The 144,179-nt window shown below is 43.6% G+C and overlaps 1 protein-coding gene across 1 annotated transcript; it reads right to left on the bottom strand.

The window, feature by feature from the left end:
* Window positions 1-25,006: 25,006 nt before the first annotated feature.
* Window positions 25,007-104,323, bottom strand: MOB3A (MOB kinase activator 3A). Its single transcript, XM_073686327.1, has 4 exons — window positions 104,160-104,323; window positions 88,615-89,088; window positions 39,144-39,346; window positions 25,007-25,509 (listed from the first exon to the last, which is right to left on the bottom strand). The coding sequence occupies exons 2-4, from the start codon at window positions 89,030-89,032 to the stop codon at window positions 25,480-25,482; spliced, it is 651 nt and encodes a 216-aa protein (XP_073542428.1). The 5' UTR covers window positions 89,033-89,088; window positions 104,160-104,323; the 3' UTR covers window positions 25,007-25,479.
* Between the last annotated feature and the right edge of the window lie 39,856 nt (window positions 104,324-144,179).

The following is a 144,179-nucleotide window of genomic DNA, read 5'->3' as shown; positions in this document are numbered from 1 at the left end:
CAATAAATCAAATATTTTAATCTGTCCGAATCATTTTCCCATTCATTAGGAGAGTCATTTTCACAGGGCATTAAATTTAAACGTCTGGAAAATGTGACTAGAATCCACATTGTAAATAATTGATTCCTCTCCTCATTGGATAAATCAAACTTATCAGAAAAGCTCTCAAATATCTCTGAATTCCTACAGACATGGATTTTGACATCATATTTTGGCATGATTTTGTATAGTTTTAGCAAATTTTTCCTCACTTTAATTTGAAGCTGGGCCTTGGTTGTTTCTAAGTTTTATGCTATTTTTAGTGGCCCTTGCACGTCAGCTCCTCCTACGTCACTCATGTCTCCTCCCAAATCACCTAATATGTCAGTTTGTCGTATGTCAATCATGTCTCCTCCCTTGTCAGCTTTTTGTATGTCCGTCCCTTCGTCAGACCCAAGGTCACCTTCAGTTACAGACATGTGTCTTACTTCTTGCTCAATTTCCACATTACAGTCAGAATCAGTATCACCATTTGACACTACTTCTACACAATTGTCCTGCTTAGACTTCTTTAACACAAGACTATGAAATACAGCTACCAACTGTAGAATATTTTTCAATTTTTCTTTGTCTCTATGAAAAGATACCAACTTAGAATTTAACTGTAAATTCTGCAATTCACATTCGCTATATAAACTAAGCCACAAAACATCTAAGTCATTTTCGTCATTAACTTTGAAGTTAATCTTACTTTGTTTAGCAAAAGAAGAAATTATATCCATATTTTGCTTACCTTCAGATTTCTTAGCTTTGGTGATCAGCACGTCTTATCCTCAGTTCGTCTAAATCTGGTGCCTTGTAGTACTTCTGGTGCCTGTCAATCCATCTGGAGAATAGATCAGTCCTCAATCTGTAGGTTCTTTCTGATTCTTGTGACAAAGTTAGTGGATTTCCTGACACGTGAACAACAGCTGTTCAGCTCGTCTCGTCTCTCCCCCCTTTGTTCAAGAAGGAAATTCACTTGAAAACACGAAAAATCAGGACTGGCTATGGCTCGCCAATGTAAAAAAATACTTATTACTGTATAATTTGCTATCGAGGACTTCTTATCAGATGCGATTGATCAAAGTATCAATATCACAATATTCTTATGAAAAAAATGTATCGATTTATTGTCGGGTTGTCCATTAAAAAGAATGATTGCTGTAATTATATATAATATAGTTAAATGGTTACAGAGTGATTGTCCATTTGTCCATAATTAGCTTAATAGTTGAGATTCACCCATCTTTTCCTGGGATCCTGGATGGTAGACTGCGTCTGTCTGTGTCCAGCGTGTGTCAGGATGACACCATGTGTCCGGGTAAAGAACGTGTCTCCTTGGGCCTACGTCAGCAGCTGTTTTTCAAACAGATACTCGTCCTGTGTCCTGTGGAATGGCAAGAGCCCCCCCTGTCTCTAACATGGGCTTTTATAGGCCGGTCATATAGCACCTGCTCTTCAGCATATGGCAGTGAATTAAAAATACACACACAAATAGCGCATGTCATCTAGAAACCCTAGCACGATGGCTGATGCAATATTATGCAATGTATGGTACAGAATTCAGAATAAAATGAATATCCGTAATTAATATTTAACATCTTATAACCTTTAACTTTAACATGCTTGTCTATAATTTTCTTTCTAATCTCCTGAGACAACTCTTTCCTTTGCTTCCTCTGATCCATGTTGAGTGTGGTACACACGATGTCACCAAACAGCACAGTGAGTATCTGTAGTCCTAAATACAGGCCCACTGACTGATTACAAGATTGTAGACACCTGTGATGCTAATTATTGGACACAACTTGATTTAACATGTGCCTTTTGTCACATTATTTTCAGGGGTACCATCATTTCTGTCCAGGCCTATTTCATGAGTTTCATTTTTTTAAAAATTCTGTGGAAGCAGGGTTGAAAAGCAATGTCTGACTTTCATTTGCTCATTTTCATAGATTTTTAATTTATTTTTACTTTTGTCAGATTCAAGTTATTTCTGTGACCATTGTGGGTTTTTCTTTCATTAAACGAGGGGTACCAACAATTTTGACCTCGTGTGTAGCTCCTGTATATGAGAAATCACAGCCTCAGCCTTCCACTCTCCTGGAACGCACCATGAGGTCACATGACCCGTTTCTAATCTACCTAGCAACTGAATATGTCACTTCCGCCGCGCTCGGATTTTCTGATTGGCCGCGGCTCCTTCACATTCACTCAGTGTATGTATAAAACACTTCCGGGTGCCTCTCCCACCAGGCGCAGCACACTGACAAGCGGTGGATACCGCATCGGTACGCCATAGTATAGGAAGCCTGCTATCTGTCATATGGTATGTTTTGACTTCTGTTTTACTGGGGCTGTCTCCTGGCACGGTGTTTACTCATGTTACTGATCTTTCTTCACAGCCTGACATTTCTCTGATAAGATATCGCTATATCTCCACTACATAGCCTTGCAGGTATGGTCCTCCTCCTCTCAGATCTTTTTCCTTCCCTTTACCCTCCTTCATTAATATGCATTATATCAGAATGTATCTTGTGGTTCTTATTTATTAAGCTCAGGTTTTAGCGCCATATATATATTTTTTTGTCTGATAGGGATTGCATTTCATCCTTTTCTCCCCCTCCCTTTTTTTGCTTCTCTTCCCTTTTTTTGTCTATTATTTTGGCATTGTTTTACACATGTTATATTGATGTATTGTTTCTTTGGTTTCATTTCTATAGAGTGTACTGATGAAGGTTTTTTAACCGAAACGTTTGCTGTATAACACTCTCTGTTTGCTGGCTCATTAAAATTCTTTGAAACTTCATCTCGAGTGCCGGGCTTTTGCTATATATATAGCTGTGTGATAAAGACTGTGCATATAAGCAGAAGTTGAAGCTCAGAAATCTCTGCACCTTTTACAGTGGGGAAAATAAGTATATGATCCACTGCCGATTTTGCAGGTTTTCCCACCTACAAAGAATGCAGAGGTCTGTAATTTTTATCGTAGGTACACTTCAAATATGAGAGACAGAACCTAAAAAAATCCAGAAAATCACATTGTATGATTTTACATACTTATTTCATGCAATAAAATGCAAGTTAATTATTTGATACAATATAAAAACAGAACTTAATATTTGGTACAGAAACCTTTGTTTGCAATCACAGAGGTCAGACGTTTCCTGTAGTTCTTGACCAAGTTTGCACACACTGCAGCAGGAATTTTGGCCCACTCCTCCATACAGATCTTCTCCAGATCTTTCAGGTTTCTGGGCTGTCGCTGGTCAACATTGAGTTACAGCTCCTCCAAAGATTTTCTATTGGGTTCAGGTCTGGACACTGGCTAGGCCACTCCAGGACCATGAAATTCTTCTTATGGAGCCACTCCTTTGTTGCCCTTGCTATGTGTTTCGGGTTATTGTCATGCTGGAAGACCCAGCCACGACCCATCATCAATGCTCTTACTGAGGGAAGCAGATTGTTGGCCAAAATCTCGCAATACATGACCCCATCCATCCTCCCTTCAATACGGTGCAGTCATCCTGTCCCCTTTGCAGAAAAGCACCCCCAAAGTATGATGTTGCTTCATGGTTGGGATAGTATTCTTGGGGTTGTACTCATTCTTCTTCTTTCTCCAAACATGGCGAATCGAGTTGATACCAAAAAGTTCTATTTTGGTCTCATCTGACCACATGACCTTCACCCATGCATCCTCTGGATCATTCAGATGGTCACTGGCGAACTTCAAACGATCCTGGACATGTGCTGTCGTGAGCAGGGGGACCTTGCGTGCCCTGCTGGATTTTAATCCATGACTGCATAGTGTGTTACTAACGGTAATGTTTGAGACTGTGGTCCCAGCTCCTTTCAGGTCATTGACCAGGTCCTCTTGTGTAGTTCTGGGCTGATTCCTGACTTTTCTCAGAATCATCCTTTCCACACGAGGCGAGATCTTGCATAGAGCCCCAGACAGAGGAAGATTGACAGTCATCTTGTGTTTCTTGCATTTTCTATACAAATTGCCTCTTCAGAGAAAACGAGGACTTGAACTCTATAGCGCCACCTATTGGAAGCAGCAATCCTACAAGTCACTATCAACACTTTAACAAGTCGTGCAATATGACTTAAAAAGCCAAATAAAAGCCAAATCAGAATCTCAATTTGCAGACACGGTGATTCGGGCTGTTGGCCCTCATCAGTGCAAAGTATGAGAACTGATTTGGCTAGATGAGAAGCTCTTGGCTGAGGTCTAAGGGGTAATGTTTCTCCTTGTCGAGAGTGACATACCGGCTCTGGCATGTCAAGGTAAGGAGGCTTATTCGCCGTGCAGTGCTCCTCTGGGAAATTTAATATGTAAATTGACTCTTTAGAATAACAGAGGACTTGAACTCTATAGCGTCACCTATTGTAAGCAGCAATCCTACCATTCACAATCAAACCTTTAACAAGTCGTGCAATATGACTTAGGATAAAAGCCAAATCAGAATCTCAATTTGCAGACACGATGATTTGGGCTGTTGGCCCTCGTCAGTGCAAAGTATAAGAACTGATTTGGCTAGATGAGGGGCTCTGGACTGAGGTCTAAGGAGTAACGTTTCTCCTTGTGGAGAGTGACATACCGGCTCTGGCATGTCAAGATAAGGAGGCTTATTCGCCGTGCAATGCTCCTCTGGAAAATTTAATATGCAAATTGCCTCTTCAGAGAAAAAGAGAACTTGAACTTTATATCGCCACCTATTGGAAGCAGCAATCCTACAAGTCACAATCACAAGCATTTTCTAATAATTGTGTCAACAGTTGTTGCCTTCTCATCAAACTGCTTGCCTGTTGTCCTGTAGCCCATCTAAGCCTTGTGCAGGTCTACATTTTTGTCCCTGGTGCCCTTAGACAGCACTTTGGTCTTGGCCATGGTGGAGAGGTTGGAGTGTGATTGATTGAGTGTATGGACAGGTGTCTTTTATACAGGTAACAAGTTCAAACAGATGCAATAAATACAGGTAATGAGTACAGAGTAGGAGGGCTTCTTAAAGAAAAAAAAACAGGTCTGAGAGAGCCAGAATTCTTGCTGGTTGGTAGGTGATCAAATACTTATTTCATGCAATAAAATGCAATTTAATTATTTAAAAATCATACAATGTGATTTTCTGTTTTTTTTATTTTTAGATTCTGACTCTCACTGTTGAAGTGTACCTACGATAAAAATTACAGACCTCTGCGTTCTTTGTAGGTGGGAAAACTTGCAAAGTTGAGTGTATGAGATACTTATTTTCCCCATTGTATATATCTGCATTACCATACTGGAAAGTAACTGTGATAGCTGCATAGGAATTGAATCCCTGTTCAATCATAGTTTATCTTTATGTACCTGTGTATTCGTGCAACAAGAAAAAATTATCAACAGCCCCTCTGGCCCCTCTGTTTTCTGGACTATTTGGAGTGCACCACATTACATCACACTACCAGGAAGCAACCAGGAAGCAGAGGTTAATTAAGTGCACCCTGGCGTCACAAACTTTCCTTTATTTTCTTTGTCACTGCTATGGCAGAGTGGGAACTTCTGCACACCATATGGCACAGTGCATGACACACATATCAGTATATAACACACATTAGTATATAACATACACATATCAGTATTTACCATACACACATCAGTTAATAACACACATATACAGCAGTGGATAACATACACATCAGTGGATAGACGACACACATCAGTATATAACACACACATCACTATTTAACGCACAAATCAGTGGATAAAACATGCATCAGTATATAACACACACACATCAATATATAACCCACACACACATATCAGTATATTACACACACAGATCAGTGTATAAAACACACACAAGAGTATAATACACATATAATACACATATCAGTATATAACATGCGCATACAGGTGCATCTCACTAATTAGAATATCATCAAAAAGTTAATTTATTTCAGTTCTTCAATACAAAAAGTGATACTCATATATTATATAGAGTTATTACAAACAGAGTGATCCATTTCAAGTGTTTATTTCTGTTAATGTTGATGATTATGGCTTACAGTCAAAGAAAACACAAAAGTCATTATCTCAGTAAATTACAATAATTAACAAAAAACACCTGCAAAGGCTTCTTAAGCAATTAAAAAGGTCCCTTAGTCTGTTTCAGTAGGCTCCACAAGACTGCTGACTTGACAGATGTCCAGAAGGCAGTCATTGACACACTCCACAAGGTCTCAGAGTTCCAATTTACATTTGGAAATCAAGGTCCCAGAGTCTGGAGGAAGAGTGGAGAGGCACACAATCCAAGCTGCTTGAGGTCTAGTGTGAAGTTTCCACAATCAGTGATGGTTTGGGGAGCTATGTCATCTGCTGGTGTAGCTCCACTGTGTTTTATCAAGACCAAAGTCAGCGCAGCCGTCTACCAGGCAATTTTAGAGCACTTCATGCTTCCCTCTGCTGACAAGCTTTTTGGAGATGGAAATTTCATTCTCTAGCAGGCCTTGGCACCTGTCCACACTGCCAAAAGTACCAATACCTGGTTTAAAAACAACAGTATCACTGTGCTTGATTGGCCAGCAAACTTGTCTGACCTTAACCCCATAGAGAATCTATGGGGTATTGTCAAGAGGAAGATGAGAGACACCAGACCCAACAATGCAGAGGAGCTGAAGGCTGCTATCAAAGCAATCTGGGCTTCCATAACACCTCAGCAGTGCCACAGGCTGATTGCCTCCATGCCACGCCACATTGATACAGCAATTGATGCAAAAGGATCCCCGACCAAGTATTGAGTGCATTTATTGAACATACATTTCAGTAGGCCAACATTTCAGATCTTAGGTTAAGTGCACACGTAGCGTTTTTAATGCATTTTCGTAACAGTTTTTCCGCCCGGAAATGCATCAAAAACGCTTGGTAATTGGTCTGCCAGCTAATGCAATGGCAATCCTGATGTGCTGTGCACATGATGCGGAAATTTCCGCTCAGGATTGCCATTGCGTTTAAAAACGCAGCATGTCCTTTCTATGCAGCATTTCCGGCCCATTGACTTTAATTGAACCACAGCAAATCCGCAGGTATAATATCTATACCTGGGGATTGGCTGCGTTTCAATTAAAGTCAATGGGCGGTGAAACGCTGCAAAAACACACATAGAAGTGGTACCCGGGTCGGTAGAAGAGGACTACTAAACCCATCATCCGACCGCCGCTACCGCTGATATCAGCGAGAGCGGCGCGGCTGAGGGGAGTAGTAGTGTCTTCAGCCGAGCCGGGGTAAAAAGAAAAAAAAAAAGTAAAGAAATTTAAAAAACCCACTATCTTCACCTGTCCGGCGCCCCCCAGTCCTCGCGATGTCTTCTGGCTATGTGATCCTCCCCACGGCCAGCAGTACACTGACGGAAGCGTGGTCGCTCCCGGCAGTGCACATCGCTGCACTGCTAGGACCTGAGGTCACGTGAGCACTCAGCTGAAGATCAGCTGAGAGCTCCAGGACCTCACTTTAAGGCACCGGTGCAGCGTGGCAACATTCTCAAGTATGTTCCCACGTACCACTGATGCTGAGGTCACCGGGGCTGATCAGCTGATCTTCTCCTGCTGCAGAGCCATGTACACTGACAGGAGTGATTATACCCGTCAATGTACATTGCTGTCTTCTACAGCAGTGACATCAGTGATTGCTGATGTCACTGCTGTAGAAGTGACCCGAATCACCAAGGGACAATCTGGACTATGTCGTGACGGCAGACAGGTGAGGGATATGGTTGTTTATTTTTTTTTACAGAAGATCGAGGGCTTCAAAGACTCAGCATGCAATAAAATGATTAAAAACCGTGTGTATTTTTATTTCATTAAAATACTTTATTCTGACGGTGTCTTTATTGAAAAAGTGGCAAAAACTTTACTACTATGCGGTTAGTAATGGTGGCGTCTTATAGATGCCCTAGATTACTAACCTGGGCTTCACGTCAGCCGCCAATACAAGGCTGGCATGTACGCCAACCCCATTACCCCACTCGCCACCACTACAGGGCAGTGGGAAGAGCGGAGGCTAAGAGCCAGATTTGATGCATCTTATGGATGCGCCATTTCTGGGACTGCTGAGGGGTGATATTATTAGCAGTGGAGGGGGCTAGTATCCATGACCCCTTCCCTGGCTATTAATATCAGCCCGCAGCTGTCTGTCTAGCCTTTTCTGGTTAGATTTTATAGGGGGACCCTACGTCAATTTTTTTTGGGGTCCCCCTGTAATCTAGCCAGTAAAGGCTAAGCAAACAGCTGTGGGTGGTTATTAATAGCCAGGGAACATTTTTGGCTAATGGCCCTTTCCCCGGCTACTAATATCAGACCCCAGCGGTTGGCTTTCCCTCTGCTGGTTATGAAAATGACGTGGGAGCCCACACCACTTTTTTAAAATTTTTTGGGCTATGTGCCCACGATCCAGAAGTAGCAGCGATATGGATGCAGCATATTTTTGCTGTGTCCAAAACATTGCATTCTATTGAACGCAAGTAAATCCACATGTGTTCACTGAACCATGGGGATTTATCGCATTCAATACATTCTAATGGTCAAATTTTTGTTGCAGAGATTAGTGACTCAGCAAGAGAATCCTGAAAGACGCGGCGCATGTCAATGTCCATGGGTGATCCGCAGCCTCAGATGCATGCATAGTGGACATGGGATTTCTAGAAATACCATTCACTATGCTGTAACATCTGGACGCTGCGGGTTTGACGCTGCATAGGAACGCAGCATCAAACCCGCAGCGGCTCCTGATAGTGGCCACGTACCCAAACTCACCCGCAGCACGTCAATTTCTGTAGCGGACACGCTAGTCTCCGCTGCAGATTTTGACTGATTGAAGTGTCATTATATGCGGTCGATTCACATGTACCGACAACAAAAGTGCGTCATTAGAACACCGCGTTTTGGACGCAGCAAAAATACGCTGCGCCCAAAGCGCTGCTTCTTGCCGCTCTTGGGGACGTAGCTTCTAACCAAACAGCTGTGAGCTGTTAATAATAGCCAGGGAGCATGTTTGCCCAATGGCACCTTCCTAGGCTAAAAATAACAGCTCACAGCTGCCCCAGTAATTACATGAATGGAAATGCTAATGAAGATTGGGTGAATGGGATTAGCTGACACCTAGCTCTTTTGTTTGGTGATGACAAGGTGTCAATCAGACCCTTTCATCACCAAACCTAATCAAAGAGTTAAATAAACACACAGACACAGAGCAAACACTTTATTTGAAATAACACAGACACATTCTTAAATTAACCAATATACTCACCCCAGTTCTGATGGTAATCCAAGGGTTAAAGCAAAGGGATAAAGCGTTCCTTTTCAAATAACTTTATTTAGCTCCAAAAAGCATTCATTGATGTACAAAAACGCTTAAAAAAAGCATACACATCAAAAAACGCGCCAAAACGCACTTTTTTTAGCGTTTTTCCTGCCAAGGAGATGCAGAAACGCTGCAGAAATTTCTGCTTCAAATCCTGAACGTGTGCACATAGCCTAAAATATGGTCTGTTGGTGACTATCTCCACATTACATGTTATACTAGGGACATGTATTCTAGCTGTTGATATATTGTATATGTGCAGAAGCAGTTGAGATAATTTAAAGGAGCAGTGTGTCAACTAGCACGTGTTTGCAGATTGAATAACCAAGTTAATACACGCTTTATGGAGATTGCTTTCAAATGTATTTAGCACCTTTTTGTTAAGGACAAATTATTATGTTCTGATGTCCCTCACAGTGTGAGGTTGTGTTTTTAACATTGTTTTGTTTATATTATATTCTGTCTATTGCCATTTGTTTAATAAAGGCCATTTTTATGGATATTTTACTGTGGTCGGTTGGTTTGGGGGTATGGACCACTAGTTTAAACTTACACTATTAATCAATAAAAAACATAAGTAGCCTTTTTTGGATGTTGTGTGACTATTAAAAAATGTGCATTTCACATCTGAGTAAATCATCTTGGGGTCCAAGATCTGCCAGAACTCTAAGGCTATGTGCACACTAAGCGATTTTAATGCATTTTTGCGGAGTATTTTCGCTGCAAAAATGCCACGAAAATGCATTCAAATCGCTTGTAATAGATCTGCCATTTACTGCAATGCAAATCCGCATGTGCTGTGCATATCATGCGGAAATTTTCGCAGCGAATTCGCATTGCGGTAAAAAATGCAGCAAGACCAATTCTAGTGCGATTTCGCTGCAAAATCGCCGCCATTGACTTGCATTGGATTGCATAAGATCTGCATGACTACATGTAGTCATGCAGATCTTATGCGATTAATGTGCGGATGGTTCTCGGGTCTGGAGAAGAGGAGACTCTCCTCCAGACCCGGATACCATAGTACCTGTAAGTAAAAAAAGAATTAAAATAAAAAATAACCTTATACTCACCTTCCGATGGCCCCCGCTCTGCTCCCGGCGTCGCTGATGGCTCCGTGGCGGGTACCAGTAATGTAAATCCGAAAGCATTTCTGCATCGTTGGCACATAGCCTAAGTCAGATATTGTTCCATCAAGCACGGTTCTGCCGATCGTCCAATAAAAATGTTATAGATTAAAATTGAGCTCTAGAAGTATCTGCTTCTATTTCCAAAGCAATCACCAGTTCAGTCACTGCCAAAATGACCAATTGAGAGGCTGTTGTTCTGGTAAAGAGAATTTCAACCTCATCTTTAACGGCTGCTATCACCTGTTGATGCGCTACCTCTATAAGTTGTAACACCATACCCAAATCCTGTCTGGTGGGTAAGGTCTGGATAAGCTCCTTGAGTTACTGAAATTCTGTGCATTCTCTCCCACCAAAGACGCAGGTAACACCGAGTCCATGCAGTCAGGAGTAGGTAAAGATACTGGATAATCCAGTAGAAGAGAGTTTGTCAAATGGGAAGCAGAGAAGAGCTTCTTAGCACGCCCAGCCATGTCTTCCATTGCAGAGGAGACCGTGGAGATACAAGGAGGGGACAAAAATCTACTTATACAGCAAGTATGCTGTGATATGGACAGATCAGAGCAGGTAAGCAGTCTTCCCTTTCTTCTGGTCAGAACCAAAAGTCACTACAGCTGAAAACCGGCAGGTAATGTGCTCATGCTTGTAGAGCTCTGAAGAAATATGTCTTTACGAAGTCATAGCAAAGCCATACCCCCAATACATAGATTTTTTGCATCTTTACTAACCAGCAGTGATTCATACTGTATATCTAGCAGTTAATTTATGACACTCCAGTGGGCAACCTTTAGGTATATTTAGAATACGAGTAGACTGAGTTATGAGAGTGCTTACAAAAACTAAAACTGCTTGGGAAAATTCTGGATTTCCTGATCTTTTCATGTATTGTGCAACTGCTGTTTGACTAATTTGTCCTATCCTTGATAGACTTGAAGATTTCCCCTAGCATTGATTCTCAGCATAATGGGGCATTGAAGCATTGGATATTTTTAGTGCCTTATGTCCTGGCTGCTAGGAATGTGTGGGTGGCTAAGCATAAGTTATCTTTTATGCCTAAGCTTATATGTTCGCTTATTAAAAACCTGGAATTCCAGCATGGTCTTTAGGCAAATTCTTTTTGGATTGGGGGAAGTCAACTAATATAAATCTAAAACACATAGCAGATAAAACCATGCCCCTGTTATTTAGAAAACTCTTCTACAGTGCAATAACTTGGACAAGGCTTGGTGGGATTCTGAGCTTAAAGAGGTTATCTGGTCACATCATGCTGCTCTATACATGGGATAGGTTGTCATGATGAGATCAGTAGGGGTCCAATACCCAACTGTTATTTGCTCTAGTGGCAACCTGATACAAACACATGAAACAGAGCTTCAAAATACACCTCCATTCAATGTAATGTGACCAGCCAACTCCTTTAATATAAATTTTTCTCTGAATATTCTCTCTTTACTTTTTCCTCTTGGTCTCCTGACATAGAGGAGAAAAATTACTACTGTCGTGTATGTTCATTGCATGTACCACGGTTTCTGATCTGTGCTGGAGATGTGGGGAAAAAAATGGCAAAATTCTATATATTTGGTGGGTCTGTTGGAAGATGAAATAATTTGGGAACAGATTTTGGGTATGCATAGCAAGTTTTTTTTTGGTAGAAAAATCATAAATACCCCTGAGTACACCATTTTATCTTTTATACCTGTTCCCTGCGCAAGTGAAAAAGGGTTCTTCTGCAACACTTCCTCTCTTGAGCTTGAATTGTAATACAACCCCTGGCAAAAATTATGGAATCACCGGGCTCGGAGGATGCTCATTCAGTAGTTTAATGTTGTTGAAAAAAAGCAGATCACAGACATGGCACAAAAGTAAAGTTATTTCAAATGGCAACTTTAGGGCTTTAAGAAACACTAAAAGAAATCAAGCTTAAAAATGTGGTCCTCAGTAAGGGTAATGAAAAACAAACACACAAAAGAACACTCCAATACATCACTAGTATTTTGTTGCACCACCTCTGGCTTTAATAACAGCTTGTAGTTTCTAAGGCATGGACTTAATGAGTGACAAACAGTACTCTTCATCAATCTGGCTCAAACTTTCTCTGGTTGCTGTTGCCAGATCAGCTTTGTAGCTTGGAGCTTTGTCATGGACCATTTTCTTCAACTTCCACCAAAGATTTTCAATTGAGATCAGACTATTTGCAGGCGATGATATTGACCTTATGAGTCTTCTTTCAAGGAATGTCTTCACCGTTTTTGCTCTATGGCAGGATGCATTATCATCTTGAAAAATGATGTCATCATCCCCAAACATCCTTTCAATTGATGGGATAAGAAAACTGTCCAAAATATTAATGTAAACTTGGGCATTTATTGAAGATGTAATGACAGCCATCTCCCCAGTGCCTTTACCTGACATGCAGCCCCATATCAATGATTGTGGAAATTTTCATGTTCTCTTCATGCAGTCATCTTTATAAATCTCATTGGAACAGCACCAAACAAAAGTTCCAGCATCATCACCTTGCCAAATGCAGATTCGCTATTCATCACTGAATATGACTTTCATCCAGTCATCCACAGTCCACGATTGCTTTTCCTTAGCCCATTGTAACCTTGTTTTTTATTGTTTAGGTGTTAATGATGGCTTATGTTTAGCTTTTCTGTATGTAAATCCCATTTCCTTTAGGCGGTTTCTTACAGTTCGGTCACAAACATTGACTCCAGTTTCCTCCCATTCGTTCCTCATTTGTTTTGATGCGCATTTCCTGTTTTGGAGACTTATTGCTTTAAGTTTACGGTCTTGACGCTTTGATGTCTTCCTTGGTCTACCAGTATGTTTGCCTTTAACAACCTTCCCATGTTGTTTGTATTTGGTCCAAATTTTAGACACAGCTGACTGTGAACAACCAACATCTTTGGCAACATTGCGTGATGATTTACATTCTTTTAAGAGTTTGATAATCCCCTGCTTTGTTTCAATTGACATCTCTTGTGTTGGAGCCATGATTCATGTCAGTCCACTTGGTGCAACAGCTCTCCAAGGTGTGATCACTCCTTTTTATATGCAGACTAACGAGCAGATCTAATTTGATGCATTTGTTAGTTTTGGAAATGATAATTTACAGGGTGATTCCATAATTTTTTCCTCAGAATTGAGTGATTCCATAATTTTTTTCCCTTTTCTTGTTCTCAAAAAAAATTACCCTTACTGAGTACCACATTTTTAATCTTGATTTCTATTAGTGTTTCTTAAAGCCCTAAAGTTGCCATTTGAAATGACTTTAGTTTTGTGCCATGTCTGTGATCTGCTTTTTTTCAACAACATTAAACAACTGAATGAACATCCTCCGAGCCCGGTGATTCCATAATTTTTGCCAGGGGTTGTACCTAAACACCAAAGATCCCCTGTAGTTTGGGGGGAGGGAATTTTGGAAGAGCTTAATATTTTTGATGGAGTTTTCAAGAGTGTATTCCTAAAGCATTTTTTGAAGCCTCACTGATTTTACAGTGCTTAGTTTGAAGTGGATTCTATCAGGTTCTGTTTCAAAAAAGCGGCATGCACTTTTTTCTCCCACTAAGCATTTTTCAAAACCTCTTCAGAAAAAAACAAATCTATTTAAAAAAAAAATTATATATGAACATCAAAGTTGATTTCCCCATCAAGAAAATCCTCACCATCTTCACCTATGACATAATTAGGAAGAGTTTACCAAGCGTTTTTGTGGAGGATTTTAGAAAGCATCTGATCCAAATAACTTCTGAAAAAAATTGTTAACATAGCATTATGCTTGGTTTTAACCCCTTATGGACGGAGCAAATTATGTACATAATGACCAGGCCACGTTTTACAATTCTGACCACTGTCATTTTATGAGGTAAGAACTCTGGAACGCTTCAACAGATCCCACTGATTCTGAGATTGTTTTTTCATGACATATTGTACTTCATGATAGTGGTAAAATTTCTTCGATTTCACTTTTTTCATTTTCATTTTTTTTTGTTAGGAAGTTATAAGGGTTAAAAGTTGACTAGCGCTTTCTCATTTTTCCAACAAAATTTACAAAACCATTTTTTTTTAGTGACCACATCACTACTTAAGTGACTTTGAGGGGTCTATATGACAGAAAATATCCAAAAGTGACACCATTCTAAAAATTGTTCAAAACCACATTCAAGAAGTTTATTAACCCTTCACGTGCTTCATAGGACCTGAAGCAATGTGGAAGGAAAAAATGAACATTTAACTATTTTTTCCAAAAAATTAACTTCAAACCCAAACCTTTTCATTTTCACAAGGGTAACAAGAGAAAATGGATTCCACAATTTGTTACCCACTTTCTTACAAGCGCGATGATACCCAACATGCAGTCAAAAACTTCTGTTTGGACAAATAGCACAGCTCAGAGCAATATTTGAATTTTTGGAACACAAATTTGGCTTTATTTGTCATATTTGCAGAGCCTGTGTGGTCCAAGAGCAACAGAAAACCCCCATAAATGTATTTTTTGTAAATTATACCCTGCAATGTATTTATCTAGGGAGGTAGTGAGTAATTAGATACCATTTTTATGCAGTTTATGCAACACAAGTTTGAAAATTTACAATTTGCATTTTTTTCAGTCTCTTTTATAAATGTTTTTGTACGTTCTGGAGGAACGTACCTCAAATTTTATTGCACTAGTTTTTCAGTGATGGAAAGCACATCCAATATGGCACCAATGTGAGCACTGGACACACGGCTGTGTCTATGATAGATGGCGCACCATTTGATCTTTAGGGTAAAACTGATGGAATTCCAGGACCCATTCAAATCTTAGAGACATTGAGCCACCAAACAAAAAATTGGCAAAATAGCAGGGAAGAGGGAGAGGGAAAAAATATCAGCTCACCCGTTACTAGACAGCTGGAGGCTCTGTGTTAGAGGTGATCCGACAGCGGAATAGCCTTGGTTCCAGGCAATCACTTGGAATATAGAGCAAGGAAAAGGAGAGCAGCAGGTATCCAGCGAATCTTCATTAAAATATAGCTTTTATTGAAAACATATAAAAGCAGCCATGTCACAACGACAACACACGGAGTACTAATGTGTGTTGTCGTTGTGACATGGCTGCTTTTATATGTTTTCAATAAAAGCTATATTTTAATGAAGATCCGCTGGATACCTGCTGCTCTCCTTTTCCTTGCTCTATATACCAAACACGAAAATCCTTCTAGGATTACTCACAGAGGGACACATGCCCCTAAAAACGCATTTGCTGACTATAAAACTAGGTTTTGCTAACAAAATAGTTGTCTCACAATTGCGTATATTATAGCAGGAAGAATAAACTGTTCTAGAGTGAAGGGCAAAATGTGGAGGAAAATGCAGCCAACTATGTGGCAAACTTGAGTTTGTTCCCAAGATGAAAGAATACCAGCAGGGCAAGAGTGACAGAGACTTTCAGAGACTGGTCGTACAACGTCCATTTAGCCCCATCAATTCCTATATGAGAGACCAATGTGCCAATAGACGTGGCACACCATAGCACGCTCCCGCCCGCCAAGGTAGGAACCACTAAAACGGCCAATCCCCTACAGCAGTGTTCCCCAACTCCAGTCCTCAAGGCCCACCAACAGGTCATGTTTTCAGGATCTCCTTAGTATTGCACAGGTGATGGAATTATTGCCTGTGCAGGTGATGGAATTATCACCTGTGCAATACTAAGGAAATCCTGAAAACATGACCTGTTGGTGGGCCTTGAGGACTGGAGTTGGGGAACCCTGCCCTACAGAATCCTAAAAGTATTGTCTGGTAAAAGAGGTTCAGCAAGAACCATGCGGTAAAGCCCATAGTGTAGAAGTACGGAACAGCCTCACTATTAGAGATCCTCCAATAAAATGATCGTGCCCGTATCACCAACATAAATATAAAAGTAATATAAGTGGAAACAAAAGTTTGGTGTAGCAAGACATAGTCGTAAAAACAGTCAAACTAAGATAAATGGTCAGAAATGTTTGTGAGTAATCAAGTCCTTGAATTGTCAGCTGACCTGATTATTTTCAAGAACATTTGTGGGGGTCCATATTCTGGGGTACAGAAGAGGGCATGTGGACGAGAATTTGTCTAATTAGTAGTTTGGTATGTGATTGATCAAGTCCTGGAATTAATTGTGAAATGGGGTAAAATGTGATTTACAGATGAAAATATTCTCATTACTTGTTCCATAAAAATTACCCTAAGGGACCCACTAAACAGAAAATATAAATTATTTAAAAAAAAACAACAACCTAATAATGGTAAGATGTGTGATAAGTCTCAAAACAGGGGTAGATACAAAGGCATGGTTGGGATGGGCACGTGGGGCAATAGTACCGGGAATTACTTCTTCTACCATGCTTACTGCAAACTCGACATCATTTTTGGGGATACTTTTTGGTGGCATTGGCAGGGACGGGGCAAATAAAGTGACGCTCTGCGAGTCTCCGGACATCCTCGGACTCGAAGTCTTCCTCCTGTGCCGTTGACTCAAATATGAGGCACTCAACAATTTTCTCCTGATATTGGAGAAATGTGAGTGGTCCTTGTTTTTTTTTTTTTTTTTTTATAGAGGACGAAGCCATTGTAAGTGGCAATCTGAATAAGGTAGATTGCTACCTTCTTGTACCAGGCCCTGGTCTTCCGCTTCACCAGATATGGTTGAAGCACCTGGTCGGACAAGTCAACGCCTCCCATATATTTCTTATAAACGATGACGCAGACCGGTTTCTTCTGGTCCCTGGTGGCTCCCCAGTCTCTGACTGTCACAGTGGTGTCCTCATGCAGTGTGGTAAGCATGTAGACGTCCTTCCTGTCATGCCACTTCACTGCAAGAAGGTGGTCACTTGCAAGTGAAAATGACGCCCCCTTTTCCAAACGTCTGGACACCAACTATGACGGAAACCCCACTGTTTTTCCTGACTGTACCACAGGCCCCTGTATTTGCAGAATGGAGAGATTGGTATAGGGGGATGCTCGTGTAATAGTTGTCCGTATACACGTGGTACCCTTGATGGAGGAAGGGCATCATTAGCTCCCACACAATTTTCCCCGGGATGCTAATTGTCTGGGGGGTTAATTTGGCGGTCCCTACCTTCATATATCATGAAGGTGGATGTGTACCCTGATGAGCTCTCACACATCTTGTACAATTTGACACCGTATTTGGCGCGCTTGGAGGGGATGAATTGTCGGAAGGATAGACGGCCCCTGTAACTCATCAGGGACTCGTCCACTGCCACATTTTGTTCTGGGGTGTAGGAATTTACACTGCTCAAAAAAATAAAGGGAACAGTCAAATAACACATCCTAGATCTGAATGAATGAAATGTTCTCATTGAATATTTTGTTCTGTACAAAGTTGAATGTGCTGACAACAAAATCACACAAAAATCATCAATGGAAATCAAATTTATTAACCAATGGAGGCCTGGATTTGGAGTCACCCCCAAAATGAAAGTGGAAAAACACACAACAGGCTGATCCAACTTTGATGCAATGTCCTTAAAACAAGTCAAAATGAGGCTCAGTATTGTGTGTGGCCTCCACGTGCCTGTATGACCTCCCTACAACGCCTGGGCATGCTCCTGATGAGGGTGCGGATGGTCTCCTGTGGGATCTCCTCCCAGACCTGGACTAAAGCATCCGCCAACTCCTGGACAGTCTGTGGTGCAATGTGACGTTGGTGGATGGAGCGAAACATGATGTCCCAGATGTGCTCAATCGGATTCAGGTCTGGGGAATGGGCGGGCCAGTCCATAGCTTCAATGCCTTCATCTTGCAGGAACTGCTGACACTCCAGCCACATGAGTTCTGGTATTGTCCTGCATTAGGAGGAACCCAGGGCCAACCGCACCAGCATATGGTCTCACAAGGGGTCTGAGGATCTCATCTTGGTACCTAATGGCAGTCAGGCTACCTCTGGCGAGCACATGGAGGGCTGTGCGGCCCTCCAAATAAATGCCACCCCACACTATTACTGACCCACTGCCAAACCGGTCATGCTGAAGGATGTTGCAGGCAGCATATCGCTCTCCACGGCGTCTCCAGACTCTGTCACGTCTGTCACATGTGCTCAGTGTGAACCTGCTTTAATCTGTGAAGAGCACAGGGTGCCAGTGACTTTGCCAATCCTGGTGTTCTGTGGCAAATGCCAAGCGTCCTGCACGGTGTTGGGCTGTGAGCACAACCCCCATCTGTGGACATCAGGCCCTCATACCATCCTCATGGAGTCGGTTTCTAACCGTTTGTGCAGACACATGCACATTTGTGGCCTGCTGGAGGTCATTTTGCAGGGTTCTGGCAGTGTTCCTCCTTGCACAAAGGCGGAGGTAGCGGTCCTGCTGCTGGGTTGTTGCCCTCCTACGGCCCCCTCCACGGCTCCTGGTGTACTGGCCTGTTTCCTGGTAGCGTCTCCAGCCTCTGGACACTACACTGACAGACACAGAAAACCTTCTTGCCACAGCTTGCATTGATGTGCCATCCTGGATGAGCTGCACTACCTGAGCAACTTCTGTAGGTTGTAGAGTCCGTCTCATGCTACCACGAGTGTGAAAGCACAACCAACATTCAAAAGTGACCAAAACATCAGCCAGAAAGCATTGGTACTGAGATGTGGTCTGTGGTCCCCACCTGCAGAACCACTCCTTTATTGAGTGGGTCTTGATAATTGCCAATAATTTCCATCTATTGTCTATTCCATTTACACAACAGCATGTGAAACTGATTGTCAATCAGTGTTGCTTCCTAAGTGGACAGCTTGATTTCACAGAAGTTTGATTTACTTTGAGTTATATTCTGTTGTTTAAGTGTTCCATTTTTTATTTTGAGCAGTGTAGAAAGGAATGTTGTAGCGGTCTCAATTTGTTCAGCCGATCGTAGTTTGGGTCAGTTCTTGGGACTTGTCACTGAAATGTAAAAACCTAATCAGGGATTCGTAGAGGGCTCGGGGCATGACAGCTGCCAATACAAGGGTGGTGTGGACGGATTTTGTTTCCCAGTAGGAGTGGAGTGTGGGTTTTTTACTAATCACATGTTCAGGGAAAGGCCCCAATTTTTTTTTTATTTCAGGGACGTTTGTGGGGGTCCAGGAAAGGGAATGGAAGGATGTCGGCTTTTGGGAGATATACAGACGGGCATATAGATTGGTCTGATGGACAATCAATTGTAGAACTTCAACTTTGAAAAAATTCTAAGGGGGTAAAATTAGTGACGCTTAATTTTATTCCAGGGGCTGCTAAGAAAGGGGGAACTTGAGGGGAAAATGAACCGTCATGATACCACAGTGGTGGGGGGACTACGGTACTCGGTAGCGGAGTCGGTTGTCATGGCTGAAGCTGCAGAGGCAGGACCATCAGGCTGTGGGATCCCGTGGAGGAAAAGTCGTCACTGTCCGAAAACTGCGCTGCTTCAGCTGCCGATTCTGTTTTAGTGCGGAGCAGGCGTACGCTCTGCTTTGCTCCGGCAGTGAATGTTCTGCAGGCCATTGCTTGATTTTATTTGCCTGCCTAACAAAAAAAACTAATCCTAATCTAACGCTACAGGCCCTAAATCTACCCTAACACTAGTATATATATATATATATATATATATATTTTTTTTTTACTTTAACTCTAACGCTAACAATTCTAACCACAAAAAAATAGAAAAAAAATGATAAAAAAAAATTAAATTAGACACGGGAGATGACGCAGAAGGAGGGGGGTATTCAAGAAGATTTGGGGTGTGGACACGGAGGTAGATAGGTAATTTTTTTCACTTTTTTCTCTCTAACAGGGCAGCACTCGGACGTAGTACATCTCTCTTCTCTCCCAGAACTACAAGGAGGGAAGAGAGATGTACAGCCCCAAATGCTGCCATATTTACTAATATTGGGGATTCTGCAGGAGGAAGAGGGCCAGGGGAATCACCGATCCGGTACCTAAGGTACTGTGGGGGACGCGGGGAACCCCATTTCTGTCTTATCTGATATGTTAGATCATATCAGAGGAGACAAAAATGGATTTTAAGTCAGACTTTTTTTTGTGTGTGATCGCCCTTAAAGGGTTAATAACGGCAATCACATGACACTACATCGGGAAAACCGGCCCTGATCATGTTCTCCGGGGTCTCCGCTACCCTTGGTAGCGGAGACCCGGAGAAGTTCCAACGCTGGAAGGCGCTACACTATTATTATTCCTCAGGGTCGCATTTTCACGGCGCTGAGGAATTGGTACCCTTAACGACCGCCGTGAAAATGCGTTTTGGCGGTCGTTAAAGGGTTAAATCTGTCCCCCTTTCAATACATGTTCCAAGATTGTGTCTTCTTCCTGATAAACCTACTTTTCTTTGTTATATTTCTTCACGTTCCATTTCCCTTAACCCACACCTCTTTGGCACCTACATAAATTGTAGAATTGTTGTACATAAAGTAATATTTCTACTAGGAGTCCAATAAAGTACAAAATTTGGTTTTCTGTATGTAGGACGTACTTACTATTTTCTGACAGATGGTCTTTAGACTCCAAGGTTGTTTTTAATGTCCTATTAAGTAATAGATCTGATTATATTGGGAGTCTCCTATTTTAAGTCAATACACTGTGTGCAGAATTATTAGGCAAATGAGTATTGATCACATGATACTTTTTATACATGTTGTCCTACTCCAAGCTGCATAGGCTTGAGAGCCAACTACCAATTAAGTAAATCTGTGCATCTCTGTAATGAGGAGGGGTGTTGACTAATGATATCAACACCCTATATAAGGTGTGCTTAATTATTAGGCAACTTCCTTTCCTTTGGCAAAATGGGTCAGAAGAGAGATTGGACGGGCTCTGAAAAGTCCAAAATTGTGAGATGTCTTGCAGAGGGATGCCGCAGTCTTGAAATTTCCAAACTTTTGAAGCGTGATCACTGACTGAACAATCAAGCGTTTCATGGCAAATAGACAACAGGGTCGCAAAAAGCGTGTTGGCCAAAAAAAAGCGCAAAATAACTGCCCATGAATTGAGGAAAATCAAGCGTGAAGCTGCAAATATGCCATTCGCCACCAGTTTTGCCATATTTCAGAGCAGCAACGTTACTAGAGTATCAAAAAGCACAAGGTGTGCGATACACAGGGACATGGCCAAGGTGAGGAAGGCTGAAAAACGACCACCTTTGAACAAGAAACATAAGATAAAATGTCAAGAATGGGCCAAAAAATATCTTAAGACTGATTTTTCAAAGGTTTTATGGACTGATGAAATGAGTGACTCTTGATGGGCCAGAGGCTGGATCAGTAAAGGGCAGAGAGCTCCACTCCGACGCCAGCAAGGTGGAGGTGGGGTACTGGTATGGGCTGGTATCAAAGATTGTGGGACCTTTTCGGGTTGAGGATGGAGTGAAACGCAACTCCCAGACCTACTGCCAGTTTCTGGAAGACAACGTCTTCAAGCAGTAGTACAGGAAGAAGTCCGTATCGTTCAAGAAAAACATGATTTTCATGCAGGACAGTGCTCCATCACATGCATCAAACTACGCTACAGCGTGGCTGGCCAGTAAAAGTCTAAAAGAAGAAAAAATAATGACATAGCCCCCTTGTTCACCTGATCTGAACCCCATAGAGAACCTATGGTCCATCATAAAATGTGAGATCTACAGGGAGGGAAAACAGTACACCTCTCGGAACAGTGTCTGGGAGGTTGTGATGGCTGCTGCACGCAATGTTGATCGAAAGCAGATCAAGCAACTGACAGAATCTATGGATGGAAGGCTGTTGAGTGTCATCATAAAGAAAGGTGGCTATATTGATCACTAATATTTTTTTTTTCTGTTTTTGCATGTCAGAAATGTTTATTCTAAATTTTGTGCACTGATATTGGTTTACCTGGTGAAAATAAACAAGTGAGATGGGATTATATTTGGTTTTTATTAAGTTGCCTAATAATTCTGCACAGTAATAGTTACCTGCACAAACAGATATCTTCCTAAGATAGCGAAATCTTAAAAAACCCCACTCCAACTTCCAAAAATATTAAGCTTGGATATTTGTGAGTCTTTTGGGTTGATTGAGAACATAGTTGTTGATCAATAATAAAAATAATCCTCTAAAATACAACTTGCCTAATAATTCTGCACACAGTGTAGTTGTCACATGTATAAAATCTTTTTCTGTACTAATATTTCAGTGAAATAGTTAGAGATGCTTCTAAACAACATCTTGTCTGAAAAAGATATTTATTGTACTTAAAGTGGAATCACACTTTCAAATCACTTTTCAGACTAAGCTGTCATATGTTTATGCAATCAGGAATAATACAATTTCTGGTCAATATAATTTTCTGCCAGCATTTTTCATCAGCTCTCTCCTTTGCAATTAACACTCAGTGTGTGGAAACTGGCTGCTGTGTTGATCCGTATACACTAAACATACAGAAAAAGGGATTTCTGTATGTTTAGTGGCAGAGAAAAGGAGCAGAGGCATAGAGGGCACTCTACAGCAGTACTATGCAGTGTAGCTATGAATTAAGCACTAGGATAAGCTAGCTAGAATATGAACAATCTGCTCCACTTTCCTCATTTTGCTCTCCAGAGACTTCAATACGCTCCGTAACCTGACAACACACTGTAATGGGTAGCACATCTTGTCTTGAGTAAGGCAGACTTGAGTCCCCCCCCTAGGATTAAAGGGAACGTGTCAGAAAGCTTTCAAACCCCAAATTATTTATATGCTCATGCAGCTCTTTAAAAAAAAAAAAAAAAATTCCAGCAAGAACATTTAGCTAGACAGTCAGCTCCTGTGTTAGAGATATCCATGATTAAATTCATATGCCAGTTCAAACTACTAACAATGACCTAAAAAGCTGACCATAATCTGACTCCGCTGTATATCTACAAACTAATCTCCCAATCTCTTCAACACACGTAATCTCTGGTTCTCCCAAGACCTCCTTCTCTCCTTCACACTCTTCTGTTCCTCACCAAATCACCTCCAAGACTTTTCCAGAGTATCCCACATCCTCTGGCATTCTGTGCCCCAACACGTTCGATAATCCACCACATTTGGAACTTTCAGATGGAGCTTGAAAACCCATCTCTTCAAGAAAACTTAAAGCCTGCAATGACCCCACTGCCACCTCACCACCACCAGAGGTGCTGCAACCTCTGAACCTACTGTCTCCTTACCCATTATTCGGTAGAATGTAAGCCCGCAAGGGCAGGGGTCTCTCCCATCTGTACCAGTCTGTTATTGTTAGTTTGTTCACTTGGGATCTATATTGGTATTTTGTAACCACTTTTAACATGTACAGCACCATGGAATCAATGGTGTTCTAAAAATAAATAATAATAATATGCAAATGAGGCTATAACACTATTTGTAGATCTGAAGCCTATGTCACTCCAGCTCTATGGAGTGTGAAATCCTACTCACAAACTCCCTTTAATGATGAGTTCAGGAGACCGGTGGTAGGGAAAAAAGCTTCTCAAAGAAAGAAGCAAATTTCTCTCAGACAGTATAAAGTTTCTTATTTTCAATCGCACTATTGATTTATGCAAAGTCTGTTGAAAACAAAAATGCCATTAACATGATTACAGATGTATCCATTTTGTACTGTGACACATTTCTAAAACACAATACAGAAACGGATTAAACATAAAAAATAGTTTTTCTGGAAACATTCCACTGATTGATGCATTTTTTTTTTTTTTTTTTAACAACTTTTTTTGTGTTTGCGTATTTTTTTTGTCTTTTTATTGCTGTCATATTATTTTAAGATATACCATACATTTTGAAAGGGAACTTATCACATGAAAAAACGCAGATATGTGGTAAATCTGCAGGTCAATAGTGTTCTGTACCTGCCCGGCGCCCGCACTAGGAGCTCCGCTGTCGGGAGGAAATGAACTTTATTCCTCCCAGTAGCGTTCAGGTTTCAGTCATAGGGGTGGCGCCGGCACAGTTTCAGTCACTGCTTTGTGTATAGTGAGTGGTTGTAACCGCGACCCCGGCACTTACTGACAGCAGCTCTTAATTCATAAAGCGGTGACTGAAACCATGCACGCACCACCCCTATCACTGAAACCTGAACACTGCAAGGAGGAATAAAGTTAGAGGCCCGCTGTCAGGAGGAAATTAAGTGTGGGCCCAGGGCAGGTTCAGAATGCTATTAACCGGCAGATTAACCCCATAACAGCAGGTTAATAACGTTTGTTTTTTTTTTCACTTGACATGTTCCCTTTAAAACACTAGACAGAAAACATTTTGGTTTTGAGAATTTTGGAGCTTTCTGTAGCCCTTTAGGAATTTTTATTTTAAAAACTCAGTTCACTCTAGGTATGATGCTTTTTTTCTGCCATTTTTCAAACAAACATATGACTTAAAAACCAAATAGGAAAAAGCATGTTTTACACAATGTAATGACACTGAAAAAAAAAAAAAAAACTTTGTGAAAAAACTTGTACATTTTAAGTTGTTACATTCTTTCAATGGTTAAAAGACAGAAAAACAATCACAGACTGGTATTTCAGTGTTTTACACAAGCAAGACACATTAGTGCAGAAATACTTTAATTGAATTAAGCAAGGTTATCTTTTACACAGACCAAACATGGAAAGCCTTTAAAATAAGCTAAAGTCTGTCTGGCAGTGAATGTCATACAAACAGTAAACATGTAATTTAAAATACAAGAACCTGAGATGGTTTGTATACTACAGACCTGGAATTACTGCATTAATGGAAAAGTCTAAAGGTAAACATAGTCTAGAATGCCAAGATATAAAAATAAAATCTCAAGAGACAGAAATGTACAACTTTTTAAGAAGGGTGCTTTCAGTTATCACAGCTTGATAGAAGTGTATGCTATCAAAAATAGAATAAAAATACATCACATACAGTGAACTATTCATTGTAAAAACTCAGAGTTTCTTCTCCCAAGAAACCCTCTGTTGCAGAGGGGCAAATCTCAGCAGTTAAACTTCCACAGGCAACAAGGAGAAGTGGATAATGAAAAAGGAAATCCCATCTCAGTGGCACATCCTCAGTGTCATTTCTTTCTGTCAAAGAAACAAAATTTTAATAAAACTTTAAGTATTTAAACACTGTAAAAAGTAAAGTTATATAACATTACACAACAAATATAGCAGAAGGGCAATAATACTATATATGTATGTGTGTATTGCTGGCACTAGAGTTCAAGTCCTCTTCCTCTCTGAAGAGGTAATTTGCACATTTAAATTTCCCAGAGGTGCACTGCATGGCTTATAAGCCTCCTTACACTGGCATGTCACGCTCCACAAGGAGAAATGTTACACCTTAGACCTCAGTCAGAAGCCTCTCATAAAGCAAAATCAGATCTCATGCTTTGCACTGAAAAGGGGCAACACCCCGAAGCGCGTGTCTGCAAATGGAGTCATAGCAAGGCTTGTTACAGGCTCAATATTGACTCTTTGGCTGTGTGCCCACAATGTGTTTTTTAAGCATTTCCGCAGCGGCAAAAACGCTTAAACGCATGGTAGAAGGCCTGCCATGTTTCCCAATGATAATCCGCATGTGCTGTGCACATGCTGCGGAAATTTCCGCTGCGGGTTATCATTGCAGAAAAAAACGCAGCACTACCAATTATTTTGCGGAAGCGCTGCGTTTTCGCCGCCATTGACTTTCATTGGAACACTCGAATTCCCCATCACTGCATCTGTACATGCGGAATCGAAGTGTTTCAATGCGCTTGGAAAGCGCTTGACAAACCGCATGCGGAAATGCATGTGAAGAACGCTTCACTTCCGCTTGTCCCTGGCAGGAAAAACGCATGTACAATCCACATGCGTTTTTTCTGCCAGGGAGATGCAGAAACGCTCAGGAAAAAATCCTGAGCATTTCTGCATCATGGGCGCACAGCCTTAGGATTGTTACCTCCAATAGGTTGCACTAGAGTTCAAGTTCTCTTCCTCTCTGAAAATTTAATTTGCATACACACTGTATATAATAAACATATACATACATACATATATATACATACATACATACATATACACATTATATATATATATATATATATATATATATATATATATATATATATATATATATATATATATATATATATATATATATACACACACACACATACAGTATTTTTCAGACTATAAGATACACTTTTTTCCTCCAAAATTTTGGATGAAAGTGGGCGGTGCGTCTTATAGTCCGGATAATACATTCCGGCTGTGGCAACAGGAGCGGGGAACAGACAGCTGTAGCCGGCTGATGCAGCGATCACATGTGCCCGCAACTAAAGAGAATGAACATTCACTCCTCTCCACTCCCGTGGAGAGGAGATAATATTCATTCTCCTTAATAGCGTACTGTCAGTCGCAGCTACAGTAGCTGTAGCCGGCTGATGCAGCGATCCTGTGTGCCCGCTATTAGACAGTATGAATATTCACTCCTCCCCACTCCCATGGGTGTGGAGAAGAGTGAATATTCGTTCTCTTTAGTAGCAGGCACACTTGATCGCCGAGCCGCAAGCTGGCAGCTGCAATTGACAGTGTGCACTATTAAAGAAAATGAATATTCACTCCTTCCCACGCCCATAGTCCCGGAGTGGAGAGGAGTGAATATCCCGGCAGCTGATAGAGTGTGAAGGCGCATGGCAGTGACGTCATGCGCTATTCGCACGCTGAGATCAGCTTCTGCAGCAGAACAGGATGCAGCACTGCAGCAGAGAGAAGGAAGATGAGTAGAGGTGTTTATTTTTTTTCATGTGTGCAGTGATGGGGGGCCATGCATACCAGGATTGGGGATGAGCGAGCCATGCATACCAGGATTGGGGGATGAGGGGGCCATGCATACCAGGATTGGGGGATGAGGGGGCCATGCATACCAGGATTGGGGGATGAGGGGGGCCATGCATGCCAGGATTGGGGGATGAGGGGGGCCATGCATGCCAGGATTGGGGGATGAGGGGGGCCATGCATGCCAGGATTGGGGGATGAGGGGGGCCATGCATGCCAGGATTGGGGGATGAGGGGGGCCATGCATGCCAGGATTGGGGGATGAGGGGGGCCATGCATGCCAGGATTGGGGGATGAGGGGGGCCATGCATGCCAGGATTGGGGGATGAGGGGGGCCATGCATGCCAGGATTGGGGGATGAGGGGGGCCATGCATGCCAGGATTGGGGGATGAGGGGGGCCATGCATGCCAGGATTGGGGGATGAGGGGGGCCATGCATGCCAGGATTGGGGATGAGGGGGGCCATGCATGCCAGGATTGGGGGATGAGGGGGGCCATGCATGCCAGGATTGGGGATGAGGGGGGCCATGCATGCCAGGATTGGGGATGAGGGGGGCCATGTATACCAGGATGGGGGATGAGGGGTGCCCTGCATACCAGGATGGGGGATGAGGGGTGCCCTGCATACCAGGATGGGGGATGAGGGGTGCCCTGCATACCAGGATGGGGGATGAGGGGTGCCCTGCATACCAGGATGGGGGATGAGGGGTGCCCTGCATACCAGGATGGGGGATGAGGGGTGCCCTGCATACCAGGATGGGGGATGAGGGGTGCCCTGCATACCAGGATGGGGGATGAGGGGTGCCCTGCATACCAGGATGGGGGATGAGGGGTGCCCTGCATACCAGGATGGGGGATGAGGGGTGCCATGCATACCAGGATGTGGGGTCCATTCTTACCAAGATGGGGATGGGTGCCATGGATACCAGGATGGGGATTATGGGACTATGCATACCAGAATTAGGATAGGGGCTATATATACCAGAATGGGGGATATTGGTACATAATAGGGGGGTATTACAGCTATAACAGTGTCAGCAGCAAAACACCCCCCCCCCCATAACAACCATAATTTTTGCTTACATTTTTTTCCCTATTTTCCTCCTTTAAAACCTAGGTGCGTCTTATAGTCTGAAAAATACGGTATATATTCACACACACACACACACACACACACATAATATATATATATATAATATACATGCATATACACATATATATTAAACATATATATACACACATATAATATATATTATACATACATACATACATACATGTGCATCTCACTAAATTAGAATATCATCAAAAAGTTAACTTATTTCAGTTCTTCAATACAAAAAGTGAAACTCATTATATAGAGTCATTACAAACAGAGTGATCTATTTCAAGTGTTTATTTCTGTTAATGTTGATGATTAAGGCTTACAGCCAATGAAAACGCAAAAGTCATATCAAAACAAACACACACACACACACACACACACACACACACACACACTGTATATATGAATATATACACGTACAGACCAAAAGTTTGGACACACCTTCTCATTTAAAGAAATTTCTGTATTTTCATGACTATGAGGCTGCATGCCCACTATGCGTTTTTCAAGCGTTTTTGCTGCGGAATTTCCACAGCGAAAACGCTTAAAAAAAGCTTGGTAATACATGACCCATGGTCCCCAATGATAATCCGCATGTGTTGTGCACATGCTGCGGAAATTTCCGCTGTGGATTATCATTGCGGAAAAATACACAGCATGTCCATTCATTTTGCGGACATGCAGCGTAAATCGCCGCCACTGACTTGCATTGGACCACGTGACATCCGCATCACTCCATCTGCACAAGCGGATATCACACGGTTCAATGTCAAAATAAAAAATGAAGATTATACTCACCTTCCGATGTCCTCCCGGTATTTTCTCCCCTCCGTCTGGTCTGCTGTATGGGTCGCGGTGTTGAGAAGGACCTGCCATGACGTTACTGAGTCATGTGACCTGTCACATGACTCAATGACGTCAGCGCAGGTCCTTCACACCACCGCGAGCCGCCCAAGACACCGGACGCAGCAGAGAAAACACCGGGAGGACATCGGAAGGTAAGTATAATCTTTATTTTTTACCATTCTTATTCTTTTTTTTTATAACTAACTTGGTCACACTACTATAAATCCATGTCGGTTGCTTGGATTTATATAGTGTGAACAAGTTGTCAAGAACTTTTCCAAGTGATGCCAAAATCGCTTGGAAAGGCGCTTGATAACCCGGCATGCAGAAATGCATGCAAAAACACTTGACAAACGCTTCTACCTGGCGGGAAAAACGCATGTAAAAACTGCATGCGTTTTTCCAGCAAGGCAGAAGCGGAAAAAATATGCAGCAATTCTGCATCGTGGGCACATAGTCTGAAAATTGTACATTCACATTGAAGGCATCAAAACTATGAATTAACACATGTGGAATTATATACTTACCAAAAAAGTGTGAAACAACTGAAAATATGTCTTATATTCTAGGTTCATCAAAGTAGCCACCTTTTGCTTTGATGACTGCTTTGCACACTCTTGGCATTCTCTTGATGAGCTACAAGAGGTAGTCGCCGGAAATGGTCTTCCAACAATCTTGACGGAGTTCCCAGAGATGCTTAGCACTTGTTGGCCCTTTTGTCTTCACTCTGCGGTCCAGCTCACCCCAGACCATCTCGATTGGGTTCAGGTCTGGTGACTGTGGAGGCCAAGTCATCTGGCGTAGCAACCCATCACTCTCCTTGGTCAAATAGCCCTTACACAGCCTGGAGGTGTGTTTGGGGTCATTGTCCTGTTGAAAAATAAATGATGGTCCAACTAAACGCAAACCGGATGGAATAGCATGCCGCTGCAAGATGCTGTGGTAGCCATGCTGGTTCAGTATGCCTTCAATTTTGAATAAATTCCCAACAGTGTCACCAGCAAAGCACCCCCACACCATAACACCTCTTCCTTCATGCTTCACGGTGGGAACCAGGCATGTAGAGTCCATCCGTTCACCTTTTCTGAGTCGCACAAAGACACGGTGGTTGGAACCAAAGATCTCAAATTTGGACTCATCAGACCAAAGCACAGATTTCCACTGGTCTAATGTCCATTCCTTGTGTTCTTTAGCCCAAACAAGTCTCTTCTGCTTGTTGCCTGTCCTTAGCAGTGGTTTCCCAGCAGCTATTTTACCATGAAGGCCTGCTGCACAAAGTCTCCTCTTAACAGTTGTTGTAGAGATGTGTCTGCTGCTAGAACTCTGTGTGGCATTGACCAGGTCTCTAATCTGAGCTGCTGTTAACCTGCGATTTCTGAGGCTGGTGACTCGGGTAAACTTATCCTCAGAAGCAGAGGTGACTCTTGGTCTTCCTTTCCTGGGGCGATCCTCATGTGAACCAGTTTCTTTGTAGCGCTTGATGGTTTTTGCAACTGCACTTGGGGACACTTTCAAAGTTTTCCCAATTTTTCGCACTGACTGACCTTCATTTCTTAAAGTAATGATGGCCTCTCGTTTTTCTTTACTTAGCTGCTTTTTTCTTGCCATAATACAAATTCTAACAGTCTATTCAGTAGGACTATCAGCTGTGTATCCCCCAGACTTCTGCACAACACAACTGATGGTCCCAACCCCATTTATAAGGCAAGAAATCCCACTTATTAAACTTGACAGGGCACACCTGTGAAGTGAAAACCATTTCCGGTGACTACCTCTTGAAGCTCATCAAGAGAATGCCAAGAGTGTGCAAAGCAGTCATCAAAGCAAAAGGTGGCTACTTTGAAGAACCTAGAATATAAGACATATTTTCAGTTGTTTCACACTTTTTTGTTAAGTATATAATTCCACATGTGTTAATTCATAGTTTTGATGCCTTCAGTGTGAATGTACAATTTTCATATTTTCATAGTCATGAAAATACAAAAAAATCTTTAAATGAGAGGGCGTGTACAAACTTTTGGTCTGTACTGTAAATATATATATATATACATATACACACACACACACACACACACACACACACACGTGCATCTCACTAAATTAGATCATCAAAAAGTTAATTTATTTCAGTTAAAATGGCAACATCAGGCTTTTAATTATTATTATGATACAATAATCAAGCTATTTAGATAGAACATAAAATATATTTATTGGAATACAACTTTAGAGCAAAAAAACTTTTCCATATTTACAATTTATTATACACTATGCAGTAAGTGGAAAAAAACAGTTTTCAACAAAAACATACTGAATAACATTTATGCAGTCTATGAATTTGTTCTGAGAAATAGTATCACCTCCATCAGATCCTTCTTCATAGATGACCTCAAATCTGACCTAATTATTTTAAGGCTAGAGAACAACCTCTCTACACTAACTTGGTGGCAAAGCAGTAACCACATGGGCAACATCTCTAACAATTTCAGGGTATAAAGGAATTGCCTCGTGCACAGTCAGTTTTGATGAACGATTGAACTTTTCTACTTCTTTGAGAGCAAGTGAAAAATTTTGTAATTCCACAACTGCCCCTTTTCCAGCACGTCTCTTCAAGATGGAATCAAGTTTAGGGGTTCTGGCAGCAATAGCCAATTTCCTCACTTTGCTAATCAGAATTGCAGCATGTTCCTGTTGCAGACTATCTCTTATTGCAAGCTATAGCGTGTGCACAACGCAGTGCATGTGATGAATAGGAGAGAGGTGTGAAGCAGCTTCAACAAGATCATCTAATTGTAAAGAATCATTTTGCTGTTCTTCTGTAGTAATATCTGTTCCTCTGTTATGGGAATAGGACTGTGGCCTTCTATCTCCAACATACTGAATCTGAAATGTTCTTCTAGCTGCTGTTCACCTTCATTATTTTTATTCATCAGTTTAATTCTACTTATCATATTTGAAGCATTATCAATTATAATAGCAAGAACCTGTTTTTTTTTTGTTCTTAATCCTGCTTTGCTGTTCACTCCAGCAGTTCTGAGATGAGTGCAGGCATACCTTCCCTGTGTGTTTTTTTTTATCATGTACATAAACTGCAGCACAGATTCATCTCAGCTAAGTGTCTAGACCCTTAGATCAGGAATAGGACAGACATTTATAGGACATTTCATAACTTTCCCAAATTCTTATGAAAAAATGTTCCCCACAAACTGCATTGAAATATTATATACATACACACACACACACACACACAAATATACAGTCAAGGCCTCCAGTACCAGACGCAGCAAAGCTACCCCACAGCATTATGGATCCTGCACCATTCTTAACTGTTGGTAAGGTGTTCTGTTCCTTATAAAAGGAGAGATTGACAGCAGAATTTAACATGTTAACAGCCGCGGGTGGATTGAGATTCCACCCGCGGCTGTTAGCTGACATGTGCCCAGTTCAGTGCGGGCTCACCGCCGGAGCCCTCACTGAACCGGGGGTTACAGCCTGGTGCGTACTAATACGTCCCAGGCTGTAAAGGGGTTAAATTGATGCCTATATTTTTCTCAGTCTAATTAGTGCTGATGCATCTCACACAAATTGGATTACAAAAATATTTAAACCAGGTTGTAATGTTACAAAACTGGTAAAAAGCCAAGGGGGTGAATACTTTAAGCCACTAAGAATATAAATATATACAGTGCCTACAAGTAGTATTCAACCCCCTGCAGATTTAGCTGGTTTGATAAGATGCAAATAAGTTAGAGCCTTCAAACTGCAAACGAGAGTAGGTTTTATGAACGGAAGCATAAATCTTACAAACCAAAAAGTTATGTTGCTCAGTTGAATTTTATTAAATTTTAAACATAAAAGTGTGGGTCAATTATTATTCAACCCCTATGTTTAATATTTTGTGGAATAACCCTTGTTTGCAATTACAGCTAATAATCGTCTTTTATAAGACCTGATCAGGCCGGCACAGGTCTGTGGAGTTATCTTGGCCCACTCCTCCATGCAGATCTTCTCCAAGTTATCTAGGTTCTTTGGGTGTCTCATGTGGACTTTATTCTTGAGCTCCTTCCACAAGTTTTCAATTGGGTTAAGGTCAGGAGACTGACTAGGCCACTCCAACACCTTGACTTTTTCCCTCTTGAACCAGGCCTTGGTTTTCTTGGCTGTGTGCTTTGGGTCGTTGTCTTGTTGGAAGATGAAATTACGACCCATCTTAAGATCCTTGATGGAGGAGCGGAGGTTCTTGGCCAAAATCTCCAGGTAGGCCGTGCTATCCATCTTCCCATGGATGCGAACCAGACGGCCAGGCCCCTTGGCAGAGAAACAGCCCCACAGCATGATGCTGCCACCACCATGCTTGACTGTAGGGATGGTATTCTTGGGGTCTTATGCAGTGCCATCCAGTCTCCAAACGTCACGTGTGTGGTTGGCACCAAAGATCTCGATCTTGGTCTCATCAGACCATAGAACCTTGAACCAGTCTGTCTCAGAGTCCTCCAAGTGATCATGAGCAAACTGTAGACAAGCCTTGACATGACGCTTTGAAAGTAAAGGTACCTTACGGGCTCGTCTGGAACGGAGACCATTGCGGTGGAGTACGTTACTTATGGTATTGACTGAAACCAATGTCCCCACTGCCATGAGATCTTCCCGGAGTTCCTTCCTTGTTGTCCTTGGGTTAGCCTTGACTCTTCGGACAAGCCTGGCCTCGGCACGGGAGGACACTTTCAAAGGCTGTCCAGGCCGTGGAAGGCTAACAGTAGTTCCATAAGCCTTCCACTTACGGATGATGCTCCCAACAGTGGAGACAGGTAGGCCCAACTCCTTGGAAAGGGTTTTGTACCCCTTGCCAGCCTTGTGACCCTCCACGATCTTGTCTCTGATGGCCTTGGAATGCTCCTTTGTCTTTCCCATGTTGACCATGTCTGAGTGCTGTTCACAAGTTTGGGGAGGGTCTTAAATAGTCAGAAAAGGCTGGAAAAAGAGATCTTTAATCCACACATGTGAAGCTCATTATTCTTGGTGCCTGAACTAGTTCTTAATACTTTAGGGGGACCAAACAGAATTCTTGTGGTTTTAGGGGTTGAATAATAAATGACACTCTGAATTAACTTTTAACGTTTTAAAAAACAAACAAACAAAAAAAAAAACAAAAACAAAAGTTGCTGCAGTGCATTTCCCACTTCCAGGCTGATCTACAGTACAAATGTCACAATGCCAAGTTAATTCCGCATGTGTCAACCAGCTAAATCTGCAGGGGGTTGAATACTACTTGTAGGCACTGTATATATATATATATATATATATATATATATATATATATATATATATATATATATATATATATATATATATATATATATACACACACACACACACACACATATATACATATACACACACACAAACACCTCAACATTGCAACACCAGGATGGAAAAAGTCATAGAATTATGGAAATCACAGGATTGATAGACATGTTAATGATAAGCAAATGCTAAAAACATAGAAATACATGTACTTGCACACCTTGGCTGCTATCAATGAGGTTATTCCTCATACAACCATTAATATTCTGCCATGCTGAATGTACCTGGGCATCAAAATCATCAAATTTCAGTGCTGGCACCAATCTTTTCGCCTGCAACTATTATGTCCCAGAATTGCTTGATTGAAAACAAGTACGTAGATGCCGCACTCCATGGTAGCACGTTTAGGCCATGTAGGCTGTTCCAGCGGTATTCCATCATTCTATGTGTCTTTTTAGCGCACAAGTGTGGGTGACCACACAGCTATGCACGTCTAAAAAGATTGATACCACCGGAGTACAAATTGTCTCTATCTGCCTCATTATGGTGGTTGGTTCCATTGAGGGTTTCATCTGAATCTAATTTTTTGTGGGATTTACACGAAAACCCTGACATAAGTGCTTAGCATTGACCACAAGATTGTGCTCCAGCCTTATGCTGGAAGCGACCCAAAAAAATATTAAGTACACTAAAATGTTACCAATAAGAACCCTAATTTATCCCGCACAAAACCAGCTCCCACTCAGATCCATCATCTGTCACTGGAACTATAGGGGGTTCCTACGTTACTGGGAGAACAAAGACTCTAGAAAAGCAACATGGCTCCTGCCCCCCTCAAATAAAATTTAGTGAATTCTGTGCTCCCAAATCCAAATGCCCCAATGTACCTAAACCGCAGCAAGTGTCCACATATTTGGCATTGTAGTGGGCAGACAGCAGTTCATTTAAGAGGTGTGTGTCTCCAGAAGAACAAGCTGGGCACAATGTATGGGGGTGCTACAATATATGGGAACTCTATACTGTATGGAATGTAAGGGCACTAAACTTGCATATTTGCAATTCTCCAGAAAAAAAGCCTGGTGTGGATGTTACAAAATAGTCAATGCAGCCGTAGATTAATTCACTGAGAGGTGCAAATTCTACAATGGGATTACTTGGGGTCTTTCTGCTTTTCTGGCACTTTCAGGGCTCTGCATATGTCACCCGTAAACTATTGTACCAAAATCTGTGCTCCAAAAGCCAAATAGTGCTCCTTCCTTCTCAGCCCTGAGTTTGACCTAACAGTAATTTCTGACGAGATATGGAGCATCACCGCTTTCGAGAGAAGTTGCACAATAAATTATGGAGTCTAGTTTCACCTATTAACCCTTGTGTTCCTGACAAAATTGCAAGAAATACAAAAATTAAATTTTTACCACTAAAATGTCATATTTCCACTTCTCAATGTTATAAAATTCTGTGAGACACCTATGGGTTCAAAATACTCACTACACCGCTAGATGAAATCCTTAGGAATCAAAGTTTCCAATGTGGGGTCACCCGAGGGGGGTTTCTGCTATTCTGGAACTTCAGGGGCTCAGCTAATAGAGCCCACAATCTATTCAAACAAAATCTGTGTTCTAAAAACCAAGTAGCGCTCCTTCCTATCTGATCCCTGCTGTTTGCTCAAACAGTAGTGTACAACCACATATCGGGTACTGCCACACTCGGGAGAAATTGCATAACAATTGTGTGTTCCAACTTCTCCCATTACACCTAGTATAAATGGAATAATTGGTGCTTAAAAAATATTTTAGTGGGAAAAATTTTTTTTTTGTTCTCACATCTAAATGTTATACATTTTCAAGAATCACCTGTAGGTTAAAAATGCTCAGTACACCCCTAGATAAATTCCTTGAGGGGTATATTTTCCAAAATGGGGTCACTTTTTGGAGTTTCCACTGTTTAGGCACATCAGAGACTCTCCAAACAAGACATTGTGTCCGCTCTCAAATCCAGCAATTTTTGCGTTCAAAAAGTAAAATCATGCTCCTTCCCTTCCGATCCCTGCCGTGCGCCTAAACAGTAGTTTCTCCCACATATGGGGTATCGGCATACTTAGGAGAAATTGCACAACAATATTGGGGTCCATTTTCTCCTGTTACCCTTGTGAAAATAAAAAAATGTGGCTAAAGTAAAAGTTTTGTGAAAAAAGAAAAAGTGTTAATTTTTTCCTTCCATATCGCTTTAGTTCCTGTGAAGCACAAGAGTTAATAAACTTATTAAACATGGTTTTTAGCACCTTGTGGGGTGCAGTTTTTAGAATGGTGTCACTTTTGGGCATTTTCTGTCATACAGGCCCATCAAAGTCACTTCAAATGTGATGTGGTCAATAAAAAAATGGTTTTGTAAATTTTGTTGGAAAAATGAGAAATTGCTGATTTAACTTTTAACCCTTATAACTTCTTAACAAAAAAAATTAGGTTTCAAAAATGATGCAGATGTAAAGTAGAAATGTGGGAAATGTTATTAACTATTTTGTGTGAAATGACTCTTATTTAAGGGATTAAGAATGAAAAATGTGAAAATTGCAAAATCAAAATTTTCGCCATATTTCTTATATTTTCACAAATAAACTCAAGTCATATCGAAATTTTTTTTACCACTATCATGAAGTACAATATGTCTTGAAAAAACAAACAATCTCTGTATAATTGGGATCTATTACAGTGTTCCAGAGTTATTACCACAAAGTGACACTGGTAAGATTTAAAAGTTTGGCTTGGTAAAATTGGCTTGGTTACTAAGGGGTTAAATGCCACTCTCCGTTATTGGCATTTAAGGGATTAACAGCAGCTCTGGACTCTGCTGTTAGAGGAAGATGCTGGAGGTGTAACACAATTGGCATCTGCCTTGTATGGAACAGACTCCGCTCCTGAGCCCAGTACATATACCCACACCATAACATAAGGGTATATCATGAGGCATTAAAGGGGTACAAAAAAAATTGTACTGTCCATGCCCTCAAACTATAAAGAAGAGATGCCCAGTAGTGACGAACAAGCATGTTCTATTAACCCCCTGCTCGCCGAGTATTTTGGCGTGATCGGCATTTCTTTTAATGTCGCCGCGCCTGCAAGTGTCACGGCTGTTTGACAGCTGTGACACTAAAAGAAATGCTCGGCGAGCAGCCGAGCGTGCTCGCTGAAGGGGTTAATAGAACACACTTGGTCATCACTAATGCCCAGTACACTTCTATTATCTTTATAACACTTGTTATTCAGTGAGACAGGAGCTGCTCCTCTCTACTTCCTCCTCCCTTCTGGGAAAATACGTCACACAGCAGTGCAAAGTTCCCAGCTGTGAGTAACAGCCAGTCCGAAAAGAGGGGGTATGGCCTGATACTGACTTTTAGTAGCAGCCAGCCACTGATATTGTCTCTTTCACTGCAGGGCTACTAGCAGGGAGCAGGCTAAACCCTCCTCACGCCCCCTCACGTCGGACTGCAGATAAAGGCCATGGTCCCACTATCAGTATTTCGTCAGTATTTTTTCTCAGGAGTGGAAGCCAAAATCAGGAGTGGGTGATCAATGCAGAATTGGTGCAATTGTTTCTATTATAGCTTTTCTCTGATTGTTCCTCAGTTGGTTTTGGCTACCTCTCCTGAGAAAAAATACTGACCGAATACTGATAGTGGGGCCGTGGCCAAAAGACATTATTAGGAGGCTGGCGTGACAAGAGCTGCTCTTCACTGCTCACCCCTCTCTATCAGCCAGTCTCCTGGCCATGCCCCCTCTTCTCCGACTGGCTGTTACTCACAGCGGGGAGCTTCACACTGCTGAGTGACATATTGTCCCAGAAGGGAGGGGGGAGCAGTGAAGAGCAGCTCCTGTCACACTGAATTACAAGTGTTCTAAAGATAATAGAACTACACTGGGCATCTCATCTTTATAGTTTATGAGGGCAGGGACATTAACAAAAAATTTGTTTCTCCCCGGAGTACCCCTTTAAGAGGTTAATACCCGCACTGGATATAGTACTGCATAGATAAAAGATATGCTTATTTCACAGTTCGTTACAATTACAGAGATACCAAATTTAAACTTGTGGTGGAGGTCAAACTAGATCTAAATGTTTTTAGGACCTTGTTGAAGATGGGTAATTAGAATTCAACCTATAGCGAGACCATAGAGAATTTGTGAACTAGATATGTGGCAGTCAAATGTATATATTTTAAAGAGTATCTATCACTGGATCAAAAGTTTTTCTTCGAATTTCATTCCCACAGTATTATTTTTTTACCTTCAACTCATTATATGGTTCCAGATGTATGGACCTTATAATTTAGCTCTAATTTTTATGGTCTTTTCCAAAGGGGAGTTGCTCACAGAGAAATTATGCAGGATAGCTTAAAGACACCCCCCCAGAAAATCCTACGAGCCATGTCCCCCCAGTAAAGACCATAAAATTAGCACTAAATGAAAAACGTCCATATCTGTGGAACCATAAGGCGGATTTAAAAAAAAAAAAAAAATGGCACACTAAGGAAAGCTGCGGGAATAAACAGAGCAAAAAATGGCCACTTTTGAGCCGCTGACAGGCTCGCTTTCATTTATGGCAATAGCTATAAGAATAAAATAAGGTATATAGTGTATCCAAACTTAATACTTACTAGTGGCTCAAGTTCCTTGGTGTCTATCAGATTAAATTCTGTTACAAAGTAGTAAAAATGCTTGTAGCAGGTATTTACATGAGCCTCTGCTCCCATTTGTATTATTCTGTCAAAATGATGAATGTAAACATGGACAAAAACTCGAAAAAGCCTGGACAACATTTTCTTCACAACTTGCAGAAAATTCTTTGGGAAAGGGGTACCTAAGAGATAAAAAAAAAACAAAAAAAAAAAACAAAAGAAAATTAGGTTTGAACAATCATTACTCTGTTTTACCTTTATGGTAAGAAATAACATAGCAGCACTCACATATACAATCAAGAGAAAAACAAAATTCACTCTCTTTGAATTGTATGGTTTTACTTACCAGGATATAGTTTATTAAACAAAAAAAATTATATATCTCCCCCCATGAATATTGGTGGGGGTATAAGTTCTGAGACCCACACCGATTGCTCAATAGTTCTCCAAACAGTGCGCCTGTCAGCAGACAGGTGCACACAGAGTGGCGTACGAATCCAATAGAAAGCATAGGTATAGTAGCAGTGTAAGGATTCATTAGAAAACATAGGCATGGTAGCAACGAAAAGATTCAATTTTTTCTCCAAAATGTGAACCCAGGAAAACCCTTCTGGTCAGCAGCCCTTGAGCCACAAAGCTTGTCTTGCTGCATTCAACAACCCAGCAGACCTGCCCGCTAGCCTCACCAAGTGTGTGGATGTGTAATCCGTCCCCAATGACAAACCGCAATGTCAATGCCGCAATGTCAATGCCCATGCTGCGGATTTTTCAAAAATCCGCAGTATGTCCATTAATTTTGCGGACATGCAGCGTAATAGCCGCAATTGACTTGCATTGGACCGCGTGACATCCACATCACTACATGTGCACAAGCGGATATCACACGGTTCAAAGTGCGGAGGGGTACCCAGATCTGGAGGAGAGAAGAGACTCATTCAGACCTGGGTACCATAGAAACTGTAAAAAAAAAAAGAATTTAAAATAAAAAATAAAGATTATACTTACCTTCCAATGTCCTCCCGGTGTTTTCTCTGCTGTGTCCGGGTCTCTTGCACTGCTCGCGGTGTTTTGAAGGACCTGCCATGATGTCACTGAGTCATGTGACCTGACATTCTTTATTTATTTTTTTTTTTTAACTAACTTGGTCACACTACTATAAATCCATGCCGGTTGCTTGGATTTATATAGTGTGAACAAGTTGTCAAGCACTTTCCAAGTGATGCTAAAATCGCTTGGAAAAGATCTTGATAACCCGCATGCAGAAATGCATGCAAAAACGCTTGACAAACGATTCTACCTGGCGGAAAAAACGCATGTAAAAAGCGCATGCGTTTTTCCTGCCAGGGAGAAGCGGAAAAAATATGCAGAATTTCTGCATCGTGGGCACATAGCCTTAAAAGCATTCAGCAACTATTAGAAGTAACACAAGCACAGGAGACAGGAAGTGTTGTGCTCCAGAAACATCCAGCAACTAGAGGGGTTAACACAGTCACAGGAGAAGGGGAGTGTTTTAGCAGAGCCCCAAGGGGATTGTGGGGAAGTGGTTTACTGTCTGGCTGGAGCCAAGACAAAGGTGGTGTGTGTGTTCTGTATCTCACAGAAGCGCACCTGCAAGTGAAAAGGATTCAAGTCCGGAATGAAGCTAAGCACAGGTCAGGTAGAGTTCCTGAACTAGCAGTGCAGAGTATTGTCAGGCAGAAAGATAAGGAATGTAAGAAATGGTGTCACAGGGATTATCTCCCTCAGCAAATCCTCCCTCCCTGCCTTTGCATTAGAACTGTGCTGTCCTGTACTACTAGGAAGACTGTGAACGGATGTGATGCTAAGGAAACTGTATTGTTTGTCACTGGAGCCTGTTGCTCATAAGACCTAACTTGCACTGGCTTTGTGGTTTCTTATTAAATGCTACTGTTGTACTGTTTATAAGGACTCTTGTCAAGTGTGTCTGGTCAGCAAGTGAAACAACCTACGTCTGTGCCTGAGGGTTAATACCCCTGTATGCCTGAGAGAAGCAGCAGCACATGGTCTATGGTCGCCCAAGTAACGGTTCCCCTAGGATTACAAAGAATTCATGTAACCTGTCTCGCCCCTATCTGAACCTAGCGGCGTGCGTGTAACATGTTTGAGCTGTTCCTCTACTTGTTGAAGCCAAATCATAAGGGAATGGGCGGTACAGGTTCCAGCAATCGCCGGCTTCAGAGCCCCTGCTGCCGTTTCCCATGTGTGCTTTAGATATCCATCTGCTTTATCTATTTTTTTTCTTCCCTTTTTGTAATAGGGTTTTTAGGGAGCCTTCCACCTCAGCCCTGATAACAAATCTAAGGCTATGTGCGCACGATCAGGATTTGAAGCAGAAATTTCCTGAGCGTTTCTGCATCTCCTTGGCAGGAAAAACGCTGCGGAAAAAACGTGCAGTTTTGCCGCGTTTTTTGAAGTGTTTTTCTACATCAACGAATGCTTTTTGGAGCTAAATAAAAGTTATTTGGTGGGACATTGCTTAAAGGAAATCTGTCACCCCCTTAGGCAATATCAGATCTCTACTATGGCCATACAGGTGATCGAAAAGTAAATCTATACATACCTGTATGGCCCATAGCAGAGGTCTGATTGAAGAGAAATCTGGTTTTATAAAGTCTGTTTTCCAGAGGCTTGGTGTCTGGGTGACGCCAAGCAAACCCCTCCTATCTGCTTACTATTCCCCTAAATCGCCGTCTCTGTGCTAAATTACCATATTCACCCCTCCCCTACACGTCACAGGGCTCTGTGACAGGCCCTGTGACGTGCCCTACTCGGTCTCCCCTCCCGCGCATGAGCAAAGCATGCCTCCGGCCCCATCTGGCTGCGTACTGCGCCGCAGCCTTGTATTGCGGAAGCGACGGTGAGTCACTGAGACTTCCGCTCCACTAGCAGTTCGCAGCCAAACAGGGCCGGAGGGGAACAAAGCGTGCTCCATGGGAGCGGCACTTTGCGCATGCGCGGGAGGGGAGGCAGAGCAGGGCATGTCACAGGGCATGTCACAGGGCCTGTGACGTGCAGGGGAGGGGGGAATATTGTAATTTAGCACAGAGGCGGCGATTTAGGGGAATAGTAAGCAGATAGGAGGGGTTTACTTGGCGTCCCCCAGACGCCAAGCCTTTGGAAAACAGACTTTATAAAACCGGATTTCTCTTCAATCAGACCTCTGCTATGGGACATACAGGTATGTATAGATTTACTTTTCTATCACCTGTATGCCCATAGTAGAGGCGCGATATCGCCCAGGGGGGTGACAGATTCCCTTTAAACCCTTGGATTACCTTCAGAACTGGGTGAGTATATTGGTTAATTTAAATTATTAAAAAATGAGTCTGTTGTGTTTCAAATAAAGTGTTTGTTCTGTGTCTGTGTGTTTATTTAACTCTTCACTTTACTTTAATTAGGTTTCGTCTTGAAAAGGTCTGTGACACCTTGTCATAGCGAAACAAAAGAGCTATGTGTCAACTGATCCCATACACCCAATCTTCATTAGCATTTTCATTCATGTAATTTATGTGGCAGCTGTGAGCTGCTATTTTTAGCCTAGGAAGGTGCCATTTGCAAACATGGTCCCTGGCTATAATTAACAGCTCTCAGCTGTTTCATTAGCCCCTACGTCCCCCCGATCAGCACTCAGCAGCGCTTTGGACGCAGCATGTTTTTGCTGCGTTCAAAACGCAGTGTTCTAATGCCGCACTTTTGTTGTCGGTACATGTGAATCCACCACATATAATGACACTTCAAATCGGTCAAAATCTGCAGCGGAGACTAGTGTGTCCGCTACAGAAATTGACATGCTGCGGGTGAGTTTGGGTACCTGGCCACGGTCAGGACCCGCTGCGTGTTTATACAGAGTCAAATCCGCAGCGTCCAGATGTTACAGCATAGTGGATGGGATCTCTAGAAATCCCATGTCCACTATGTGTGCATCAGAGGCTGCGGATTACCCGTTGACAATGACATGTGGCGCGTCTTTCAGGACCACAGCATGTCAAGTTCTCTTGCGGACTCGCTAGTCTCTGCAACAGACATTTGACCACTAGAGTGTACTGAATGCAGTAAATCCGCATGGTTCAGTGAACACATGTGGATTTACCTGTGTTCAATAGAATACGTTTTGGACGCAGCAAAAATATGCGTCCAAAGTGCTGCTACGTCTGGATCGTGGGCACAGAGCCTAAAATTGAAAAAAAAAAAAAAAATGGCGTGGGCTCCCGCATCATTTTTATAACCAGCAGAGCTGGGGGCTGATATTAGTAGCCAGCGAAGGGGCCACTAGCCAACAATGTTCCCTGGCTATTAATATCAGCCCACAGCTGTTTGTTTAGCCTTTACTAGCTAGATTACAGGGGGGCCCCAGAAAAAAAAATGACGTAGGATCTCCCTATAAAATCTAACCAGAAAAGGCTAAACTAGACAGCTGCGGGCTGATAATAGCCAGGGAAGGGGCCATGAATACTAGCCCCCTCCACGGCTATTAATATCACCCCTCAGCAGTCCCAGAAATGACACATCCATAAGATGCGCCAATTCTGGCGCTTAGCCTCCGCTCTTCCCACTGCCCTGTAGCGGTGGCGAGAGGGGATAATGGGGTTGGGGTTCACGTCAGCCTTGTATTGGCGGCTGACGTGAAGCCCAGGTTAGTAATGGAGGGTGTCTATAAGACGCCCCCATTACTAATAGTGTAGTAAAATGGTCGCCGCTTTTTCAATAAAAGACAAGGCCAGAATAAAATATTTTAATGAAATAAAAAACACACGGTTCTACAATTATTTTTTTATTACCCTCTGTCAGCGAAGCCATCGGATCTTCTGAAAAAAACGTAAAACAACAAACAACCATATCCCTCACCTGCCCATCAACGACGCAGTCCACGTATCGCCAACGATTGTCCCATGGCGATCTGAGTCACTTCTACAGCAGTGACATCAGCAATCAATGATGTCACTGCTGTAGAAGACAGCACTGTATACTGACAGGGTGTAAAATCACCCCTGTCAGTATACATGCTGCTGCAGGAGTGAGATCACTGGGGTTTATCAGCTGAAGATCAGCCCCGGTGAACTTACCACCATGGGAATGTTCTTGAGAATGTTCCCATGGTGAGGTCAAGTGAGCGATCAGCTGATTGCTCACGTGACCGCAGGTCCTGGCAGCTCAGTACACTGCTGGGAGAGAGCCCGCTCCCAGCAGTGTACCGCCGGCCACATCGGATCGCCGCCGGGGACTAGGAGGACACCGGGGGGCGTTGGACAGGTGAGTAAAAGGTGTTTTTTTTTTCCTTTCAATTTTTACTTTTTCTTTTTTTAAACCGTGGGCTGGGCAGAGCAGACTACTGCACCCCCCCCACCCCAGCCACACCGATCTCGCTGTTATCAGAGTAGTAGTTCTCCTCTCCCGACCTGGGTACCACCCACAGCACGTTTCCAGCGCGAATTCGCACCCATCGGCTTTAATTGAAATGCAGCAAATCCACAAGTATAGATATTATACCTGCGGTTTTGCTGCGGTTCAATTCAAGTGAACGGGCGCGAATTTGTGGCGGAAACGCCCGAACAATGGTCATGCTGCAGTTTTTTTCCGCAATGATAATCCTGAGCGGAAATTTCCGCATCATGTGCACAGCACATCAGGATTACCATTGCTATAGATGGCAGACCTATTAACAAGCGTTTTCCGCTATGTGCACATAGCCTTAGTCTGGGGTCTCTTCACTGATTGTTTTGTGGATGCAGTCTGAACTGATCTTTTTCTGCCAGTCCACGGCTAGCGGGTTTTACATACTGCACACTCTTTGTTCCTCTTCTTTTTAGGTCTCTCCTAATTATTTAAACAAAAAACAAGGAACCTATTAACATGATGAGTCACGAATATCACTCACCACCAGCTGTCACTTTAAGGGTACCGTATTCAGAGGCTGTGCTTGGATACATAAGGCCTCCTCTCTGAGGAGTCTCACTCTAGACACTTTGCTCCTGTGGCTGGGACGGCTGCCCCCTTTACTGTGTCCACGGTGCTGATTGTGAGCTGGTGGTTGTTGCTGCTTCTGTCTCTGATCCTCTATGGTACTCAGGGAGGAGAGGTGTAGCTGGAGCATAAGCACTATTCTTGTGGACTGTTCCCCTTTTTAAGTGGGACCAAAGCGCTGTCTTCAGGGTCCGTCCCCTCTAGGCAATCCCCCCCCCTCCATTGCAGGCACCAACCAGGAACTGCTATATCCTCTCGCATAGCGCTGCAATTTTCCCCCAGTGAGCCCCCTCTGACGACACTCGGCAACGCCCATTCCCAGTGTGCCTTGCGTCCGTGACACCAATGCAGTGTGCTGACATCAGATGTGCATCCCGGCCCCAGCAAGCTGACACAGGGCAGAAGCTGACAGAGAAAGTGTGGAGGGCGGCGTGGCAGTCCGAGACATGCCACGCAACTCCACCTTTGCTGCCCGCGCATGCAACAGAGCCCCCACTGGTCATGTGAAAGGCGCCACAGGCAGGTAGCCTGCTCTTCTGGACCGCGGATTTCAGACAAGGTTCCCATCAAGGACAGGAAACCAAATGATGCAGGGGAAACGTGCTGCCCTTTTATTTCAGTAGGTTTCCTGTCCTTGGTGGGCAGATCCCTCTCTCACGTGTGCAGTCATGGGTGAGGGTGTCTGTCAGGCAATCCCTACATGTGTCACAGCTGTGTAACAGCCACAACACCTGCAACCGCGGCGGCTGAAACTGAAATGCAAAGCACGCCGAAACGACTCGGCGAGTACCCGAGTGTGCTCGTTTAAAGGGTTAAACAAGAACGCTTGCTCATCACTAGTGCCTACACAACTCGCTCAGGTGAGCAGGTTACTTGGAACTAATATATCTTTTTATAAAGGTATCACCCTATGGTGTATTCTGTTTGCTTACAGTGTTTTTCTACAAAAAAAAAAAAAGGCTTGCTGGAATGTGGAAATAGGATGCAATAAAGTCATGGCGGCAGTTTAGAGGGACTAGGGCAACGGACAGGTTCCCTTTAACTCCTTCCTGACTTGCGCCGTATATATATGCCACTTCGGGAGCTGCGTTCCCGCAAACCGCCGTACATATAGGTCTTCTCGATCCCGCAAGCTCGCGCTGACCGCCGCCGTGATAGAGTGCAGGTGTCAGCTCTATATGAGAGCTGACACCTCGCAGCAACGCCCACGATCGGTGCTAGCAACGATCGCGGGCGTTTAACCCCTCTGATGCCGCTGTCAATAGGGACAGCGACATAGATGAGCATCGTAGAGGGAGTGAGCTCCCGCTCTGCTCTCATCAGTACAACGCGATGGAGATCGTGATGTGCTGATGGTCTCCATTGTCACCCCAGGTCCTAAGATGGCTGCGGGGTCTCCCAGGGATGGTGGCCTGTCAGCTGATGCTCAGAGCAGGAGCTGACACACCTCCTCCCTGCTTGTGAGACGCTGCTCTGATGGCCTGCAGTGCAGAAGCATTGCAGAGTATCAGATCAGCTATTAGGGCAGGGAAAGTTGATGTCCCATAGTGGGACAATGTAAGAAAGTAACCAAAAAAAAAGTTTTTACAAACTGTACAAAAAAAAAAAAATAAATAAAATCACAAAAATCAAGGTAAAAAAAAATAAAATTATCCAATAAATACAATTATTTGTTTAAAAAAATAAACAAACAAAAAAATACACATTTGGTACTGCCGCGTCCGTAACAACCCGATCTTTAAAACTGCCTCACAACCCCTTCAGTGAACACCGTAAAAAAAATAAATGAAAAATTAGGCAAAAAACTATGCTTTATCATATCGCTCAACAAAAAGTGGAATAAAACGCAATCAAAAAGACTAATATAAATAAAAATGGTATCGCTGAAAACCTCAACTTGTCCCGCAAAAAACAAGCTGCCATACAGCTAAGTCAGAGGAAAAATAAAAAAGTTACAATAAAGCGATACAAAAATAATTTTTTCTATAAATAGTTTTTGTTGTGTAAAAGCGCCAAAATATATATATAAAAAACCCAACTATATAAATATAGCATCGCTGTAATCGTACTGACCCACAGAATAAAGCTGCTTTATCAATTTTACCACATGCAGGACAAAAAAAAACTATTTCTGAATTGCTAGTTTTTGTTCATTTTTCCTCCCAAAAATCAGAATAAAAAGCGATAAAATAAGGTCATTTGCCTGAAAATGGTACCAATAAAAATGTTAGCTCGTCCCGCCAAAAAACAAGCCCTCCCTTGACCCTGTTGGGCAAAATATGGAAAAATTATAGCTCTCAAAATATGTCAACGCACAAACTTGTTGCTACAATAAAAGGCATCTAAGTGTGTGACAGCAGCCAAACATGAAAAAACTATATAAATCTGGTATCGCTGTAATCGCACCGACCCGAACAATAAAGTCGTCTAATCACTTATACTGCACGAGGAACGGTGAAAAAATTAAATAAAACCAATTCTTCACCTGCTGTTGATTTGTTCATTTTGCCTCCTAAAGATCTCAGTAAGGCTTGGCTCGCAGAGCTCTACGCTGAACGCTTACACCGGGGTTTCCGTATAAATCTTAAAAATATGTGATTCAGACGGAACCATCAGTGGAAGATTCCCTATAACGAGGCAGATGGAGACACTGTGGACTCTGACTGGCCTGTGATCCAGTGGCGTCAGTCTTTTTAGGTGTGCATAAAAGCACGGACCGCCACAGTTTTGCGTACTTTTGAAAAGAAGGACATTGCTGAACAGAGGCTAGACGGACAAAGGCTCTGGAAAAGCGCTATGGCTCCTTGCCCCCCAAAAGAAATTCAGCAAATTCTGCACTCCCAAATTCAAATTCCTCTCTCCCTTCTGAGCCCCACAGTGTGCCTAAACCACATTTAGCGTCCACATGTTTGGCATTTCTGTAGCGATGAGAGCCCGCCTAATTTACAGGTGCGTGTCTACAAAAGCACACCCATGGAGTCAAAATCGTCACTACACCAGTAGATAAATTCTCAAAGGGGTATAATTTACAAAATGGAGTTACTTGAGGGAGAATTCTGCTCTTCTAGCACTTAGGGGCTCCGTATATGGAGTCTGCATACTATTCTAGGAAAATCTGCGCTCCAGGAGGCAAATAGCGCTCCGTCCCTCCAGAGTTTCGCCGTGTGGCTAAGTAGTACTGTACAGCCACATATGGGGTATTTCTACATTCAGAAGAAATTGTGAGATACATTTTGGTGCCATTTTTACCCATTTCCCAGTGTGCAAATGTAAAATCTGGGGATAAAACAAAATTTTGGTAGTAAAAAAAAATATTTTTTCTTCCCTGCCCAATGGTATTAAATGCTGTGACACACCTGTGGTGTCAATATGATGATTGCACCCCTAGATGAATTCATTGAGAGGTGTAGTTTGTAAAATGAGGTCACTTATGTGGGGGGTTCTGCTGTTCTGGCAGCTCAGGGGCTCTCCCAGTGGGTCATGGCACCCTCAAACCATTCCAGCAAAATCTTAACTCCAATATCTCACTTCTCTTTTGAGCTTTGCACCGTGCCTCAAAAGTTGTTTTCGACTACATATGGGGTATCGGCGTACTCAGGAGAAATTGCACAACAAATTTTGGGGTCCTTTTTCTCCTGCTATCCTTGTAAAAATGAAAAAATTTGGGGCTAAAACAATATTTTTGTGGGAAAAATATATATTATTTTCATTTTCACAGATCAACGTTGTAAAATTCAGTGAAGCACCTGTGGGTTCATGGTGCTCACCACACATCTAGATAAATTCCTTGAGGGGGTCTAGTTTCCATAACGGGGTCACTCTATAGGCACCTCAGGGGCTCTCCAAATGCGACATGGCGTCCACTAATGATTCCAGCAAATTTTGCATTCAAAAAGTCAAATGGCGCTACTTCCCTTCCGAGCCCTGCCGTGCGCTCAAACAATAGTTTTCCTTCACACATTGGGTATTGGTGTGCTCACGAGAAATTGCACAACAAATTTTGGAGTCCATTTTTCCCTGTTACCCTTGTGAAAAGAAAAAAAAAAAATTGGGAAAAAAAAGTTAAAATGTTCATTTTTTTCTTCCCACTAATTTCATTCCATTAATTCCTGTGAAGCACCTGAAGGGTTAATAAACTTCTTGAATGTGGTTTTGAGCACCTTGAGGGGTGCAATTTTTAGAATGGTGCCACTTTTGGGTATTTTCTGTCATATAGACCCCTCAAAGTCACTTCAAATGTGATGTGGTCCCTAAAAAAATGGTTTTGTAAATGTTATTGTAAAAATTAGAAATTGTTGGTCAAGTTTAAACCCTTCTAACTTCCTAACAAAAAAAAAATATTTCAAAAATTGTGCTGATGTAAAGTAGACATATGAGAAATGTTATTAACCATTTTGTGTGACTCTCTCTCTGATTTAAGGAAATAAAAATGTAAAGTTTGAAAAATGCAACATTTTCACCAAATTTTAGATTTTTTTCACAAATAAACACAAGTCATATCAAAAGAAATTATACCACTATCATAAAGTACAATATGTCACGAGAAAACAATCTCAAAATCAGTGGGATCCGTTGAAGTGTTCCAGAATTATTCCCTCAAAGTGACAGTGGTCAGAATTGAAAAAATTGGCCTGGTTAGGAAGGTGAAAACAGGCTCGGAGATTGAAGGGTTAAAGGAATTGGCCACTATTGGACAACTCCAGCTTAATTAATTTCAGGGCCCCATATAAAATACAAACAAACAGTCTCTATCTTTCACAACGGTGCCATTTCAGCACCACTGTTCCCCGTAGAGTGAGATGACATTGGTTGTGTCACATGTCCACTGCAGTTTTTACCATTTTGTAAGAGCGGACATTGGCCCTGACGGAAAATTGATGAGCTGCAGCGGGCACATGGACACAACAATGTCACATCATTCTCTGGAAACAGCAGCACTGACAGCTGTGGGATGAGAGCATAGACTTCTGAATTTATATGAGGTTCTCAATTAATTAAACTGAAAACAATTTGCCTTCTTGTGTATAAAACAGTGACCTCCAGTCATCAGGGTGGTACAGCATCACTGCAGAGACATCCTTAGAAACACACCCATTCTCTTTGATCACTACACAGCCTGGTGATGTCAGCACAGATGTCTTTGAAACCCCAGAAAATACTCTTTTAGGCTATGTTCCAGTGATGAGTTTTTGGTGAGTTTTTCACGTTGCGTATTTTTGAAAACATGCAAGCAACCTATTTTCCTTAATGGGTGTAAAAATGCTGCAGAAAATCTGTATAAAAAAAACTAATAGTGGAAACCTAGCCTTAAGTCCAGAAATAGAACGCCTGTGTCATACACAGTGTGCCGAAGTGTAAACTGCTCAACCTCACGAAGCTTACTGGGCACAAATCTGTCCTGTGTGCCAGACCAGAGGGTGCCACTCCTGCCCCCGGGCATGATATAACATGGCATGCAAGGGATTTCAAAGAGGAGGTCTGCGCTGTAGTCAGCAGACTGTGGAGCAATCAATCAAAAGAGAATGTTTTCAAGGAGGAATCTGTGACTTGGGCAGAATGCTGTACTGTCCTGATGACTCGAGGTAAAGGTTTTACACAAAAGGGGGCAAAGTTAAAATTTTTAACTAAGGCAATAAGACAAATCGTACAGCTTATCCACAAACACTATTGCTATTATTCAATTGCCTTCATGAGCCAATTTGATGTCAGGTCTTTAAACTGCAGTACAATTCTGCTATAATTTACTTTTAAAAATCAAAAATCGTCTTTTAGTTTAAAAAATAAATAATTGAGATTGTATTTTTTGCAAAATCACCAGCACTAAGATAAAAAGTCTATAGCTGCCATTGCCCTGCTCTTTTGCTAGCAAGTAGGCAGTTTTCAGAGAGAAGAGCTCCAAAAGGTTCAAAAAGTTCAAAGTGTTTTTGAACAACCTAGAGGTTCTATTGGGCTAATAGTGAGATTACAATCTATCTGGTTCTCAGCTTACATATTCATCTGTATGCTCTTATGACTAAGGGTATGTGCACACGATGCAGAAATGAAGCAGAAAATTTCTGCATCATTTCTGCATCTCCCTGGCAGAAAAAACGCATGCAGATTGTGCATGCGTTTTTCCTGCAGAATACATGCGGATCCACATGCGTTTCCGCATGCAGATTGACAAGCGCTTTCCAGGCGATTTTAGCATCACCTGGAAAGTGCTTGATAACTAGGTCACACTATATAAATCCATGCAAACAGCATGGATTTATACAGTGTGAACCGAGAGAGTGTATATACTTACCTCTGATGGCCCGCGCTGTCCTGCTCACTCCGTTCTCCCGGCTGCCGGCAACTTTGAATTGAAAGACCTGCCGACGTCAGCGTCACGTGACCCGTCACATGACTCTGACGTCACCGCAGGTCCTACAACTCACTGCAAGTGCCGGGAACCAAGCGGGAGCGCTGCGCGGGCCGACAGAAGGTAAGAATACATTTATTTTTTATTTTATTCTTCTTTTTACAGCTTTTTTAATGGTACCTGGGTGTGGATGAGACTCTCCTCTCCTCCACACCCGGGTACCATCCGCACATTAGAACGCACCAATTACGCAAGTACAGATGCTGTCTTGTGGAATTGGCACGTTCTAATGCAAGTCAATGGCGGCGAAATCGCCGCGTTTCCGCAAAATTAATTGACATGCTGCGGATTTTTGACCGCAGCGTTAACGCTGCGGAAAAATCCGCATCATGGGCACAGCACATGCGGATTTCCATTGGGGAACATTGCTGCCCTTCTACCATGCGTTTTTCATGCGTTTCCGCGGCGTTTACGCAACTGCAAAAACGCCGCGGAAACGCATGAAATACGCATCGTGTGAACACAGCCTTACTGTGCCTTCACCGACCTGCCTCCTATTTTACATAATGCATCTAGTAGTGTGGGGCTAGGTAAAATAGGAGGCAGGTCAGTAAAGGCACAGTAAGGCTATGTGCCCATGTTGCATTTATGAAGCAGAAAATTTCTGCTGCATAAATGCAAGTCCTCTCCCGGAAAAACGCATGCGGAATTCCGCACGCGTTTATCGCGCATTTATCACGCGTTTTCCACATGCGGAATTGCCTTGCGTTTTTTATGCATTGGACAAAGGCAATTCCGCTTGCGGAAACGCAAAATTAAATGACATGCTGCGGATTTTTGAACGCGGCATAAACGCTGCGGAAAAATCCGCAGCATGTGCATAGAACTTGCGGAATCCCATTGGGGACCATGGGGTGCGGATATACATGCGTTTTTCAAGCGTTTACGCTGCGGAAATTCCGCAGCATATACGCTTGAAAAATGCTACGTGGGCACACAGCCTAAGTCATAAGAGCATACAGATGAATATGTAAGCAGAGCACCAGATAGAGTGCCCCCCACTGGAGCAAGAGCATATCATTATCTCCAAACTGAAAGTAAAGATTAAATCCGTCCTGTTGTTCTTGTGTAATCAACCAAGGTATCATTTTAATCAGTGTAATGTCGCCCACCTAACAGTGTATGTAGTTTACGGAGAACAATCCTGCTGATAGGTGCGCTTTAAGGAGTTAAATCACACATTAGTTGAAACAGAACTGTTTACACTACTCAGTTTTCCTTCACATCTGAGAAGCTGCTAAGGCTGCCAAAGCTTCACAGCTCTACTTGATAAGAAATATTGCTGCACTAATCACTGATGTAATTTTTCTTCTGTAGTGCATCCTTTGGTCACAGGATCACACACCCCATTGTGCAGCAATAACTGCATCTAAACATTTCCTGGTCTAATTATTTTTTCTGAAAAATTACAAATACATTGACAACTGTCTTTTCCTAAATGGAGGAGCAGCAGCAGATCGATTCGGTGATGGCATTCCCAATTGATTGAGAACTTTGTTCGCGATTTCTAAGCACAAATCTTCAATCATTATCAACGCTTCGATGTAGATTTCTGCTGTAAAATCCATGTTCATATTTAAATTTTCCTTGCATAGTTGACGAAAAATATCTTCAGTCATGTGCGATTTATATTTCTCCCATAACTCTGTTGGACATGGAGAGCAGGCGGTCAATATGTTTACAAACAATGCACGGATGTGACGTGTTGCACGCGTCATTAATGCATACATGCCAGTGTCGGTCGTTCTCCAATAAATTCAGAGCTTGACATGCACTGCGGAAAGTGGCATGTGTAACGCCATTGACAATTCTCAATTGCTGGAAAGACGTTGGACCACATTTACCAACAGCATGCGAAGAAAGAAGCATTCATCTAGATTGGGATGCACAGTGTACAGTCTACCCATCGTAGTTTCTTTGAATATGCCAGGTTGTCTGTCGACTCACTCTCCTCGTTTGCGGTTTATGAATGAGATGTCACTGGGGGGGGGGGGGGGGGGGGCGACGGGAAGAGAATGCAGGGCGGCTGGGGAGAGTCAGCCTGGGACTAAGTTCGTAACACCACCCTCTCGCTGCAGCTTTTACATCCAACAACTGGTATATAAAAACATGTGCCTATCGAATGAAATGTGTCAAAGTTTCAAAGCAATGAACAAAGCAAGAACTTTCGGAGATTTAGGATCTTGAACAAACGAACATTTACTCTCTCTCTCTCTCTCTCTCTCTCTCTATATATACATATACATACATACATACACACACACACAACTTTGGACAAAACAAATGGTAACCAACAGGATCCTGCGGGGCAGGCAAGGGGTTAAATATCTAGATGCTGCCGTCGCAATTGAGAGTGGCATCTAGGACGTTAAAAGGCCACATTCGGTGATCACACAGATCATAACCGATGCAGGAGACGTATAACACCCTACTGCAGTACCTGAGAGTCGACTCTGATCTACTCTGTGACATCATTGAGAAGATCAGAGCCAGAAGAGTAACCTAAAGCAACCTGCTTCACTGTGAGGTGGTCTGCATGTACTGTACTAAGTTTGCATCAAAGTGTTACCGTGTGATTTCGTTTGGTGACCGTTCAAAGCAATCACGTACGTGTACGGCGGAATACGGTGAGGAATCACATCCTCCGATGTACATGTGCGTAAAACAAGGGCAAAAAAAAAAGAAATAAAAAGTTTCAAAATTTTATGCAAATACAAGTTGTATGTAGTGACCTAAATGTACCAAGAATAATGTTTTTTTTTTGTGACACATTCTCAAAATCACTGAGATTGGAAAAAGTATTCTAAAGTTATTACCACAAAGTAACATGTCAGATATGAAAAATCTGGCCCAGTCAGCAACACCAAAACTGGCGGCTGTGGGAATGGGTTAAAGGAAACCTGTCATATCCAGAAAGGCTAATCTATTGAATAGACTGTAAGATCACAAGGGCAGGGTCTTCCCCCTTCCGGACTGTCAGTTAGTTTATTTTATATATGTTATATATGTATGTAACCCTTTTCACATGTATAGCACCACAGAATTAATGGGCCATTACAAATAATAATCTTTAGCTAAATAACGTTAAGGGGAACCTGTTCATACTGCAGGCAGAATGAATCGCAGTTTGGCTGCACGATGGCAGCCAGGTATACTACTCTCTGAAATACTCTGGTGTTTCAGAGAACATATACTTCCCAGCTATAAAAAAAAAAGGTCAAAGTTGCCTCCTAAATTGCTAATAGCTCCTGTTCACATTAGTTAGGATATGCTGGCCATTTTCACTTTTTGTTTCTAATTCTCTTTTTGACATGTGCACTCCCTCCCCCATCAGCTTCAGGTGAGATTAAGTAGTTAGCTGGTTCACTCCTGACCCATAAATTGTAGGCTTTCAGCCCAGGAGAGGTGACAAAGCAGGACAGGGACCCAACAATGAAGGACGCCTTGACGCTGGCTGTTGGGAACATGGATATTGGCCAATCTATGCGCTAAGTACCTTCCTTTACTGTCATTTTTAATATTAACCCCTTTTTGACCTGACCCAAGGCGTACTAATACGTATCTGTGTCCTGGGCCTTAATGGCCAGATACGTATTAGTACGCCCTGGCGATTTCAGCCTCTATGCGGGCGCGATCGCCGGTAGGTGTCAGCTGATTGTTACAGCTGACACCCGGTACTATGTGCAAGGAGCAGAGCCACACCGCTCCCAGAACACTAACCCCCGAAATGATACATCTTGAGGGGTGTAGTTTCCAAAATGGGGTCACTTGTGGGGGGTTTCCACTGTTTAGGCGCATCAGGGGCTCTCCAAATGCAACTTGGCGTCCGCTCTGGATTCTAGACAATTTTGCGTTCAAAAAGTCACACAGTGCTCTTTCCCTTCTGAACCCTGGCGAGTGCCAAAACAGTGTATTTTCCCCACATATGGGGGTATTGGCGTGCAATTTCTCCTGAGTACAACAGTTTCTGGGATCCATTTTCTCCTCTTACCCTTGTGAAAATAAAAAAATTTGGGGCTAAAAGATAATTTTTGTGAAAAAAAGTTTGATTTTTTTATTTTCACGGCTCTACGTTATAAACTTCTGTGAAGCACCTGGGGTTCAGGGTACTCGCCACACATCTAGAATAGACCCTTCAGGGAACTTGTTTCCAAAATGGTGTCACTTGTGGGGGGTTTCCACTGTTTAGGCACATCAGGGGCTCTTCAAACGCAACATGGCGTCCGCTAATTATTCAAGCAAATTTTACATTCAAAAAGTCAAAGGACGCTCCTTCCCTTCTGAACCCTGCCGTTCGCCCAAAAAGGGTAAAGGTGTTAATATTACAGAATTTTTTTTTATTTATTTTTTTAAAATATTTTGTGTGTACATTTTGTAGCGCTTTCTTATATTTCTATAGCAGCTATGCAGTTTCAATGTCTTAGAGAAATCTTAGCAATTTAGGAGGCAACTTTGACCTTTTTTTATAGTTTGAATTTTTTTTACTTGGCTCCTGTTCACATTAGTTAGGATGTGTTGCCCATTATCACCATTTGTTTCTAATATACTTCCCAGCGCTGATGCAGGTAATTGATAGGTCTCCCCCCACGTACACAAAAGGAGAGACCTGTCAATCACCTGCATGGACGCTGGAGAACAGATGACAGAGGGTGGAGTCTATTTTACGGCTAAGGTCGCTGGCTGGATCTATAGAGGATATTTACCTGGCTGCAATCATGGTTTGGCCAGCATGAATAGCCTAAGGCTGCGTGCCCACTATGCGTTTTTCAAGCGTTTTCGCAGCGGAATTTCCGCAGCGAAAACGCTTGGTAATACGTGCCCCATGGTCCCCAATGATAATCCGCATGTGCTGTGCACATGCTGCGCAAATTTCCGCTGCGGATTATCATTCCAGAAAAATCCGCAGCATGTCCATTAATTTTGCGGAAATGCGGCGTAATTGCCGCCATTGACTTGCATTGAATCGCATAATATCCGCATGAGTACATGTACACATGCGAATATTAAGCGATTCATTGCGCGGATGGTACCCGGGTCTGGAGAAGAGGAGACTCTCCTCCAGACCCGGGTACAATAGTACTTGTAGTTAAAAAAGAATTTAAAAAAAACCAACCCATTATACTCACCTTCTGATGGACCCCGGTCTATTGTACGGTGCGTCTGGTGTCTTCGGCGGCTCAGGGTGGTGTAAAAGGACCTTCCATGACGTCATTTAGTCATGTGACAGGTCATGCGACTAAATGACGTCATGGAAGGTCCTTTTACACCACCACGAGCAGTCGAAGACACTGGAGGAGGACACAGGGGGCCATCGGAAGGTGAGTATGATGTTTTATTTTTCACCATTTTATTCTTTTTTTTTTTTTTTTTTTTTTACTATTGATGCAGCATCGTAACCATTTGCAGCATCGTAACTTGGTCACACTATAAATCCATGCAACCGGCATGGATTTACAGTGCCTTGTGAAAGTATTTGGCCCCCTTGAACTTTTCTACCTTTTGCCACATTTCTGGCTTCAAACAGATATAAAATTCTAATTTTTTGGGGAAGAATCAACAAGTGGGACACAATCGTGAAGTGGAACGAAATTTATTGGATATTTTAAACTTTTTTTTAACAAGTTAAAAACTGAAAAGTGGGGCGTGCAATATTATTCGGCCCCTTTACTTTCAGTGCAGCAAACTCACTCCAGAAGTTCAGTGAGGATCTCTGAATGATCCAATGTTGTCCTAAATGACTGGTAATGATAAATAGAATTCACCTGTGTGTAATCAAGTGTATAAATGCACCTGCTCTGTGATAGTCTCAGGGTTCTGTTTCAAGTGCAGAGAGCATCATGAAGACCAAGGAACACACCAGGCAGGTCCGAGAGACTGTTGTGGCGAAGTTTAAAGCTGGATTTGGATACAAAAAGATTTCCCAAGTTTTAAACATCTCAAGGAGCACTGTGCAAGCGATCATATTGAAATGGAAGGAGTATCAGACCACTGCAAATCTACCATGACCCGGCCGTCCCTCTAAACTTTCATCTCGAACAAGGAGAAGACTAATCAGAGAAGCAGCCAAAAGGCCCATGATCACTCTGGATGAACTGCAGAGATCTACAGCTGAGGTGGGAGAGTCTGTCCATAGGACAACAATCAGTCATACACTGCACAAATCTGGCCTTTATGGAAGAGTGGCAAAAAGCATTCCATTTCTCAAAGATATCCATAAAAAGTCTCGTTTGAAGTTTGCCACAAGCCACCTGGGAGACACACCAAACATGTGGAATAAGGTGCTCTGGTCAGATGAAACCAAAATCAAACTTTTTGGCCACAATGCAAAACAATATGTTTGGCGTAAAAGCAACACAGCTCATCACCCTCAAAACACCATCCTCACTGTCAAACATGGTGGTGGCAGCATCATGGTTTGGGCCTGCTTTTCTTCAGCAGGGACAGGGAAGATGGCTAAAATTGATGGGAAGATGAACGGAGCCAAATACAGGACCATTCTGGAAGAAGACCTGTTGTATTCTGCAAAAGACTCGAGACTGGGACGGAGATTTATCTTCCAACAAAACAATGATCCCAAACATAAAGCAAAATCTACAAAGGAATGGTTTAAAAATAAAAGTATCCAGGTGTTAGAATGGCCAAGTCAAAGTAAAAACCTGAATCCAATCGAGAATCTGTGGAAAGAGCTGAAAACTGCTGATCACAAACGCCCTCCATCCAACCTCACTGAGCTCGAGCTGTTTTGCAAGTAAGAATGGGCAAGAATTTCAGCCTCTCGATGTGCAAAACTGATAGAGACATACCCCAAGCAACTTGCACTTGTTATCGCAGCAAAAGGTGGCGCTACAAAGTATTAACTCAAGGGGGCCGAATAATATTGCACACCCCACTTTTCAGTTTTAAATTTTTTTAAAAAGTTTAAAATATCCAATAAATTTCGTTCCACTTCACGATTGTGTCCCACTTGTTGTTGGTTCTTCCCAAAAAATTTGAATTTTATATCTTTATGTTTGAAGCCAGAAACGTGGCAAAAGGTAGAAAAGTTCAAGTGGGCCAAATTCTTTCACAAGGCACTGTAAATTCATGCCGGTTGCATGGATTTATATAGTGTGACCAAGTTGTCAAGCACTTTTCCAAGTGATTGCTAAAAATCGCTTGGAAAAGCGCTTTACAACCCGCATGCGGAAAGGCATGCAAAAACGCTTCACAAACGCTTCTACCTGGCAGGAAAAACACATGTAAAATCCGCATGCGTTTTTTCCTGCCAGGGAGATGCAAAAAAATCAGGAGCATTTCTGCTTCATGGGCACATAGCCTGACAGGTTCCTTCTAAAATCTTGCTAGGCGGCTTTACTTGAGCAGTGGCTACAGTATTTTTTAGACTATAAGAGGCATCTAACTATAAGACGCACCCAGGTTAAGATAAAAGAAAATGGGAAAAAATATATTTAATAGTAATTAAAAGTCCATGATCTAATAAGTAGGAATAAGGAGAGGAAACATAGGAGATATCCGAAACATTAAAAAAAAAAAAAAAAAAGTGCCTAAGCACCAACAAGCAGGCAGTTGCTACCTACCTGCCTGTTGTGCCCGGCGCAGTAGTCCGCTGGCACAGAGCGGACACAGACTTCCGCTGATGTCACGTTAACAGAGCAGCGGTTTCTTTTCCAGTTGACAGGACGGGACTACTGGTGTCATGTTGATTAACTGCCGGCTCCCCGCTGCCTAACTGGTGGAAGCCGGCTGTCAATCAGCATGACACCAGTAGTCCCGCCCTGTCAACAGGTAGAGAAACTGCTGCTCTGTTGACAGGGAGCAGTTGAATCTCCAGCAGGAGCAGCCCTTGACCGGCGCCGGGTACAACAGTCAGCTAGTTGTCTGTTAGCAACTACATGCATTTTTTTTTTTTTTTTAAGTCCCGGATATCCCCTTTAACGTTCTAAAAATAGTTTGACAGTTTTGCATTTTAAATTGCAATGCAGGAATGGAAGCTTAAAAAGGAGGTGTACGAGTCAATGCAATTGCACAAACATTACTGTAGGTCGCATCTACATGATTAGGTGACAATTTGCATGAAGGTTTGGATACCTACATTTCACTAATGCAAAATGACTGTTTACTGTGTGTTGAGAAATAATGCACAGCACAGGTGAATCAGGATGTACTAAACAGATGTAGCAGAGCAGAGTTGTGTATAACGAAATCCCATACTATCTACATTTTGTGGCACAGCAGACTACACATATCAGTAACAAAACTACCTGCCAGTTTGCTTTGGCACAAATCCCATTCTGTCTCCCCCTCTATGCGGCAGCCCCACAGTTTGCTGTGCAGTGAACTTTCCCTTTCAGCTTCACTGATGTGTGGGAGGAGAGGATAAAGAAGGGACAGCTGGGCACAGCATATGAATGTATGAGCTCAGGTCAGAGCAGAGGAGTTTCTGGCAGACTGAATGATGTGCTTTCTCTCCTACCCTGCACGGTTTAGTGTCATGCAGCGAGACATACAAGCATAGCTGCGCAGTGCTCTCTCTGTACAGAGCTCTCAGTGATCGGGAGGAGAACTTTCTAAGCATGGTCCCAGATCACTGAGAAAGCATTGAGGAGGGTCTGTCACTGAGTGATGGGCAGGGAGGTCGATTCCAAACTAGAAGACACAGGTACTTTTTATCAAGATATACAGGTAAATCTTACTAAATTAGAATATCATCAAAAAGTTAATTTCAGTTCAATAAAAAAAGTGAAACTCATATGTTATATAGAGTCATTACAAACAGAGTGATCTATTTCAAGTGTTTATTTCTGTTAATGTTGAGGATTATGGTTTACAGCCAATGAAAACACAAAAGTCATTATCTCAGTAAATTAGAATAACAAAACACCGGCAAAGGCTTCCTAAACATTTAAAAAGGTCCCTTAGCCTGTTTCACTAGGCTCCACAATCATGGGGAAGACTGCTGACTTGACAGATGTCCACACACTCCACAGGGTTCCAGAGTTCCAATTTTCATTTGGAAATCAAGTTCCCAGAGTCTGGAGGAATAGTGGAGAGGCCACAATCCAAGCTGCTTGAGGTCTAGTGTGAAGTTTCCACAATTGGTGATGGTTTGGGGAGCCATGTCATCTGCTGGTGTAAGTCCACTGTGTTTTATCAAGACCAAAGTCAGCACAGCCGTCTACCAGGAAGTTTTAGAGCACTTCATGCTTCCCTCTGCCGACAAGCTTTCTGGAGATGGAAATTTCATTCTCCAGCAGGACTTGGCACCTGTCTACACTGCCAAAAGTACCAATGCCTGTTTTCAAAACACCAGTATCACTGTGCTTGATTGACCAGCAAACTCGCCTGACCTTAACCCCATAGAGAATCTATGGGGTATTGTCAAGAGGAAGATGAGAGACACCAGACCCAACAATGCAGACGAGCTGAAGGCTGCTATCAAAGCAACCTGGGCTTCCATAACCCCTCAGCAGTGCCACAGGGTGATCGCCTCCATGCCACGCCGCATTGATGCAGTAATTGATGCAAAAGGAGCCCCGACCAAGTATTGAGTGCATTTACTGAACATACATTTCAGTAGGCCAACATATCGGATTTTAAAAACATTTTTCAAGTTGTTAAAGTATTCTAATTTACTGAGATAATGACTTTTGTGTTTTCATTGGCTGTAAGCCATAATTATCAACATTAACAGAAATAAACACTTAAAATAAATCACTCTGTGTGTAATGACTCTATATAATATATGAGTTTCACTTTTTGTACTGAAGAACTGAAATAAATTAACTTTTTGATGATATTCTAATGTAGTGAGATGCACCTGTAACTATTTGCCAAAAATAAAGAAGGAATACAGTCCCAAAGGAGTCAAATAACGTGCCATCAAGGGCACTATTCAAGCAAGTACAACAAACTGCGCAATCAAAAAAAACTGCTCGAACAATATAAATACATTAAATGTGATAGAATTTTAGTAAAGACACCAAAGAATTTTATTAAAGACACCAAAGGACAAAGTTAAACATAAAAACAAAAGCATAATATAGACAACATAAATAATTAAAAAGAGGGGCAAATCAGTACGTACAGCATGATAGTTTCAAAGAATAAAGCCAGCACATTTATGATAAAAGATATAATAGACATAATATATAAAGTGCAGTGCAGAAAGAAGATAAAGTCTAAAGTGATAAAGAGCAATACATGTTTGAGTAACATTGTATTCATATATTACAAGGTATAGAATAGGAAGATCTCAAGGTAAAGAGAAGTAGACTTTAGTAGAAAAATAAAATCTAAATCCATTGCTATATGTGACTCTACCTAAACGGCAAAACAAGGTCACTGACCCAAATTCATGCTTCAAGTGCTGTCCGCTCAAACCTCACACTCCAACGCGTGTTTCACAGCGTTGCTTCCATTTTAATCATTTATGTTGTCTATATTATGCCTGTCTATGTTTAACTTTATCCTTTGGTGTCTTTAATAAAATTCTATCGCATTTAATGTATTTATATTGTTCGAGCAGTTATTTTTTGGTTGTACTTTTTATCAAGAGGTTTTTCTTGCTGAAAAGTGCATCTAATAGTCCAAAAAATACCCTCCCTTCACTACACCGTAATCACAGCTGTAATCCCTGCCTGAAATTTGATTGACAGCCTGGTATGCAGCATATGTGTACAGCATATGATTAAGGAAGTATAGATGTTAATTTTGTACCTGTAGCTGCTGCTACAGTAAGGCAGGCTGAAATTAATTCAATATTAATTTAGTTATTTTATATTAATATTGAGCAGAATTAAGTATGCTGACATTTCATACAGCATGAGCAACCAGATAGCCCCCCTTATATACAGTATAAGTACCCCCTATAATATTATTTATCTAGCACCAACATATTCTGCAGCACTTTACAATTAAGCTGGGACATGTACAAACAATAAAAAGACATTACCGAGTAACACATAGTTCAACAGTTACAGGAGCAGTGAGGGCCCTGCTCACAAGCTTACATCTATAAGGAAATAAGGGGAGACAATAGGTAGATAGTGCTTCTTGTGCATGGTCCAGCCATCATTATAATAAATAATAAATAGGGCATTTCAAAGAAGTATCTGTCTAAGCGCAGTTATAAAGTGCTATTGGGTCCATGGAGGATGTGGACACAGATGAATAGGAGGGACCAGATTCTGAGTAAAATGTAGAAAGAGGTAACAGGGCAAGATAGGTTAGTGAATTGAGGTTATAGGCCTGTCATATACAGTACGAGCCCCCACATAGCCCCCTATATACAGTTAAAAAAAAATACATATGTAATATCACCGCATCCATAAAGTCCGATCAAAATATAAAAAATTAACCCCTTCACAGCATATGATGTAAACTTAGACATGTCATTTTTCCTGCCACTGATGAGGGTCGCATGCCACAACCTAATCTTTCCCCACACATGATGGCTGATTTAATCAGCCATTATGTGCATCTAAAGGCCCCGTCTCACATAGTGATCTCGCTAGCGAGATCGCTGCTGTGTCACGGTTTTGGTGACGCAACAGCGACCTCACAAGCGATGTCGCTATGTGTGACACTTTGCAACGATCAGGCCCCTGCTGTGAGGTCGCTGATCGCTGCAAAGTGTCCTGGACCATTTTTTGGTCGTTGGCCTCCCGCTGGCCAGCACACATCGCTGTGTGTGACCAGCGGGACCAACGATCAGGCTGGTATCCATGGTAAACATCGGGTTACTAGGGGCACGCTCGCACTTAGTAACCCGCTGTTTACCATGGATACCACTCTGCTACGGTGCACGGGAGGTTGCCGCTCACGGTAGCAGAGTCGTATCTGTGATGAACCTGTAGCCGCCATCTTGGTAATGATAAATCATATCCAGGGATGGCCACACTTCAGCAGCCCCCACCCTTGGGACCTTCTGTTAAAACGTCAACTAGATAGTTTCCCCCCATCCAGGCTCCTGTAAGATAAGAAGCCTACTTAACACTTGAATGCTAGGAGCTTCAAAGACTTCGAGAGGAAACACAGCCAGCAGGGGGGGGTGCTTCGTCCATCTGTAACTGACCATTTGTCCCATAGGACTAGTTTCTTTGTCTGTCACCAGCATGGAGGCATAAGATATAGAAACATGAAAAGTACACGCATGTTGCGTGGGATGGGCCAATAAAAAAATATCACGGTGTCCCGGAGCCATTGCGCACACAAGCCTCCGCGGTAGACGTTTGTACGTGCTCTGGAAGCCAAGATATAGCGCTGAGCCATTCCTGAGGACCGTATGGTATCATAATTGATATCAAAAGGTCGGTTACGGCGGCCCGAATCCGTGGGAACCCCTGTGGGTATCCTGAGACCATCCCAGAAGAAGTTATTGGGTTCCTTAGAATTTGGGCTTCTGATCGAAGTTAGACCTGAGGGTGGAGACTGAGCCAGCTGACCTCACCAGCAGTGGGCGGGACGGGGCAGGTAAGATAGCAGGACAGACAAGAGACAAGTCAGTCTTGACCCAAGAGTGGTGTGCTGAACATCTGAGCACCAGCTGAGGCCACCAAGGGGAGGAGCAGTTTGACCATGCGGTGGTAGGCCTCAGCCTGTAACAAAGAACCGTGCCTGCGATCGCAGAATCCTCTCCCTGCGTCACAAGAAAATCAAGAAACCGGTAACTGATATGCTGTGGTGATTCTGTGTGTTGTATTCCATTGTTGTATAGTTTAGCCTGACCTTATACCTGTGTATATTTAGTTGTATATCGTGTATCTAGTGTATTATTATAATCAATTACCTCAAGTAATTGTGGGCCTGCCTTTTATTCTGCATAACGAACGCACGTCCGTGTGAGCTCGGCTCAAGCCAAAAACGCTACCCAGGGTTGGTTCCTGACCCGATATAGGCCCATTCACGGACTGGGCGTATATCTAAAATAGGGACTGGTGGCAGCATACCAACTGGGGATTGGGGAAGGCTGGTAGTGACGGTCGGAGGTTCAGATATATATATTCCTGGCGCGGCCAAGGAAGATATATATACCGCCCTCACTACAGAGGGCCCCGATACCCAGTAGGTTACAGGACAGTCTCCCTGGCGACCGCTTATCCTAGGTGCAGTTCCTTGACTGACCTGAGGCTAAGAGGGCGCTAGCGAGTTGTGCTGTGTAGTGACGTTGAAGGGATAACACACTACCGTGTTCCCTGCGCTGGTTGCAGCTTCCTGGCACTACTTTCTCTAGGTGCAGTACCTTGACTGACCTGAGAGGTAAGGGGGCGCCAGAGAGCTGCACCCACCGGCCGGCCTTCATCACATTGGTGGCAGAGCGGTGGGATTGCAGAATAATAGTGTTGTGGGACCCCTACTCCCAGGCACTAAAGACTGCCAGTGGTAACTTCCACTGCTGGAGTCTTAAGGTCAGCCCAACGTTAGACGGTCAGGCTAAAAGTATAACAAGGTGTGTGCAAACTCAGGGTTGCAGCGGTGTCGGTTACCAAGATGGCAGACGGCACCAGGAGCAAGACCCTGCAAGAGGCTAATGCTACGGTCCGTGTGGCAGGAGGGGAGGACATTGTTACTCATGGCGAGGAGGAGTCCAGCCCGGGCACCTCAGGGAGCCAGTCCCCAGTATACGGTCCCGCAGTGGGCTGCCCACCACCTACCCAGCCCAGCCTGTCCAGATCACAAGCCCTTTTACAAGCGGCTATGGCAAGTCTCCAGTCTCATGGCGATGCCGTCTACAAAACCCTCCTGGCAGCATCAGAGAAGGCAGCGGAGGAGGAGCGTGCAGAGCGGGCTGCGGAGCGGGCTGCGGAGCGTGAAGCTGCAGAGCGCCGGGAGGCTGCGGAGCGTGCAGAGCGAGCTGCGGAGCGCCAGCACCAACTGGACCTGGCCCAGCGGGGGCTTCCGCTAGAGCAACCAACCCATCAGGAGACCAAGTCGTCCAAAGTCCGAGCTGAGGACTTCCCTCTACTGGAGAAGGATGGGGACCTGGACTCATTTCTGGTGGCATTTGAACGGACCTGTCTTCAGCACCATCTGGCCCGGGATCAGTGGGCCAGATACCTGACCCCCCGTTTGAGGGGTAAGTCCCTGGATGCCTTGGGGGACTTACCTGCCGGGGAGGTACAGAACTACGACTGCATCAAGCGGGCCCTGATCCGGCAGTACAACCTCACTCCCGAGTCGTACCGCCAGAAGTTCCGGAGCCTGCTGCGTGGCCCCAAGGACACCTGGACCGATCATATGCGGGCGCTGTTGAGAGCCGCAGAGCACTGGACCTTGGGTCTAGCGCTTACTACCCGCCAGGAGGTCCAGGAACTGTTCGTCACGGAGCAGTTCTTGTGGAACTGCCCAGAGGACCTCCGACAGTTCCTCCGTGACCGAAAACCAACAGGGGCTTCTGCTACAGCCGCCCTGGCAGACGAGTATGCCAATAACAGGGCGCCTGAGCTGAAGAAGTCTGCCAGCAGCACCTGGAGAGGGGGTAAGCCCAATCATGCCCCTGTTTCCCCGGCCCCTAGAACACAAGGGGTGTATCCCCCTGTTGCCCTCTCCAGGCAAGGACCAGACGTAAGACGTTGTCATCTATGCAACAAACCAGGACACTTTAGGGCTGAGTGTCCCCAGCGCCAAAAGACCCCATCCCAGTCCCAGAGAGCGCCCAATGTTTTGTGTGTGGGAGGGGGTGGTGGTAGGTCCCTGGACAACATCCAACCCGTCACCATAGGCCGTTCTGCGGTCATGGGACTGCGGGACACTGGCGCTGAACGAACACTGGTACGGCCTGAGGTGGTGTCCCCCCAGGACTTGGTACCAGGAAAGACTCTTTCCGTCTCCGGGGTTGGAGGCGTGGAGCCGGCACTTCCCGTTGCCATGGTGTATTTGGACTGGGGTGCCGGAAGGGGGATGCGGGAGGTGGGAGTAACGCCAAATATTCCCGCAAATGTTTTATTAGGGACCGACTTGGGGCGTCTAGTATCGCAGTATGTACCCTCTGAACCCCCAAGTTCGGCCCCCCAAGAGTGTATTGATTTGTCTGCTGCTAATGCCAACCATGTTGTATGTAGTGTGTGTCCTGCTGAGGAGGAGGGAGTGAAACCTGAGGGTAACACCTGCACAGACACAACACAAACAGGGTTAGTGAAAGCAGGTGGGGAGTGTGGGGATGCCCGCAGAGGTGCTCAGCCGGCGTGCCGTGACCTCTTGTCCTCCGGTGAGGGAGGGGGCGGGCAGGATTCTGTAGAGGGAAGCTCAGGGATGGAGAGGGGGGCAGCTACCGGCAGTGTAGGGCTCCCAGGGGTATCCAGGCTGCTGAGTATAGGCCCACTGCAGGGGGAGGAACAGGCCATGGGAGGTGGGGGTGTCCCAAGAGAGGAGCCGCCAGGTAAGACCCCAGGGCAGGAGTTCCCCACATCCGAGATGTCCAAAGGCCTAGGAAGCCTGCCTGATCGGGCGGCTTGGTCAGAAACAGAGGGGAAGCGGGCACTACCCACGGTCACAGCGGTCATAGCCGCTGTCACCAGGAGTGGGAGCGCCGGAGCCCAAGGAGCCTTGCAGAGGTCCGACGGCTTCCCCACTTCTGACCAAGTGTCTGCCGGGTCAGACAGCGGCCAGGTGACATGCCCGGAGGGGCTGACAGAGGATGTGGCAGTTTCGTCGATTCTGGCCACATCAAGTCAGGAATTTCAGGCTGCGTTGGAAGCAGACGACAGCCTGAAAGCTCTCAAGGAACAGGCGGCACAGCCTCCCATGGAGTCAGACTGCGAGCGGGTGGTCTGGGACCAGGGACGGCTGTACCGGGTAACGGTCCAGCAGGGTTCACCGGAGGCGTGGCCCAGGGACCGACAGTTAGTGGTACCCTATCCGTTCAGGGCGGAATTGTTGCGGATCGCACACGAGATTCCGATGGCCGGACACCTAGGGATCGCTAAAACCAAGGCCAGGATAGCTCAGCATTTCTACTGGCCTGGGATGGGAGCCGCGGTGGGTGCCTACTGCCGTTCGTGTGACACCTGTCAGAGGGTGGGGAAGGCGGGGCCGCGCCCCAAAGCCCCACTGGTAACTCTGCCAATCATCGAAGAGCCTTTCTCGAGGGTCGCTGTGGATCTTATTGGACCTCTGTCCACTCCCAGCCACTCCGGGAAATGCTTCATACTCACGGTAGTGGACTATGCCACCCGGTACCCGGAAGCGGTAGCTTTGTCGTCCATTCGGGCCGACAAGGTGGCTACCGCCTTACTGGAGATCTTCTCCAGAGTGGGTTTCCCCCAAGAAATGCTCACCGACCGAGGGACCCAGTTCATGTCGCGGCTGATGGAGTCCCTCTGTAAGCAAATGCAGGTGCAACATCTGGTGGCCAGCCCGTATCACCCACAGACTAATGGCCTGTGTGAGCGGTTCAATGGCACCTTAAAGCAGATGCTTAAGATGTTGGTCGACTCCCACGGGAGAGACTGGGAGCGTTACCTCCCACACCTCCTATTTGCTTACCGGGAGGTTCCGCAGGCCTCAACGGGGTTCTCCCCCTTTGAGCTCCTGTACGGGCGACGGGTACGGGGCCCCCTGGCTCTGGTGAAGGAAGCATGGGAAGGGGATTTGGCCACCCCCGAGGTGTCGGTCATCGAGTATGTCGTGCGCCACCGGGACAGGATGATGGCCTTGGCAAAGCTGGTGCAGGACAATATGGCCCAGGCCCAGGCCGACCAGAAGCGGTGGTACGACCAGAATGCTTGTGAGAGGACCTACCAGGTGGGTCAAAAGGTGTGGGTACTGGTCCCCGTACCACAGAACAAGCTTCAGGCAGCCTGGGAAGGTCCCTACTTCGTGCACCAGAAACTCAATGCCGTCACCTATCTGGTCACCCTGGATCACGCCCGTGGAAGGAGGAAGGCCTTCCACGTGAACATGATGAAGGCTCATCATGAGCGGGAAGCGACTGCCCACCCAGTGTGCAACCTTCCCGAGGAAGGAGAGGTAGAAACCCTCCTGGATCTGCTCACCCAAGCCAAGGCGGGTGGGTCCATCGAGGATGTGGGGGTTGGCCACCAGCTCACGGAGGACCAACGGTCCCAGCTGGGGACCACCCTGCACCCCTTCCGGGGGCTGTTCAGCAGCCTGCCCGGAAGGACTGAGATGGCTGTCCACGACGTGGACACTGGCGATCACCCGCCGATCCGGCGTTCAGCATATCGGGTCTCTTTCGAGGTGCAGGGAAACATGCGCCAAGAGATAGACGAGATGCTGAAGCTGGGGGTGATCCAGGCATCCAGCAGCGCGTGGGCCTCGCCTGTAGTCCTCGTACCAAAGAAGGACCGAACTACACGGTTCTGCGTGGACTACCGGGGGCTCAACGCTGTAACGGCCACCGATGCGTTCCCCATACCACGCATCGATGACCTGCTCGATCGGATGGCCGGGGCTAAGTACCTGACCATCATGGATCTGAGCCGGGGGTACTGGCAGATTCCTCTGACCCCCGCGGCAAGGGAACGCTCTGCCTTTATCACCTCTTTTGGACTGTACGAGTCCACAGTGATGCCATTCGGCATGAAGAATGCCCCTGCCACTTTTCAGCGGATGGTCAATACGCTGCTTGAGGGACTTGAAGGGTACGCGGCTGCGTACTTGGACGATATTGCAGTCTTCAGTCCCACTTGGGAGGATCACCTAGAGCACCTGCGGCAGGTGCTCGGTCAGATCCACCGGGCAGGCTTGACCATCAAGCCGGAAAAGTGCCAGCTGGGCATGAGTGAGGTCCTCTACCTGGGTCACCGGGTAGGCGGGGGGGTTCTGAAGCCAGAACCGGGGAAAGTGGATGCCATCGCATCCTGGCCCACTCCTAGGACCAAAAAGCAGGTGATGTCCTTCTTGGGGACCGCCGGGTACTATAGGAGGTTCGTCCCACACTATAGCACCCTGGCCAAGCCCCTGACGGACCTCACCAAGAAGAAGCTGCCCGTCGCAGTCGACTGGACAGTCGCCTGCGAGACAGCTTTCGGGGCACTCAAGGCCGCCCTAAGTAGCTCCCCTGTACTGCAAGCTGCCGACTTCGACCGGCCGTTTGTGGTACAGACCGACGCCAGTGACTTTGGCCTCGGTGCTGTGCTAAGTCAGGTCAACACGACAGGCCAGGAACATCCTGTCTTGTACCTGAGCAGGAAGCTACTGCCCCGGGAGGTGGCTTACTCCACGGTGGAAAAAGAATGCCTGGCAATTGTATGGGCCCTGCAGCGTCTGCAGCCCTACTTGTACGGGAGCCATTTCACCGTGGAGACGGACCACAACCCCCTCAGCTGGTTACACACGGTCTCTGGGTCGAATGGCAGGTTGCTACGCTGGAGCCTCGCTCTCCAGCAGTACCACTTCTCCATTCGCCACAGAAGAGGCCGTGACCACGGTAACGCTGACGGGTTATCCCGGCAAGGGGAGGGTGCAGAAGGACGCACGGGGGAACACAGGAATGTGCTACCCCCTCGCGCCCTCGTATAGGGGGAGGTGTGATGAACCTGTAGCCGCCATCTTGGTAATGATAAATCATATCCAGGGATGGCCACACTTCAGCAGCCCCCACCCTTGGGACCTTCTGTTAAAACGTCAACTAGATAGTTTCCCCCCATCCAGGCTCCTGTAAGATAAGAAGCCTACTTAACACTTGAATGCTAGGAGCTTCAAAGACTTCGAGAGGAAACACAGCCAGCAGGGGGGGGTGCTTCGTCCATCTGTAACTGACCATTTGTCCCATAGGACTAGTTTCTTTGTCTGTCACCAGCATGGAGGCATAAGATATAGAAACATGAAAAGTACACGCATGTTGCGTGGGATGGGCCAATAAAAAAATATCACGGTGTCCCGGAGCCATTGCGCACACAAGCCTCCGCGGTAGACGTTTGTACGTGCTCTGGAAGCCAAGATATAGCGCTGAGCCATTCCTGAGGACCGTATGGTATCATAATTGATATCAAAAGGTCGGTTACGGCGGCCCGAATCCGTGGGAACCCCTGTGGGTATCCTGAGACCATCCCAGAAGAAGTTATTGGGTTCCTTAGAATTTGGGCTTCTGATCGAAGTTAGACCTGAGGGTGGAGACTGAGCCAGCTGACCTCACCAGCAGTGGGCGGGACGGGGCAGGTAAGATAGCAGGACAGACAAGAGACAAGTCAGTCTTGACCCAAGAGTGGTGTGCTGAACATCTGAGCACCAGCTGAGGCCACCAAGGGGAGGAGCAGTTTGACCATGCGGTGGTAGGCCTCAGCCTGTAACAAAGAACCGTGCCTGCGATCGCAGAATCCTCTCCCTGCGTCACAAGAAAATCAAGAAACCGGTAACTGATATGCTGTGGTGATTCTGTGTGTTGTATTCCATTGTTGTATAGTTTAGCCTGACCTTATACCTGTGTATATTTAGTTGTATATCGTGTATCTAGTGTATTATTATAATCAATTACCTCAAGTAATTGTGGGCCTGCCTTTTATTCTGCATAACGAACGCACGTCCGTGTGAGCTCGGCTCAAGCCAAAAACGCTACCCAGGGTTGGTTCCTGACCCGATATAGGCCCATTCACGGACTGGGCGTATATCTAAAATAGGGACTGGTGGCAGCATACCAACTGGGGATTGGGGAAGGCTGGTAGTGACGGTCGGAGGTTCAGATATATATATTCCTGGCGCGGCCAAGGAAGATATATATACCGCCCTCACTACAGAGGGCCCCGATACCCAGTAGGTTACAGGACAGTCTCCCTGGCGACCGCTTATCCTAGGTGCAGTTCCTTGACTGACCTGAGGCTAAGAGGGCGCTAGCGAGTTGTGCTGTGTAGTGACGTTGAAGGGATAACACACTACCGTGTTCCCTGCGCTGGTTGCAGCTTCCTGGCACTACTTTCTCTAGGTGCAGTACCTTGACTGACCTGAGAGGTAAGGGGGCGCCAGAGAGCTGCACCCACCGGCCGGCCTTCATCACAGTATCCATGATAAACATCGGGTTACTAAGTGCGCGTATGCCCCTAGTAACCCGATGTTTATCATGGATACGGCTCTGCTAAGGTGAACGGTAACCTCCCGCGCACCGTAGCAGAGTGGTATCCATGGTAAACATCGGGTTACTAGGGGCACACGCGCACTTAGTAACCCGATGTTTATCATGGTTACGAGCTTCAGCAGCAGGCTGGTAACCGGGAGCAGGACATCGTGGAAAGATTCTTTCCATGATGTCGCTGCTCCCCTGATCGCTGGTGAGCCTGACTGTTTGACAGCTCACCAGTGATGTATTAGCGACGCAGCAACGATCCCTGACAGGTCGTATCGTTGTCGGGATCGCTGCTGTATCGCTTAGTGTGATGGGGCCTTAACAGCCGTGGGTGGAGTAGAGCTCTGCCTGCAGCTGTTAACCTGTTAAATCCTGCTGTCGATCTCTGACAGTGGCATTTAATAGTGGCCGGCAGGGGGGTACATTATTCCACGCTACCATTAGCGCGCCCATAACGAGATCGGGTCACTCAATTTCAAGTGATCCAAATCTGAATTATTTTTTTTTATCTGACATCTTGGGAGATTTTCTTTGGTGTTTTTGAAGTGCTTCTTTAGTGAATTAAAATAATAAGTTTTGAATTTTTATCTACATTAGTTATTTTTTTTATAGATTTAAAAAATTTAGAAAAATCCTGAATTTTGGGCTTGTATGACATTACATTTTTAACCCTAGAACGCATGACCATAAAAATCTACTTTTTCACATACCTGGGGCCTTTTAGGCCCGTGTGCAAATAACATGGAATAACTCAGACAAAAATGACAAACAACTATATACCTGAGGAATACCTAGAGTTTCAAAATTCTAACTAAAGAAATCTTGCAATTAACAGGGTGGGCCTGCGAGGCCCCAGGTATGCGTTCTAGGGTTAATCATATCTCGGACTAGAATTAAGATACAGAGATGGGAAAGTCACCGTTTTCTTTAGAATTGTACTGGCTGTAATTTGATAAGTCAAAAGACTGTTTGTTGAGGTTTTGTTTTTTGAGAAGTCAAATTCTAAATTTTAATGGTCGATTTCGAGAAAATAATGTTATAACTTTTTCAAAAAAGGCATGTGTGTTACTTGTGTTCTTGGTTACATTTGTTTAGGGATTAAAGTTGGGCTCTCTGTAGGATCACATTTCAAAACGTGATTTTCTAAAATACAGTCTCATCCTAATCATATATGTTTAATGCCAAATTAAAAGAATCAATATTTGTAACACCTTTTTAAAAATACAGTACAGACCAAAAGTTTGGACACACCTTCTCATTTGAAGATTGTTCTGCATTTTCATGACTATGAAAATTGTACATTCACACTGAAGGCATCAAAACTGAATTAACACATGTGGAATTATATACTTAACAAAAAAGTGTGAAACAACTGAAAATATGTCTTACATTCTAGGTTCTTCAAAGTAGCCACCTTTTGCTTTGATGACTGCTTTGCACACTCTTGGCATTCTCTTGATGAGCTTCAAGAGGTAGTCACCGGAAATGGTTTTCACTTCACAAGTGTGCCCTGTCAGGTTTAATAAGTGGGATTTCTTGCCTTATAAATGGGGTTGGAACCATCAGTTGTGTTGTGCAGAAGTTTGGTGGATACAAAGCTGATAGTCCTACTGAATAGACTGTTAGAATTTGTATTATTGCAAGAAAAAAGCAGCTAAGTAAAGAAAAACGAGTGGCCATCATTACTTTAAGAAATGAAGGTCAGTCAGTGCGAAAAATTGGGAAAACTTTGAAAGTGTCCCCAAGTGCAGTTGCAAAAACCATCAAGCGCTACAAAGAAACTGGCTCACATGAGGACCACCCCAGGAAAGGAAGACCAAGAGTCATCTCTGCTTCTGAGGATCAGTTTATCCGAGTCACCAGCCTCAGAAATCGCAGGTTAACAGCAGCTCAGATTAGAGACCTGGTCAATGCCACACAGCGTTCTAGCAGCAAACACATCTCTTCAACAACTGTTAAGAGGAGACTTTGTGCAGCAGGCCTTCATGGTAAAATAGCTGCTAGGAAACCACTGCTAAGGACAGGCAACAAGCAGAAGAGACTTGTTTGGGCTAAAGAACACAAGGAATGGACATTAGACCAATGGAAATCTGTGCTTTGGTCTGAGGAGTCCAAATTTGAGATTTTTGGTTCCAACCACCGTGTCTTTGTGCGACGCAGAAAAGGTGAATGGATGGACTCTACATGCCTGGTTCCCACAGTGAAGCATGGAGGAGGTGGTGTGATGGTGTGGGGGTGCTTTGCTGGTGACACTTGTAACATACCTGGCGGCGTCCTAGCATAGTGGTCCATCTCCCACTGTGCAAGAGCATGCACTTGATCTCCAATCCAGAATGTCTCTCTGGCTTCCCTCCATGCTGTCTGTTTGCTTCTGTTTCTGCTGCTTAAGGGTGGCGCCCGATCACTTCCTGCTTTTTGTACCTGCTGCAGGCACACCCCTTGTGCGTCCTCAGCCTATTGCTGTCTGTCACCTGGTATTTAAACCAGCTGCTCCAATTAACCCATGCCTGAGCATTGTGTTCTGTCAGTTGGCTTCTGGTCACTGATATGCCAGGTCCCGTTTATGTTTCCTGCCTTCGGTATCAGTTCCAGTGTCTGAACTGTGTCCTGTCTGTATTATCTTCTAGCCTGTTGTCTTCTGCCTATCCTGGAGGCTGTATTTCCAGGCCTGTGTGTACACGCTCCTAGCCTGTTCGTTCCGCCTTCTAGGGGCCGCATACCTAGACCCGCTCCTGTATCTTGCTGCTGTGTCTGTTCTTGTCTAATACTCTCCTAGCCTGTTTCCCTGTTTTTCTCCATGTCTGTACCTTCCCTTTTTCTGCAGAGTCTGAACTCGTACCTAACTCCTGCTCGTTGTCACTGTACTTCCGTTTGTGAGTTTGTGGTCCACTCGCTACTTCACTGCAAGTATCCTGTGGGTATCTGGTTCTGCCTTTCCCTTCCTGTCTGTTCCGTGTGAACTGAGCCCTGTCCCCTTCGCTCAGCCCTGTCCGCCGCGTCTGCGGTTTCGCTTCGCTCAGCCCTGTCCGCCGCGTCTGCGGTTTCGCTTCGCTCAGCCCTGTCCGCCGCGTCTGCGGTTTCGCTTCGCTCAGCCCTGTCCGCCGCGTCTGCGGTTTCGCTTCGCTCAGCCCTGTCCGCCGCGTCTGCGGTTTCGCTTCGCTCAGCCCTGTCCGCCGCGTCTGCGGTTTCGCTTCGCTCAGCCCTGTCCGCCGCGTCTGCGGTTTCGCTTCGCTCAGCCCTGTCCGCCGCGTCTGCGGTTTCGCTTCGCTCAGCCCTGTCCGCCGCGTCTGCGGTTTCGCTTCGCTCAGCCCTGTCCGCCGCGTCTGCGGTTTCGCTTCGCTCAGCCCTGTCCGCCGCGTCTGCGGTTTCGCTTCGCTCAGCCCTGTCCGCCGCGTCTGCGGTTTCGCTTCGCTCAGCCCTGTCCGCCGCGTCTGCGGTTTCGCTTCGCTCAGCCCTGTCCGCCGCGTCTGCGGTTTCGCTTCGCTCAGCCCTGTCCGCCGCGTCTGCGGTTTCGCTTCGCTCAGCCCTGTCCGCCGCGTCTGCGGTTTCGCTTCGCTCAGCCCTGTCCGCCGCGTCTGCGGTTTCGCTTCGCTCAGCCCTGTCCGCCGCGTCTGCGGTTTCGCTTCGCTCAGCCCTGTCCGCCGCGTCTGCGGTTTCGCTTCGCTCAGCCCTGTCCGCCGCGTCTGCGGTTTCGCTTCGCTCAGCCCTGTCCGCCGCGTCTGCGGTTTCGCTTCGCTCAGCCCTGTCCGCCGCGTCTGCGGTTTCGCTTCGCTCAGCCCTGTCCGCCGCGTCTGCGGTTTCGCTTCGCTCAGCCCTGTCCGCCGCGTCTGCGGTTTCGCTTCGCTCAGCCCTGTCCGCCGCGTCTGCGGTTTCGCTTCGCTCAGCCCTGTCCGCCGCGTCTGCGGTTTCGCTTCGCTCAGCCCTGTCCGCCGCGTCTGCGGTTTCGCTTCGCTCTGCCTTGTCCACCGCGTCTGCGGTTCTGCTCTGCCTTGTCCACCGCGTCTGCGGTTCTGCTCTGCTCGGTCTTGACTACCGCACCTGCGGTTTCGCTTTACTCTTTTTGTTTACCGCCTCTGCGGCTCCGAATTTGTCTCCCAGTTTGTACTGGACCATACCCAGCCTGCGCTCTAGTCTGCCTGTTCCTGTATTCCCCGGTGTGGGTCAACAGCCGTGCTGGAGTCTGACCTGGAGTAGACCCTGGTCCCTCTGCTCGGTTCCTCCCTGGTGCACTGGCGTCGTATGCCGTCGTGCGACCTTGGTCGGATCGGGCAGAGACTTAGTTACGCCCCTCCAGACACTCTCCGGTTCATGGCACAGTGGAACCACTAAACACGCACACGCCAGTCAGTCCGGGCGTGTGCATTACAACACTGTTGAAGATTTATTCAAAATTGAAGGCATACTGAACCAGCATGGCTACCACAGCATCTTCAAGCGGCATGCTATTCCATCCGGTTTGCGTTTAGTAGGACCATCATTTATTTTTCAACAGGACAATGACCCCAAACACACCTCCAAGCAGTGTAAGGGCTATTTGACAAAGAACGAGAGTGATGGGGTGCTACGCCAATGACCTGGCCTCCACAGTCACCAGACCTGAACCCAATCGAGATGGTTTGGGGTGAGCTGGACCGCAGAGTGAAGGCAAAAGGGCCAACAAGTGCTAAGCATCTCTGGGAACTCCTTCAAGATTGTTGGAAGACCATTTCCGGTGACTACCTCTTGAAGCTCATCAAGAGAATGCCAAGAGTGTGCAAAGCAGTCATCAAAGCAAAAGGTGGCTACTTTGAAGAACCTAGAATATAAGACATATTTTCAGTTGTTTCACACTTTTTTGTTAAGTATATAATTCCACATGTGTTAATTCATAGTTTTGATGCCTTCAGTGTGAATGTACAATTTTCATAGTCATGAAAATACAGAAAAATCTTTAAATGAGAAGGTGTATCCAAACTTTTGGTCTGTACTGTACATGTAACAACTTTTTTTTATTATTACGTCACTAGACATGTCTTATTTTGCAGGGCTGTAGAGTTGGACTCGGAGCCCATTTTGGTGGAGTCGGAATAAAATGGACCGACTCCAACTCCTAAAATATATAATAAATTGGGTAAAGTAGTTCAATGCAGTTTGTGGGAAATATTTTTTTCATAATAATTTTGGAAAGTTATGAAATGTCCTATAAATGTCTGTCCTATTCCTTATCTAAGAGTCTAGACTTTTAGCTGAGATGAATCTGTGCTGCAGTAAATTTATCACTTAAACATGAGCCAGGTATGAGGGAGTCGGAGTTGGAGTCATGGAAATTGAGGAGTCTGAGTTGGAGGTTTGGCTTACCGACTGCAGAGCCCTGCTTTTTTGACGTTTTTAAAAAGCATAGTACAGTAGTTAAATCATCAAGCTATAAAATAAAACAATAAGAACTAGTCTTAAACAATTAATAATGTAAGGCTATGTGCCCATGATGCAGAAATGAAGCAGAAAATTTCTGCAGCATTTCTGCATCTCTCTGGCAGAAAAAACGCGTGCGGATTGTACATGCGTTTTTCCTGCGCAATACATGCGGATTCACATGCGTTTCCGCATGCGGATTGACAAGCGCTTTCAAAGCGATTTTAGCATCACTTGGAAAGTGCTTGACAACTAGGTCACACTATATAAATCCATGCAAACAGCATGGATTTATATAGTGTGACCCGAGAGAATGGTTAAAAATAAAAAAATAAACCTTGATACTTACCTTCCGATGGCCCGGCATGTGTTGCTTCGCTCCTTCCTGGCTGCCAGCTGATCGCGGGACACTGCACTGAAAGACCTGTCGTCACATGACTGACGTCAGCGCAGGTCCTTCAGTCTGCTGACAAGCACAGGGAAGGAGACCGGGGGCCGTCGGAAGGTGAATATAACATTTATTTTTTATTTTATTCTTTTTTTTTTTACAGTTTCTATGGTACCTGGGTGTGGAGGAGAGTCTTCTCTTCTCCACACTCGGGTACCATCCGCACATTAGAACGCGCCAATTACACAAGTACAGATGCAGTCTTGTGGAATTGGCGCGTTCTAATGCAAGTCAATGGCGGCAAAAACGCAGAGCTTCCGCAAAATTAATGGACATGCTGCGGATTTTTGAGCGCAGCATAAACGCTGCAGAAAAATCTGCAGCATGGGCATTGAAAGTGCGGAATTGCATAGGGGACCATGGCAGGAGGCTTACCATGTGTTTCCCAAGCGTTTACGCTGCGGAAAATTCCGCCGCAAAAACGCATCGAGGGCACACAGCCTAAGTCTTTACACTGAGATTCGTCATCAATTTGTCCCCTCTACTGGGCGAAATGTAATCTTGACCACAATCTCTTACCAACAATGTCCGTTTCTTTGTGACAGAATATGTACGACAGTTACGGGATTTGGGTCCAACAGAAGTTTATATCTATGTTTACTCTTAAAATGTCTGGTTTTCTTGGATACACAAAGGATGGTGATGGACCAGAAGGTGCAGAAAAGTCACTTCTACGTCTTTACCATCATGATCTTTGGAGATTACATTAGGCAGCCAGCCGTACCGATCATATTCACAGGTCACATAATCAGTTATGTCATCCATTGACAACCTTGTGCCATCTTCAATCGCTTCATGTACGTCACTGTCATTGCTGAATGAAAAAAATCCTTGTTTTATTTCTGTTTCACACCATAGAATGAAAGTGTGGTATTGCCGAGGCCCTTTGATGGGTTCTGCTTCCTTTAACCGATGTTTTAACAAAACTCTCCTCTTCTTTGTAGTCCTGGTTTGTACAATACATGGACTCTGTTAGGAATATTTTTCTCACTCCAGTTGAAAAGTTGCATGGGTGTCAACATTTGGTCTGAATGTGGCCTCTGGAGGCTAGCTCGAGGTGCAAGGCGTTTCACGATGCCTCCTAAACCATTTCATATACCTTTGCCATGAGCTGTGGCAATAAAAATGCTATTGAGCTTCCACTCTAAAATCTTTCTTGTGATAGCAGACATTTATGTTTTTCTGCAGACGTTTATATAAAGTTTTTCGTGTTTTTATACTGTGCAGAAGAGCCATCCTTACCAATCTGAATATCTTTCATCTTAACGCATTTAATCATAAGCGTAGTGTTGTGGTGTGCTGTGCATACACATATGGAGTGTGCACCACTACCACCAGCCACAGGACACAATTCTTAGGTCGCAGGGCAGCAAATTTTGAAAATTTTATTTTGCCATTAAATTAATAAATAAATAAATAACTCACAGGTCTCTTTAAAATTAGCAAGAACCAGCCTCTTTTGGACATGAGTTCTCTTACCCTTTAACTTTCATAGACACACAGTCTTTCTTGCCAGGTATAATTCGGCTCACTTCATCACTATTGAAAAAACCCTTCACTGTATCCACTATAGATTTCAAAACTTTGAAAATTAATTTTAAAAAACTAAAGTATATAGAATTTTTTTTCTTCACATTTTGCATTCTCTAACACACTATTACCAAAGAACAAAATCTCAAGAATTTAAACATAGGAGGAAAATTGTATTGGTTCACTTGAAATGGAACGACCTGATCAAAATGTGCCGGTGGTTTGTCTTGACAGCTGAGGTTCTGCTTATGATCCCTGACTCATTACGATTCTTCTGTGAAACCCAGCCAGTGGCTGTTGTTCATAGGAGATCGTCATTTTCACTATACACCGCTGTGTGTAGCACAAGCGATCAGACGATTGCACCTTCAAAGTCCCCTAAGGGGACCATTAAAAATAGTAAACTAACACAAAAGTTCAAATCACCCCCTTTTTTACCCCATTAAGAATAAAGCCATTAAAATTTTTTTAGAAAAAAAGGAATTAGTCTTACCGGTAATTATGTTTCTAGGAGTCCATCCTGACGGCACTATGGAGGTCGTCCATCCTATTCTTTACAAGGACAGGAAATGCGAGAGGTTAAAAGCCACTCCCACCACCCTCTCCTCAGTGTTTTTTTCAAGTACCACACTTGGATGGATGCTAAATCTTGTTTATTTAATTTTTATACATTTTAGAATGTACATTGCAATACACCAAGAAGGGAGGGCACTAACTGTGCCGTCAGGATGGACTCCTGGAAACATAATTACCGGTAAGACTAATTCCGGTTTTCCAGTACGTTCATCCTGACGGCACTAAAGTATGGCAACTCTAGGGAGGGACCACAGGCTGTAAAACTTTCCGGCCGAACTCCAACTGATTACCTGAGACAACATCTAACTAATAATGTTTACAAAAGGTGCTTATGTTAGACCATGTGGCTGCACTACAGATTTGCTCCACCGAAATCCCTGCTCTCTCAGCCCAAGAGGTGGAAACTGCTCTGGTGGAATGGGCCTTCAGTTCCATAGGGGGAGATCTATTTTCTGAAATATAGGCCCCGGAGATAGTAGAAGTAATCCATCTGGCTATAGTCTGTTTTGAGGCTTTTTTCCCCCCTATTCTTACCCCCATATTGGAGAAATAAAATTTGGTCCCGTCTCCAACCCTTAGTCACCTGAAGGTAATTAATTACTGACTGTGTCACATCCAAGGAATGGAGAGACTGTTCCTTGGGGTTCCTATGGTTTTGACAAAATGAGGGCAAAATTACTGATTAAGATTTTTGGTGGAGACAACCTTTGGTCTAAAAGCTGGGTTAAAGCTAAGCACTATACGGTCAACTAAGATACGAATCCTGAATAGAGAGGGCCTGTATTTCCCCTATTCTCTTTGCCGAAGTTATCGCCACTAGAAAAGCAGTCTTGAGGGACAGATTTGCAATAGTAATATCTTCCGCCGGCTCAAACGGGTGTTTGCATAGAGCATTAAGGACTAAATTAAGATCCCAGGGAGCAAATGATTTCCTAATTCTGGGTCTTAGTCTCTGGATGGCTTTCAGGAATCTGACCACCCACAGATGAGATGCTAAGGGATAGTCAAAAAATACAGTTACGGCCGAAATCTGAACCTTCAGCGTACTGGGTCTCAACCCTTTATTAAATCCCGCCTGAAGGAAATCTAATATTTTAGGAATATTGGGGCAGGAAGAATCTATTTTTGCATTGCCACTCTCCGTACAGAACCTTTTCCAGATCTTCATATAGATTGCAGAGGTGACGAGTTTCCTGCATTGTGGATATTACTTGGTCCGAGAGACCCCGAGCCTTTAGGATCTCCCTTTCAGGATCCAGGCTGATAGCTGGAGTTTCTTCAGATCATGATGAAATACTGGGCCCTGGTTGAGGAGGTCCTCTCTCAAAGGCAGAAGAATGGGTTCGTCCTGTGCCATCCTCTTCAGCAGGGAAAACCAACTCCTTTTCGGCCAGTAGGGTACTATTAGGAGGACTTCTGCTTGGTCCTCCTGAATTTTCCGAAGAGTCCGTGATATCAATGCTATAGGGGGAAATGCATAGGCTGGACTCAGGCCCCAGCTATGATTCAAGGCGTCCACGCCCCCTGGTCTGTCTGCTGGACTTAGAGAAAAGAACCTTCTGACCTTTGCATTTTTCCTTGTTGCAAAAAGGTCTATTTGTGGAAATCCCCAACGGACACTCAACTGCCGGAACACCTCGCTGTTTAGCTTCCATTCCGTTGGTAAGATCTTCTGTCTGCTTAGATAGTCCGCCATTATGTTCCTGGTTCCTGCTAGATGGACCGCCGAAATGGACCAGATCGTTCTTTCCACCCAGGAAAAAATCCTTGTGGCTAGGTCCTGGAGCGTTGGGTGCCTTGGGCCCCCCTGGTGCCGTAGGAAGGAAACTGCTGTCATGTTGTCTGATAAGATCTTCACGTGCTGATTCCTTAACAGAGCTTGGGTGTGCTTCAGCGTCTCCCATATCGAGCGTAGCTCTCTGTAATTGGATGAGCATGCCTGGATTTCTGTTGGCCAAGTACTCTGAAGAAATTCTCCTTGTAGATGTGCTCCCCATCCTGACCTGCTTGCGTCGGTAGTAATGGTGACACAAGGGGAGGTTATCCACAGGATCCCCTTCTTCAGATTTTCTGGTCTCAACCACCAAATTAGAGATCTCCTTAATCTTGGGGATAAGCAGATCTCTCTGTCTAAGGTTATCGGCCTTCTGTCCCAGGCGGATAAAACTGCTCTCTGGAGATCCCTTGAGTGGAACTGGCTCCAGCGTACACAGGGGATGCAAGATGTTAGGGTGCCCAGTACTTTCATAGCCATCCTGATGGATTTCCGACCTTTTAGAAATCCCTGTCCTCTGTCCCTTACCGTCCTCTGCTTCTCTTCTGGTAAGACAGATATCCTTGCTTCGGAGTCCAGAAGTACCCCCAAAAATATCTTCCTGGTTCCCGGCGTCAAATTCGATTTTTCCAAGTTGATAATCCAGCCTAAATCCTGAAGAGTCGTGGCGGTTATGCCCAGGTGACTCCGAAGTTCTTCTTCTGAGCTATCAGAAGAAAGTCGTCCAGATAAGGTATTATGGTGATGTTCTTTTCCCTCAGGTAGGAAACAACCTCCGAAATCAGCTTCGCTAGGCCAAAAGGAAGGCACTGAAACTGAAAGTGAAAAGTTCTTCCCTGAACCCTTACTGCAAAACGGAGGAATTTTTGACAAAGGGGGTGAATGAGAGCATGGTAATATGCATTCTTTAAGTCTACTGTACACATGAATGTATCTTTGTCTATTAAATGGATAGTTGTTTTTATAGACTCCATTCTGAAACGTTTGTACTTTATCCAGTGGTTCATGGGTTTTAAATTTATTATCGTGCGTGATTTTCCCGAGGGTTTCTTTATTGTAAACAATGTTGAATAATGCCCTCGACCCATCTCCTGTAGGGGAACTGACACTATGACTCCCAAATCCAGGAGGTCCTGAACCTCTGACTGCATGGGACCATTTAAAGAATGGGAGTGGGGGTCTGTTATACTAAACCTTTCGGGTGGCGGCTGAATAAATTCTAGGTAATAACCCTGGGAAAAATTATCTTTGGAACCCATGGGTCCCGAGTTATCCCTGCCCAACTTCTGGCAAAGTAACAGATGCCCCCCCAGGTTCATGGCGTCATTGCCTTTTGGACTCAGAGCTGGAACCAAAGAAAGGGGCTCTACCTCTACCCCCTTTAGAGTAGCTCCATCTACCCGTTTTTCCCTTCCCCCCCGATACTCCTGTCTCTGGGGCAGGCGGGATTTCAGAAAGGGCTGAAATCTTTTAGGTTTTTCCTCAGGGAATCCCTTTTTCTCATTGGAGGCCTTTTCCAAGATATCATCTAGGATCGGCCCAAATACCCTTAAATCTGAACATAGGATGCCACATAATTTATTTTTTTGATCCAGATAGCCCTCTGGGCTGAATTAGACAAAGAGTTATTGCGGGCCACGAACCTGACTGACTCGGCGGAAGCGTCCACCATAAACCCCGTGGCCAATTTTAACAATGGTAGAGAATCTATTATGTCCTCTCTAAGAGTCTTATTTCTGATTTGTTCCTCCAGTTGGTCGATCCACAGATACATGGATCTCGCCACTGAAGTGGCAGCCATGTTTGCCTTCATTGTTGCCGCCGACGCTCCCCAGGCTCTTTTAAGTAGTCCGTCCGCCTTCCGATCCATCGGGTCTTTTAGACTTGATTAATCTTCAAAGGGAATAGATGCCTTTTTGGCTACCTTAGCCACAGGAACATCAATTTTTGGAACCTCGTCCCAGGTCATGATGTCCTCTGGTTCAAAGGGGAGTCGGAGCCTGAAATTTCAGGGCACCAGCAGCCTTTTTTCTGCTTCTTCCCACTCCTTCAAGATCATCTCTCGGATATGGTGGTTTACCGGAAAGAATATGTCCCTGAATCCGCAATCCGCCAAACATCTCATCCTGTACCGTCTGATTCTTCTGGGTTTCTTCAACCTGCATAGTACTTCTTACAGCCTTCAGGAGTTTATCCGTATTTTGTGAAGAAAACATGTATCTTTTCCCTATCTCTGGAGTATCCGACACCACCTCCCCTTCTTCCTCTGGATCCGAGGAAAGGGGCAGAACATCTTCTTCAAAACTTGCTTCCATTTCCCACCTGGGTCGTTTGGCGCGGGGATCCGGCTCAGTTGTAGGAGCGGGAATTAGGCTGGAAACCGAAGCCTGCACCTCCTCTCATGGATCTCATTTTGGTTAGAAGGGTAGATCTTTCTTCCCTAACGATCTTTGAGGTGCAGACTGTACATAGAGGCTTTCCGGAGTCGCCAAGCTTCTTGTTACATATGGCACATCTCCTAGGCTTCCCTGATCCTTTCTCCTTGGATGGGGTAGGTGTTGCCATGTCCTAATATCAATATAGGTGTATTAGTTTCTCTATACTAATACTCCCCCAGCCTCCCTCATACGCTGTGTTTTACTCACAGATACCGGGGACTGCTCCTTTGGGGCCTCAGACCTAGCTGTATCTGCCTTGGTGCAGCTTAACTGTGGGATTTTTCCCCCTTAACGGACCCCAGGTAGCTTTTATCCTACCTTGGTCCTCATGTCTCCAAACCGCCTTGCGTCCCAGCCTGGAACGCACCCCGGGATCGGGAGGATGGTTCGCGCTCCCAGGTGACGTCACCGGAAGTGCGCCTAACTTCCGCCGGCCGCTCTCGGCATAGGAGAGGCGCCCCCGGCGCGAGCCGAGAGCCCCCACTCTGGGGGAAGCGGCTCGAGACCCCAGGAGCTCCTCCGCTCGACTGGGGCATGGCTGAGTTACCCCCCCCCCCACACTTGGGGGGGGGGGGGAAGAGGAGTGTCGGCCACCGGGATTCTTGACAGGAGAAGGAGAGGCTGGAACCCCCCCGATTCTCCCGGGCCCAAGTAAGTCTTCCTGCATTCTGCTCTTCTCTCACACACCTGTCCTTTACAGGGACAGGAAAAACACTGAGGAGAGGGTGGTGGGAGGGGCTTTTAACCTCTCGCATTTCCTGTCCCTGTAAAGAATAGGAAGGACGACCTCCATAGTGCCGTCAGGATGGACATACTGGAAAATACACATAGTTTGTATCGCTGTGTTCATAAAAGTCCAATATATCAAAATATATTAATCCAAATCACAAAACGGCGAAACAAAACAAAACGAAAAAAATCAAAAATGCCAGAATTACGGTTTTGTCTTCCGCAACATTGCAATAAAATACGATATTTTGTTCGCCTCTCATTGTATCAGTAAAAATGTCACCTCAGGATGTAAAAAGATAAGCCTTCAGAGCCTCATATCTTAAAAAAAATGAAAACATTACTGGCCTTGGAAAATAGTAACAAAAGCAAAAAAAAGAAAAAAAAAATTGTATTACTAATTTCCAATTTTTTTTCACCAGTTAAAAAAAACAAACAAACACTATACATGGTTGGTATCTGTGTAGTTGTATATTGCCAAGTCAGTTTTACCATATAGTGAACATGGTAAATAAAAAATAAAAAAAAACACTCTGAAATTTTTTTCTCGCATTTTCCAGTACACTATGTGGTAGAATGAATGGTGTCATTCAAACGTATAACTCGTCCTGCAAATACCAACCCTCATATGGCTATACTGACGGAAAAATAAAGTTATGGCTTTTGGAAGAAAGGGAGGAAAAAATGAAAACGGGGAAAAAAAAAAAAAGGATTAAAGAGAACTTGTCACCTCCAAAGACATCATTTACCTTTGGAGGTGTCAATGAACTGCAGAGGAGTGATTAGAGCATGCTCACTGTATAGTGAGAGGTGATTTTAATAGCTCCCTGCACCATCCCGATGACTGGAGGGAGGCGGCTGCAGGGAGGATATAAGTTAATTTTCTCACTGTAGCTGTGCTTCCAGTACCGTATTTTTCGGACCATAAAAGACATATGATGGGAGTGTCTTGTGACGCGCTTCCCATTAGAGCGAGTTAAATACCGCTGTCAGCGGTGTTTATCATGTTAACAGCCGTGGATGGATCAAGATTCCACTCGCGGCTGTTAGATGCACATGACAGCTGATCAAATCGGCTGTCATGTGCAGGGAAAGATGCCGGCTTAGCACTGGAGCCCGCATCAAAGGCAGGGACACGACCGATGACGTAACTATAATCCAAGGTCTTGAAGGGGTTATAGTGGATGCTTTATTAACCCCATTAAGATGTGTATTCTGAAGTTTGGAAGTTATCCCCTGTCCAAAGGGTAGGTGACATCTTCCTGATCGCTTGGGGTCTGACCACTGGGATCCCATATGAATGGAGCAGAGGTTAATCTCAATTTACTCTTATGGATCATCGGTCATGAAGGGGTTATAGCACCACTCCAGCTGTTTTTTTTGTGACCTGCTGTCTGCTCCACTGTTTCATGAAGGGAGCTGGAGGTCACAACTCAATACAAGTCTATGAGTGACTCGTTCTGGGTCTCAGTCTTACATTGAGAGCTTGTGACGTAACTTCTGACTTCCGGCCAGTCAGAAATTGGGGTCACATAATAGCGCCGTTGGACCAGAGCAGCGCCAAAAAAAGGTTAACACATTGGAGAGCGAGAATAAGACCAGAGGCAGGAACCTTACATTAGAAGCACCAATCCAGCGCTAAAAAATACCAAAACAAATAAAAAACACTGGAGTGGTGCTTAAAAGTGGCATATGGTGTTGAATTTTGAGAAAACACATACATACATTCATGAGAGAAATTAAATATAACCTTTTAAAATTCTGTAGTTTTTACGATCAGAACATTTAAAAAAAAAAAACAACAATCTGGCTCCTTGAAGTCTTTAAAATTAAGTTAATACAGCTTCAGATAAACAATCCATGACAAAATTACACCGCGTCATTATTATAAGGCACCACTCCAGTGGCTTTTTTTATTGCACTGCTGGAGTGCTTTAGATGCAAGTCTCCTGCTCCCGGTCTCATACTCACGTTTCAGCGTTTTCTTCTGTTTTCGCCGCTGCTCCAGTGGGTCTCCGGTGAAGAGTGACCTGCTGGCAGCTCCAGTGTTACATGGAGCTGCACGGATGTCACTTTTCAATACAAGTCTATGAGAGCCTCGTTCTGGCTCTCAGACTTGGATTGCGCTCTTCTGATGTAGCTTCTGACCAGTCAGAAGCTGCACCCACAAGATGGCGCAGGGAGACCGGAGCGGCACTGAAAAAACTGAAGACGTCAGAGGGTGAGTATATGATGGGGGCAGGGGTTTAGATTTAAAGCGCCACTACAGTGCTGAAAAAAAACAAAACGCTGGAGTGGTGCTTTAACGAAAACTAGGCGCCATTTCTCTAGCGCCATTCTAAGACTTCTAAAGAGGCTCCCCTGTTCTAATGAAGGCCACGTAATTGGCTGAAACGTCAAATTGTACATACAGTGGAAGAACATGTACTAATAAAATACATATTACATTCTTTGCATGAACTTTGGAGTGCAAATCTATTTTTACATTGTTAACAAAAACTAGGCCAAAATACAGAAGCACTCAAAACACAATGGTAAAATGCAAGTAACTTAATTTAGCTAATAGGGGCAGAAAATCTGCAGTATCAAATATCTACCAAACATTCATTGTGGGAACGTAGCTTAATATTACTTTTTTAAGATATAATTTGTTCTTGTTTGATAGGTTTGTTTGCAAAATTTGCACATTTTCTGTTTGCAATAAACCAAATTTGCAATGATAGTTGAATAATTTTAAATGACAACTTTACATAAAATACTGTGCATATTTTGTATCATAGCATGTGTAGATGTGAAACTATCACCTTATGTATCTTGTACTGTAAATGCCCTTAGAAAAAAAAAATACAAAATGACCCAATTGCTGTTTTTCAGTTGACTTGGCTCTCCAAAAAATGGAAAATAGAATAACAGGCCATCAAAAAGTCATAGGTATAACAAAGTGATACTGATAAACACAACAGGATCAGATCCTGTTCGATAAAACGTTAGGAGGGCTGCGCTGCTCAAATAAACCGGTTCTTCAATTGTGATGATAATAAGGTTGGTTTCTATTCACGGCATGTTTCAAAGCCATACAGGCATCTCAAGTGAAAGAAACAACAAAAACACTATAGTTCATTCGCTAAAAACAGGTGAATTAAATTGATATTGAAAAAGAAATTTCTGGTGACAACGCAAACCAAGTTTTTATTTATTTAATATCTATCTATCTATCTATCTATCTATCTATTTATTTAAATGTAGTAAAACTAACTCAATAAGAAAAATGTGATATTGCCATAATTGTACAGACCCACACAATAACATTAACATCTCATTTTTTTCCACATAGAGGTCAAGCAATAAACAAGGGATTGCATTTTGTCCCATTTCAAGCAGAATTATTTTCTTATACAGTATAATTCATCAAATGGAAAATTAAATGAATCCATTAAAAACTACAACTGGTCCCATGTTAGAAAAATAAAGACCTTAAGGCTCTTCCAAAACTGATGAAAGTAGAAAATCAAAAAATGCTGAGACAACAAGGGGCTGAGATAGGCCATCAATATTTCACCAATGGAAATCAGAAATTGAATTAAGGCTGTACCCTCTATTTTTTAGGAAAATAGATTCCTCTCTAAGCTGTCTAAAATAGAAGGCCAAGAACGGCTAAGGCTGCACGACGACATTTGTCTTGTGACACTGAAATCGCAGCGACACATTACAACATTGAATGTAATGTCTTCCAATATTTTTAAGTTGCAACTTCCAACAAGCTACGACACAGAGTGGCAAAAATATTTCCAGATATGTTGGATTTTCGGTCGCTAGTGCCATGCGAAACTTGTTATAGACTTCACTGCAATTACAATGTGACATGCGACTTGTGTGCAACTTATTTGCAACTAGGCTGTTTAATTTACAGCAAAAATCAAAGCTCTAAAATAGTCACACCACAACAAATGGTTTTGCAGAGTGACTTCTCAGAGAATTGCTGTCGCATAACACATGTTGCCATGCAGTCCCAGCCAAGTTCTACCACCTAAAACACCTGTCAATTACAAATGTCAATGATCTCTCAATAGTCACTCAATACTTTAATCTTTTAATTTGCTACAAACCTACAAATAAAATTAGGAACTACAGAATGATACTTTGATGCAAATATGACACTTACCAACATTTGTAGGGAAAATGCCTTCATTATTTATCTGAACTTCTATCCAATCCATTAATAAATTCATGTATTTTGGGGCAGAAAGTGCTGTGGGTTTTCGATATCTATTTTCATCTTGCCACCGATACTCATACTTAGGACCTCCAGACATAACAGGACATGATTGCTCAGTGCAGTTGTCGCTGATTGTACCATAGATCAGATTGATGCGATTGAAAAAATCCACAACGTGAACTGCCACCCAGTCGTTCTGGTCCTCCTCGTGTGGCAGCTGGACAGCCAACTTTAGGTCCAGTCCTGCATTGAGGGAAGCTTGAGCTTTCTTATGCAGTTCAAATCGCTGAGTGCCAGGTTCAAATTTTCGCTTAGGACGAAATGTTCTGTCCTTATTAAAAACTTGCTTTAGGGGATTTGCCATTTTACAATCAGTAGAATTGATAGCCTTTTATGGAGCTGAAGTGTACTGTTGTAATTCTGGGGAAAGAAAAAACAAGAATATTAATAATCATTTTTATTTCTATAGCGCCAACATATTCTTCAGCACTTTACAATTAAGGTGGGACATGTACAAACAATATAAGAATTATAGAGTAACACATCATTCAACAATTGAAATTGCAAAAAAAAAAAACAAGAGGAGTGAGGACCATGCTCACAAGCTTACAATCTATGAGGAAATAGGGGGTCACAATAGGGAGATAGTGCCTGTCGTGTATGGTCCAGCCATCAGCGTAATAAAGAGAGGCATTCAAATAAGATGCATGAACCAATCACCAGCCAGTATCCATACAAGTACAGATACAAAATGCTATTGGGTGCATGGAGGGTGTGGAAACAAATGATGGGAGGGACCAGATTCTAGGGCAAATTTAGGAAGAGAGAACATGGAATAGTTAGATTAGTGAGATGAAGTGATAGGCCAGGCTAAAGAAATGTGTTTTAGGGCATGCTTAAAACGGTAAATACTGGGAATAAACCGGATTGTACAGGGTAGAACATTCCAGAAAACTGGCGCAGCATTAGAAAAGTCCTGGAGATGGAAATGGTATGTTAGGTGGTGTACATTTTTATACCCTCCACAAACCTCTTTTTGTATACCCTATATGATTCACTCCTTCCCTATGCCCTATACAAATATCCTTTTTGCGACAACACACTATTTTCCTTTTTATTTGTAGTACTACTACCCCCATTGAGAATTTGGTGTGCTTCATTATACTTGTCGCCTTTTTGAATTCATATTTCATTTGCTATTTTCCTACATTAAATTGCCTCAATTTCTTGTTTTCGTCACTACATGTATTTTACTTTATACAATGTCATTTGTGTTTTATTATGGACTTTGTTATTTTGCAGTATGTAATTTTATCCATTGTATATACTGTACAGCATATTTATTGTATTAATTTTCAACTTCTCATGGTTACGAGCCTGCTAAAGTGAGCGGTAACCTCCCGCTCACCGTAGCAGAGTGGTAACCATGATAAACTGCGGGTTACTAGTTGCGCGTGTGCCCCTAGTAACCCGATGTTTACCATGGTTACCAGCCTGCTCCTGCTTCAGCAGGCTGGTAACCAGGAGCAGGACATCGTGGAAAGATGCTTTCCACGATGTCGCTGCTCCCCTGATCGCTGGTGAGCCTGACTGTTTGACAGCTCACCAGCGACCACATAGCGACGCAGCAACGATCCCTGACAGGTCGTATCATTGTTGGGATCGCTGCAGCATCGCTTAGTGTGACAGGGTCATTACGGAGTACCACATGTTTAATCTTGATTTCTTTTACTGTTTCTTAATACCCTAAAGTTGCCATTTGAAATGACTTTAGTTTCGTGCCATGTCTGTGATCTGCTTTTTTCAACAACTGAATGAACATCCTCAGAGCCCGGTGATTCCATAATTTTTGCCAGGGGTAGTAGAACCTGAAGTAGTGGGCAGTATGGGTGTCTGTTGTCCAGCAGGAGTACTCAGCTCCTTGCTATGGCCAACAGGACAGCAACACACTCTACCCAGCATACTGCTGGGGGGTGCCAGTTATAGTTTATACTTTCTAGTTCATTCAGATTATTCAGCCTCTGCTCTGCCTGTTTAATTCCAGCTTCTAACCTTGGTATGTGTTTAAGTTATCCTTTTGCCTGACTATTCTGTTCCTGTCCCTGATGTCCTGGTATTGACATAGCTGCTGGCTGGTGGATCAGGGTGTCAGAGGATAGTCAGGAAGCTACTTTGTGGACCCAACCAAGGAGCCTAAGAAAAAAAACGGTATCCTGGAGAAATGCGTGTCAGGGAAACATGTCCCGGTACTATGCCAGAAATGATTTTAGACAGAATCACTCAAACCTATACAGGGGTTGATTGCAGACACTGAGACCGCCTGTCCGCACTGACACGCGCCTACATCCGCCTGGTTGTTATGTCTACATGCGGTCATCATGCTAGCCGCATACAGAGTGAACTCTGCTAGCGCGGCTTACTCACAGCGACGTGCCTGCTACAGTGTCGGGTGCACAACAGTCTTCCGTATTAGCCGCACATAATTACATATTAGTGCGGGTTGTATTAGCCGCATATGAATGAGATTACAGTACATCTTTGTAAGGGATGTATTTGTGGTGAGTATGTTAATTTAATAACAGTGGAGTCATACCACTGCTAAAATATATATATCACATCACAATTAGATGATTTATATGGTCTGATATGAATGTTAAAGTGGCTGATGTTATATAGCAGTGAGAACAGATTTTGTACCCCAGTATATGGAAAGACAGCAATGCAATTTCTATATTCCCTCAGGTTCTTACAATTAGTGACTCTGTAAATATGGGTATTTAATAACCTGACCAGTAATTGATAAGGGACTTTGGTCATGAACCCTATTCACAATATATTATTCCATATCTTGGCATTTAATTGGGATTCAGTGGATCACAGCTGTGACTACAATTTTTATTGTGATCATATATATCCTTATTTGGATATATGTGTAATTTACATTTAATATCACATTTTAATAATGATGCAATAAGTTAATTTTTATTCATACTTTTCCTTTCTTTCCCCTGCCCTATTAGGCTATGTTCACACTAGGCGTTTTTCTGAGTTTTTATGCAGATTTTCAGCTGCGTTTTACAGTAATAGCAAAGTCTGAGATTTCAGAAATCTCATACACACAGCTTGTTTTTTTTCCCTCAGTATTTTGTGCTTCGCATGTTTTTTGCACAACAGAGCATGTCACTTTCAGCGTTCTTTCAGAGTTTTTCACCCATTGAAAGCAATGGGTGGTGCAAAAAATACCTACATTTTGCTGTGTTATTAGTGAAAAAAAAGCAAGTACAGCAGTATGTGAAATCCATTTATTTTTGTGATTTTCCTAAATTTACCATTTTGCCTTGGTCACCTGTGATGGCAGTTTGGATTACTACAGATTAATTAAATTAGTGATGCGTAGCAAGTAAACATTGGCTGACCAAGGTGTTAGATTGAAAAATACCTGTGGCCAACCAAGGTGTGAAATTGAACAATGCCTGAGCAATTCAATGGCATAACCAAATTATGAAAGTAAATACTGTCTTACAAACTTAATGCACCGCCAGTGTCTTAGGTTAACTATTCCAGATTAATTCACCTCCCCCCGCTCACATTTGTCATGTGCATTTTTTCATGAAATGTCTTGCATTGGCGACCTGTTTTCATGCTTCAGTGGTGGAAGCAAAGATGAACTTTACAGCAAAAACCACCGCAAAAAAACACACCAAAACCTGCGTTTTTGATGCTGCTTCTTTCTTGCAGTGAGAGCAAGTTTTGCTGCAGAAAAAAATCCACACCAAAACACCCTTTGTGAACCCTTAGTCTTATTTTTCTGTCCACATAGACATATGAGGGCTTGTTTTTTGCGGTAAGAGTTACTTTTGAATGACAATTCACTTTACCACAGTGTACTGGAAAATGGGAAAAAATTCTAAGTGTGGTGAAATTGTGAAAAAAAACTGCAATTCTGATCGTTTTTTGGGAAATGTTTTTACTGTGTACATTTTGTGGTAAAATTGACCATGTACTAGGATTCTCCTCATCAACACGATTACGGCAATACCCAACACTTAGTTATTTTATTATTTTAGCAGATAAAAAAAAATCAGAAGTTTGAAAAAAAACTTTTGGGCTTGTTACATCATTTTCCGAGACTCGCAGCATTTTTATTTTTAGGACGAAAAACCTGTGTGATGGTTTATTTTTTGCGGGGAGAGACGTTTTAGTATGATTTTGGGATACATGTGACTTTTTGATCGCTTGTTACAGCATTTTTTGTGGAATTGCAGCGACCAAAAAAAAGCGTCATTTTGGCGTTCTTGAATTTTTTCCGTTTACGATGTTTACTGATCGGGTTAATTGTTATATATATTTTGATAGATCAGGCTTTTCTGAACGTGGCAATACCACGTGTATTTTTTATTTTTTTCTATTATCTTTAACAATCGCAGGCAGAACACTGCTCCACACGCGATTGTTAGCGGCAGGTCCTGACGGTAATACACAGCCATCACCTGCTAGGTATTGGACGGGCTCTCTGCAGGAGCCCGCTCCATACATGCGCCATACATGTATGGCGGATGTCGTGAAGGGCTTAATATGAAGCTGCCTCATCAATTAACACCAGTTTTATTTCCATACGAGGCAATTCTATGCCCTCAATCCTGCCTGCAAGACAAGAAAAATATCTTTTATTATACTCACCTGCGGGGCAGTGAGGTGGGCGTTGCTTGTCCTGGTCGGGTGCCTCTTTTTGCAATGCCATCCTCCTTCTTGCTTCATGTGGATGACGCATCCTACATCATCCACACAGTATCCCCGGCATCGCACTCCTGAGCAGGTGTACTTCTCTGCCCAGTAAAGTGCTGCAGTGCGCATGTGCTGGGGCTCTTTGACCTTTCCCGATGCATGCGCACTGCAGTACTTTGAAACAACTGAAAATATGTCTTTTATTCTAGGTTCTTCAAAGTAGCCACCTTTTGCTTTGATGACTGCTCTGCACACTCTTGGCATTCTCTTGATGAGCTTCAAGAGGTAGTCACCGGAAATGGTTTTCACTTCACAGGTGTGCCCTGTCAGGTTTAACAAGTGGGATTTCTTGCCTTATAAATGGGGTTGGGACCATCAGTTGTGTTGTGCAGAAGTCTGGTGGATACACAGCTGATAGTCCTACTGAATAGACTGTTAGAATTTTTATTATGGCAAGAAAAAAGCAGCTAAGTAAAGAAAAACGAGTGGCCATCATTACTTTAAGAAATGAAGGTCAGTCAGTGCGAAAAATTGGGAAAATATTGAAAGTGTCCCCAAGTGCAGTTGCAAAAACCATCAAGCGCTACAAAGAAACTGACTCACATGAGGACTGCCCCAGGAAAGGAAGACCAAGAGTCACCTCTGCTTCTGAGGATAAGTTTATCCGAGTCACCAGCCTCAGAAATCGCAGGTTAACATCAGCTCAGATTAGAGACCTGGTCAATGCCACACAGCGTTCTAGCAGCAGACACATCTCTTCAACAACTGTTAAGAGGAGACTTTGTGCAGCAGGCCTTCATGGTAAAATAGCTGCTAGGAAACCACTGCTAAGGACAGGCAACAAGCAAAAGAGACTTGTTTGGGCTAAAGAAGACAAGGAATGGACATTAGACCAGTGGAAATCTGTGCTTTGGTCTGAGGAGTCCAAATTTGAGATCTTTGGTTCCAACCACCGTGTCTTTGTGCGACGCAGAAAAGGTGAACGGATGGACTCTACATGCTTGGTTCCCACCGTGAAGCATGGAGGAGGAGGTGTGATGGTGTGGGGGGGGGGTGCTTTGCTGGTGACACTGTTGGGGATTTATTCAAAATTGAAGGCATACTGAACCAGCATGGCTACCACAGCATCTTGCAGCGGCATGCTATTCCATCTGGTTTGCGTTTAGTTGGACCATCATTTATTTTTCAACAGGACAATGACCCTAAACACACCTCCAGGCTGTGTAAGGGCTATTTGACCAAGAAGGAGAGTGATGGGGTGCTACGCCAGATGACCTGGCCTCCGCAGTCACCAGACCTGAACCCAATTGAGATGGTTTGGGGTGAGCTCGACCGCAGAGTGAAGGCAAAAGGGCCAACAAGTGCTAAGCATCTCTGGGAAATCCTTCAAGATTGTTGGAAGACCATTTCCGGTGACTACCTCTTGAAGCTCATCAAGAGAATGCCAAGAGTGCGCAAAGCAGTCATCAAAGCAAAAGGTGGCTACTTTGAAGAACCTAGAATATAAAAGACATATTTTCAGTTGTTTCACACTTTTTTGTTAAGTATATAATTCCACATGTGTTAATTAATAGTTTTGATGCCTTCAGTGTGAATGTACAATTTTCATAGTCATGAAAATACAGAAAAATCTTTAAATGAGAAGGTGTGTCCAAACTTTTGGTCGGTATTGTGTGTATGTGTATATATATAACCATGTTTTGCTTACTACTTTTGTGTATTGCCATATTCTGAGAGAGGCAACTTTTATTTTTCAGTCAATGGAGCTGTATGATTAGTAGTGATGAGCGAGCATGCTCGCCACTGCTCGGTACTCGCCCGAGCATCTCGGTACTCGAGATGCTTGGAGCTCGCCGACTACTTTAGAGATGCTCGGGCGGAAGCTCGGGTCCCCTCCCAGCATGTTTGGCGCTATTTAGAGCACCAATCATGCAGGGATTGTCTGACACTCACTGTAATATCACAGCCATGGTGGTTGTGGCATTACAGTGATTGCCCAAATCGATGGGAACAGTGCTCACAGTGAAACATGAAAAGGCGGCAATTCATCAGCGGCATACACCGGTACCCGACAATTTAGAACAGAAAGAATAGAGCATCACACATAGATTAGATAGATAGAAACATGTCAGTCACATATATAATAAATACAGTGATAGTGTTGATTACTGTACTTGTTAGTGTTAAAATAAAGGATTTATTTAAAAACAAAATTGGCGTGGGGTTCCCCGTAATTTTAGTCTCTAGCAGAGGTTAAGCAGCCGGCTGGGGCAGATGTTTGAAACCTGGGAAGTGGGTAATACCCACGGAGCTTCCCAGGCTACTAATATCAGCCACCAGCTGAATACCTAGCCTTTACTAGCTATTAAAATGGGGGACCCCAAAAAAAAATGACGTGGGGTCCCCCCTATTTTAATAGCTAGCAAAGGCTAGGCAGACAGCTGGGGGCTGATATTAATAGCCCAGGAAGGGTGCCATGAATATTGGCCCCCTCCCAGGCTAGAAACACCAACAGTCAGCCGCCCCAGAAAAGGCGCATCCATAGGATGCGCCAATTCTGGCACTTAGCCTCGCTCTTCTCACTGCCCTGTAGCGGTGGCAGTGGGGTAATAGGGCTGGGGTTGATGTCAGCTTATAATGCCAGCTGACATCAAGCCCAGGTTAGTAATGGAGAGGCGTCAATAAGACACCCCCATTTACTAACCCCATAGTGAAAGTTAAAAAAACAAACAAACACCCAGAATAAAGTCCTTTAATTGAAATAAAGACACAATTCTTTAATGTTCTAAATTAACCCCTTAAGCCCCGCGGGAGGTTTGCACCTTAATGACCGGGCCAATTTTTACAATTCTGACCACTGTCACTTTATGAGGTAATTACTCTGGAACGCTTCAACGGATCCCCGATTCTGAGATTGTTTTTTCGTGACATATTGTACTTCATGATTGTGGAAAAATTTCTTCGATATCACTTGCGTTTATTTGTGAAAAAAAACGGAAATTTGGCGAAAATTTTGAAAATTTTGCAATTTTCAAAATTTGAATTTTTAAGCCCTGAAATCAGAGCGATATGTCACACAAAAGAGTTAATAAATAACATTTCCCACATGTCTACTTTACATCAGCACAATTTTGGAACCAAAATTTTTTTTTGTTAGGGAGCTATAAGGGTTAAAAGTTGACCAGCGATTTCTCATTTTTCCAACAAAATTTACAAAACCATTTTTTTAGGGACCACATCACATTTGAAGTCACTTGGAGAGGTCTTTATGACAGAAAATACCCAAAAGTGACACCATTCTAAAAACTGCACCCCTCAAGGTGCTCAAAACCACATTCAAGAACTTTATTAACCCTTCAGGTGCTTCACAGGAATTTTTTGAATGTGGAAGAAAAAAATGAACATTTAACTTTTTTCACAAAAATGTTACTTTAGACCCAATTTTTTTTATTTTCACAGGGGCAACAAGAAAAAATGGACCCCAAAATTTGTTGTGCAATTTCCCCTGGGCACGCAGATACCCAATATTTGGGGAAAAAACACTGTTTGGGCGCACGGCAGGGCTCGGAAGGGAAGGAGCGCCATTTGAATTTTTGATTGTAAAATTTGCTTGAATAATTAGCGGACGCCATGTTGTGTTTGGAGAGCCACTGTGTGCCCAAACTTTGGAGCTCCCCCACAAGTGACCCCATTTTGGAAACTAGACCCCCCAATGCACCTTTCTAGATGCATAGTGAGCACTTGGAACGCCCAGGTGCTTCACAAATTGATTCGTAAAAATGAAAAAGTGAAAAAAAAAAACACTTTTTCATTTTTATGAATCAATTTGAGAAGCACCTAGGGGTTCCAAGTGCTCACTATGCATCTAGATAGGTGCCTTGGGGGGTCTAGTTTCCAAAATGGGGTCACTTGTGGGGGAGCTCCAATGTTTGGGCACACAGGGACTCTCTAAATGCAACATGGTATCCGCTAACAAATTGAATGGAAAATCGGCTCAAATTGTTAGCGGACACCACATTGCGTTTGGAGAGCCCCTCTGTGCCCAAACTTTGGAGCTCCCCCACAAGTGACCCCATTTTGGAAACTAGACCCCCCAAGGCACCTTTCTAGATGCATAGTGAGCACTTGGAACGCCCAGGTGCTTCACAAATTGATTCGTAAAAATGAAAAAGTGAAAAAAAAAACACTTTTTCATTTTTATGAATCAATTTGAGAAGCACCTGGGGTTCCAAGTGCTCACTATGCATCTAGATAGGTGCCTTGGGGGGGTGTAGTTTCCAAAATGGGGTCACTTGTGGGGGAGCTCCAATGTTTGGGCACACAGGGACTCTCCAAATGCAACATGATATCCGCTAACAAATTGAGCCGACATGGCAGGCAATCCCCGTAAAGTTTTTTGGCCGCGAAGCATATGGGGCAGAGACTCGAGCATGTCACTCAAATACCCACGATACTCAATGCATACCAGAGCACCCGATGCAAACTCAAGAAGCGAGCACTTGCTCTCAACACTAGTCGCCATATCGTCATCTTTTTTTCTTACTTTTGAAAAAAATCCCAACCCCAGCCCTAGCCCCAGCACAGCCCTAGCCCCAGCACAGCCCTAGCCCTAACCCAAGAGTTTATTTTTGACGTTGTTCCTTGTGCGGTATAAGTGATTAGACGTCTTTATTCTTCGGGTCGGTGTGATTACAGCAATGCCAGAATCATATGGGGTTTTTATGACTGACAGCTGTCACACACTAAAAGACGCATTTTTTGTAAAATCTAGGTTTTGCATCGCCATATTTTGAGAGCTATAATTTTTCCAGATTTTGGCAGACAGTCATGTGACGGCTCGTTTTTTGCGGGATGACTTGACGTTGTTATTGGTGCCATTTTCAGGCACGTGACATTTTTTGATCGCTTTCTATTCCGATTTTTGGGAGGCAGAATAAACAAAAAACAACAATTCAGGAATTGTTTTTTTTTTGTTTTTTTTTTAATTCTGTTCCGCGTGTGGTAAAATTGATGAGGTAGCTTTATTCTTCGGGTCAGTACGTTTACAGCGGTACCACATTTGTATCATTTTTCTATGTTTTGGCGCTTATACACAATAAAAGCTATTTTATAGAAAAAAATATTTTTTAGCATCGCTTTATTCTGAGAGCTATAACTTTTTTATTTTTCGGCTGATGGAGCTGTATGGCAGCTTGTTTTTTGCGGGACGAGATGACGTTTTCAGTGGTATCATTTTTATTTATATGCGTCTTTTTGATCGCGTGTTATTCCACTTTTTGTTTGGCGGTATAGTGATAAAGCATTGTTTTTTGCTTCGTTTTTTTTTTTGCCGTGTTCACTGAAGGGGTTAACTAGTGGGACAGTTTTATAGGTCAGGTTGTTCCGGACGCGGCGATACCAAATATGTGTACTTTTATTGTTTTATTTCTTCTCAGCGTCTGCGGCATGGCTAGCTGGGTGGCAGCGTTCTGCTGAGATCCAGCCTGTCATGTCAATGTAGCAGAGCTGAAGCCGTCCTGGGAACCATGGAAAGGTAAGGATGAGGTTGGTTTATTATTTTACTTTTATTGCAGAAGACATTGGCTTCAGCTGGAATGGGCGTGATGGTAAGTAGAGTTTAATTTAGAACATTAAAGAGTTGTGTCTATTTCAATTGAAGGATTTTATTCTGGGTGTTTGTGTTTTTTTTTAACTTTGACTATGGGGTTAGTAATGGGGGTGTCTTATAGACGCCTCTCCATTACTAACCTGGGCTTGATGTCAGCTGGCTTTATAAGCTGACATCAACCCCAGCCCTATTACCCCACTGCCACCGCTACAGGGCAGTGGGAAGAGCGAGGCTAAGTGCCAGAATTGGCGCATCCTATGGATGCGCCAATTCTGGGGCGGCTGACTGCTGGTGTTTCTAGCCTGGGAGGGGGCCAATATTCATGGCACCCTTCCTGGGCTATTAATATCAGCCCCCAGCTGTCTGCCTAGCCTTTGCTAGCTATTAAAATAGGGGGGACCCCACGTCATTTTTTTTTTTTCTTTTTGGGGGGTCCCCATTTTAATAGCTAGTAAAGGCTAGGTATTCAGCAGGGGGCTGATATTAGTAGCTTGGGAAGCTCCGTGGATATTACCCCCTTCCCAGGCTTCAAACATCTGCCCCAGCTGTCTGCTTAATCTCCTCTAGAGACTAAAATTACGGGGAACCCCACGCCAATTTTTTTTTTAAATAAATCCTTTATTTTAACACTAAATGACAAGTACAGTAACCAACACTGTCACTGTACTTATTATATATGTGACTGACATGTTTCTATCTATCTAATCTATGTGTGATGCTCTATTCTTTCTGTTCTAAATTGTCGGGTACCGGTGTATGCCGCTGATGAATTGCCGGCCGGCTTTTTTAAAGAGAGGGGTGCATGAAAATCGGAGGGCACTAGTGTGTTCTGAGTGCACTGCCATGTTTTTCATGCACCCTCCTATATACCCTGCCTGCCTGTCTGCCTATATATTCTGCCTGCCTGACGTTTAATTGAGCACTGCTCCCATCGATTTGGGCAATTTTTGACCTTCTGCAGACCGCCGGGGGAAAGCGCCAGAAAAATGCTCGAGTTTCCCATAGACTTACATTGGGCTCGTTGCTCGGGTCGAGCACCCGAGTATTCCAACGTGCTAGATCCGAGCTTCGAGCACCCGAGCATTTTAGTGCTCGCTCATCACTAATAATTAGTTTTTGGTTTGTGTGGGATTACCTGACTTTTTCTGTGGTACTATTTTGCAGTGCAAAACTCTTTGATCTCCTTTTATTAAATTTTTTATATGCAAAATGTACAAAAAACAAAAAGAAAAACACAGCTGGCAGTTCATCTATACAGAAACTAGAATTCAGCCGCTTTGCTCAAATTCAGTAAGGAAATTTGATGTACATCAAATTTATTTAGCAAGAACAGAAAAATGTGGCTCCATATGCTGCGAGTCTCTTGAAACCCCGGAACATAATATACACAAGGTTTAAAGAAAAATACTCAACTAACTCTGGTCCTTATTTGTCGCTCCTTACGGTTTGGTCTCCTCTTCAGACATCCTGTCCCTGCCTCCAGTCTGACATTTTACAGTATCTGACTAGGCCTCGTGTGACTTCATAAGGTGCATCATGAGGTCTAATCAGCGATTGCAAAAATGCTGAAACAAAAGATGGAGGGTGGGACAGGATGTCTGAAGAGAAGGTGGGACTGAAGGGAGTAGTAAAGTCAGGGTCCCTTCCAAAAAAATTGGAATATCCAGAATTTTTGTGAAATTTGATTTGCTCATCTCTAATTTTTTATTTAAATCTTTGTTACAATATTAGCTATGTTGGTTAAATTAATGTGATAATTTTATAGTTTAGGTCACACAATTGCTTAAATTGCTCATAAAACAAACTACTATTTGCGCCTGTCAGGGTATGTGCACACGATCAGGAATGGCTGTGGATTGGACGCAGCACACTATTCAATTGAATAGGAGGCGGATATGCAGTACACCGCGGTGGCCACTACCACTTGACGGCGGAGCCCCGCAAGTGAGCACTTCCGGCCTGCGGCAGCCGCTGTCAGCACCGATAACACCTGATCGGCGGGGGTGCCGCGTGCGGGACCCCGGCCGATCATACATTGATGCCCTATCCTACGGATAGTAGTGGACATCAATGTAAAAGTAGTGGACAACTTCTTTAAGTAAAACAAAAACTATTTGTTTGGCATCTCTGGAATCACACTCACCTAAAGAATCATATTGCCAGATGAATTTTATTGTAAGGCTGTGAGTAATCCAAAAAAAAAAAATTGTGGAATTGTGCTTTTTTTTTGCTATTTCGCCACACTTGGATTTTTTTCCCCGCTTCCCAGTACATCACATGATAACATGGATGATGTCTTTCAAAAGTACAGCTCGTCTTACCAAAAACAACACCTCACACGGCTATGTCAATGGTAAAAAACAGTTATGGCTCTTGAAATGAAAAGAGGAAAAAACAAAAGTGCAAAAACTAAAATTCACCCCATCCTTAAGGGGTTAAAAAACCTTGTACTGTATTTACACTATCCCGGTCCAGATCGGATTTTCCGCTGCTGCCCCGATGCTGTTTGGTTGCAGAGGTAATGTCACGTGGACAGTTCTGCAGCCCTTCACTGAGACAAATGATGTTGGGGAAGAATATAACCTGTCCATTGGAATGCCAACAGCTCTTATACAGAACTCAGGAGAAAAGGCTACTTAACATGTATGGCCAGCCTTAGGATGCCTCATCACATGGGCACCCGCAATCGCATAGCAGGGGAGGGTGATGGGCTGACAGAGGGAGCCCTTTCATACTATTTGACCACTTGTTTCTGAGGTTGTTATTGACTGTCAGGATAAAAGCTAGCCAGGATCAGATACATCCAATCCCAAACACTGCAGCATTGTGCCACTCGTGAGCAATCACAGCACTATATATGTACATGGCAGGCTGAAGAGGTTTCTTATTCACAGGGTGTAGTTTTCATTTTTTTCATATTTGAGAACAATTTTCTTTTTTTTTTTCTTTTTTTAAAGGGAACCTGTCAGGTCCCCCTACACTATGATTTCCAGTTATAATCCAACAAGAAATCATGTCTGAGGACTAATCATCTGCGTAAAAATGACTTTATTGCCCTCACTCAAACAGGAAAATTATTTCTGACTAGTTTGACAAAGTTGTTTTCTTAGGACTGTGTGGCTTCACAGTATCTAATCATGCCCCTTAGGCGTGATTGACATTCGTATGCAATCCGGTACATTCACGAGACTTCATTCCTCCATGGATATAGATGCAATGAAGTTGTGTGAATTCTCCCTGGCGTCATCGATGCTTTGCACCAGATCAGGGAGGAGTGAAGTCTTGCCAATACTCAAAATTACAGTTGGGTGAGACATGCTGTAGGCCGTGTGGAGAATGTCAACCACGCGTGATTGGCGAGTGTGAAGCCAAACAGTTCTACGAAAACAACTAGAATAATTGTATGCCACATCAAGGACATTAGTTTATTATTGGAGCAGTTTGGGAGGCATAAGGGACATGACGGGTTCCCTATTAAAGGGGAAATCCCACCTCGCACATTCATAGCATATCCCAAGGATTTGCCAATAAAACCTGCATCTATCTTAAGAACGGGGTCCAATCATGCTGCTGTAAATGGTTAATTCCAACCATCTCCACTGACAGTCAGGGGCCCTTTCTTTAGATAAATGTGGGTCTTACCAGTGGAATCCACATCAACTAGGCATTCATGGCTTAGCCTATGGATAAGCCATAAATGTACGAGATGGGAATACCCCATTATTTTAAAAAGTCTGTTCACAACCTGGACAACCCCCCTTTTACTAAAGTAGCCACCTTGTATAATAAAAATAACAGATACCCACCTCCCACAGTGGTGCCATTCCAGAGCTGGGTCTCCCGGGGCTTATGTGACATTGTCATGCCACGTGAGCCCTGCAGCTAATCACTGGCTGCCAACAGGCTGCTGCGCTGTCACTACTTTTGGATGAACCTCAAACATGCAGAAGTGATAGCAAAGAAGCTCAATAGCAGCTGCTGACTGGCTGCAGGGCTCACATAGCATAATAATGTCACGCAACCTCAGAAGCAGATAAAGCTGAAACACTCCCGATGTGGGAGGTGAGTATGTTATTTTTATTTTACAAGGGGGACTACTTTATTTATAAAGGAGTTGTCCAGGTAGTGGAAGGCCCCTTTAAACATAAATGACATTCGTATCCCGAAATGCAATTTGTTCGCCATTCCTGATTAACCCTCAACTGGTGAGGTGGGGGTTGCCACACCCCAGGGAATTTTTGTTCGGCTGCCATTCATTGAAAAATGCTGGTATGAGGATACGTGTCTCACTAGCTTCCATCCATTTGTGGGTGTCAAAAATTTGTTATACTCACGTGTAATCAATCGCCAATAAGAAAACGATTAAAACAAACGTGATCTTTGCATTTTCTGTAAAAATAAGAGATTTCTAAACACTTGGGGTATAGGAAACCCCACATCACCAGTTGAGGGTTAAGGGTGCACCACATTCAGAGGCCTGGGTGGCTCAAGGAGTTCAGCCCATCTCTGCTGTGAGCCACTGCAAAACGCACTACAGTCAGGGAATGGAGCATATCACTGTCAGAGAACAGCCCCTTTGTTGCATAAATTAAAGGGGGTTTCCACTACAGAAGAACTCCAGTTTAACCATTTCAGAACCCCATAGCATAAAAACAATGGCTATTCACTTTCCCCAGGAAGTGACTTCACCCTCCAGGCGGTGCCGATGGGGGCAGATATAACCACTGGTCTTATTTTAATTAGGGTCCTGAATTGATTAGGATGGGGCTCTCTGGCAGTGGAGAACCCCTCTAAGATGAATCTGTCGGCAGGGCTTGGCCATGTCAGGTGTTTGGTAACAACGAGCTGCTCAAACATGGATGATTTGGGCCCAGAGTGTGTAATGCCACCAATAACAGCACCCTCGGGCTTCCTGCAGCGGCACTGGCGGCCACACAACACTAGAGACGCGACTGAGCCGAGTACATCATCCAAGTGGGAGGGCGACCCCCGAGCTCCTCCCACGGGCACACCAGCTCCCCGCTCAGCGCTCTCACGGCTCCCCAAGCCCTCAGCACACTGGCGCGTGACAGGAAAGCCCTGACTAGACGAGCCAGCACCCCGCTCCTGCCTTCCCGCCTCGTGTAGCCCGGGCGCAGCAGACAGCCGTGAGCGTTACCTCAGCCGGAAGCAGGGCGCGACGCCTCCTCTCCGCAGTCCGTTGGAAAGAAAGTAAACTTCCAGCGGCCAGTTCCTCCGTGTCTCCCCCAGCAGGCAGTGCGTCACGAGGAGGGTCCAGCAGCCGCTTCCGCTCGGAATGCCGCTGTGTGACACGTGACCTCGCCCCGCCTAGTTGTCCTGCTCCGTCAGTAATGGGGCGGCTGTCCTGGAGCCGGGGTCTTACCTCAGGCTCTCCCCACTGCTGGTGCGCTCATACACTACCTGAATGGCTGCCAACACTGCTGCATGTCCAGTTACTGTTTGCCATACTCAGGGTATCTCATGGCCATGGAGCTGTACAGCCGTCCGTACTAGGCATCTGCAGGCCGTCTCCTATGGATACATATAGAATGGCTGGCGTATGCTTTAACCCCTTCACCACCTTGCAATTTTGCATTTTCCAGCCATACTCTCAAACATGTATATATATTTTGTTATTTAAAACCCCTTCCCGACATTAGCAGTATATACACGACATGGCAGATGCCCAATGCACAGGGCTTGTGCGCAGGCGATTGCTGCCAGGTGGCAGCTGATTCTGACAGCTGACACCTAGGACTCCATGCCACAATGCTGGGATCACAGCATTTAGTGTGCAGGTAGAGGGAAGAAAGTCCCTCTGCCTTTGGATCGGAGTCCTGATCGTTGCCATCGTGACCCGCTGTCGTCATGACGACACCCTGGTCACCAGAGCTTGTGAGATCATGCTCCGTGTATGATCTAACAAGTTTGTCTTGTCAGTGCAGACCTGACAGTATGTTTAGTGTAGGAACGCTCCTGCATCCCTATATTATACAAGCGATCAGCCTGCAATTAGTGAAAGTCCCATAGTGGGACAAAGTGTAAAAGTGAAAAAAAAATTGTAAAAATATAAAAAAAAAAAAAAAAAAAAATCACAAAATAATAAATATATATTGTGCCCATAAATAAATATTTTTATGAAAAAACAAACAAAAAAAAGTACACATATTTGGCATCACCACGTCCAGAACGACCTGACCTATAAAACTGTCCCACTAGTTAACCCCTCATCATAGAATCATAGAATGATAGAGTTGGAAGGGACCTCCTGGGTCATCTGGTCCAACCCCCTGTCTGTCCAGCCTCTGTTTGAAGACGTCCATTGAAGGGGAACTCACCACCTCTCGTGGCAGCCTGTTCCACTCATTAATCACCCTAACTGTCAAAAAGTTTTTTCTAATATCTAATCTGTGTCTCCTCCCATTTAGTTTCATCCCATTGCTTCTAGTCTTTCCTTGTGCAAATGAGAATAAAGATGATCCTTCTACAATGTGACAGCCCTTGACATATTTGTAGACAGCTATTAAGTCTCCTCTCAGTCTTCTTTTTTGCAAGCTAAACATTCCCAAATCCTGCAACCGTTCCTCATAGGACATGGTTTGCAGACCAGTCACCATTCTGGTCGCTCTTCTCTGAACTTGCTCCAGTTTGTCTATGTCTTTTTTAAAATGTGGTGCCCAAAACTGTACACAGTATTCCAGATGAGGTCTGACCAAAGAGGAGTAAAGACCGATAATGACTTCACGTGATCTAGACTGTATGCTTCTGTTAATACATCCCAGAATTGTATTTGCCTTTTTTTGCTGCTGCATCACACTGTTGACTCATGTTCAGTCTATGATCTATTAGTATACCTAAGTCTTTTTCACATGTACTGTTGCTTAGCTCTATTCCTCCCATTCTGTATATGCTTTTTTCATTTTTATTGCCCAGATGTAGTACTTTGCATTTTTCCCTGTTAAAAACCATATTGGTTGCTGCCCACTGCTCCAGTTTATTTAGGTCTTTTTGAATCCTCTCTCTCTCTTCTCTAGTATTAGCTATCCCTCCTAGCTTTGTGTCATCAGCAAATTTAATCAGTTTACCCTCAATTCCTTCATCTAAATCATTGATAAAGATGTTGAACAATACAGGTCCCAGGACGGAGCCCTGTGGTACCCCACTTGAGACATTCATCCAGCTGGATGTGAAGCCATTTACAACCACCCTTTCAGTCCGATCACTAAGCCAGTTATGAATCCACCTAACAGTTGCCTGGTCCATTGCATACTTGGTCATTTTTTCAATAAGGATGGTGTGAGATACTTTGTCAAATGCTTTGCTGAAGTCAAGATATACAATATCTACAGCATTTCCCTGATCCACCCAGTCAGTGATTCTGTCATAGAAGGAAATTAAGTTAGTCTGACATGACTTGTTAGTTACAAACCCATGCTGACTCTGGTTAATCACTTCATTCTTATCCATGTACTTACATACATGTTGTTTAATAATTTGTTCAAAGATCTTTCCTGGTATAGAAGTCAGATTCACCGGCCTATAGTTCCCTGGGTCCACCTTCTTCCCCTTTTTGAAGATAGGAACAACATTTGCTCTTCTCCAGTCTTCTGGGACTTCTCCTGTTCTCCAAGAATTTTCAAAGATTATGGAGAGTGGTTCTAAAATTTCTTCTACGATCTCCTTCAGTACTCTGGGGTGTAATTCATCTGGACCTGGAGACTTGAACTCAGTTATGTTAGCTAAACATTCCCTCACAATCTTTCTGTTTACAGATAACTTGGATTCCTCTATTCCTTTAAAAGGACAGTGAAGATCAGTTGATGTTACATTTTCTTTCTGAGAGAAAACAGATGCAAAATAGGAATTAAAAAGTTCGGCCTTCTCAACATCCTCTCTTACCATTTCTCCATTTTCATCCTGTAAAAATCCTATAGCATCTTTGACTTTTCTTTTACTTTTGACATACCCCCAAAATCCTTTTTTATTGCTTTTGACATCTCTTGCAAGCCTTAATTCATTGTCAGCTTTAGCTAACCTGATACGTGCCCTATAGGATCTGCAGACTGCATTATAATCTTCTTTAGATATACCTCCCTCTTTCCATTTAATAAACATTTCTTTCTTTCTTTTTAGCATGTGTTTAAATTCTGTGTTCATCCTTCCTGGTTTCCTTAAATGCTTCCCATTCTTCCTACTTTTCGGGATTGTTAACGATTGTGCTTTGAGAATCTCATTTTTAAAAATTTCCCATCCTTCCTAGACATTTTTGTCCTTAAGGACATCCAGCCATTGGATCCCTCCTATTCTCTTTCTGAGTCTCTTAAAATCTGCCTTTCTAAAATCTAACCTTGAAGTTTGAGTCTTCACATGTCTTCCTCCTCTAGTTATCCAAAATTCTATAATAGCATGATCGCTGCCTCCTAGGGTCCCAGCCACCTTTACCTCCTCAACCATTTCCTCCCTGTTTATAAGGATTAGATCCAAAGTAGCAGATCCCCTTGTTTTCTCCCCTACCTTTTGGAAGATAAAGTTGTCAGCAAGAGAGGATAAGAACTTGCTTGACCTGTTAGTTTTACTTGAGAGAGATTCCCAACAAATGTCTGGATAGTTGAAATCTCCCATGACCACTACGTCATATTTTTTGGAGAACTTGGTCATTTGATACATAAAGAGTTCATCCATATCTTCAGCTTGCCCAGGTGGCCTGTAGTAAATGCCTACAATGGTGTCCTTTCCGTTGTTCTCTCCTTGTATTCTTACCCAGTTTCCACAGAACTCCCAGTCTCTGAAGCTTCAATCTCTGTGCAGATATACGCTTTTCTAACATACAATGCAACACCTCCTCCTCGTTTATCAAGTCTGTTTCTTGCAAATAAGTTGTATCCTTTTAGCCTTTTATTCCAATCATGTGTATCGTCCCACCAAGTTTCAGTGATTCCAATGACATCATATTCCTTTTCCTGCATTAGTAGTTCCAATTCTCCTTGTTTGTTGCCCATGCTTTGTGCATTTGTATAAAAACATTTTAGTTTGTGATTGGTTTCTCTTCCTCCCATATTTTTATTATTTAGATTTTTTTGTCTTTGTTCTTCTTTTCCGCTTCCAGTAGCAGAGATCTCAATAGTATTTGTCAGCTGTATGGCTTTTTCTGGCCTTTTGCTTCCCTTCCCACATTGTTCTAGTTTAAAGCTCTTCTGATGAGTGTAGCAAGGCGACTTCCAAATACATGTTTTCCAGTCTTCGTAAGGTGCACCCCATCTCTAGCAAGTAGTCCATCGTATAGGTAATTCATTCCGTGATCCAGAAATCCAAATCCTTGTTGACGGCACCATCGACGTAGCCAGTTGTTCACCTGTAGAATCTTATTCCACCTCATTGTTCCATGGCCATCCACTGGGAGGATGGATGAGAAGACCACCTGCGCTCCCAATTCTTTCACTTTCTTGCCTAAGTCTTCAAAGTCACTGCAGATGGTTTCCAGGTCCTTTCCTGCGGTGTCATTTGTCCCCACATGTATTAGCAGGAATGGGTAGTGATCTGTAGGTCTGAAGAGTCTTGATATCCTGTCAGACACATCTTTAATTTTTGCTCCTGGAAGACAGCACATTTCTCTTGAGGTTATGTCTGGTCTGCAGATAGCGGCCTCTGTTCCTCTTAACAGGGAATCCCCCATGACCACCACTCTCCGTTTTTTCTGCACAACATTCTTCTTTCTCCATCCAGGAGGATTCTGAGGGCTTACAAGGTTATTCATTGCTGGCAAAGTCTTATTTTGCTGTATTTCTTCATGGTTCTCCTGCGTGAGAGCCTGGTACTGGTTCCTGAGCAGTATGGGTGCTGACTGCCTCTCGATACTCCTGCTTCTGTGGGTCACATGCTTCCATTCCTCTGTTTCGTCAGGTGCAGTTCGAATTTCTTCTCTTTCTGAATCATGAAGAGATAATTCTGCTCTGTCTAAGAACTCTTCACCTTCCTTAATGATTTTCAAGGTAGTTAACCTCTCTTCTAGATTTCGCAACTTTTCCTCCAACAGGGACACAAGCTTGCATTTCTGGCATGTGAAGTTTGGCTTTTCCACTGGCAAGTCTGTGAACATGTAGCAGGATATGCAGCTCACCAAATGGCTCCTGGACTCTTCCATGTTCTTATTGTTAATGTTCTGAAAACAGTGAAAAAAGCTTAAAAAAAAAGCGCGGTTTACCGATGTCCTCTTTTCAGCTCCAACAGCCAAAATCCAGTGTTCTTTGAGCTCGCGGAGACTCTTCACTTACCCCAAAATGCAGTGGGAATATGCAAATTATCTCCTCAGGACTCCTCCCCTGGTTTACCGATGTCCTCTTTTCAGCTCCAACAGCCAAAATCCAGTGTTCTTTGAGCTCGCGGAGACTCTTCACTTACCCCAAAATGCAGTGGGAATATGCAAATTATCTCCTCAGGACTCCTCCCCTGGTTTACCGATGTCCTCTTTTCAGCTCCAACAGCCAAAATCCAGTGTTCTTTGAGCTCGCGGACACTCTTCACTTACCCCAAAATGCAGTGGGAATATGCAAATTATCTCCTCAGGACTCCTCCCAGGACTCCCTCCAATAAACACCATAAAAAAAAAATAGAGGCACAAAAACGATGCTTTATCATGAAACCGCCAAACAAAAAGTGGAATAAAACCCAACCTAGCAGCGGAGGTTGACATCCTATACCTGCGCAGTGGCGCCCCCACTCATCGTCAACTTACTCTGCCTGTCCTAATAGGCCCTGTGACAGTAAAGAGACAGGAATAGAGGATAATACACAGTATATGAATATATGCTAATATCCAAAAATGATAACCAATGAGATAACGGTACCCTCACATCATGTGGAGATACGCAAATACCACTATCAGTGCAGCAAAAATAGACCCATAAATTGACCACACTAATATCAAGAAGTCAAACCTCTCACACCAATAAGATGCCACACCTGATGCAGAGAGGGTTGTGTGATGTATAGAAAAAATGAAACAAATGTATAGCTTGAACAGTATATTGCACTTGTCCCTATAAAAGGTATAATAATTCTACACGGGACTCTTCGCTCAAAATCTAGAATCCTATAGCTATGGGTACAGCAAGGTTCAAAAATACTCTAGTTATTAATTAAATGTCGCAGCAGTATATTGCTGTATAGGTATAATAACCTCTATTTATTGGTAACAGCACAAAATAACATTTGTATGTTGGTAATAGACAGTATCCTCGATAGTCAAAAGACCTTGGTTCTATTTTTGGGTAAAACATTTGACCGCATGATAAAGTCAAGATCAGTGATTAGTACTGAAAATGTTGCACTTAACCAAAAATGATATTCGCATCCACTTCCACATAGAAAATAAATCAGTATGCTAATACACTCAACTCGTTTCCCCTTCAATAGGTTCATCTGGAGAGCATACTTTCAATCAAAATGTGAACAGACATAGATAAACCAACAAAGATTATGGACTTAGCTTAAGGATGTAACCATGATAGAAAGGGGGGAAACAATGTCCTTCCCCCTCCACCTCTAGATAGAGAATCAGCCATAGTTACTCCCTTTTAAAATGCCTCCTTTTATACTTCCCTTGGTTACATTTCCTGTCTCAGGGGTGGAGCGCAAATGTGTTCCTAGCCTCATGATCATCCTAACCATGTCCTCAAAAGCTATCCCTGCTATTCACCGCTGATAAGACACGCCCATCGTTCAGATCAGACCGACCGTCGGGCGTATTTCGCCAGCACAGGCTTTGGGCTCAGATGCACAGCAGCAGAGTGCAGAAATGATCTCATCACGCCTGTGCCCACTCAGTCGACATCCGTCACTTCCCGTCTATAGACGGTGGAACGCAGATGCTTTCAGGAAATTATTGTTTGGAGTTTTGTTTATGTGCACATCCTCATCTTCTCCTATTTGGTTTCCCCTTCGTTTAACTCCCCTGTGTACCACTCTGTTGTTTAATGAGTGTATGTTGTAAGATTGGTATTTTCATTTATCTCTGTCCATCTTCCCTTATTTGTCGGGTTAGTGTGTTCCTATACACGTCAGCTTCCCACATCCCTGGGTGGGGAAGGGTACAGATAAGGGTTGATATAGGAGCATAGCAAGGCACGAGAACCCGGTGTCTCCACCTTCAGGAGTAATCCGGGGGGACAAGGATAGGCACCTAGTTCTAGGGACCTGGTTAACGTCCACAGTCCCAAGGCACTGCGTGACACACCGTTTGGCTTTTTGTACGCAAAAATGGCTGTAATCGAGAGCAGACGCCATGTTGCATTTAGAGAGCCCCTGATGTGCCTAAACAGTGGAAACCCCTCACAAGTGACCCCATTTTGGAAGCTAGACCCCTCAAGGATTTTATCCAGGGGTATAGTGAACATTTTGAACCTACAGGTATAACACAGAAGTTGATAATATTAGGTCGTCATATTGAAAATTTTATTTTTTTTCACGAAAATGTTGTTTTAGCCCCAAATTTGTAATTTTCACAATGGATAATAGGAGAAAACAGACCCCATAATTTGTTAAGCAATTTCTCCAGAACAGAGTGATACCGAGCGCTATTTGTCTGGAATAGATTGTGAATTCCATGTCGCATTTGGAGAGCCCCTGATATACGAAAACAACAGAAACCTCCCCACAAGTGACCCCATTTTGGAAACTAGACCCCTCAAGGAATTCATTTAGAGGTGTACTGAGCATTTTTCATTTTTAACCTACAGGTGATTCACAAAACTTTATAACATTTATATGTGAGAACAACATTTTTTTGTTTTTCCACTAAAATACTGTTTTAGCACCAAATTTATAATTTACATGAGGGGTAATGGGAGAAATTGGACCCCCCAATTTGTAATGCAATTTCTCCCGAATGTGACAGTACCCCATATGTGTTTGTACACTACTGTTTGAGCACACGACAGGGATCGGATGGGAAGGACCGCTACTTGGCTTTTAGAACGCAGATTTCGTTTGAATAGATTGTGGGCTCCATTAGCCGAGCCCCTGAGGTGCCAGAACAGCAGAACCCCCCCCAGGTGACCCCATATTGGAAACTTCACTGCCTAAGGAATTCATCTAGAGGTGTAGTGAATATTTTGAACAAATAGGTGCCTCACAGAATTTTACATAACATTGAGACTTGGAAATATGACATTTTAGTGGTAAAAATGTAATTTTTGTATTTGCTGAAAATTTGTCAGGTACACAAGGGTTAATAGGTGAAACTGGACCCCATAATTTATTGCGCAATTTCTCCAAAATGCGGTGATGCCCCATATGTCGTCAGAAATGAAGGAAGGAGCACTATTTGGCTTTTGGAGTACAGATTTTGCTAGAATTGTTTGCGGGCAACATTTGTGGAGCCCCAAATGTGCCAGAACAGCTGAAAAACCCCAAGTGACCCCATTGTAGTTGCACCTCTCAATGAATACATCTACAGTTGCAGTGACTATTTTGTAGCATTCACGCCAGGATTTTTTCTGGAGAATGCCAGTTTAATGCCTATACATTGTGCCCCTATACAGTGTAGTGCCCCCATACATTCTGGCGATACGCACCCCGTAAGTTATTAAGCGTTCTATACCCACTACTATATTGCCAAACATGTGGCCGCTTACTGCAGTTTAGGTACAGTGGGACTCAGAAGGAGGGGGTGTTTGGATTTGGGAGTGCAGAATTCACTGGATTTTATTTGAGGATGCGGGAGCCATGTCGCTTTTCCAGAATCTTTGTTCTATCAGTAATGTGGGAACCCCCTATAGTTCCAGTGACAGATGACGGACCTGAGTGGGAGCTGGTTTTGTGCAGGATAAATTAGGGGTTTTATTGGTAACATTTTGGGGAACGTAATATTTTTCGATCACTTCCAGAATAAGGCTGGATCACAATCTTGTGTTCTACACTGAGCACTTACATCGGCGTTGACGTGTAAATCCCACAAAAATGCAATTGAGACGAAACCCTCTAGGGAACCACCACCATAATGTAGCAGATAAAGACACTTTGGACTCCATTTAGCGTCTGTTCCGGTGGTATCCATCATGTGGATTAGTCGGGCTGCAGAGTTCAGGATAGATTGGAGGGGTACGAGAATGTTAGAGGGGAAGGCCACAAAGCAGGAGGTTGCAGTAGTCGAGGCGGGAGTGTCACGGGTGTGTCAGAGGTGACAGACAGTCGCCCTGCAATGGTTTGCAGGAGATCTCCACATTTGGCAATACAGACAGCTGTCTAGATAGGAGGCTGTGTTTAGGACCCAGCAACTACCTCCCTTTAGTCTGGGTGTATATACAGTGCCTACAAGTAGTATTCAACCCCCTGCAGATTTAGCTGGTTGACACATGCGGAATTAACTTGGCATTGTGACATTTGTACTGTAGATCAGCCTGGAAGTGGGAAATGCACTGCAGCAAATTTTGTTTTTGTTTTTGGTTTTTGTTTTTTTTTAAAACGTAAAAAGTTAATTCAGAGTGTCATTTATTATTCAACCCCTCAAACCACAAGAATTCTGTTTGGTCCCCCTAAAGTATTAAGAAGTAGTTCAGGCACCAAGAATAATGAGCTTCACATGTGTGGATTAAAGATCTCTTTTGCCAGCCTTTTATGACTATTTAAGACCCTCCCCAAACTTGTGAACAGCACTCAGACATGGTCAACATGGGAAAGACAAAGGAGCATTCCAAGGCCATCAGAGACAAGATCGTGGAGGGTCACAAGGCTGGCAAGGGGTACAAAACCCTTTCCAAGGAGTTGGGCCTACCTGTCTCCACTGTTGGGAGCATCATCCGTAAGTGGAAGGCTTATGGAACTACTGTTAGCCTTCCACGGCCAGGACAGCCTTTGAAAGTGTCCTCCCGTGCCGAGGCCAGGCTTGTCCGAAGAGTCAAGGCTAACCCAAGGACAACAAGGAAGGAGCTCCGGGAAGATCTCATGGCAGTGGGGACATTGGTTTCAGTCAATACCATAAGTAACGTACTCCACCGCAATGGTCTCCGTTCCAGACGAGCCCGTAAGGTACCTTTACTTTCAATGCATCATGTCAAGGCTCGTCTACAGTTTGCTCATGATCACTTGGAGGACTCTGAGACAGACTGGTTCAAGGTTCTATGGTCTGATGAGACCAAGATCGAGATCTTTGGTGCCAACCACACACGTGACGTTTGGAGACTGGATGGCACTGCATACGACCCCAAGAATACCATCCCTACAGTCAAGCATGGTGGTGGCAGCATCATGCTGTGGGGCTGTTTCTCTGCCAAGGGGCCTGGCCATCTGGTCCGCATCCATGGGAAGATGGATAGCACGGCCTACCTGGAGATTTTGGCCAAGAACCTCCGCTTCTCCATCAAGGATCTTAAGATGGGTCGTAATTTCATCTTCCAACAAGACAACGACCCAAAGCACACAGCCAAGAAAACCAAGGCCTGGTTCAATAGGGAAAAGTCAAGGTGTTGGAGTGGCCTAGTCAGTCTCCTGACCTTAACCCAATTGAAAACTTGTGGAAGGAGCTCAAGAATAAAGTCCACATGAGACACCCAAAGAACCTAGATAACTTGGAGAAGATCTGCATGGAGGAGTGGGCCAAGATAACTCCACAGACCTGTGCCGGCCTGATCAGGTCTTATAAAAGACGATTATTAGCTGTAATTGCAAACAAGGGTTATTCCACAAAATATTAAACATAGGGGTTGTATAATAATTGACCCACACTTTTATGTTTAAAATTTAATAAAATTCAACTGAGCAACATAACTTTTTGGTTTGTAAGATTTATGCTTCTGTTCATAAAACCTACTCTCGTTTGCAGTTTGAAGGCTCTAACTTATTTGCATCTTATCAAACCAGCTAAATCTGCAGGGGGTTGAATACTACTTGTAGGCACTGTATACCTGGTGTGTCTAGGTGGGCGTCGCCGGTTATACTCATTTCTACTTGGAACTTGGCTGAAGCAGCATCACGTCCTTTCTGGAGTCTTGAGGCCGTGTGCCCTGTTGGAGTTCTTCTAAAGCTGAATTGTTGTTCCCCTGTATTGTCTTCCCTTTTTGTCTTTAGAGTGCTAGCGGAGGTTGACTAGTGCTCATCTCCTTCCTCCCCCAGCTATAGCCTTACGCCAGGGATAGTAGGGCGAGGCACGTGTTCGGCGACAGCTACCGAGGCTGTATGGGGACGTTAGGGGGAGACAGGATGATGCTTGTCCAGATTAGAAGGTCACCTCTTCCCCCTTTCCCTAGTATCTGGGCTCCCTTTCCCCTCTGTGTTGCACTCACACCTGGCGTGACTCTCTGTGTTGCACTCACACCTTGCGTGACAGGGAGATGATGAGGGCATGCACTAGTGTTTTTGCAGATTCTTGATTAAGGAATGTATGGATCCGGAAAATATTTTTGAGGTGGAGTCGGCAGGAAGTGGAAAGGGCTTGGATATGTGGTTTGAAGAAGAAATCAGAGTCAAGGGTTACAATGAGGCAGTGAGCTTGCGGAACTGGGGAGAGTGAGCAGCCCTATTTTACCAAAAATGCACAAAGAACGTTTTCCTCCTCCTCTCCGACCCATTGTGGCTAGTATAAATTCACTGATGGAGAACTTATCATCATGGCTTAACAACATTCTACAGCCCTTTGTGATACAAACAGGCAGCCATATAAAATACACCAACCATTTATTACAAATCATGGACAAAATCACATGGCATGAACAGTATAACTGGGTCACGTGATATATCATTATACTCATGTATCCCGCATGATGCCTCACTCACAGCATTGTCATAACACTTGCATAAGTATAGTTTGTTTTCAGATGATCTGTCTATAACCTCATTTTTATTAACCAATAATTATTTTTCTTTTGATAATAGCTATTATTTGCAGGTTTGGGGCTGTCCAATGGGGGTTAAATTTTCCCCCTCCCTTGCAAATCTCTGCATGGCATGGTGGGAGGAGATAATATTATATTCATCATCCAATCCCCTCACAATAACATTACATACTATGCAAGATATATTGATGATCTGATTTTCATTTTTTCTTCAAATTATTCTTCTTACAATGTTTCTTCATTTTCCAAATATTTGAATGAGAACAACATAAATCTGAAATTTACAGTAAATTGCCCCACGAATATAACACCTTTTTGGATGTCACTCTGACAGGTAATGTACATACTGGCAGAATTTATAGAAAACTTTACAGAAAACCAGTGAGTGGTAATTCCATCCTGCACAGAACTAGTTGTCATCCCTCGAATGTAGTAAAGAACTTGCCAGTTGGAGAATTTATAAGAGCGCTGCAGTGTGTGCTTGGAGAACACTACTTTTAAAAGACAATGTGCAGTGCTTAACGAAAAACTTATTCCCCGTGGGTATAGTAAACCACTGCTAACCAGAGCTTAGGCTATCGCCAGCTCAAAAGACAGACACAATCTCCTGCATGGTAAAAAAATGGGAAATAAAAAAGAGGCAAAGAGAAATTCTCCCAATGGTATCACATTTAGCACCACATATAGCTCTAATTACTATGATATTCTAAATATTATTCAAAAAAATCTCCCATTACTATTCCAAGATGAAGTCCTGTCTAAAATTCTGTCTTCTGGGGTTAATCTTTCAGATTGCAGTGCCATGACCCTTGGCAACCTCTTATTACCCAGCATGTTTCACAGTCATGGGAACAAAAATACCAGCACATGGCTGTCGTGTAAAGGAAACTATAAATGTGGACAGAATAGATGAGATTTGTGCAAATATATGAATAAGACATCCGTGTTCTCATCTTCAGATCACAAATGCACATATGACATTGCAACCTTCATAAACTGCAATACAACGCATGTAATATATTCAGCCACTTGTTCCTTGTGCGACATGCAATATATTGTCTGCACTTCTCGCAAGTTAAAAGTTAGAATTGCTGAGCACATTAACGATGTGATACCTGACCCTTTAAAAGTAAGAAAAATCTTTGTTTTGTTTATCTAAACATTTCCATGACATTCACCAAGGAAATTACTCCAGCTACAGTAGTTGATATTGAACTAAAGACATCCTCTACAAAATAACACCTACTCATATGTACCGCTATCTCCTACGTAGTGGGCAAAGACAGCTGATCTCTTCCCGCCACATCAACAACTCCTGCTCCCCCAAGATAGCTCCTATTCTTGATCAAGATGAGCAATTCTCCCAAACAGAAGGGAGGAAGGAGTCAGACCTTAACCTTAAATTACCCTGTTCCTCTATGTCAAAAAAGGGGGAGACACAAGTGAAGCTTTCCGATTTAGCAGCTGAGGTCACGGCTAAATTAATACCGGAAATTAAAGCTATAATCCAATCTATGCTTAACTCTTCCTTTAAGGACCTACAGGATAGGCAGGATGAACAAGCCGAACAGTTGACTGAGTTGTAAGCACGTATTTCAACTGTAGAGGACGACTTAAAAGATGACCACAGCAGTATGACAGACATTGCCCGCGAAAACCGGATTTTGATGGACCGTATAGATGACTTAGAAAACCGTTCCCGTAGAAGCAATCTACGTCTAGTGGGGCTACCGGAGTCATACACTCAGAGCACCCTGAAGTCACTATGCGAAAACGACATTCCGAGAGCTCTAAAGCTACCAGAGGGTAAAAAGGTAGAGAGGGTGCACACCACCTTCTACCTCCACAAACCGGGATGCATCCAGACCACGTCAAGTCATCATGAAATTTCTAGATTACAATGATAAAGCGGACATCATACAGGCATCTAAACAGCTAAACCACCCACTGATCATCCAGGGTCATAAAGTCTTGTTTTTTGAAGACTATTCCATGGAGGTAACCAGAAAACGCAAGGCTTTCAGTCCCATTTGCACCAGACTCCATAAAGAAAAAATCTGCTTCCAACTCCGATACCTAGCCACATTACGATTGAAAGATTCTGATGAATCCTTCCGGGAATTTATTTCACCTGACAAGGCGGAGGTCTTTGTCAACAAGCTGTTGTGCCCAAGAGACAACCTAAAACGACCCCCACAAATGGACAACGGGTCCCACTACTCACAGACCCCAGAAAGATCTACGAACTGGGTGGGCAAAGGAGAACAGAAAACTAATAAGGTGACAAGTAAAGTTAAATAAATGATTTTCCTTCCTTGCAGACATACTGAGGTAGACTGTCGTCTTATTTGTCATATTATTATCTGAACTTTCGCCCCCTTTATCTCTGAATTTTTGGGGCTTTGTTGACATATTGCATTTGGTGGAAGGGGGACAATGGAAATAAAAGAATTATAACATAATGAAAAGGACGGAATTACTAGTAGTTATATACACATGGTCGGGCAGAAGTGAAGCCCAGGAAAAAGGTCCTTCCCGGCGAGTTGGAGCAAAATGTTCCCGCTCTTGCTGGGACTAATATGTTATGTTATATGTTACTTACTGTTCAAATTTAGTATATAAGGCTGAATTCTTTGTTTGTTTTCTTGTTCGTTTTTGCTTTCTTTTATGTAATCTAAGTACATACCATCATCTCCATATGATTGTCTCTCCAGTTACACTTATCTACTTCAACTCTGAATATGACTATTGTGACTTGGAATGTTAAAGGACTGAGATTCACATGAAAATCCATCGGCATTTAAAACGCATAAAACCTGACATAGCCCCCATACAGGAGACACACCTTCCGGAAGTTGATTTCCCCAGGATGAAGAAACTGTGGGTGGGTAGTGTCTATGGTTCCCCTTCAGTGGACAGAAGGGCTGGGGTCCTAATCCTCATTAATAAACATTACACACACCAAATCATTAGCCAACAAACGGACAGTGAGGGTAGACTGGCCCACCTAATAATATCTACGCCGGAGGGGTTTTTCTCTATCTACAACATATATGCCCCCAATGCAGGGAACAAATCTTTTTTTAAACAACCGGAGACTAGACTCCTACTGGACTCGAATCCTAATAAAATAGTGGGAGGTGACTTCAACTCGGTGGCCTCAGTTCCTGAGGATAGGAAAAATATCACAGGTGCCCCTCAAACAATAAGTATTCATGACAAAGCGCTTTTGCCCCTTATGTCTGCCTGTCAACGGATGGATTCCTGGAGACTAGTGTTGAGCGAGCACTAAAATGCTCGGGTGCTCGAAGCTCGGGCCGAGCTCGCCGTGATACTCGGGTGCTCGACCCGAGCAACGAGCCCAATGTTAGTCTATGGGAGACTCGAGCATTTTTGCGGTGGCACCCCCGGCAGTCTTTTAAAAGCCTAACAAGTGCCCAAAACGATAGTGACAGTGCTCAAATGACATGGGGACAGCATGGGGATCGCCCCAGTAAGCATTTCTGACCCCCAGGTCACTGCTGTCAACAATGTGGTCAGAGGTATTAAGCCACTTTTACAGGCTCACAATAAAACGAAAGTGAAACTTTTTTCCTGTGAAATATGTTAAGGAACATCCTTTCCAGGGAAAAGACTTGTGTATAAGTTAAAATAAATGACCAAAAACAAAAATACTCCTCCACACCTTTGGCTATGTTCACAAGTAGCATTTTTTATGCGTTTTTGCACTTTTGTATTGCTTTCAACTATGACAAATGCATTCACCGAGAAATGTCATTTTAACATTTTACAACCTTATCTGGCCATGTGCTGTGTGACACATGCATAAAGTGCTGAAAAGACATGGGAACAGCATGGGGAAGACCCCTGGAAGCATCTCTGACTCCCAGGTCACTGTCTAAAAGTGTGCCCATCATAAGTGATCCTTGCCGCATCAGAAGATGCAGACTTGCAACTATCCCCATGCAAGTTCTAGTCCCAGGGCAGGGTTCAATTGTACCTCCCCCATTCCTTGCAATACAAGCGCAAGTATGCAGCCTGCCACCCACCCACCTCCAGGCTGCAATACCATACTGCTTGCTTGCTTGAACTTGAAATTGGGCCTTTTAGGCATGTGGAGGCGGAATCTGGCCGCCACGTCATGGCTGTGTTGGCGGCCTGGAATCCATACTCAGTCCCCAGCCGCCCGGCGGCCGGGAGTCCCCGCTTGCTCCCCAGCCTCCAGGGGGTGGCCGGGTGTCCATACTCGGTCCCCAGCCACCCCTATTTGTACCGGTAACCTTTCCCACACTTTTCTTAGCCTGGCCTGCTTTAGGGCAGCATTGGCCGAGCCCACCGGACTATCAGACTCCTCCGGTGGGCCCTGGCTTCTCCATCAGGGGAGTTGAGAGTGCCAAGGTGAGGAGCATGATGAGGATGATAGAAGTTAGCATCTGCTTTGTTTTGTTGTAATGCAAGCACATGTATGTAGTAGCGGCTAGGCCTGAGGACGTCAGCGTTTTGGCGCATATCCTACCTCCTCCGAGGATTGCTGGATGTTTTCCTGCTACTCTCCAAGTTCTATGACTCCCGTTAAAACAAAGCTTCAGGTGATAAATGATGGATGAGGTAGTGGCAAAGGAGAAAGAGCAGGAGGAACAGGGATCATTCACATCAATATCAGGCCAGTCAACCAGATATGTCTTGTAGGATATGTTTCTGTAACAAAAGGAGCGGTTCGGCTACACAGTTATAGGGCATACAGTGAGTGCAATGCCTACCAAAAATTTCGAGGCACTCCAATGCCCCTTGGAAATGACATGGAGGTCAGAGGGTGTTAACTAAACCTTTTTTTCCATTTATAGCAACTGGGTCTCCTGTGCTCTGTTGGCCTAAGCAGTGAATGGAATGCTTTCCAAAAATTATGAGGTACTGCAATGCCCCTTACAAGAGCCATGTGTGGCACCCCAGGGGTCTGGTCACCACAGTAATAGAGATTACGTCGGAGAGCAAGTGGGAGGTTTCCTGGTCAGGATCCCTTAAACATGCAACATCCTCCTGCCCCAGTCCTGGGAGGGGAGAATTCTGCCCTTATAAACTGGATCTGGGGTGGGGTTGAGTGAGTCAGAGAACAGTCAGAGTCAGAGTGAGAGCAAGGGAAAGTAACAGCAAGGAGCTCTGTAGGAGCTAGGAGCTAAAGACGAGGGGCTGGAAGCTGAGCAGAGCTCGCCCTGGCAGAAGACAATAGGAACCGGACACAGGAGTCCGAAGGTGTGAGGACTTATATATCCAGCAGCAGAAACCAGCCGGCAGGGGATTTCAGGTCCTCTGGCCATAGAAGCCCGGAGGCTCAGTCACAAGCAAGGGACCAGCACCGCCGTCGTGGAGCGGAGGCTAACAGAATGCCCCAAGTCACCAGCCATACGGGTGAGCACTACACGGTACACTCAGGGACGTGGGCTACTTTTACCCGCTTACAGCAAGGTAGCCAGGAAGAGTGCAGACAGACGGGGAGGCCTACAACTCCACCTGGCCATGGGAACTCCTGCTTGCTCACAGACTGACCAGGCCTCTTATGCTAGCCAGTACTCCCGGGAGGGTCTACCTTATAATCATCAGTAAAGACCCTGAACTGCACTGCAAAGACTCTGAGTCATTCCTGCTGCGCTCGTGCACCATCACCCCCATCATCCACACTCACTGCCCTGAGGCTATACTCCTCCCGAGGGGAGTTATCCCATTTTATGCTGCGCACACAACACCAGCCTCAGCGGTCTGCCTCGCAGCGGTGGTACTCCCTGACCGCAATCCACGGGTGGCGCAGTCGGACAATTAACCTCAAAACCTAAGAAAGATTGCCACTGGTTTGACCAGCCTGAGCCACGGGACCGGGTCACCGCCACGGAGACTACAGACCCCAGAGACCCGGCACCGGGTATCCCACACATGTGTACACACGGCCCAGGGGGCGCGTCACATGCAGTACAGCATATTACAAACATAAGTCCCATTATTGGGGAGTGGGTGTCCCATAGTATTTGCTTATGCCTTGCAAGCAAAAGCTGCCAAAAATTAGGACGGAGCAACTTGCAATGCCCCTTACAAGAGCCATGCAGTACAGCATATAACAAACATAAGTCCCATTATTGGGGAGTGGGTCTCCCATAGTACTTGCTTATGCTTTCCCAGCAAAAGCTGCCAAAAATTAGGACGGAGCAAATTGCAATGCCCCTTACAAGAGCCATGCAGTACAGCATATTACAAACATAAGTCCCATTATTGGGGAGTGGGTCTCCCATAGTATTTGCTTATGCTTTCCCAGCAAAAGCTGCCAAAAATTAGGACGGAGCAACTTGCAATGCCCCTTACAAGAGCTATGCAGTACAGCATATTACAAACATAAGTCCCATTATTGGGGAGTGGGTCTCCCATAGTATTTGCTTATGCTTTTCCAGCAAAAGCTGCCAAAAATTAGGACGGAGCAACTTGCAATGCCCCTTACAAGAGCCATGCAGTACAGCATATTACAAACATAAGTCCCATTATTGGGGAGTGGGTGTCCCATGGTATTTGCTTATGCTTTCCCAGCAAAAGCTGCCAAAAATTAGGACGGAGGAACTTGCAATGCTGGCACCCTGGTGGTATAGTGGTGGTGGAGGCTGAGGATAAGGATAAGAAGATTAAACAGCCGAAACGAGGAAGCGTATACCCATGTGTGGGTGTGAAGCGGTGCATGTGAATACACCTCCCGAAATAACACAGTGGATTTGACTTTATGTTACTCTGCTGTCATTTGGTGGTGATGAGAAGTCTGGCCCAATCCAGCCCTTGTTCATTTTGTTAAGGGTCAGCTTGTCAGCATTGTCAGTTGACAGGCGAGTGCGCTTATCAGTTATAATTCCCCCAGCGGCACTAAAAACACGCTCCGATAACACGCTAGCGGCAGGGCAGGCCAGGACCTCCAAGGCGTACAGAGCGAGTTCATTCCAAGTGTCCAGCTTGGATACCCAATAATTAAAAGGCACAGAGGAATCACGGAGGATGCTGGTACGATCGGCAAGGTACTCCCTCACCATCTTTTGAAACTTTCCACTCCTTGTGAGAGTACCCCGCGCCTCAGGGCCTGTAAGCTGGGCGGGTGTCAGAAAGCTGTCCCAGAACGTTGACAGTGTTCCCCTGCCTCTGCTGGATTGGCGTTGCATCTCTCTCGCCTGTACGCCTTGGTTGGGCAACGAACTGTGACCTCTGCCGCTAGCGTGTTCAGATAGGAATTTTTTTAAGAGTTCTGCAGCAAGGGCCTTCTGGTATTGCCCCATTTTTGTAGACCTCTCCACCTCAGGAATAAGAGAGTGAAAGTTCTCCTTGTAGCGGGGGTCTACAAGTGTCACCAACCAGTAATGACTGTCACCCAACATTTTGATAACGCGAGGGTCACGGTTAAGGCAGCGTAACATAAAGTCAGCCATGCGTGCCAGACTGGTAACGGGCAAGATTTCCGTGTCCTCACCAAGATGACGACTGACCATGCTCTCCTCCTCCTCCTCCTCCTCCTCCTCCCCCCTGTCCTCAGGCCACCCACGCTGAACCGACGGTATGACACTTGTACAGGTACTACCGTCTACAACGCATGATAGCAGCTCCTGTTCTTCCTCCTCCTCCTCCTCCTCCTCCTCTCCCTCATTGTCCCCCAATGCACGTTGGGATGAGATGAGGCTGGGCTGTGTGTAATCGCCCGCTACGGCTTCTTGATCCATCTCATCATACTCTGGCTGCAATGCCTCCTCTTTAATTCTCTGCAGAGAGCGTTGCAAAAGACAGACAAGTGGGATGCTGACACTAATGATGGCGTCATCGCCACTCACCATCTTGGTGGCCTCCTCAAAGTTTGTCAGGATGGTACATATGTCAGACATCCAGGTCCACTCCTGAGGTCTTATGTGTAGAGTCTGACCTGAATATCGACGGCCTTGTTGCAGCTGGTACTCCACAACTGCTCTCTTCTGCTCACAAATCCTTTGCAACATGTGGAGGGTAGAGTTCCAACGTGTGGGGACATCACACACCAGTCGGTGTGCCTGAAGCTGCAAACGCTGCTGCAACACAGCAAGGGCGGCAGAAGCTGTAGCCGACTTGCGAAAATGAGCTGACAGGCGGCGTACTTTCACGAGCAGATCTGGCAACTCGGGGTACAATTTAAGAAACCGCTGAACCACGAGGTTAAGCACATGAGCCAGGCATGGTACGTGTGTGATCTCACCTCGCCTCAGAGCCGCCACCAGGTTACTGCCATTGTCACACACGACCATGCCGGGATGTAGGTTCAGCGGCCTCAGCCACAGATCTGCCTGCTCTTTCACAGCTGTCCACAACTCACAAGCAGTGTGAGGTTTATCACCTAAGCTTATGAGTTTCAGCACAGCCTGTTGCCGCTTGGCGGAGGCAGTACTGCAATGCTTCCAGCTTGTAACTGATGTGGTGATATCTGAGATGGAGGCTGAACATGAGGAGGAGGAGGATGCGCAGGAGCTGTACACTGTGGGGGCAACTCTGACTGACATAGGGCCCGCAATCCTCGGTGTGGGGAGGATGTGTTCCGTCCCAAGGTCCGACTGGGTCCCGGCTTCCACTATGTTTACCCAGTGTGCCGTCAGAGAGATGTACCGTCCCTGGCCACAAGCACTTGTCCACGTGTCCGTTGTCAGGTGGACTCTCCCAGTAACTGCGTTGTTGAGGGCACGGCAGATGCTTTGGGACACGTGCTTGTGTAGTGCGGGGATGGCACACCGGGCAAAATAGTGTCGGCTGGGGACCGAGTACCGAGGGACGGCCACCGCCATAAGATTGCGGAAGGATTCCGTCTCCACCAGCCTAAAAGGCAGCATTTCCAATGCAAGCAGTCGTGAAATGTGCGAATTTAGGACTGTGGCCTGTGGGGCGTTAGCTGCGAATTTCCGCTTTCGTTCAAAGGTCTGGGATATGGACAATTGAACGCTGCGGTGGGACGTGGACGTTGATGCTGTTTCTTGAGAAACTGCCATAACAAGTGAAGACTGAGAGGAGGGGGCATCTTTACATGCAGTATGGACAGGGGATTGCCTTGCACACACAACAGGGGGTTCTATTGCACGCACAACAGTGGAAGAAGCAGTGGTGACACCTGCTGACACTGGTCGTGGACCCTGGGTTTGGCCCCACAAAGTCGGGTGCTTTGCTGCCATGTGCCTGATCATGCTGGTGGTGGTCAGGCTGGTAGTTTTGTCACCCCTGCTGATGCTGGCATGGCTGGTGGAACATATGGCCTTTTTGGGGTTATCAGCAGAGTCTTTAAAAAAATTCCAGACTCTGGAAGACCTACCGCTTGTACTGGCAACGTCCCTCGTGTTGGTGTTACGGGGAACGGTTGCCTGCCTTCTGTCTGCGGCCACCACACTGCTTCTTCCTGCCTGTTGGGGTACTCTGCCTCCCTCCCCCTGTGTGCTGCTGGCCTCAATCTGCATGTCCTCCTTCCACGTTGGGTCAGTTACTAGATCATCCACCACCTCCTCCTCTTCCACTTGCGCACCACGATCCTCCTCCTCACTTCCTGGCAATTGTGTCTCGTCATCGTCCACCTCTTGTGACAGATTGCCAACGTCGACTTCCTGTGGCCGTGGCTGTTCAAATATTTGGGCATCGCAACATGGGATCTCCTCTTCCACCACTTCAAGCGTATCAGGTGAGGGGCCCAAATATGGAAATGGACCAGTGAACAGCTCTTCAGAGTGTCCAAGTGTGGGATCACTTGCTGTCTGACGACACTCGGCATGGTGGGAGGAAGGAGCATCAGGGTGAGGAGGAGTATGCGGTCGAGACTCACGGCTACTAAGAGTTGACCGTGTGGAAGACAGACCGGAGGTGGTGGTGCCCAGGTAACTGGAAGTATTGTCTGCTATCCAATTAATAACCTGTTCACACTGATCAGTTCTCAATACTGGTGTTGTTCTGTGCTTCCCTAGTAATTCGGTCAAGAAGTGGGAGCGAGAAGATGTGGCTGTTGGTTGTGGCACATTTTCACCTTGGCCACGGCCCCGTCCTCTGCACGAACCATCACCAGAACGTCCACTTCCACGTCCCTTGCCACGCGCCTTGCCCATTGTAAATGAAGTAAAATAGCTTACATTTGCACTATCAATGGAAAAAGGGTAATAAAGAGTAGATTAAAACCGTGGAAGAGGAAAACCACAGTTATTGTTTACTGGGGTATACCACACTTTTTTAAATAGAGATATTTGCGGCTGAACAGTGAGCGACACACTCAAACTGCTTTTTTTTTAGATACCAAAGGCCCAAAACTGGATAGTACAGCGATTTGACCCGTGGAACTGCGAAACCACGCTGGGATGTCGGGCCTACACAAGACTATTTTCAACAGATATATTTTTGTGTCACAACAGTCAGGAGACACTACTGTTTTTCTTTACGGAAAAAACTACCAAAACCTGAATAATAGAGATTTTTTACCGTGGAACAGCAAAAAACCACTGTTATAATTTACTGAATTTACTGGTGTATACCAGGCTTTTTAAAATATATATATATTTGCGGCTGAACAGTGAGCGACACACTCAAACTGTTTTTTTTAGATACAAATGGCCCAAAAGTGGATAATACAGAGGTTTGTACCGTGGAACTGCAAAACCACACTTGTATTTCTCGGGCCTACACCAGACTATTTTCAACAGATATATTTGTGTCTGAAAAATCAGGGAGACACAATTTTTTTTTTTTACAGCAAAAAATGCAAAAAGCAGGATAATAGAGATTTTTTACCGTGGAACAGCAAAAGCACACTTCTGTCTCTCTGGCCTACACCAGACTATTTTCAACAGATATATTTGTGTCTGAAAAATCAGGGAGACACTATTTTTTTTTTTTTACAGCAAAAAATGCAAAAAGCAGGATAATAGAGATTTTTTACCGTGGAACAGCAAAAGCACACTTCTGTCTCTCTGGCCTACACCAGACTCTTTTCAACAGATATATTTGTGTCTGAAAAATCAGGGAGACACTATTATTATTTTTATACAGCAAAAAATGCCAAAAGCAGGATAATAGAGATGTTTTACCGTGGAACATCAAAACCACAGTAATAATTTACTGGTGTATACCAGGCTTTTTAAAATATATATATATTTGCGGCTGAACAGTGAGCGACACACTCAAACTGTTTTTTTTAGATACAAATGGCCCAAAAGTGGATAATACAGAGGTTTGTACCGTGGAACTGCAAAACCACACTTGTATTTCTCGGGCCTACACCAGACTATTTTCAACAGATATATTTGTGTCTGAAAAATCAGGGAGACACTATTTTTTTTTTTTACAGCAAAAAATGCAAAAAGCAGGATAATAGAGATTTTTTACCGTGGAACAGCAAAAGCACACTTCTGTCTCTCTGGCCTACACCAGACTATTTTCAACAGATATATTTGTGTCTGAAAAATCAGGGAGACACTATTTTTTTTTTTTTACAGCAAAAAATGCAAAAAGCAGGATAATAGAGATTTTTTACCGTGGAACAGCAAAAGCACACTTCTGTCTCTCTGGCCTACACCAGACTCTTTTCAACAGATATATTTGTGTCTGAAAAATCAGGGAGACACTATTATTATTTTTATACAGCAAAAAATGCCAAAAGCAGGATAATAGAGATGTTTTACCGTGGAACATCAAAACCACAGTAATAATTTACTGGTGTATACCAGGCTTTTTAAAATATATATATATTTGCGGCTGAACAGTGAGCGACACACTCAAACTGTTTTTTTTAGATACAAATGGCCCAAAAGTGGATAATACAGAGGTTTGTACCGTGGAACTGCAAAACCACACTTGTATTTCTCGGGCCTACACCAGACTATTTTCAACAGATATATTTGTGTCTGAAAAATCAGGGAGACACTATTTTTTTTTTTTACAGCAAAAAATGCAAAAAGCAGGATAATAGAGATTTTTTACCGTGGAACAGCAAAAGCACACTTCTGTCTCTCTGGCCTACACCAGACTATTTTCAACAGATATATTTGTGTCTGAAAAATCAGGGAGACACTATTTTTTTTTTTTACAGCAAAAAATGCAAAAAGCAGGATAATAGAGATTTTTTACCGTGGAACAGCAAAAGCACACTTCTGTCTCTCTGGCCTACACCAGACTATTTTCAACAGATATATTTGTGTCTGAAAAATCAGGGAGACACTATTATTATTTTTATACAGCAAAAAATGGCAAAAACAGGATAATAGAGATGTTTTACCGTGGAACATCAAAACCACAGTAATAATTTACTGGTGTATACCAGGCTTTTTAAAATATATATATATTTGCGGCTGAACAGTGAGCGACACACTCAAACTGTTTTTTTTTAGATACAAATGGCCCAAAAGTGGATAATACAGAGGTTTGTACCCTGGAACTGCAAAACCACACTTGTATTTCTCGGGCCTACACCAGACTATTTTCAACAGATATATTTGTGTCTGAAAAATCAGGGAGACACTATTTTTTTTTTTTTTTACAGCAAAAAATGCAAAAAGCAGGATAATAGAGATTTTTTACCGTGGAACAGCAAAAGCACACTTCTGTCTCTCTGGCCTACACCAGACTATTTTCAACAGATATATTTGTGTCTGAAAAATCAGGGAGACACTATTTTTTTTTTTTTACAGCAAAAAATGCAAAAAGCAGGATAATAGAGATTTTTTACCGTGGAACAGCAAAAGCACACTTCTGTCTCTCTGGCCTACACCAGACTATTTTCAACAGATACAGTACAGACCTAAAGTTTGGACACACCTTCTCATTTAAAGATTTTTCTGTATTTTCATGACTATGAAAATTGTACATTCACACTGAAGGCATCAAAACTATGAATTAACACATGTGGAATTATATACTTAACAAAAAAGTGTGAAACAACTGAAAATATGTCTTATATTCTAGGTTCTTCAAAGTAGCCACCTTTTGCTTTGATGACTGCTTTGCACACTCTTGGCATTCTCTTGATGAGCTTCAAGAGGTAGTCACCGTAAATGGTCTTCCAACAATCTTGAAGAAGTTCCCAGAGATGCTTAGCACTTGTTGGCCCTTTTGCCTTCACTCTGCGGTCCAGCTCACCCCAAACCATCTCGATTGGGTCCAGGTCTGGTGACTGTGGAGGCCAGGTCATCTGGCGTAGCACCCCATCAATCTCCTTCTTGGTCAAATAGCCCTTACACAGCCTGGAGGTGTGTTTGGGGTCATTGTCCTGTTGAAAATAAATGATGGTCCAACTAAACGCAAACAGGATGGAATAGCATGCCGCTGCAAGATGCTGTGGTAGCCATGCTGGTTCAGAAGGCCTTCAATTTTGAATAAATCCCCAACAGTGTCACCAGCAAAGCACCCCCACACCATCACACCTCCTCCTCCATGCTTCACGGTGGGAACTAAGCATGTAGAGTCCATCCGTTCACCTTTTCTGCGTCGCATAAAGACACGGTGGTTGGAACCAAAGATCTCAAATTTGGACTCATCAGACCAAAGCACAGATTTCCACTGGTCTAATGGCCATTACTTGTGTTTTTTATCCCAAACAAGTCTCTTCTGCTTGTTGCCTGTCCTTAGCAGTGGTTTCCCAGCAGATTTTTTACCATAAAGGCCTGCTGCACAAAGTCTCCTCTTAACAGTTGTTGAAGAGATGTGTCTGCTGCTAGAACTCTGTGTGGCATTGACCTGGTCTCTAATCTGAGCTGCTGTTAACCTGCGATTTCTGAGGCTGGTGACTCGGATAAACTTATCCTCAGAAGCAGAGTTGACTCTTGGTCTTCCTTTCCAGGAGTGGTCCTCATGTGAGCCAGTTTCTTTGAAGCGATTGATGGTTTTTGCAACTGCACTTGGGGACACTTTCAAAGTTTTCCCAATTTTTCAGACTGACTGACCTTCATTTCTTAAAGTAATGATGGCCACTCGTTTTTCTTTACTTAGCTGCTTTTTTCTTGCCATAATACAAATTATAACAGTCTATTCAGTAGGACTATCAGCTGTGTATCCACCAGACTTCTGCACAACACAACTGATGGTCCCAACCCCATTTATAAGGCAATAAATTCCACTTATTAAACCTGACAGGGCACACCTGTGAAGTGAAAACAATTTCCGGTGACTACCTCTTGAAGCTCATCAAGAGAATCCCAAGAGTGTGCAAAGCAGTCATCAAAGCAAAAGGTGGCTACTTTGAAGAACCTAAAATATAAGACATATTTTGAGTTGTTTCACACTTTTTTGTTAAGTATATAATTCCACATGTGTTAATTCATAGTTTTGATGCCTTCAGTGTGAATGTACAATTTTCATAGTCATGAAAATACAGAAAAATCTTTAAATGAGAAGGTGTGTCCAAACTTTTGGCCTGTACTGTATATTTGTGTCTGAAAAATCAGGGAGACACTATTATTATTTTTATACAGCAAAAAATGCCAAAAACATGATAATAGAGATGTTTTACCGTGGAATATCAAAACCACGGTAATAATTTACTGGTGTATACCAGGCTTTTTAAAATGTATATATATTTGCCGCTGAACAGTGAGCGACACACTCAACCTGTTTTTTTAGATACAAATGGCCCAAAAGTGGATAATACAGAGGTTTGTATCGTGGAACTGCAAAACCACACTTGTATTTCTCGGGCCTACACCAGACTATTTTCAACAGATATATTTGTGTCTGAAAAATCAGGGAGACACTATTTTTTTTTTTTTTACAGCAAAAAATGCAAAAAGCAGGATATTAGAGATTTTTTTACCGTGGAACAGCAAAAGCACACTTCTGTCTCTCTGGCCTACACCAGACTATTTTCAACAGATATATTTGTGTCTGAAAAATCAGGGAGACACTATTATTATTTTTATACAGCAAAAAATGCCAAAAACAGGATAATAGAGATGTTTTACCGTGGAACATCAAAACCACAGTAATAATTTACTGGTGTATACCAGGCTTTTTAAAATATATATATATATTTGCGGCTGAACAGTGAGCGACACACTCAAACTGTTTTTTTTAGATACAAATGGCCCAAAAGTGGATAATACAGAGGTTTGTACCGTGGAACTGCAAAACCACACTTGTATTTCTCGGGCCTACACCAGACTATTTTCAACAGATATATTTGTGTCTGAAAAATCAGGGAGACACTATTTTTTTTTTTACAGCAAAAATGCAAAAAGCAGGATAATAGAGATTTTTTACCGTGGAACAGCAAAAGCACACTTCTGTCTCTCTGGCCTACACCAGACTATTTTCAACAGATATATTTGTGTCTGAAAAATCAGGGAGACACTATTATTATTTTTATACAGCAAAAAATGCCAAAAACAGGATAATAGAGATGTTTTACCGTGGAACATCAAAACCACAGTAATAATTTACTGGTGTATACCAGGCTTTTTAAAATATATATATATTTGCGGCTGAACAGTGAGCGACACACTCAAACTGTTTTTTTTAGATACAAATGGCCCAAAAGTGGATAATACAGAGGTTTGTACCGTGGAACTGCAAAACCACACTTGTATTTCTCGGGCCTACACCAGACTATTTTCAACAGATATATTTGTGTCTGAAAAATCAGGGAGACACTAATTTTTTTTTTTTACAGCAAAAAATGCAAAAAGCAGGATAATAGAGATTTTTTACCGTGGAACAGCAAAAGCACACTTCTGTCTCTCTGGCCTACACCAGACTATTTTCAACAGATATATTTGTGTCTGAAAAATCAGGGAGACACTATTTTTTTTTTTTTTTACAGCAAAAAATGCCAAAAACAGGATAATAGAGATGTTTTACCGTGGAACATCAAAACCACAGTAATAATTTACTGGTGTATACCAGGCTTTTTAAAATATATATATATTTGCGTCTGAACAGTGAGCGACACACTCAAACTGTTTTTTTTAGATACAAATGGCCCATAGAACTGAAAAACCACACTTCTATTTCTCTGGCCTACACCAGACTATATTCAACAGATATATTTGTGTCTGAAAAATCAGAGGCACACTTTTTTTTGGGGGAGGGTGGGGGCACCAAAAGGTTAATAAGATGGGTATTTGTACATTGTGAAGGAGGAAAAAAAAAAGAGGATTTAGATAAAAAAAAAGGATTTTTCCTGGCCCCCGGGACCTGGAGCTAAGTCCAGCAATTTCAGCAACAGGAGCAGCACACAGGACTGTAATGCAGCGTTTGCTGGTATAACCACTGCGTCTCCTATACAGCCTGCCTGCCTGCCTGCCTGATATACCTGGGATGGATATTAGTCCTGAGAAGGACTCTTTGTTTGATCTGGCAGCCTTTACAGACCCTACACTAACTATTTTGCAGGATATATCTCTCCCTAAATCAGCAGCGCTGTCCCTACACTGTCTGATCCGGAGCGACTGTGTCCAAGATGGCGGCGCCTGGTTTTAAATACTCGAGGTGACGCTGTGCGGCCAGCCAATCACTGTAATGCCCACAAACAACATGGCTGCGGCATTACAGTGACTGGCTGGCAATCCCTGCATGTTCATTGGCTCTGTAAAGAGCGCCAAACATGCAGGGCGGAGACCCGAGCTCCCGCCCGAGTAACCCGGAAATGCTCGGTGCTCGCCGAACATCCCGAGTAGCGTGATGCTCGGGCGAGTACCGAGCAGTGTCGAGCATGTTCGCTCAACACTACTGGAGACTTCTCAACCCTAGTACCAGAGAATATACTCACTTTTCACACGCAAATGATTCATGGTCTCGGATCAACTATATACTTGTCTCCCCCTCTATGGTATCCAAATTAATTATGGTACATATTAATGACATAGTCATATCAGATCATGCCCCAGTAACTATAGAGTTATCCAAGACCTTCCCCCGGGGCTCTGACTTTCTTTGGAGATTTCCTAACTACTTTTGCAAAGATGAATCGTTAATTTTCTCTCTCAAACTATGGTGGCAGGAGATCATCTCGGATAACTCGGTGCACCAGGATGACCCTATGCTTTTATGGGAGACGGCGAAGGCGGTACTTCGGGGGAAAACTCCATATACATTTTCCCAGGAAAAAAATGCTTAAAAAATATAGTGAACTCTCTACTGAACTAAAACAAGCCTACACCAAATTCTTACTTGACCCATCCCTCATAAATACCTCATAAATACCTAACAGACCGGACATTCAGTGTCTCCCACTCACACACCACCTCCTCATCTCGCCCCCTATCTGTCGGTGTCCCCCAAGGTTCAGTTCTAGGACCCCTGCTCTTCTCCATCTACACCTTAGGCCTGGGACAGCTCATAGAGTCTCATGGCTTTCATTATCACCTCTATGCTGATGACACACAGATCTACCTCTCTGGACCCGATATCACTTCCTTATTAACCAAAATCCCACAATGTCTGTCTGCTATTTCATCCTTCTTCTCTGCCAGATTTCTAAAACTTAACATGGACAAAACAGAATTCATCATCTTTCCGCTATCTCATTCAACCCTCCCAACTGACCTATCTATCAACGTCAATGGCTGCCCACTCTCCCCAGTCCCTCAAGCTCGCTGCCTTGGGGTAACCCTGGACTCGGAACTCTCCTTCAAACCACATATCCAAGCCCTTTCCACTTCCTGCCGACTCCAACTCAAAAATATCTCCCGGATCCGCACATTCCTATGTGCAAAAACACTAGTGCACGCCCTCATCATCTCCCGCCTTGACTACTGCAACCTCCTGCTCTGTGGCCTCCCCTCTAACACTCTCGCAACCCTCCAATCTATCCTAAACTCTGCTGCTCGACTAATCAACCTGTCCCCCCGCTATTCCCCGGCCTCTCCTCTCTGTCAATCTCTTCACTGGCTCCCCATTGCTCAGAGACTCCAGTTCAAAACCCTAACCATGACATACAAAGCCATTCACAACCTGTCTCCTCGATATATCTCCGACCTAGTCTCCCATTACATACCTGCACGCAACCTCTGATCCTCACAAGATCTCCTGCTCTACTCCCCTCTTATCTCCTCCTCCCACAACCGTATACAAGATTTCTCCCGTGCTTCCGCCCTACTCTGGAACTCTCTACCCCAACGTATCAGACTCTTGCCTACCGTGGAAACCTTCAAAAGGAACCTGAAGACCCACCTCTTCCGACAAGCCTACAACCTGCAGTAACCACTGCTCCACCATACCGCTGCACGACCAGCTCTACCCTCACCTACTGTATCCTCACCCATCCCTCGTAGATTGTGAGCCCTCGCGGGCAGGGTCCTCACTCCTCCTGTACCAGTCGCTGTCACATTGTGTTCAAGATTATTGTAATTGTTCTTGTATTATACCCCTTTTTCACATGTAAAGCGCCATGGAATAAATGGCGCTATAATAATAAATAATAATAAATAATAATAATAAATAAGGAACATTGTTCACAAAAACAGAATTTAATCTCTATGCAGATTTAAGGGAAAAATTTTATCTTTCTAAGTCAGAAACCTACTTCTATAGATTTGGAAATAAGCCAGGACGGATGCTGGCTAATTTAGCTAAAGGAATGAGGAAACCACAAGGAATATTCCAGCTAAGAAACTCAAAAGGAGAGATTCACACCAACCCTAAAACAATAAATGAGATCTTAGGCTCTTTTTATAAAGACCTATACAAAAACCCAAAACAAACCCCCTCCTCCACAGTTACACCCCTGGAAAAGGTTAAGCTGCCCACCTTCTCAGAGGAACAAAGGTGCATGTTGAATAAACCTATATCCGCAGAGGAGGTCACCAATACAATTAAAAACTTGAGTCTAAACAAAGCCCCCGGCCCTGATGGCTATACTAACGAATTCTTTAAATCGCTGGTGGTGGAAATCTCCTCAGTGCTGGTGCCCATCTTTAATAAAATATCTCAAGGTGATCCAATTTTTCCTTCCGCAAACATGGCATACATTAAACTATTATTAAAGCCAGATAAAGACCCTTTGTCCTCCAGTTCTTATAGGCCAATTTCTCTCATTAATGCGGATATCAAAATCATGTCCAAAATGATGGCTGATAGACTGGCCTCCATATTGCCCAACCTGTTATCTCCTGCTCAAGGGGGTTTTATTAAGGGCCGATCGGCTACTTTGAATATAAGAAAGGTACTCTTGGTTCTAGGTAAAATCCACACCTCACCTAACTTAAAAAATTCCCCAGCAATCATCTCTTTAGACGCGGAAAAGGCTTTTGACAACATAAATTGGGAATGGCTATATAAGGTACTAACAAAAATGTCATTAACAGGCCCCTTCTTTAACTGCATACATAATTTATACGCATCTCTAAAGGCTCAGATTTACACTCCAGGCTTTTTGTCCACTCCCTTTCCCCTCGAAAAAGGAATGAGACTAGGCTGTTTATTGTCCCCCCTCCTGTTCAATTTAGCTCTGGAACCCTTAGTCCACATATTATCAGATCCATACACTTTTTCAGGCATCCAGTTCACAAGGAGATCGATACAGGCAGCCTTTTTTGCTGACGACGTCATTTTATTTATGTCTGACCCCAAAACATTTGCCTAAAGTTCTCGAACTACTTAAAAACTTCAGCACTTACTCCGGGTTTAAAATAAATGTCAAAAAATGCGAAATACTCCCCTTAACCAAGAGAGAAATAAAATTATTCCTGAGTGGATCTTTCGGGGACATAACGTTAGCCCCCTCATATATTACATACTTGGGTATCAAGATAGGTCGCTCGCCCTCGTCTTTATACACTCTAAACTATCCCCCCCTTATTAAGAAAATTATTAATCAGCTAAAGACCTGGCAAGATCTACCCTTATCCTTTATGGGTAGGGCACATTTGGTGAAGATGATAAGTAGGGCAAAGCTCATGCATGATCTACAAACCTTACCATTACTTTTAAAACACTCAGACATAACAATACTTAATAGAGCTTTTAGTCAGTTCATCTGGAAGGGAAAACATGCTAGAATTAGTATGAATAAACTGATAGCCTCCAAGGAAGAGGGAGGCATCAACTTTCCATGCATTAGAAATTACAACATAGCTTGCCTTTTTCGATATATAATAGATTGGCTTCATAAAAGACATACATATTCGGACTACTCGCTAGATTCTGACTATGCATCCCCCTACAACTTAACAGCAATCCTCCACTCACGTTTTACATCTCTACCCTTAGTAATCAAGCAATCCGTGATATTTAGAGATACTATCTCTACATGAAAGCAGTCAGGAAAAAATATGGCCTTTCATTCAGAATCTCAAAACTCCTTCCATTGTGGAACAACCCAGCATTCCCCCAAGGTAGTGAAAATAAATTCTTTATAAAATGGCAACAAGTAGGTGTTGTGAACATATCTCACCTTCTTCACCCAATTGAACAGAGATGGCTAACATGTGCAGAAACTTTAGGAAAATATGAACTACCCCCACAGCACTATTTCCAATATGAACAGATCAAACTCTCCGTCATGGCTAACTTAAGAGATGTTACCTTTGAAACTTCCCAAAATGAACTGGATAATATCCTGTCATCTCCAATGGGTACCCCCTCAATATCTACATTATATTCATCAATGAAACCTAACCTTGTGGAAACACACCCAGATACCTTTTTTTAAGTACTGGAAACAACAATTTGATGATGTAGATATCCCCGAGAAGATTAGAACGGGATTGAGGATATTCAGGAAACATTATAAATGAGTCATGGAGAGAAACTCAGTTCAAAATCATGCATAGTGCGATAGGCGCTCTTAATCTACCAAAAAAAGACCCACTTTCTAATAGACTAATTGCATGTCCCAAGTGCCAATATCCACACTCTGACCTCCTACCTGGCCTTTGGTCCTGTCCTGCATTGGTTTCCTATTGGGACCAGGTAGCTGACAAGATTAACACCACATGGGGACCAGGATATGTCCTTCCTCCATGTTTAGTCCTGCCGCATGTTTGGACTAACATAAACAACCCTAACAAATTACTAGGGAGTCCCCCCAGCTACTACATACCTGGCTTATTTTGGCGAAAAAATAGCTCCTAAAACATTGGCTAGATCCCAATATCCCTCCCCAATTACGGAACTAATAGCACAAATGAAGCATTATATGGAGGTAGAACAACAAGATGCCCTATGTAATAAAGAGAAGCAAGCAGGCAAATACCTTCTAAAATGGAAACAGTTTATTATAAATTGCTGTTCAATAGAGGACAAAAGGAAAATGGTAGAACCCTTTACATCTACAGCATGGTATATACTAGAAGATCTCAAAAATAACTTAGGTCCAAGAGAAAGGTGAGAAGAACAATCAATGGGCCAGCACTTCTGGCATAGATATAAATGCACTAATTAACCATGATGGCTTCAATGAGATATAAGACATACTGTCAACTAATTCATTTTGTTGTTTGTTATATCTGTTATACCAATTAAATATGTGAATAGAGTTGTTATAGAACCAGTCTGCGTACGGGCACTCTTACCTCTCTATGTACCAGATTAGATGTATGTTATGTATTTATGTTTTGAAAAATCAAATAAAAATGATGTTGAAAAAAAAAATCCTTTTCTCATATAATGTATATTTTTTGAGATTGAGTAGTATTTGAGCTATTCGTGTTACATATATTTGTAGACATTTTCTTATGGGATATTATTTATCTTTGTGAAATATATGTTTTTTGAGTTATTAATTAATCTTTCATTTTGTGTATTTTTTTTTTTTTTCCTGTTGTATTTTTTTTGGGGGTTATGTTTTTTGGGTGATTTTTTTTTCTTCCTCCCTCCCCACACCCTTTTCTCCATCCCTCTCCTTTTCTTTTCTCTTCTCCTGTGTATACATAGGATTAATAATTAAGCACATCTGTGATTTGTCTATTCCACATTTATATACAGTACAGACCAGAAGTTTGGACACACCTTCTCATTTAAAGATTTTTCTGTATTTTCATGACTATGAAAATTGTACATGCACACTGAAGGCATCAAAACTATGAATTAACACATGTGGAATTATATACTTAACAAAAAAGTGTGAAACAACTGAACATATGTCTTATATTCTAGGTTCTTCAAAGTAGCCACCTTTTGCTTTGATGACTGCTTTGCACACTCTTGGCATTCTCTTGATGAGCTTCAAGAGGTAGTCACCGGAAATGGTCTTCCAACAATCTTGAAGGAGTTCCCAGAGATGCTTAGCACTTGTTGGCCCTTTTGCCTTCACTCTGCGGTCCAGCTCACCCCAAACCATCTCAATTGGGTTCAGGTCTGGTGACTGTGGAGGCCAGGTCATCTGGCGTAGCACCCCATCACTCTCCTTCTTGGTCAAATAGCCCTTACACAGCCTGGAGGTGTGTTTGGGGTCATTGTCCTGTTGAAAAATAAATGATGGTCCAACTAAACGCAAACCGGATGGAATAGCATGCCGCTGAAAGATGCTGTGGTAGCCATGCTGGTTCAGTATGCCTTCAATTTTGAATAAATCCCCAACAGTGTCACCAGCAAAGCACCCCCACACCATCACACCTCCTCCTCCATGCTTCACGGTGGGAACCAGGCATGTAGAGTCCATCCGTTCACCTTTTCTGCGTCGCACAAAGACACTGTGGTTGGAACCAAAGATCTCAAATTTGGACTCATCAGACCAAAGCACAGATTTCCACTGGTCTAATGTCCATTCCTTGTGTTCTTTAGCCCAAACAAGTCTCTTCTGCTTGTTGCCTGTCCTTAGCAGTGGTTTCCTAGCAGCTATATTACCATGAAGGCCTGCTGCACAAAGTCTCCTCTTAACAGTTGTTGTAGAGATGTGTCTGCTGCTAGAACTCTGTGTGGCATTGACCTGGTCTCTAATGTAAGCTGCTGTTAACCTGCGATTTCTGAGGCTGGTGACTCTGATAAACTTATCCTCAGAAGCAGAGGTGACTCTTGGTCTTCCTTTCCTGGGGTGGTCCTCATGTGAGCCAGTTTCTTTGTAGCGCTTGATGGTTTTTGAAACTGCACTTGGGGACACTTTCAAAGTTTGCCCAATTTTTCGGACTGACTGACCTTCATTTCTTAAAGTAATGATGGCCACTCATTTTTCTTTACTTAGCTGCTTTTTTCTTGCTATAATACAAATTCTAGCAGTCTATTCAGTAGGACTATCAGCTGTGTATCCACCTGACTTCTGCACAACACAACTGATGGTCCCAACCCCATTTATAAGGCAAGAAATCCCACTTACTAAACCTGACAGGGCACACCTGTGAAGTGAAAACCATTTCCGGTGACTACCTCTTGAAGCTCATCAAGAGAATGCTAAGAGTGTGCAAAGCAGTCATCAAAGCAAAAGGTGGCTACTTTGAAGAACCTAGAATATAAGACATATTTTCAGTTGTTTCACACTTTTTTGTTAAGTATATAATTCCACATGTGTTAATTCATAGTTTTGATGCCTTCAGTGTGAATGTACAATTTTCATAGTCATGAAAATACAGAAAAATCTTTAAATGAGAAGGTGTGTCCAAACTTTTGGTCTGTACTGTATTTCCATAGCTCCTGCATGTTAATTGTCATGATTAAGAGCTAGTGTAGCTCGAAACACGTTGACCGTTGTGGTAACATGTTTTTTAAATTTTACTTTTTCATGTTTTAATCTGCAAATTAATGTGATGTTTTAATGAGTTTTGCGGTTGCTGGATTTTCCACTTTTTTTTCAGAGTGAGCAGCCATTGACTTTGATAGATAGGCCTGTTGAGGGGGTTAAGTGAGATGGGGGAAAGATGATGAGTTGTGTTTTATCCATGTTAACTTTTAGAAATCTAGCTGAGAAGAAAAATGAAATAGCAGACAGACATTGTAGGATTCTGGTTAGTAAGGAGATGATATCGGGTCCAGAGAGGTAGATCTGTGTGTCATCAGCATAGAGGTGAAACTGAAAGCCATGGGACTCTGTGAGCTCTCTCAGCCCAAAGGTTTAAATGGAGAAGAGCAGGGGCCCTAGAACTTAACTTTCGGGGACACCGACAAATAGGGGGTGAGATGAGGAGGTGATGTGTGAGTGGGAAAGGCTGAATGTCCGGTCTTTTAGGTATGAAGAGATCCAAGATAGGGCTGAGTGTATGATGCCAAGAGATGAAAGAATCTGCAGTAAGAGGGAATAGGCAGGTGGCAGAGTGTCGAAGGCAGATGACAGGTCCAGGAGGAGGAGGACAGAATAATGTTGTTTGAATTTGGCAGTTAGTAGATCATTGGTGACTTTAGTCAGGGCAGTTTCAGTGGAGTGATGCGGTCGGAAGCCAGATTTTAAGCGGTAGAAGAGGGAGTGGGAGGAGAGGTGGCAACATAGTTCAAAATGAACGTGTTGTTCCAGCAGGGAACAACACATTCCCTAGTGAGGCATAGGGGAGAAGTGATATGGGGCGATAGCTAGACAGAGAGGATAGGTCAAGGGAGGCTTTATGAGGATGGAAGTGATCGGGGCATGTTTGAAGCATGAGGGGAAGACACTAGTTGTTAGTGATAGGTTGAAGAGATGTGTTTGGGATGAAGATTGGTGTGGTTTGGGATGAGGTGGGATGGGATCGGGTCAAGTGCACAGGTGGTGACATGTGATTTGGAGAGTAGAGAGGAAAGTTGATCTTCCATAATGGTGGAGAAGCTGGTTTTGGAGGAGCAGGGCTGAGCAGTTATGAGGAGGGGCTGTTGGGACTTTAGGGAAAAGCTTTGCCTGATGTTATCAATCTTCTGCTTGAAAAATGAGGCAAAAGTTTGTTTACAGCGTTCACCATACAGAATAAATAATGTGCCATTTTTATAGAGCGGGTTGTTCCAGACGCGGCGATACCAATTATGTGCGTTTTTAATGGTGAAATGGCTGATATTGATTTTTTTGTGTGCTTTTTGGGATTTTTTTTACATATTTTATTTCACTTTTTTTTTTTTACTTTTTCACTGTGTCCCACTGTGAACATGTATAATTTTTATTTTGATCTGTGGTCTCATACACTGCAGTTCTCGTGTACTGCAGTGCATGAGACCTGTCAGTGTTTCACTGACTGTGCCTGTGAGACCCAGCCTTTAGATCTCACAGGCCACCATACCATGGTCTTATCGCCGGGGTCTGATGGTTCTTTTATCCCCATTGTAACCAATTAAATACTGCTGTCGTGATTGACAGCGGTATTTAAGGGGTTAATCAGCCCCGATCAGTTTCAAAACTGTCTGGGGCAGATACCGCAGGGTGTCAGCTGTCATGTACAGCTGACACCAGTGTGAATTGCAGCCACCGTGCGTCACTGTACCCTTACCCCCAATCGCCGTTTTAACCCAGCGATGAGGGAATAAGGCCCCTTAATGACCGCCGTTTTAATGCTTATTGTCGGTTGTTAAGGGGTTAACCACCTAAATGCTGCGATCGATAAATTTAGAAGGCAGGGGGAGAGAGAGGGGGCTCCCTCTCCCTTCAGATCAGCTGCACTGACAGGTATAAAGTATTGCAGTGAAAAAAGTGAAAGTCCCATAGAGTAAAAAAGTTAAAATATATAAAAAAAATCACAAAATAGTAATAATATATATATATATATATATATATATATATATTATACTCATAAATACATATTTCTATGTAAAAAAAGTACACATATTTGGTATCGTCACGTCCGGAAAGACCTGATCTATAAAACTCTTACAATAGTTAACCCTTAAAGTGAACATTGTAAAAAAAAAAGTGGCAAACTATGGTTTTTACACAAAACGTTTCAGCCCCTTGCAGGCTTTTTTCAATTGTCATACAATTGAAAAAACCTGTAAGGGGCTGAAACGTCTTGTGTAGTTTCCCTACATGTGGAATAAATGAATTGATTGAACACACGTGAGTGCCGGGATTTTCTCTACTTTGTCTGCAACTTCTCCACGTGCACCACTATTACTAACGAGGTTTACGGAGTGCCGACTATTTTATACCTACATTGACCTTGGGTGAGTGGCAGCTGACCCCCAAGGGACAGGAGGCAGGATTGGCCAGGAATGGTAGACTTGGTAAGTACTGGCTTGCATGGCTGGTATAGTGACTGGCACGACTGACACAGGCAGGCAGGTACTGGTGTGCACGACTGGTATGTAGGTGCTGGTGGGCACGGCTAATATACAGGCAGGCACAGCTGATACACAGACAGGCAGGTGCTGTGCGTAGTGCGCGTACTCCAGGCATAAGCAGCAGGAGGGACGAAATGCGGAACAGTGGCTGTGAGTGAGTCAGCGTCTCTGCCGGGGGAGGGAGGCAGAACACAGAGATGCCAGCGTTACATACAGGCACTACAATGTACTGGGTAGTACAATGTTCTGGGGACTACAATGGCATATTTCAATTTTCACTTTGCAAAATCCATTCCTAGCAAAACCATCACTACACCTGTAAATTAATTTCCAGAAGGATGTCATTTTCAAATTGGGGTCAATTGAGGGAGGATTCTGCTGTTCTGGCACTTAGAGGCTCTGTATATGGAGTCCGCAAACTATTCTACAAAAATTTGTTCTCCAAGAGTCAAATAGTGCACCTTCCCTCCCGAGTCTCGCCGTGTGGCTAAGTAGTACTGTATTGCCACGTTCACAAAAAATTGTGTAACAAATTATGTGGTCATTTTTACCTATTTCCCATTGTGAAAATGTTATATCTGGGGCTAAAACAATATAGTGGTAACAATGTAATTTCTTTTTCTTTACCGCTCAATGGTATAAAATTTTGTGAAACAAATGTGGTGTCAATATTCTAACTGCTCCCCTAGATAAATTCATTGCGAGGTGTAGTTTGTAAAATGGGGTTACTTATGGGGGATCCTGCTGTCCTGACACCTCAGGGGCTCTGCCAGAGTGACATGGCACTCACGAACGATTCCAGCAAAATCTGTACTCCAATATGGTGCTCCTTCCCTTCTGAACTTTGCACTGTGCCTAAGAGTTTTGACCGCATATGAGGCACTCAGCAGACATTGTGTTCCAAATTTTGTGCTCCATTTTCTCCTATTAGCACTTTTGAAAATTAAAAACTTGGGGCTAAAACAACATTTTTGTGCAGGAAATGTAACTTTTCATAGCCCAAAGTTATACAATTCTGTGAAATGCCTGTGGGTTTAAAATGCTGACTACAAACCTAGAGGAATTCTTCAAGAGGTGTAGTTTCCAAAAAGGGGTCACTTGTGGGGGGTTTCCACTGTTTAGGCACGTCAGAGGCTCTCCAAACGCAACATGGTATCCACTCTCGATTCCAGACATTTTTGGGTTCAAAAAGTCAAACAGTGCTCCTACCCTTCCGAGCCCTGCTGTGCGCCCACACAGTAGTTTTCCCACACAAATGGGGTCTCTGTATACTCAGGAGAAATTGTACAACAAATTTTGAGGTCTATTTTTTCCTGTTACCCTTGTGAAAATAAAACATTTGGGGCTAAATTAAAATTTTTGTGAAAAAAAGTAAAATGTTAATTTTTTCCTTCCACATTTCATTAATTACTGTGAAGCACCTGAAGGGTTAATAAACTTCTTGAATGTGGTTTTGAGTATTGTGAGGGGTGAAATTTTTAGAACTGTGTAACTTTTGGGTATTTTCTGTTATATAGGCCCCCAAAGTCACTTCAAATATAATGTGGTCACTGAAAAATGGTTTTGCAAATATTGTTGGAAAAATTATAAATTGCTTATCAAATTTTAACCTTTCTAACTTCATAACAAAAGAAAATTATGTTTCAAAAATGATGCAGATGTAAAGTAGATATGTGGTAAATGTTAACTATTTTGTGAATTAAAAGTCTGAAAATTGCAAACATTTTCAACATTTTTGCCAAATTTCCAATGTTTTCACAAATAAACACAAGTCATATCCAACAAATTTTACCACTTTCATGAAGTACAATTTGTCACGAGAAAACATTCTCGGAATCACTGGGATCTTTTGACGCGTTCTAGAGTTATTACCTCATAAAGTGACACTGGTCAGATTTAAAAAATGAGGCTTCGTATTTAATGTACAAAGTGGCTCAGTCCTTAAGGGGTTAAATCCTTAAGTACTGAACCAGTGGGCGCTAATGACCACCCCCCATTTTTCAAATCTGAGCAGTGTCACTTTATGTGGTAATAATGCTGGAATGCCAGAGATTTTTAGAATGTTTTTTTTTTTCATGACACATTGTGCTTTGTTACTGGTAAATTAATTAACAAAACTTCGCATTTATTTTTGAGATTATTGAGATTTTTGTTTAGTTTTCATCCTAAATCATGTGGCAAGGCTTGTTAAAGGGTCAATTGCTACTTCCAATTGGTGGTGCTAGAGTTCTAGTCCTCTTCCTCTCTGAAGAGACCATTTGCGT

This window comes from Phyllobates terribilis, unplaced genomic scaffold (assembly GCF_046119375.1).
Source record: "Phyllobates terribilis strain yellow unplaced genomic scaffold, ASM4611937v1 Scaffold_1__5_contigs__length_1240528914, whole genome shotgun sequence".
In the NCBI taxonomy this organism is placed as follows: Eukaryota; Metazoa; Chordata; class Amphibia; order Anura; family Dendrobatidae; genus Phyllobates; species Phyllobates terribilis.
This window is presented reverse-complemented; position numbering and strand designations above follow the sequence as displayed.

What these genes read in the sequence shown, in the direction of transcription:
- MOB3A (XM_073686327.1), bottom strand. Translation starts at nt 89,032, where the DNA reads ATGGCAAATCCCCTAAAGCAAGTTTTTAATAAGGACAGAACATTTCGT. An exon ending in CATTTTCCCTACAAATGTTG is followed by an intron (nt 39,347 to 88,614) that starts GTAAGTGTCATA and finishes TTTATCTCTTAG; the next exon opens with GTACCCCTTTCCCAAAGAAT. An exon ending in CCAAGGAACTTGAGCCACTA is followed by an intron (nt 25,510 to 39,143) that starts GTAAGTATTAAG and finishes TTTCTTTGACAG; the next exon opens with AAAGAAATGACACTGAGGAT.